Source organism: Girardinichthys multiradiatus, chromosome 8, assembly GCF_021462225.1.
Source record: "Girardinichthys multiradiatus isolate DD_20200921_A chromosome 8, DD_fGirMul_XY1, whole genome shotgun sequence".
Classification (NCBI taxonomy): domain Eukaryota; kingdom Metazoa; phylum Chordata; class Actinopteri; order Cyprinodontiformes; family Goodeidae; genus Girardinichthys; species Girardinichthys multiradiatus.
The window spans coordinates 20699273-20812250 of NC_061801.1; the positions used below are offsets into that span (position 1 = coordinate 20699273).

Genomic DNA, 112978 nt, shown 5'->3' on the forward strand with positions numbered 1-112978 from the left:
CCACACTTGGCGCAGGTGAAACCCACAGAGGTTCTATGTCCAAGGTGATGAGTTTCCCTCCTTGTTGATTCAGTGGACTAAATGGTTTGTCATCTTTTCCCCTCCTCAACGGATGAGAAGTTACTATTTTTTTTCTTCTCCTTAATTCGATCACGGACGCGTGATCCCCTTCCCCTCCTTTTCTTCAGACCTGATCCCATCCTCAACCGGTGGAGAGAAGAAATCAACTTCAAAGTAATTTTGTTCTTTTCATAGTAAACCGGATAGGTGCATTTAGAGGTCTGGGCAGGATGAGGCAGTTAAGGTGATGTAGGATCACCAGTAGTTAATCTAAGGTATTAACTTGTTGCATGCAATACTGATTGAAGTGTTTTATGCTGAGCTGTGTTTTGATTTGGTGCGCAAGCGCTGCTGAATTGTGCGTGGTTAATGTTTGTCCGGCTGATCCCAACTCAGCCAGGAGTTAGAAGTTGGACTTTTAAAAGTTTTTCAGTCAAGGCAATTGCGGTCTGGGCCTCGCCCGAACACTCTTTGTTCCAATTTTATTGCTGGAGATTTTCCACTGAGTTCCCACCTCAGAGTTTATGACCCTTTGTCAAGATTTGGGGTGGTCAGCTGGTTGTGACTAAAGGGGCGTGGCCCCACCGTTTTACCAGCTGATCGCTGCGATCGAGACATCAACACGACAGGAGGATTTCTTTCCATTTAACCCAAATTACACATTTTGTCCATAAAACTGCTGGTTTGATCTTCATAGACACTAAATGCGCATATATATTTTTCTTCTATTATTATTGTTAGAATCAGAAAAGATTTATTGCCAAGTACGTTTTTGGACATACAAGGAATTTGTTTTGGCGTAGTCGGTGCAATATTCCCCCTTTAGGGGGAAGACCTACCTAATCATAATCATAAGATGTTTATTCAAATTCATTTCATCCTCAGCGTTCACGTCTTCCTCAGGGGTCTGAGCAATGATCAGACAGGAAGGAACGCTGGATATCTACTCACACGATGGCTTTCAAAAATCTAGCACCGTCTGCTTGTCAGAGTCCGTATATATCAGGGAAGACAGAGGTGCTTGGCATGCCACAGATTGCACTGCACTGCAGCAGTCACCAGGTGCATCGCATCTGCTGATTGCACCCAGGGAGACAGGGTAGAGCAGACGTGCCAGAATCATAACAGTACCCCCCCTCTAAGGTCCGGCTCCTGACGGACCACGAGGCTGATCAGGATGGAAATGATGAAACTCACAAATTAGGTCCTTATCAATGATCAACCTCGTATGAATCCAAGTCCACTCCTCGGGCCCATAGCCCTCCCAGTCAACCAGGTATTGCAATCCACGTCCTCTTCACCTGGACCTGAGAATGCGCCGGACCGAGAACAATGGGCCACCATCAATGACCCGGGTGGGTGGAGGGGTCCCGGAAGTGGGCCCAACTCGGGGCTCCATGAAGGGCTTGACCTGAGAAACATGGAATGTGGGGTGAATCCTCATGGAATTGGGTAATCTCAGCCATACAGCGACAGGGTTGATGATCTTGGAAATTGGGAAAGGTCCAACAAATCGGGGTGCCAATTTCCGGGATTCCACCCTTAATAGGAGGTCCTTGGCGGAGAGCCAAACTTTCTGCCCCACCTGGTACTTAGGGGCAGGAATCCGTCTCCGGTTGGCCATTCTTGACTGAACCAATGACATTCTGGTCATCGATCTCATGGCCTTTCTTTATATTCTTTGCACCTTAGGGCAGCCGCTTGGGTGGACGGAACATTAGCTTCTCTCTCCTGAACTGAAAACATGGGTGGCTGGAAACCAAACACAACATGAAAAGGGGACAAACCAGTGGCACTTGATTGCATAGAGTTCATGGCGTATTCAACCCAGGGCAAATTTTGTGACCACTTGGTCGGGTCAGACTCACATAATATACGAAGTTTGGTTTCAGCTTCTTGGTTGGCTCTCTCGGTTTGGCCATCAGACTGAGGATGAAACCCTGAGGAAAGACTAACAGAAATTCCCAACAAAGAACAAAACTCCTTCCAGAAACATGTCACAAATTGGGGTCCTCTATCAGAAACAATGTCATTTGGGATTCCATGGAGCCTGAAAACTTCTCGGGTCAATATCTCACCCATCTCCTTAGCAGATGGAAGCTTCTCCAACGGCAACAGATGAACCAGCTTTGAAAATCTGTCAATTATGGTTAGTAGTACAGAGTGACCATTAGAAACCGGTAGACCTGTCACAAAATCCATCGTAATGTGTGACCATGGGCGAGGGGGAATTGGCAAAGGGTGCAACAACCCCGCAAGGGGGTCGACGAGAAGGCTTAGCTCGACAACATTGAGTGCATTCAGCAACAAAGTCTTTGACATCCTTGACCAGCGATGGCCACCAAAACTGAGTTCGAACTGTCTGAATGGTTCTGCTGATTCCTGGATGACAAGCTAAACGAGAGCAATGGCAAGACTCCAGTACCTTAGGCACAAGGCGTACAGGGACAAAATAGTGGTCAGGTGGACATGATGGTGGGATAGGCAGATTCCAAATGGCTCCCTGGACCTCCCTTTCCACCTCCAATCAGGACACAGACAACCTGACGGTTTCAGGAAGGATAAACTCCTCTTCACCCGCAGACTGAGATTCTTCAGGCTCTTGAATCCGGGATAGGGCATCAGGTTTGCCATTTTTACTCCCTGGCCTGTAAGACAGGGAGAAATGAAAACAACCGAAAAACAGAGCCCACCTAGCCTGTCTGGGGTTTAGCCATTTTGCTGATTTCAGGTACTCCAAGTTCTTATGGTCAGTCCACACCATAAACGGCTCCTTAGTCCCCTCCAGCCAATGTCTCCACTCTGTAAATGCCAACTTGACAGCCAATAACTCTCTGTCTCCCACGTCGTAATTCCGCTCAGCCCGTGACAGTCCTTGAAAAGAAGGCACATGGGTGAACACGATCATCCTCACCTGTTTGGCTTAATACAGCTCCGACCCCAGTGCTTGAGGCATCCACCTCCACAATAAACTGTCTCTCTGGGTCAGGAGACCGTAACACTGGAGCTGACGTGAAGAGTTCCTTTAACCTATTGAAGGCCTTCTCTGCATCCTTATTCCACACAAATTTCACCTTGGAAGAGGTAAGAGCGTTTAGGGGAGTAGCAACCAGGCTGTAATTTCTAATAAACCTCCTATAGAAGTTTGCAAAGCCCAGAAATCTTTGATGTTGCTTGCGATCAGTTGGAACAGGCCATTCCAATACAGCCTTAACTTTGGAGGGGTCAACAAGCACTTGATCTGGGGAAATGATGAAGCCCAAAAAGGAAGTGGTAGTTATGTGGAACTCACACTTCTCTGCCTTGACGAACATCTGGTTTTGGAGAAGATGCAGGAGAACAGCTCTGACATGTTTTCTGTGGGTTTCCAGATCTTGAGAATAAATCAGTATGTCATCAAGATAAACAAATACGAATTGACCCACCATGTCTCTTAGAACGTCATTGACCAAAGACTGAAAAACTGCAGGAGCATTAGTAAGTCCAAATGGCATGACCTTGTATTCATATTGGCCCGTAGGCGTGTTGAAAGCCGTTTTACACTCATCTCCTTCTCAGATTCGGACCAGATGATATGCATTCCTTAGATCCAGCTTAGAAAAAATCTTGGCTCCCTGGATCTGATCAAAAGCTGTGTTCATGAGTGGTAAGGGATATCTATTTTTAACTGTTATCTCATTAAGGCCTCTATAATCAATGCATGGTCTCAATGAACCATCCTTCTTCCCAACAAAAAAGAAACCAGCACCTGCAGGAGAGGAAGAGGGTTGAATGTGCCCTGCCTTTAATGCCTCATCAACATAACTCTTCATGGCCCTGTGCTCTGGACCAGACAATGAATAGGTTCTGCCTTTAGGGGGTGATGTGCCAGGAAGCAAATCAATAACACAATCATAAGGTCTATGGGGTGGCAGAGCTGTGGCCTTGATTTTATTAAAAACCTCCTTTAAATCATGGTATTCTTGCGGTACCATGGAGAAATCCGGATAGGTCTCCTCAATCACATTCTCCACACTGACCTCTGTAGCAGCATACAAAAGACAGTCAGCGGAACATGACTCCGACCCACCCAGAACTTCTTTTTTCTTCCAGTCGATGTCAGGGTTGTGTTTCTTCAACCAGGAGGCCCCTAGGACTACAGGAAGTTCAGGTGAATTAATGATCATGAAAGTTACTTTTTCTTGATGATTACCTCCAAGTGTTAAGGTAATCTCCTCCGTCCTGAAATGTGAATTGTTCATGCTGTGACCATCCAAAGCTAGCATGTTTCTTGTGTCAGCTGACAGAATAAGATTTATGCCGTTCTTATTTGCAAATGTTTCGTCCATGAATTCAGTATCTGCTCATGAATCAATAAACACGGCGCCCTGGAGAGACAAAGAAGTGGTTTGAAAATAAGCAGGAAACAAGAAGGAAGAGGCAGATAGTTGACTTCGGCTCAGAGACCTCCCTTCCTCTGCTGAGCCTGTCCTTTTAGTGGACACCTGAGTGCTAAATGTCCCTTCTCTCCACAATAAAAACAGAGCCTGAATCTTCTCCGACAATCTTTCTCCTCAGGGGTAATCTTGGTTCTGCCCAATTGCATGGGCTCACATTTATCATTTTCCTCAGTGAGAGGTGACCGACTCCTTCTCTCATACCGGTGTGCAGAAACCTGAGTTAATGATGAGCGACCCTTCTCATGGCGTTTCTCCTTCCTTCTCTCTGCCAGCCGAATATCAATGCGAGCAGCCAAATCCTCGAGTTGTTTCAGGGAAGAAGGATAGTCACGGGTCACTAGCTCATCCTTGATGTCTTTGTTTAATCCTTTCATGAATGCATCCATCTGTGCTGCCTCATTCCAACGGCTCTCTGCAGCCAACAATGAAAGTCAATTATATAGGTCGAGACAGGCTGATCACCTTCTTTTGAGGGACAATAATCCTCTTGCGGCCTCACGACTTGGAATGACCGGGTCAAAAACTCGAATGAGTTCCTTGGAAAAAGTTTCGTAAAGATTACAAGATGCAGACCTGTTATGCCATTCAGCAGTTCCCCACTGTTTTGCCTTTCCTGCCAGCAGAGATATAACAAACGCCACCTTGGAACGTTCAGTGGGAAAGGATGACGGCTGAAGCTCAAAATGAATTTCACACTGAGTTAGAAAAGCTCGACATTGGTCTGAGTCTCCCCTGAACATCTCAGGTGGAGAGAGGCGTGGCTCCCTTACCTCTGCTGTTGTCCATGTTACTTGGGTGTGGTTTCTTTGTGACGGTGGCGGCTCGAAGACAAGATTGCCAGAACGTAATGTGGAAATTATTTCCTCCATGCCGGAACCCAACCAGGAAAGGGTCTCATCAACGTGGGTATGCCACTCTTGTGCTGGCGATGGGTCCATTTTTGGCCAGATTTTTCTGCTATGAATCAGAAAAAGGCGGACCCAAGATTCAGCCAGACACAGTACTGAAAGTTTAAAAGGTTCATTCAGCCACAGGAAAACGTCACACAGGTAACACTCCTCACAGCTTCCTGGAATCACTGAGGCAGAAAGAGGGATTAGTGACTTGTAGTCTCTCCAGATTTTGCAGGGATCAGAAAAGCCACTAACCTGCTTTTGTCTTGAGTGGAACTTGAAACCCAGAGGGGAAATCTCAGTGGGTGGCAGGCGATGATCTCCACAGCACAAGTAAGAAGTGACTCCAGGCTGAATAATCCGAGGGCTAGGCTGGCTCAATAATCCAAGGACAGAAACAGGGTCAACAATTGAAACAAGAGGTGTCAGGCAAGGGGCAGGCAAAGGCATAAACCAGATGCAGGAAACAAGGTCGACAACCAAAATCCAAATACTCCGACAGGGAGCAGGCAGAGGCATAAATCCAAAAGGCAAGGCAAGGTCAAGAACACTGATCAGACAGGAAGGAATGCTTGATATCTACTCACACAATGGCTTTCAAAAATCTGGCACCATCTGCTTGTCAGAGTCAGTATATAGACACAGGTGCTTGGCATTCCACAAATTGCACTACGCTGCAGCAGCCACCAGGTGCATCTAATCTGCTGATTGCTGCCAGGGAGACAGGGTAGGGCAGACATGCCAGAATCATAACAATAATGTCATTTTTGGCATTGTTGATTTAAGTTTTTAAAAATGCTTTAAATAAATACATTTATTTTGTTTGGACAGTAGATTTTGTATGCCATTTCACTTCAACTGATAAGTCATTCAGGCATAAAAAGTCTCCCTAAATCATAAACCAACAAGTAGCCAGTTTTGAAATCTATTTTTCTGTTCGGGCTGCATAAGGCCTTGCAGAAGGTCATGGATTCGAATCCCAGATGGGGTCCTCCTGCATGGAGTTTGTATATGTTCTCCCTGTGCATGTGTAGGTCCTCTATGAGTACCCTGGGTTTCTTCTACAGTTCAAAAACATATGTACAGGTCCTTCTCAAAATATTAGCATATTGTGATAAAGTTCATTATTTTCCATAATGTCATGATGAAAATTTAACATTCATATATTTTAGATTCATTGCACACTAACTGAAATATTTCAGGTCTTCTATTGTCTTAATACGGATGATTTTGGCATACAGCTCATGAAAACCCAAAATTCCTATCTCACAAAATTAGCATATTTCATCCGACCAATAAAAGAAAAGTGTTTTTAATACAAAAAATGTCAACCTTCAAATAATCATGTACAGTTATGCACTCAATACTTGGTCGGGAATCCTTTGGCAGAAATGACTGCTTCAATGCGGCGTGGCATGGAGGCATTCAGCCTGTGGCACTGCTGAGGTCTTATGGAGGCCCAGGATGCTTCGATAGCGGCCTTTAGCTCATCCAGAGTGTTGGGTCTTGAGTCTCTCAACGTTCTCTTCACAATATCCCACAGATTCTCTATGGGGTTCAGGTCAGGAGAGTTGGCAGGCCAATTGAGCACAGTGATACCATGGTCAGTAAACCATTTACCAGTGGCTTTGGCACTGTGAGCAGGTGCCAGGTCGTGCTGAAAAATGAAATCTTCATCTCCATAAAGCTTTTCAGCAGATGGAAGCATGAAGTGCTCCAAAATCTCCTGATAGCTAGCTGCATTGACCCTGCCCTTGATAAAACACAGTGGACCAACACCAGCAGCTGACATGGCAACCAGACCATCACTGACTGTGGGTACTTGACACTGGACTTCTGGCATTTTGGCATTTCCTTCTCCCCAGTCTTCCTCCAGACTCTGGCACCTTGATTTCCGAATGACATGCAGAATTTGCTTTCATCCGAAAAAAGTACTTTGGACCACTGAGCAACAGTCCAGTGCTGCTTCTCTGTAGCCCAGGTCTGGGGAATGCGGCACCTGTAGCCCATTTCCTGCACACGCCTGTGCACGGTGGCTCTGGATGTTTCTACTCCACACTCAGTCCACTGCTTCCGCAGGTCCCCCAAGGTCTGGAATCGGCCCTTCTCCACAATCTTCCTCAGGGTCCGGTCACCTCTTCTCGTTGTGCACCGTTTTCTGCCACACTTTTTCCTTCCCACTGAGGTGCCTTGATACAGCACTCAGGGAACAGCCTATTCGTTCAGAAATTTCTTTCTGTGTCTTACCCTCTTGCTTGAGGGTGTCAATAGTGGCCTTCTGGACAGCAGTCAGGTCGGCAGTCTTACCCATGATTGGGGTTTTGAGTGATGAACCAGGCTGGGAGTTTTAAAGGCCTCAGGAATCTTTTGCAGGTGTTTAGAGTTAACTCGTTGATTCAGATGATTAGGTTCATAGCTCGTTTAGAGACCCTTTTAATGATATGCTAATTTTGTGAGATAGGAATTTTGGGTTTTCATGAGCTGTATGCCAAAATCATCCATATTAAGACAATAAAAGACCTGAAATATTTCAGTTAGTGTGCAATGAATCTAAAATATATGAATGTTAAATTTTCATCATGACATTATGGAAAATAATGAACTTTATCACAATATGCTAATATTTTGAGAAGGACCAGTATTAGGTTAATTGACTATTATAAATTATTCTAAGGTGTGTGTGTTTGTGTAAATGGATATTTCTTCTTTAGTAGAATCTATGGAAAATCCCAAAGATAATAGTTTGTGATTCCCAAAGCTGAAAAACCAGCCTAGAGCACTAGTTCTGGTGGTAATTAGGCTTTCCTTAGTGGTATAATATACTTTCAAGGTAATTATAGAATTAACCTGTTGATCAACAAATAAGTACCAAAACCAATCAGATAAGGTGTTCACACCTTTACACCTAACTTCTCAAAAAAGAAAAGCAGAAAACAAAATTATGTAAGGCTCGAGTAAGAATGGCAGTGGAGAACAGTAAGTTGGAAATTAAGGGTGATGATTGCTTCCATTTACCTCTGAGGTTGGACCTTCAATCTGAGAATAACATCAAACTCTTCTTAACAGTATTCCAGTTCTATGATTAAACGTCAGTGGGATTTGATGAATAATGATGCTCAATGGCCAGACTAAATACTATTAGCATAAAAAGCTAATACGAATGTGTTTCTTTGTATTTTGTTTTTTTAACACTATGGTAGTGTGTTCCTATAAGCAGGGTGTACAGTACTGTATGTGTGATAGATTTAATGAGATACAGTTACACAGAAAGCCAAATAAACCGTTTCTTGCTATTACTAACTTTTTTGCAAGGAATCCCTATTGGATTTTGAGATCAGAGTTGGTGAGAAACCTCCCATTTTCCCACTCATCAATTTGACTTCTAGGGATGTTTCTGGTCATTTTTCAAAACTTTTAACTTCTCAATAAAAATTGAGTGTATATGTAAGTCATAGCCTTCAATCAATCAGGCAGTGCTAATGATGGATTAGTTTTTTAAGTACGTTAGTTGTTTCTATCTTCTTTCTGTCGCTCTGACATAACAATGTAAAAAAAGCCTGTGATATGGTTTCAAAACGCCTGCCAAGATGGTGGTACTTTGAATTTCTTGAGGTGGTACTTAGTATAAAAAGTTTTAGAACTACTGGCCTGGAGTAAGCAATCAACTGATTGATGATCTCATTGGTCCATTGTCAGATATTTACTCGAATATTTACTATTTCAAAAATGTTGCTTTTTGAAACAGATTACCTCATGTAGACATTATTACTAGGTGAGACAATGGGACAGAAAATGGGTAAAAAGGCAGCAAAGGTAAAACAAAAAATATTTAACATTCTAAAAAAAACATTACAAGAAAAACTGGATCATCAGAAGCAAAGTACAACGAAATGGGAATGGGGGAATTGTGTCTGTAAAACATAACATCTTTTGTGTTTAATTGAAAAAAAAAAAGCTTTGAAACAATAAAAAAAAGAATACAACACTGAATGGAAAGAAATATATCACATGATACCACATAATTGACTTGAGAGTCAGTCATATTTTAAGGTGATGACGTATAATTTTCCTGGGTCAGGGTATTCTTTTTGTTGTCTTTGTTTTTACATTAAAAGCTCACACAGTGTACCCAATTGAAAATGAGAAACCCATTAAAAAGCTGAAGGTAATATATTTGATTCAAATTCATTTATCCCTGGCACCCCAAAGTCACATTTTACTGTCATAAAATGTTTGTTGGGAACTCAGATGGGGTGGTTTGTCTCATTGGTTATGGAGATTGTCATGACACACAAGAATGTGGAATTTGTTCTTAGTTGTTTATGTAGCTTTAAAAATGTAACATTATCAGATTCATGTAAATCATGCTTTTATTTTTAGTAAAATTCTGGCTTTTTTATGTACTTTAAAAGAAAATTTATGAGACAGTTGTAACAACAATGGCTATTACTAATTTAGAGGAAGGATGTCCAGCTGCTGCCAAATAAAACATTTGTGACTCATGATGTGCTTTATTCCCTGTTATAAAAAAAAGAAGATATTTAGCTTTTGGAAACCAAATAACCCATTCTTTAAAACTTGAGTGTATTCAGAGGGACTGATAGAATCTTTTAGCTTACTTTCTTTTTTGTTGATCTTTATGTGAACAGAAGGGAATTTGTTTTTTCTCTCTCTTCTTTAAACATTCCCTACTGTTCACAAGCCTTCAGCATGTGTTTCTGTTCTCAAAAGCTAGTTAGACAAAAAAAAAAAAAAAAAAGGATCCTGTGGGAGGGGTACAGAAGTCAATCTGCACCGCCCCGGCAGAAACAAAAACTTTGGAAAGTCCACACATCGTCACATTGCTGAATGCAGCCACATTCCTGCCTGTGGATTACAAAGCCTAACTATTATTCAAGACAGCCACCTATTTCAGAAAAGTAAGTTTTGATTTGTTTGCTTTCAATCTTTCTCTTTGCTGTTATTTTCCCTGAAAGCTTTGAGGGCAGATGCCAACAATTTTTCCTTGACTCTGCGCTAGTCCATTTTATTATGTATCGAAACAATTTATTGAGGTTGCATATCTGCAGATTATGCCTTGAGGTTGTCAAATATTTTACGTGTGAAAACAGAAACCTTTAGATAAAAAGCTGGGCAGCAATATTTGCTATGAAATTCGCTGTCAGTCCCAACTGCAACTCCAGAGGTTTACCATCAGGACTTGATTTAACCAACAAAAGAACCCTTAAATTGATCCCATATTAGCTGTTCAGTTCATCTCCCACAGACTTTTTTTTTTTTTTCAGTCCAGCAGTGTGATGTTTGGGGAAATAACAAGACTTTCTGTTTTCCTTGGAGCTGCATAAACAGTTTATGTAGACTCTTCCTTTCCTCTCTATATGAATTATATCTTATCTGATTTCGGCAGTGTGGTATTATTTAAAGACAACGATGCTGCAGACCTTCCTGAAACAGTCAGCCAGACGTTCAGTGACCAGCAGATAACCTCTGGGTTCAGACCCTGATTGTGCCTCAGGAAGACGGGCAGAAATGTTGCCTCACTGTCTTATGAGTAAATTCCTGTTGACCATGGTGTTTAAGTGACCAGTGACCTGTCTATTTTCATAGTTACATTGTTCAAATTTTGTTTTTGATTTTGATGAACAGATACTTTTTGCTTTTTTAGCAGCAGATATTTTTGTATTGTAACTTTAGCTAGACACAGTCCCGATACAATGGGACTGTGACAGTAGGAGACATCTGGCCATGATTCTTATCAGTTACCACATTTGACCATTGTTTTCCTCATTTTCTTTCTGCCGACCTCTCAACCTTCTAAGATTGCAATTATCTGCTCTTTTACTGCCACAGTCATTGTTGCTCATCCACCGGACAAGGACAATTGAACCACTGACCGAACATCTTCACACCGCTGAGACTGAGATCCCGCTTTTACAGAAAACTTTAAGCGATGGAGGGATATCTGATGAGGCTCACCTTGCTTCTGTGCATTGCTCTTGCAGCCTCATGTAAGTCTTACCAGCTCTTATTTCTTTCTTTCACCTTTTACATTTAAGGTCTTTCTTTCTAAGTCTTGCATTTATAAAGCTTGAAACATTAGACAAAAGGCCAGCAGATTTAGTCAATTCTGAACCTCAGAGTGATAGTTCTGTCAAACTAAAGTTCAAAGGCAGATATTAATCTTGTCTTGTTCCTTTCTTTGACGTCATTTTATTCTAAGTACATAAAAGGGTCTTCTGTAGTTCATGATTTTGCAGAGACAGACAATGCACAAAATAGTTCCTTCCACATGAAAGCCATCCAAATTTAATTCTTTACTGTCAGGCCACTTGGGGAAACTTGGTTAGTGTAGTTTTTCAGGTTTTGGTGCTCAGTAAACGTTTTTCTTAAAAACGTGTCCCAAGACACAAGAAAACATGTGGATACTGATTTTATTTAATCCCTCTCAGTTGCCCCTCATCCATCAGCCTACATGCTGTAGCTGACTGACCGTAACAGATCCCAACCAGTAATCCCTACAAGGTATTGAAGATAACAAATCCCTCCCTTACCCAGTGAGCTGAAATTAAGCTTCTAACTCTTTACTGGTGCTCGGAATAATGCTACAAAGTGTTTCCCCTTTTTTAGCAGCGAGACTGATATCCAACACTCACAACCATATGTATAATAAAATTGGGACTAATATATTGCAGTGTTTCAGATCTGCACACCAGATTTGAGAAATAACAGAATTAAAGGTGCGTTAGAGTTTTTAGTTGGACTTCAAATTCGTTGAGAGATACTAATATTGGCAGATGAAGTTAATGTAGAACATTGTACCAGGCATCAGGTTCTGAAAACCCAGAAGCTTTCTTTCCCAGATCACTCCTTACTCTTGAAACCACCATTTTCAAAAGGTCTATTGAATGAAGATTGAGGTTTACTTGACTTAACTGATCTAAATCCTAAAATGGATGATAAAATGGGAACATGTTCAGTCTTAATATGTCAAATGCTGGTACATACATACATGAAAGATTGAAGTTGTGACCTGACAAAATGTAAAACGTTCAAGAGAACTGAATACTTTTGCAAGGTGCTGCAGCTTTTCATGTAACGTCACTGTTATATTTAAATGTTTGTTAAATTTTAATTAAAAACATAAAGAAGCCCACTCTTTCTGTTTCTCAGTCTGAAAAACAGAAGGTTGCTCGTCTGTGAATCTGTGAATGTCATAAAAAAACACCCTGCCTTTGTTAAATGTAGTTTAACATTCACCACTTCTAAATTACTTAAGCGCAGACTTTTTTGTTTCCATATTCAAAGGTCTTTAAACATAACCAAAAGGAAAAGAAGAAATTTTCTTATTTCTTTTGAAGAAAGACAAAGTGGAAGATTTATTGCTAGAAAAGCTTGCATGCCGAATCTGGCTCCAGTACTGACCTGCTGCATTACAAATCACATTCTTTCCTCAGGTACTAAGCAGCCTCTCAGCATGGGTGCTGGTGGCAGGGATACAGTGTTGTATTTTGGCCAACTGGCAAACCTGTGGAGAGTTTGACCTTATGTAGTTTCACTGCAGGGGATCAGTCTCGCTTTCTGCCACTGCAGTTTGTAGGGGGCTGCTTTGTTCAGTCCTAATTGCCTGCATGACACATAGTTCTGAACTCAATATCAGCTTTTTTCTCCTCTTTTAAAAGAGACCCTGGGGGATCTTCTTTTTTTCTTATTTGTGAATCTGCCAGAGCAACTTTAGGTGAAGCCCCAATGGGAGCTGAAACATTGTTACAGCAGTATATTCTGATATTGTGCTCTGGATTTCTGAGGCATTAATCAAAACATTGGTGAGACATAGATGAGTTGCTGTATCTTGTTACTTGTGTGTTCATCATTTTTTGCATCAAATGAATCTGGCATTTTCTCAGACAGTCTCCTGGGCTTAAGACTACTTTTTCAGTTTCACAAACATGAGTGTGTCACAACATAGTCTTCATAATCTCTCACATTTATACTTTTCCAGACTAATCATGAATTTGAAAATTCATTCTAAGCACGCAATAACATGTTAAGGCTTTTTAAAATGAAGACCTGTTCAGCTATAAGTGACTAGAAACATATGTTGTGAAAAGCTGCTCAAAAGAAGAAGTAGACAGAAAAAAAAATATTAAAGTAAATCAAACGTAGCCTGCAGCCCACCACAAATCCCATAACACATGGGCAAAGCAGTGCTGTATTGTGTTTTCCTTCAACTCAGTCCTGCTTTAGCTTTATTTAATCTTTTTATATGTTTGACCATGCTGTCAACTGTGAAGCATGACTTTAACTGCAATTCTTAAATTCCCTCTTAACTTTACTCACTTCATCACTGCATTTAAAGATATAAACATGGATCCTGTATTGTGTAATCAATGTACAGTCATATTCAATAAATGATTTAAAAGTTCATTTATTTCAGTAACTCAATTCCCTCAGTGCAACACATAAAGATTAATTACACACAGGCAGACACTTCAACCCTTTATTTAAGTTAGATTTGATGATTTTCCACTTAAAGCTAATGAAAATACAACATTTAAAATTTGGATATCACATCAGATCAATATATATATATATATATATATATATATATATATATATATATATATATATATATATATATGGTATAATCTTGATGGATTTTTGTTTTAATACTAGATCTTAAACTGTAAGCTGACAATCAAAAGTTACAATTGGCTTTAAAATCCTGTTTTTATCACCCCTGAATAAGTATAAGTATAAGTAAACCCCAGCTCATGTTTTTTTTTACATCTAGAAAAGATAATTATTTTTTCATCCTAAACCTGGATAGTTCAAAGTGCCTTATGCTTGAATCAGTCAGGTTTCTCTCTTCTTGTTAGCATCTTATCCATAATATCTGAGCAGATTTTTGTAAGGCTTCTATAAAAAAGACAATATTAGGCAGGTTTTAGTTTATTTATGCTGCCTCCCTGTGGGGCAGATTTTTTTAAGTGTTGCTTTTTTACAAATCTTACAGTCTTTAGCACACAAGTTTGTTACTACACACCGTAAGTGTCCAATGTTGTGTTTGGCAGCTGTTTTGGTTTAAGTCTAAATGGTTTGGATGAAAATACTTATTAGTCACATTAAGTCTTTTTATATGTGATAGTTTTAGTCAATGAATAAATGTTTTATGTATTGTACATTATCATGTGTTTCAACACATCATTTTGACAAAATACTACAATGTTAGGAGAATAGAATGGCCTTAAACTGTCAAACAAGCAAAACAAAAATACATTTTGATAGCTAATTAACCACTTGAATTGCACCCCCCTGTACTTAAGCCCTCTGATCTTTCATTAATGAGCTGCATCACTTGAAAACTGACTGTAGCTCTTTGTTTTTTAGCCTCCATTTCTTAAATGATGCCCACAGTTAGGTTTATAATCGTTATGTGCGTCAGTTGAATGAACAGAAGTCAAGAGCAGCTGTACATTCTGTGTTTAAGTGATGTCAATTTACCCTTGAATAATGATTGAACAGCATTAAGTCTGTAGTTTTGGCTTGCATATATTTCCTACACAGGCTTGTGCCATCCATCCATCCATCCATCCATCCATCCATCCGTCCCTCCCTCCCTCCATCCCTCCCTCCCTCCCTCCCTCCCTCCGTCCGTCCGTCCGTCCCACCTGGTTTTTGGAAGTTACATATCTAAACTATGCCCCCTGTGAGAATGTGTACTAATAATTCTAAGTAAAGTTATGCAGAAAACCATAATTTTGAAAAGTATAATGTGTAGGAACCTTATTAACAGGTAAGTAATATGGAAAGCCTTCCTATAAATAGTGCTCCACCAAATGAGTAAGGAAAAAAAAAACACAAAAATGATAAAAGCCTATCCAGAAAAGCATGGCATCCTTTTTGTTGCATTCATGGGGTTAAAAATAATATAGTAAAGATAAGATAACCCTGGTAATATCCTAAAGGGCTGTTTCTTAAATCTGAGTAGGCTTCTCCAGATACAGAGGAACATGTAAATCGTTGTAATGTCACTGTAAGAACATAAAATCTAAATATTCTAGTAAATTTGTTTTTATTCCAGCAATACAAGGTATTGAGTATAATTCTGCATTATAGGCTTGTTGTTGCATGTATGCCAGCCGCGTGCCACCTCCTTAGCAGACAAATTTCTGATATGTTTTTCAGACCAAGCACATTAATCACTATCATAAAAGCTAGCTGTGGCAGTTGGACAGATTTACAATTATCTTTGCGTCTGACTGAAGTCTTTGTGATTATGCACTGTGTGTGCAGCATTTCCTGGCTGGGTAATAGTGTTGAACATACCCCCTGCTGCAGCAGCTTTCCCAGAGGAACTCAGGCTTCATGATGTTAACTGCCAGACCTCCTGCTGCACTTTTGCCAACCCCTGAGTCTCCCGCCATGGGCTGAGGGAAAAGTACAAAAGTAATTAGCCCATTGCTGGAGGAGGGTGGGTGGGTGGTTGGGGCGGGTGTGGGGTTTAGAGTCTGAAAAGGGATCTTAAAGAGAGACGCAGACTTAGACAGATGCACAAACAGAGATAAGAGAGTTCATAAAGGCTGATTCATGGAGACAGTGAGGGAGTGCGGGGTCAAATCTTTGTGACTGTCAAAGACCAGATAAGTGTTTCAGAAGAAAGATTTAGGAGAAGAAAAGGAAATAAAAAAAGAAAACTTGGAAACAGGACAAGACATGATAAAATAGTGTTTTATACAGCAGCCAAGTGAAATTGTAAGTCATAAAAAGTGAAAATCATAGAGTAATCAGACAGGAGAGAAAGAAATAGGAACTTTATGGGCGTCTAATGCTGGGCATGAAGAAGTTGAAAAGGAAGAAAAACAAAAAGAGATGACATAGGTTTCTCAAAAGTTGAACTGAAGTAGAAAAAAAAAATAAGTTGGAAATGCAAAGAACTTGATAAAAAAAAAAGAAAATGTTAAAAATGGCTTTGAGAGTCAAAACAGTCCACTTCCCCTGAGCCAGCTCAGCCTGCAGTCAGACTGGGTGGCAGGGAGACGCGACCACTTGTCGCTGCCTTAGACCGATTTCAATCTCCCACAATGTTATGCCCCTCCCAAATAACAATCCATTTCTGACTGCCTTTCTTTTCCACTGTTTGAATACAAAAAAGCTGTGTCGGGAAGCCTCACTTACACTCTGGCCTTTTTTTTCACATATGTTTTGTGTAGTAAACATTTTTAAAGATAGTTTCAACATGCACACTGGGATGGTATTGATTATATTTGTGTGGGCCAAAGTAGAAACAACAGTAAAAATTTTAGTGACACAAAATTTGTTTAACATCAACACTCCTTAATACTGAAGCACTAAAAGGTAATTATGTAGTTTACGAAAAGCTAACATATTGACCCTTAGTTGACTGAACTGTTTGATTTCACCTTGATGTAATTAATGTGTTGCTGTGCATGTCTTGCACCCTCGGGTGCAAAGGTTTTCATTATGCTGCTGCATGTGCATTGAATGGCTCATTAGGAGCAGTTGAGAATACCTCGTCTGCATGGCGACCACTTGTGCCCATGTCAACACGTCTGCTGTCTGTGAAGATAAGGCATGGCGTTATGTATTCTTATCTGAATGTCCATCTGACCTGTTCAAACCCAGTGGTAGACACAAACACTGGCAATGTGTAGCACATGTTTATTAGAACAGGCATTTAGATGAGTGTTATTGGTAGGTGAACTACTTCAAAACACAAAGTTTCAAATTGAGATGTTCTAAAATGCCAGGTCCAGATATTGCATCGACAAAGAGTCAACTTTCTATTTTCCTGCTTGATCAAAATTGAATTAGGTTTAGCACTTGGTAAAATGTTTGGATCAGTTTCTCAAAAAACCCATACACTTTACAAATTTGCTAATTTCCCATTAGAGACATTACAGACATTAGATGTGACTTTTTAAGCTTTGGAAAGAAAAAGCAAATGGATTACTTCCCTGCTCACAAATTCATTAGTGCTGTTGGGTTTCTGAAAGCCCAGATGATAATGGTGAAATTACAACAAAATCAAAATTCAGTTTAACATGTCAAGCGTTGCCTGGGACTCAGATTTTTAGTGTATGGCCTGCACATAAACCTAAATATTCTTTAGCACACAGTTATGCTGTTATATTTCTAATTTCTCAGGAGCAGTTTCTATATGTGCCTGATATAGCCTACATTTTTTACCTTTACACGGTGTCATACATCTATGATAGTTACCTCCTGTATGAGTACTCCTGGAAATAGCTCTTGGACTATAAATCAACTTAAATCCCAGAAGCATTTCATCTATCAGTTCTTAAAATGCAGACACAAAACTAAAAGACTTTCTAATATATCATGAAAATTTCTGTTGCCTCCCTGTCTGTTTTTTTCTATTCTAAACTTTAGTTTTTGTATCCCATTTAATTTTAGACCCAGTGTGCACGGTTTGGTTTCATTGGGGAGAGTTTATGTCTCTGCTAGGAATTCCTTTTTAATCACAGCAATCTACTGTAGAAACAGACTGGGAGAAAAATTGTGTGGTATGAAAACCCTGAGTAAACATACCACTCTTCTGAAATATTTACAGAAGATTTAAACATATAAATGTATAACATCATTTAGTTACTTTTATTTAAAAAAAACAATATAGAGGCTACTGCAGCTAAAACTAATAACGGTAAAATCAATTAGTAGTTCTAATTCTTAGGGTGACACAGTATATTACAAATTTATTGTTATCACAGGATCACTCTACACGATATAATTACTGTAAAGAACAGCTTGGACTGCAAAATATTATTTGTAATTGTATAAGTACAGTGTATTCAGGCTCTCTATGCAGTAATATATTTGGTCATTAGTTATTTCATTGCCAAAATAGCAGATTTAGCCAGATGCAACTTTTTTGAAAAACCCATGTTGAGAAGGGAATAGCATGGTTTTTCCAGTATCTGGATAGACTACTCACTATCTGTGGACTGGCCCAGAAGGACAGACAAACTTGCATTGCTGGTAACTGAATGAATTTACCAGGAGAGAAGGAAACTGACGTTTAACAGCTGGAGAGGAAATTAGTGAGATGAAAACCAGGTAGGTCTCACAATGCAACTAGATGAGGACCGAAAAATGAGATGATGATGGAAAAGGATATATGAACAGAAAAAGAAAACACTTGGATCTACACTGGACACAAAAGGATATACTAACCAAAAGCTAAAGACTATCACTAAAGTAAGCTAAACCAGTAGTAGTTAAATAATCATGCACAGAATAGAATGCCTTTTGCAGTTCTACTCTTTATAGAGTATAGCTGATGTTAGCAATTAGTTGGGCCATCTGCTTGGATAGCAAGCCTGCAGTCCACTGCTGAAAAGACACATCTCTTGTAGTGTGTTTTTCACAACAAGACATATTTTTTAACTGCCAACTGTCTATCTCGCAAGTGAGAGAAAAGTATAACAGCCATCTTACAGCCAGCTGATCAGGTAGGAATGGGAACACTACATTACTCCATTCTTCAAACAGCTGCAAACTCTGATCACTCTGATAATTTGTTTGGCGTTTAAAGGACTTCAAACCATAATAACTATATAATGGAAAATTTTAGTGGGTTTGAAACAGTCAGTTTATAAAACTTTGGTATAACTTGAAACTGATAACTGACCCATGCCTAGTCTAATGTTTATATTCCACTAAGTTGTGCATTTTTTACTTATGCATTTCTAAGATTTCTAGGATTAAATAGGCAAGACTTGGTACATTCTGTAAGGAGTTTATCACTTTGTACAGTTGTGAGTCCAAATCTGACAACCTCTGCAGTAAAAAACCCTGTGATATTTGGTGCCTTAGCAGCCTGGTACCGTATGTTGGAAAACACTATTTACAAGGTCTTATGTGGTTGGTAGAGGCCTATTAGTTCAGTGTAGTACACTGAGGAAACTGATCCCAATAGATAGTTGGCTCTAACCCAAGAGATTTAGGGTTGAGTTCTATATGAAACTAAAATTTAATACATTTTGTTTGAAGATAAAATTGTTTCTTTGATTTATGGTTTAAGTTAAGAGCCAAGCCATACAGGTCCTTCTCAAAATATTAGCATATTGTGATAAAGTTCATTATTTTCCATAATGTCATGATGAAAATTTAACATTCATATATTTTAGATTCATTGCACACTAACTGAAATATTTCAGGTCTTTCATTGTCTTAATACGGATGATTTTGGCATACAGATCATGAAAACCCAAAATTCCACGAAAACCCCACGAAATCTCACAAAATTAGCATATTTCATCCGACCAATAAAAGAAAAGTGTTTTTAATACAAAAAACGTCAACCTTCAAATAATCATGTACAGTTATGCACTCAATACTTGGTCGGGAATCCTTTTGCAGAAATGACTGCTTCAATGCGGCGTGGCATGGAGGCAATCAGCCTGTGGCACTACTGAGGTCTTATGGAGGCCCAGGATGCTTCGATAGCGGCCTTTAGCTCATCCAGAGTGTTGGGTCTTGAGTCTCTCAACGTTCTCTTCACAATATCCCACAGATTCTCTATGGGGTTCAGGTCAGGAGAGTTGGCAGGCCAATTGAGCACAGTGATACCATGGTCAGTAAACCATTTACCAGTAGTTTTGGCACTGTGAGCAGGTGCCAGGTCATGCTGAAAAATGAAATCTTCATCTCCATAAAGCTTTTCAGCAGATGGAAGCATGAAGTGCTCCAAAATCTCCTGATAGCTAGCTGCATTGACCCTGCCCTTGATAAAACACAGTGGACCAACACCAGCAGCTGACACGGCACCCCAGACCATCACTGACTGTGGGTACTTGACACTGGACTTCTGGCATTTTGGCATTTCCTTCTCCCCAGTCTTCCTCCAGACTCTGGCACCTTGATTTCCGAATGACATGCAGAATTTGCTTTCATCCAAAAAAAGTACTTTGGACCACTGAGCAACAGTCCAGTGCTGCTTCTCTGTAGCCCAGGTCAGGCGCTTCTGCCGCTGTTTCTGGTTCAAAAGTGGCTTGACCTGGGGAATGCGGCACCTGTAGCCCATTTCCTGCACACGCCTGTGCACGGTGGTTCTGGATGTTTCTACTCCAGACTCAGTCCACTGCTTCCGCAGGTCCCCCAAGGTCTGGAATCGGCCCTTCTCCACAATCTTCCTCAGGGTCCGGTCACCTCTTCTCGTTGTGCAGCGTTTTCTGCCACACTTTTTCCTTCCCACAGACTTCCCACTGAGGTGCCTTGATACAGCACTCTGGGAACAGCCTATTCGTTCAGAAATTTCTTTCTGTGTCTTACCCTCTTGCTTGAGGGTGTCAATAGCGGCCTTCTGGAACGCAGTCAGGTCGGCAGTCTTACCCATGATTGGGGTTTTGAGTGATGAACCAGGCTGGGAGTTTTAAAGGCCTCAGGAATCTTTTGCAGGTGTTTAGAGTTAACTCGTTGATTCAGATGATTAGGTTCATAGCTCGTTTAGAGACCCTTTTAATGATATGCTAATTTTGTGAGATAGGAATTTTGGGTTTTCATGAGCTGTATGCCAAAATCATCCGTATTAAGACAATAAAAGACCTAAAATATTTTAGTTAGTGTGCAATGAATCTAAAATATATGAATGTTAAATTTTCATCATTACATTATGGAAAATAATTAACTTTATCACAATATGCTAATATTTTGAGAAGGACCTGTATATCAAATCAACATAGCAATATCAATGTATGCAATTTGCAATTGCAAAGGACTTGGGTGAAATATTTGGGTGGTACAGTAAAGCCCAAACCTATTAATACCCCTGGAAGATTTAGATTTAGATTAAACTATTTTTACTCAACCAAGAAGTTTGTGTCTGATTGGAATTAAGGCCGGCATCTTTTAAAAGACAATAAAGCAATGCAAAGCAAGAATCAGTTCTGAAAAAGAAAGTATCTATGTTTTTATTTACATTTTATGTCGTGGTAAAATGTATTTATACACCTCTAAATATTCAAAAGCCTTTATTGGCACTATAGCAAACAGACAGCTTTTTGCATGTTTCCACTGGTATTTTGACAGTTTATCTTAGGTAATGAGCTTCACACCTTTGAGGCTGGAAGGACTCCGAGCCGGCACCCTAATCTTTATCTCACTTCACAGATTCTCCATCAGAGTCAAGTCAGGATTCTAGCTGTGACTCTCAAGAAAAAATATGCTGGTAAATTCAAACGATTAGTCATAAATCTAAATCTGTCAGCAGTATGAATATTGTTGTGCCTAACTATAACTATGTAGCAATCGCAGTGCTTTTACTTTCTACATGGCAATCAAACATATTTCCTGTTGGATGGACTTTCTATGAGCTTGAAGCCCACACTAAATATGGATTTTAGTGATGAAGGTATTAAAGTTTACATAGAGTCTGAGTGGTCATCCTAACAATGTAAAAAAAGAGAAGACTGAGAAATTAATTATTAAACTATAATAAGATGGACTTAAATTGTTTGTTCTCTCATTAGAAAAAAACACATTTGTTTGACAGATTCCCTTAAAAGTAAACTTGAACCACACTCAACATTAAATGCCCTTTTCCGCCCAATATTCAACTGAGGAACATGCTTTCAACCCTCCCTAAACATTAACGTTTCACAATTACACATTTTATATTCCATTTATAAACCCCCTGGGAAGTCAATGTAATAGGAGTGCCACTTCATGCAAGGACTGGGAGGGTAGTTCCTGTTAATTCATGTGCCACACTAGTCTATCTGTTTTTAAAGATCTGAAAAGTCTCTCTGTGAAGTCGATGAGTCTGCTTACAGTGTGTGTGTTTAGGAGTGATGTGATGAAAAAGTCCTCCCTGTATCTCCTTTATTGGCTTACATTTCTGTGATATGTCAGGAAGCAGAATTTAGTAACCAGCGAGAAAAGGCTTGACAGATTATTCTAATATCAGCTCATGCACTATTACTACATCATATCAAACAGTCAAACTCTGGATACTTAATAATCCTTTTACAGATGCTTGAGGGAATAAAGCAACAGTTTTGCTGGAACTCTCCCTCTTGTCCAGACACTTTCATTAGTTAAACAGTAAAAATGAAATCATGAACGTGAAGCTGTCTCATAAATCTTACTGTAAGATAATTCAGAAAGCTTTATGCTCATGAAGGCAAAGGAAGTTCTGTGTGCTACGCACTGGCGTGTGCTGTCACGTTCTTGAAGCCTTGATTATAAAATCTCCATCATATGGAAAAGCATTAATAATTGCTTTCAGAAATCAGTCATGGAAAACAAGGTAATATCTGTTGGCTCAACATGAAGCACATGTTGAGCGAAAGCTACATCAATCTTGAATGATTGGGAGCAGCCACTGTGCACTGAATCTCCTAATGCCTCAGTCTGCTTTGGCTGCACACAGTTAGCATGAAACTTTCTAAATTAGTCTTTTTCCAGCACTTAAATCTTAAGATGATTAATTGTGTTTTGATGGTGCTCTTTCACTATACAGTGGAAAAATTAGACTAAATAAGTTAATACAGAAGACACACTTTCCCCAGTAACTGATAGTGCCTAGAATATAATAGATCCCCTGAGATACTTTATGTGCATTACCATAGGAAGATATCTCTTTTCTGTATAATGCTGTTTCTTCCTATAAAATATCCAACCTGATAATATAATTCAGTAAAACTGAAATGGCTAAATACTATCAGCAGAAAAGATGTAAAGTGAGGCCAACAATGCCAGTTGCTGGAGTTCAACGATGAGTCGATGGACAAATGGCTCCCAGAGGTGTAAACAGTGGTAGTGTGAAGACAGCCTGTCTCCAGAACAGCTCTCACATCCTCAGTTCCTCTCCAGTAAACACTGGAAGCAGGATTTGGCCCAAAGATCCATCATAAGCCATTAAACTGACAAGACTAATAAGCATTTCTTCTTTTTTTCTGACAGAGCTTCAGGAATCAGAATATGATGGTGACATGGTCAGGAAGCATGTGTGTTGTATGAAGTTTGTAATGTGTAGCATGCAGGGGTTAGAGGCCAGGGGACAGTTTATGCCCCTGCAGAGCACTGATAAGAGCTTGTTTACCTTCCTGTGGATGGTCAGACCTCAATCTACAGCTGCGGAAACACTGGGACAATAGGTGTGTGTATATATGTGTGTGTGTCTGTGTGTGTGGAGTCAGGAGTAAAACTTGAGCCAGCCTTGAAGCTCCCTTTTTCCTCTTTGACTAACTCTGATAGGACTGTTGACCCTCCCTCCTCTTTCGCCGTCATGAGTCTGTCGCGCGACCCTGGACACAAACAGTTTACTGTATCCCCAGAGACCATGGGAGACAGTTGGTCTTGAAGTTATTTGCTTTCAGGGTTTCCCCCTCATTTCTTCTTCCTTCTCATTCTTCATAAAAAAAGCTGCCATGCTTTACTTGCTAAACTGTTGACAATTATTTTTCTTACTGTGATTCACAATGAATAATGAGCATGAAGAACAGTGCACAAAAATAAAATCTAGCACCCAAAACTGCAAGGAGAGATGCACTGATCAGACATTATTAGCCAAACTGTAATCTCGTATTTTTCTAAAGCTTAGAGCTGCAGACATTTTTCTTGAGAAGATAAATAACTGGATCCATAATATTTGTTCTTGCTTTCCTGCCATGAGGAGGTAATTGTCATGTTTGGTTTGTAATTGAACCTAAACGCAAACAGAACTAGAATAGATAAAAAGTATTTCATGACAACAAAAGGCAAACTTACAAAACAGCACGGGAGGAGCAGAACATAGACTACAGGGAACAACAGGCATGACAAGGAATGGAACATCAGATAGTACAACAGAAGAATCCAGCGGTGAGGAAAGAAAACCAGAGAGCTAATATAGAGAGAGAAGTATGGAGAAAGGCATTGAGTGCAAGTGATAATGTGGAACAGCTGAGACAGAGAGAGGGCAGATGTGGTGAAGAACAATAATTAACAAGAGTAGAGCAGAAAACAAGAAAACAACATTGAAACCTAAACACAGAGGAATTAACTAATAAGGCAACATCTAACAAATAATGAATGCTGAATATGTCAAGACGTAAATGAACAACAAGGAAATGGTGAAAACACAACACAAATGAAAACCATAACCTAACACCCAAGGATTATAAAAGTAATTAAATATTCATATGAGAAGCAGGTGATGTCACATGTGTGTGACAAACAAAATAATTAGAAGGAAAATGTTTTAAACGTCTATAGGCATCATTTAGTAGCAATTAGCAAAATAAGCCTGGTTACTAGTCCTAAATGTGAACAACAGTTTAAATTCCCAAGAGAGGGTAGGCCCTTACCGTTAGGCCTAATTCAAACCTTTCTGTCCACTCTGTCTGTTCCAAATCTGATGTAAGGAAAATTGTGTCATCATTACCTGCCTGCTTTGGTCCACTACGACTCTGCAGACTTTTGCATGCGGTCGTATTTTGGTGACTGCACTCACTGAATGCGCCGACAGACACAATAATCTTCCCACTCAGAGTGTGGTGCACAGCAGACATTAAAAATGATAGGTCATTTTATGAGCAGGAGATAAACACCAATGGCTTGTTTTAAAAAAATGTATATTGAGGAATGATTTTTCCAGTGTAGATAATATACAGTATTGTTCACAAGGACACAGAAACTGCATTGATAGTCTGCTGAGGAATCACATTTTTCTTTTTCAGATATTTTCTTGCATTTTAATCTATAGACCACTACATTATCACATCCCACGGGGCTGTTGTGAACACTGTGTATCATTATCTGCAATGTGGTTCTTCAGCTGTACTAAAAATAATACAAATAGGGGCGACTGCCTGCCAGGTCCAATGGGTTCATGTTCACAGCGACAGAAAGGTGTGTATAGGGCTTAACTCTGAGTTTTACAAAAGGCTGTCAACTATTTCAAATACACTATGTTATATAACAGAGGCTGATAGTTCAATTGAATAAAGCAGAACAACTTTGTTGTGTTCAGCTAAACCTCCAAGCTGGTTGCTGAAGTCAGCTTCAGATCAATTGGGTATTTTACCAATTCAATAAAAAGCCCCCAAAGTATGGAAGTAAAATAGTCTCATTAGAATCAGACATTTTTTAGACATTGAATTTATAACACTGAATTTTTATCCTGTGCAATTATGTATGTGAATTTTTTTTTGTACTTAAAATTTCCCAGCAAAAATTCACCTGCAAGAATTTGCCTGAAAAAATTCACCTGCAGAAATTCACCTGCAAAAATTCGCCTGCAAAAAAAAAAAGCAAGACTTGAAAGAAAATATATGCTATACCTACCGAAGAACTTCCCGGGTTTGCCGCCGCCATGTTGCCGCTTCTTCCGGTCACTTCAAAACAAGAGCATCTGCGGACAGGGTTGGGGAACTAGCTGTCATCAGGTCAGTCAAACATTTCATTTAGTTCCATTAGATGAAAAAAAATACCAAATCTCAAATGGGTGTTAATTACCTGGCGTTTTGTAATAATATATTTTTGGCAGAAAAATCTCATCACTGATCTTCATCAAGCCACTATCCAGCAAACTGTTAAGAGACTCGCCTTTGCCCAAGGCAATGGTGTGTCACATGATCAAATAAGCGTAATCTGATTGGCTAAAAGACGCTCGACTCGATCGAGTGCTGATTGCTTTGGCTTGAGTCACCAGAAGATCAACACATTTGCAGGCGAATTTTTGCAAGTGAATTTCGGCAGGTGATTTTTTTCAGGCGAATTCTTGCAGGAGAATTTTTGCTGGCAAATGTTAATTACAAAAAGAAAATTCACATATATAATTGCACAGGATAAAAATTCAGTGTTATAAATTCAATGTATAAAAAATGTCTGATTCTAATGAGACTATTTTACTTCCATAACAAAGTGGGTACAAATTGACTTTCTGTTGCAGACAGTTCCTTTACAAATCCGAAAAACAGGTATGGAATGACCAAAACTGTGAAAAGGCAAAGCTGCACAATGACAGGTAGCTGCCAAAGTCTAGTTCTCCAGTGTAGTAGCCTGAATAACTGACCAATATGTATTCACAGAAAATACTGATCGCTTTTAAATAACTTCCTAAACCCATCCTGCTTTTTTGACGTCATTCTTTAACAGCTCACTGACACTGAAAACAGCTAATTTCTTGCTGTGCTAACAACTTCCACACTGAAGAGTCATGATGGTAGCATGACCTGGTCACATCCAGGTATAGTGATAATCAATAATTAAATCATAAAGTTATCAACTCACTAAGTTTTTAACCAGTCAGTCACTAGTCATCACTTCACCTTTCCTGTGAAGTGATGAGTGTTAGGCAGCAGGATTATGCTTTGGTAGACCTCTAAGAAATGGGAGTTGTCCCGTGTTTTATTTGTTGATGACAAAGTTTTTTTTTTTTATAGCTATGACCTCTAAAAATGCTGCCATCATGCACAATTTTCAGAACAAAGCAAAAATATCAATAGTACAATACACAGTACCATAAAGAAATGGTGACTGACTAATAATGGTTTAAAGGGGGGCAGAAAAAGCAGAAGTGGAAGTAAATCTCTGCACATTTTAGAAGATTTGGAAATATATAGAAACTTGGAGTCTTGTATTTTTCTTTCTCTGTAACATTAAGTATTCAATTAAGTTTATCAACAATAACAAATTAAATGCAGTATTGCTTCAATATTCTGTTTTCAAACATATTTCTTGAAGTATTCATATTTAAAACATAAAATATTATTTTACACTCCTCTTGTTCTATCTGCGCTTTTACAAACATTACATGTGACAAAGGGGGCTTTTAAGGGGGGTGCTTTACCCTTGTGGTGAGGGATACAACCAACTCAATAGTATCTCCACACAAGTAGCAACACAGAACATTGCATTTATTTTGACAAGGTGCTAACAAAATAGATTTAAACCATACTGCTGCTATCAAATGGGAGATACATAAAAAATAAGACAACTAAGATTGAATATCCTTTCATTGTTGTTGTTTGCTGACAAATAGCAATCAGCGCAACGGCCCAGCTTGGTATTACAGGACATTAGAAAATCTGCTGTTCATAAGTTCCAAGAGCCTTTGTTTAAAAATCTTGGGGTAGCTTATGATCTTTAAGGGTTTTATTTTGGAACATTAATATTGTATTGAGTAAATTGATATGGCAGCAGTGTCAGGACTTTGAGCTCATCTGAGCATTTAACTGTACAATCTCTAGGCAAGAAAAAAATGGGGGATCACTCGTTTGCTCTTTTTGCTTCTAAGCTCCTCTTTATTGTTTTGTTGTGTCACTTAACCGGATGTGTCCAACCACACAACATCTTTTTGTTTTATATATTTGACTATATTTTAATATTTAAGTTTTATATATTGAAATGTTTATATATATCTTTTAAATTGTATTGATTTGTATTTTATTATCTACCACTGTAAACATGTAAAGCACTCTGAGCACCAGTTAGATTGTTGTAAAGTGCTATATAAATTAAACTTTGATTGATTGATTGATTGTGTCGCTGAAGCTATTGCTGTAAAACTGGACATTATTATCAATCATAATTAAAATTCCACAGGCAATGTGTCATTTGCTGCTAGCATTTGTGGCATAGACGGCCTGTGACAAGTATTTTGCATGGTCATGAAAGTATGTAGAGTAGCTTTTCTCAGATAGAGTTCTTGAGAGGCTTGTTTTTTATGTGTTTCTTCTATGCTGGTCAGAAATGTAAAACTTTTAATTTTGTGGGGTTTTCCATGATGTATATTAGCCAAACAACTTTCTTTTGTTTAATGATAAATCATTCTAATGGGAAGCATCAGCATAGCCACTGGCCTTGGTTCAGCTTTGATGCACTCTTTATAATTATTTAGAAACCTCCTCGACTGTACAACACAATTTCAAAGGTTGGCCTCCTGAATTTACTATTATTGCAGATAACAGTGGAAATACTACTTATACACAGTATTGGAGTATTAACTAATGGGATTTCTTAGGTCATTATAATCTATTAAATAAGTGATTTTTCATAAATAACACAGTGATAAAATATCATGCATATTACATGTGGCTGAGACATGACTGCACTTTTGAAAATCTTTTGAGCTCTACTTTGTGAGACTTGTATCCACAAATTTCCATCTCATTAATCAGAAAAAGTATGAAAAAATAAAACACAGCATTTTTAACCAAACATTACAAAGACTTACAGACGGAATGGAGCAGAACGTAGTTAATGACAAGTCGGAGTCCGGAGATGTCCTATGATGGCCAACGTTGCACTAATGGTACTGTGCACAATTGAGCAAAAACAAAAAACAGATGTTTGTCATTTTGTAAAGCAGTCTTCTGTGTCCTTTAGGAATGGATTGAAAGTTAGAAAAACATAAGCTGACACACTTGAACAGGTAAAATGACCAGATGGGATTTTTCGCCGTTTTATTAATGGTTCCTGGTGCTCCAAAAAATCATGCACTTTTTTTGATTCTTGAGTTTCTTCTTTTTAAACATGCTTTATATTTTTATAGAGTTTTATGAACTTACAGTTACTTTACTGTAAGTACTTTATTTTGTATCCAGTTGTTATTGTTCATATCTAATGAAAAGAGTCTCTTAGTCAAAACTACACTTTGAATCCAGTCTTATTTTATGAATTGAGTTCATTTTCAGTCCTTAATGTTTTCAATTCACATTTACCCATGATGCTTAACATCTAAATGGAAATCGCTGACATCCATAAACACATCTTCTCATGGAATGGGAAATGGTGGGGATTGATATAAGTAGATAAAGGGGACAGAGAATGGAATGGCTCTTATATACCTCATTTACCAGCAAACCGCTTAGCAAAGCCATTGGCATTTCCGGGGTCAAGGGAGCTAAATGAATGTTCTTCTTATCCTATGGTGACTCGTAAAAAGGGAAAAGTGACACACACATTCACACATACACACACACATACCCAGTCGATGTGATTTATACCGAGACCTCGAGTGATAGTCATGGGCCGTTGACTCTGTCACAGCAGAACAAGAGAGAAATAACTTAATGGATGTGGATATTGAGTAACAGACATTAACGCAGAAGGCCAGAATAACAGGAAGTGAGCCTTGACCTCTGTGGCAAGAACAGGGAAGACAGAAGGCAAATGGGCACAGATGATCCTCCGTCTTGATTTACAAGAATAACTGCTGTTCATATTACTATGGTTTACACAGTCCCACAAATTTAAAGCTCTTCTTTTAAGTCAAATGATAAATTAATTAATTTGTTTAAAAAATGTCCATGGCAAATTTTCTTATATAACTTATTCTGGTCCCCTCCTTCTGTTTATTGCTTTCCCTCTCAATTTGTCTCAATCTATCTCCTGCTGATAGTGATGATATTTCCTTAACCAAGTGTTCTCATTGGTGTTTTCTAAATAAGGGGCATCCGGTTTGTGTTCCAATCGTTACGAGTTACCATTAACCCATTCCTCTGCTTTTCTCTACATCCTTTCTTCCTGATTGATGGTGCCTCTTTGGGAGAACAGTCCAAATACATCATAAAGCCAGTGAAGCAGTCTCTCATGCAACATTTCTTACTAAACTGTTTCTGTTATGGTGTGGCATTTCAACAACAGAAGTGGTTTTTTGTTTGGTTTTTTTTTGGTGACTGAGGCCTGCTAGCTACAGTCATATTTTGTGGATGTTCCTCTTATTTTGTCATACAATGCCCTGAAAAAGTAATAATACCCCTTAAACCTTTTCACAGTTTTCAGGTTATAATCACAAACCTCAGTGTATTTTATTGGGCTATTATATGATAAACCAACACAGAAAAGTTCTAAATTGACAACTTTACAAATAACCACAAACATTTCCGATTTTTATGACTGTGGCTATGTCAGACCATTCTTACAATCTCTGGTAAGCAATAGAAGCAGGGCGACACAGCACTGTGGAGTTCATTAAGTTGGATAAAACAATACCCTGGTCTTTTACACCAAACTCTTGCTGGAGAATATTTTGTCCCTGACAACCTTAGACAGGTTAGAGCACACTCAAATACTCACTCACAAATTTAACACAATAGAATACACACACACACACATCGACCAGGTCAAACAGCAGGCATTTATAACCAACCTCACCCATGACCGCACAGCCTCGGCCTGATTTATTCAGCCTCCAGAGACAAGGATCCCCAGGTTAAACAGCAGCCTCATAGCAGAGAGCAAAGAGAGCAGTCTTGATGGATAACTGCGGCTCAGAGTCCTGACGTGTCTGATAAACGTGGAGCGTCTGATATGTTTTTAAACAATGTAGTCCTACCCGCACATTTAACATCCATGCGCTGAAAGCAGGGAAAAGCTTTCAGGATGATTAATACAATTTTGGCCCTTCCCAGGCAGGGAATCTGTAACACAGTGAAGTGGATCTATATGTTGAATGATAGCTCTCTGGCTTTCATACACACAGGTTTCCTTTCAGTTGGTATATGACAGCACTATTGTAGATAGACTAAAAAAATCTTGACAAAAGAATACAATGAGTTCTATGTTGCTGACATTGGATGATCATGTACATTTGATTTCTTTCAGCATCAAGTCAGACATGCCAACCACAAGACCAAAAGGCGACCTATGTGAGAGAGATGCTGAGGGGCTGTTGGACCGATTTTGTCAGAGAAGACAAAGCAGAGGTCCACATCCTTAACCTGATATGGGTTGGGGTAAGAATTTCTGAGTTGTACAAAAATAATGTTATACATGAGCAAATCCAAACAAGTTAATCATTATCTCAGCATGAAGAAAACACCATGCCAGTATTTTGGTAGAAAGCAGATAATTGCCTCTATATTGAAACCTTGTGTCAGAATTCTGAAATAAATATTTAATATTTACTGGAATTTTTGTTCTGACATTTGGACATTCTCATCAAAAAACAATAATGTAAAAAATAAAATAATATAAATAAAAACAAGGGACTGAATTTAGTTTTAAAATTCAAAATATCGCACTGAAATACAAACAGTTTTTCTTTTTTGTGGTCAAAAGCAGGTGAAAATAAAACAAAATACCTTATTTTGATTGAAATTCAGAACAAAATTACTGACAAAGAAAACAAGAAATATAGGCGGTTTTTCTATGGCAATACAGCCACCTAATTCTGCAACCATCATAGACACAAAGGAAGACACTTTGGCGTGTATGTACATTTTTCACCACAAAACAAATATAGATGAACAAGATCTTATAAAATAAACAGATATCTAAAATTTTGTATAAGAGTGGACAAGAAAACCCTTTTTTGGGTCAAATTGTTATGTCTGTGCGCCCAGTCTAATGGGTAAGCAAATACTTTGCTTTTACAAGTTGAGCTGTGAAGGGTGTGGTGAGTATTTTAAAGGGTAAACTTTTTTTTTTTGCCAGTGGTTTAATATTTTCATTAATTAAACTTTGAAAAGAAAATTAAAGCAAGTTTAAATGTCTGGGATTGCTTTTGTCACCACAAAAAATCTGGATAAAAAAAAATAAAAAATTCATTACTCCTTTCAAATGAGATAAGGTGATTTCAAAAAACATTTTTTATGAATCAGCATGTATTATTTAAAGAGCCGCTGTGTGACATAGGCATGTAATTTCAGTCTCATTGATCATACTTTTTTAAGTTTCCTGTCTGGTCAAGTCAAGTGCATTGATGTTAATTAGATAGAAGCCAATCACAATATTTTCCATTACTATAAAAGGACAGGTAATTGTTACAAATACAAGAAAACTGTTTCAAGTTCACTTGCTAAATTTCATTTTACTCAGAGCGACATGATGTAGTCCGAAACCACTGAAGGTGGCATAGCATTACATTTGAACAAGGCCAAATAATTGTGAAAGCTGACAAAAATGTCAGGATAGATAGCTCAAAGTAGGAGTGTGGTCAACAGTGATTCAGACAGATTATAAGTTAAAAAAGGTCTGAAGGGACCAATATATAGTATTAATCTCAATTAATGGAAAATTAAGTTATACTAATACAGATATTAGTACTACATGTAAATTCATACTATACAACTAAAGACCACTTATTGGGGGGGGACTTGTGGCTAGTGCCAATTTACAGCAGTCAGTGGGCGAGAGGCAGGTACACCCTGGACAGGTTGCAGGGTTACAAAAAGACACACAGGACAAACAACCATGCAGACATAAAATAAATCTAGGGACAACAATAGACCCAATAGTCATGCTTTTGAGAGGAAACAGGAGTACCTGGAGAGAATCCATGCATGCATAGGGAGAACATGCAAACCCCATGCACAAAAAGCCCTAGCTGGGATACAAACCCAGGATCTTCTTGCTACAAGGTTCAGTGCCATCCACTTTGTCACTAAATGTAGACCCAAAAGAAATAGTTTGTGCATTAAATACAACATAAAAAGGACCCACTTACTTATTGTTCCAGCACGCAGACACGTATGCTGTAATACCCACTCCCTTTTCCCTTCATTCTCTAAGTAGACCTTTATGTAAGTGGTTTCTTAAAGCTCTTTCCTTTGCATTATTAAAATAATGGAAATCTACACAGTTTGAAAGTAACAGGAAGTTTGTATATATACTTGACAGCCTTAAATAAATAGACAAATTGTGCAAAAGCAACACATTTCACTTTTTATTTTGTACCCTCGGTTGTCACTCTTGGCTTGCGACTTTGATCTGATAAGTTCTGTATTGGAGAAATATTCATAATGTTGGAGTTGCAGGAATGTTAATTTGTTTGAATAATACAGAAATATCTTGATAACTAAGCACTAAATTTAACAGTACATTTTGTTGTGTTCAACAGGGGTATCCAAGACTTGTATTGTAGGTACATCTCAATAAATTAGAAAATCATTAAAATATAATTTCAGTGATTTATTTCAGTAATTTGATTAAAAAACTGAAACTCATATACTAACTAGACACATTACCCAAAGAGTGATATATTTCAAGCTTATATTAAGTGTGTTCTTCCTAACTTTGATGACTTTTTTTTTTATACAGACACAGTGTCTCTGTGTACAGCACTCAGTTTGTCCTCCTTTTGATTGAACTATTGCATCAATGCTGTGTGGCCTGGAGATGATAAGTCTGTGGCTCAGGGGTTAAGGAAATCTAGATTGCTTTGAAATAACGATCCACACATCAAATCTTTAAATACGTTATTGAGGGTAGAAACTGAATTTGAATTGTTCAGACTGAATCTGTATTTGTTATTTAAAATTAAATGCATTGGTTTGAAAATGAATTTCACTAAACTGCAACTGAATTTAATGCTTTGAAATTGAATTTATTTGCTTTGAAACTGAATTTGTATTGAAAATTCAGTTTGATTACCTTCACTTTCAGTTCAACAATTAAATTTCAATTTCAAAATTCCGTTTTTTGTGTCACACATCTGGGTCCTTGAAGCCACAGATTAATCAAACACAGATTTACTGATTCACAGAGGTCATTCACTATTGCTGTGTTCAAATTCAGGTCTGCATTCTTTGAAGGTCGCATTTGTGGGCTGATTACGTCATGGTGAGGCGACAAAGGCTATCCAACTTCGAACTTGTGCATCAGGCCCTGTCCCAGTACCCACACTACACCCTACGTCCCTCTATGAAGGGTTTACTTTGTGCACATATGGGTTGAAGTGCGATGTTTACAAGCGTGCAAAATTGGAGAATTGGGACAGTAGGCTTTACGTTATCGACTTGCACCTCTGCGCCGTAACTGCGACATCAAAAATGGGGGGACCTGTTGCAGTTTTGCTGCTAAGAAAATATTTTGAAGCTGCAACAAGCAATGGTTTGGAGGAGAAGAAAGTGCAGAAACCAAAGGAGGTTTATACACCAGACTCTCGATGCAGCGCCAGTGTTTCCTCGAAAGGTAATTTCAATGTTATGGGCTACTGACTCCCCAGAATCACCCTAAAGCCGGTGGCGTCTTACAATGTTAAGCCTGAAGAACCAGTAAAAAAATCTACATTGTCGGCTTAATGTCTAAAGTTTACGCAGTTCTTATTATTCTGATTTTGGCCCTGTCCCAATACTCGCACTTCCACCCTTGTGTCCCTGAATTGCACTTTCCCGTTGATGGGTTCGAGTGCGTAGTGTGTCCCAATTCTCCAGAGTGGTCCTTAGCCCCGCCCCCTTTGTGCCCTCAATCCACACTTTGGCAAAGCCGCATCTAAGCGGACTTTGCCGAAGTATATAACACACAATTCACTGCTGCAGATGACGTTCTGAGCAAAAACCAATCACAACCATCAACGTAACCAGCCATCAAATCAGAATAATAAGAACCGCGCAAACTTTAGACAGCAAGCCGACAAATTTGTTTTTTAATGGTTTTCCAGGCTCAACATTGTAAGATACCACTGGGCTCAGAGTGAGTCTGGGCAGTCAGTAGGCCATAACACTGAAGTTACCTTTCAAACAAACACTGGCGTGGCGAGAGTCTGGTGTATAAGCCTCCTTCGCTTCCTGCACTTTCTTCTCCTCAAAACAATTGCTTGTTGCAGTTTTAAATATATTTGTTTAGCAGCACGACTGTGAAAACAGTGCTTGTTCCCGCCCTTTTTGATGTTGCAGTTACGGTGCAGAGGTGCAAGTCGATGGCGTAACCCCTACTGTCCTAATTCTCAAATTTTGCAAGCGAAGCTAACTAATCAACTTTGTTCCTAAAGTTAATACGTTAGTGTTTAAGTTGTTAAAAGCTTTACAAATAAATTAAACAAATGGTATGTGTCATCCCCTCCTTGAACCACCACCTCAACGTGGTGGAGGGTTTGAGTGCTCAAATGATCCTAGAGGCTATGTTGTCTGGGGCCTAAATGCCCCTGGTAGGGTCTCCCATGGCAAACAGGCTCTAGGTGATGGGTCAGACAAAGAGTGGTTCAAGAATCCCTCATGAAGAACAAAATATGGAGGCACGTGACCTCGCCTGGTACGGCGGAGCCGGGGTCCCACCCTGGAGCCAGGCCTGGGGTCGGGACTCGTCGGAGAGCGCCTGGTGGCTGGGTTGCTCCTCGCGGGACCCGGCCGGGCCAAGCCCGAATGAGAGACGCGAGGCCATCCCCCAGTGCACCCACCACCTTCAGGGGGAACCGTGAGGGACCGGTGCAAAGAGGATTGGGTGGCGGACGAAGGTGGAGACCTCAGCGGCCCGATCCCCGGATGCTTAGGCTGGCTCTAGGGACGTGGAATGTCACCTCGCTGGGGGGGAAGGAGCCTGAGCTTGTGCGGGAGGTCGAGAGATATCGACTAGAAATAGTCGAGCTTGCCTCCACGCACAGCGTGGGCTCTGGTACCCATCTCCTTGAGAGGGGTTGGACTCTCTTCTACTCTGGAGTGGCCCACGGGGAGAGGCGGCGGGCTGGTGTGGGTTTGCTTGTTGCCCCCCAGCTCAGCCGTCTCGTGTTGGGGTTTACCCCAGTGGATGAGAGGGTCGTATCCCTGCGCCTTCGGGTTGGGGAGATGTCTCTGACTATCAATTCAGCCTACGGGCCGAGTGGCAGTGCAGAGTACCCAGCCTTCTTGGCGTCCCTGTCGGGGGTGCTGGATAGTGCCCCTCCCGGGGACTCCATTATTCTGCTGGGGGACTTCAACGCCTACGTGGGGAACGACAGTGACACCTGGAGAGGCGTGATCGGGAGGAATGGCCTCCCCGATCTGAATCCGCATGGTGTTTTGTTATTGGACTCCTGTGCTTTTCACGGATTGTCCATAACGAACACCATGTTCAAACATAAGGGTGTCCATCAGTGCACTTGGCACCAGGACACCCTAGGCAGGAGGTCGATGATCGACTTTGTTGTCGTATCATCAGACCTTTGGCCGCATGTTTTGGACACTCGGGTGAAGAGAGGGGCTGAGCTGTCCACTGATCACCACCTGGTGGTGAGTTGGATCCGCTGGAGGAGGAGAAAGCCGGACAGACTTGGCAGGCCCAAGCGCATAGTGAGGGTCTGCTGGGAACACCTGGCGGAGCCCTCGGCCAGGGATGTATTCAACTCCCACCTCCGGGAGAGCTTCGACCAGATCCCGGGGGATGTTGGAGACATAGAGTCCGAGTGGACCATGTTCTCCGCATCTATTGTCGATGCTGCTGCCCATAGCTGCGGCCGTAAGGTCTGCGGTGCCTGTCGCGGCGGCAATCCCAGAACCCGGTGGTGGACACCGGCAGTAAGGGATGCTGAAGAAGGAGACCTATCGGCTGTGGTTGGCTTGTGGGACTCCTGAGGCGGCTGACGGGTACCGTGAGGCCAAGCGTGCTGCGGCCCGGGCTGTGGCAGAGGCAAAAACACGGGCCTGGGAGGAGTTCGGTGAGGCCGAGTTTAAGTATCTCGGGGTCTTGTTCACGAGTGAGGGAAGAATGGAGCGGGAGATCGACAGACGGATCGGTGCGGTTGCCACAGTAATGAGGGCGCTGTGCCAGTCCGTTGTGGGGAAGAGAGAGCTGAGCCGAAAAGCAAAGCTCTCACTTTACCGGTCGGTCTACGTTCCTACCCTCACCTATGGCCATGAACTTTGGGTCATGACCGAAAGAACGAGATCCCGGATACAAGCGGCTGAAATGAGCTTCCTCCGTAGGGTGGCCGGGCACTCCCTTAGAGATAGGGTGAGGAGCTCGGCCATCCGGGAGGGGCTCGGAGTAGGGCCGCTGCTCCTCCACATTGAGAGGAGCCAGTTGAGGTGGCTTGGGCATCTATACCGGATGCCTCCTGGACGCCTTCCTCGGGAGGTGTTCCAGGCACATCCCACCGGGAGGAGGCCCAGGGGACGGCCCAGGACACGCTGGAGGGACTATGTCTCTCGGCTGGCCTGGGAACGCCTTCGGCTCCCCCTGGAGGAACTGGAGGAGGTGTCTGGAGAGAGGGACGTCTGGGCGTCTCTGCTGAGTCTGCTGCACCCGCGACCCGGTCCCGGATAAGCGGAAGACGACAAGTATTTGTCATCATTTTATTTTGATGACAGTGAACACAAAAATATTTTGAACATTTTAAATGGCTGAATAATGAAAGATCATAAAACAAGAACATTTTAAATAAAATAGGATTATACGCCATCAGCAATATGTAAAACCATAAATAAAAACTATATAGTTATTTACAGTGCAGACAGCGGTATTAACCTTCAGGCTCCATTTGTTCGGCTTCACAGCTCTGTGCTGGTTGCTAGGCAACAGAAGTTACACTGAGGTTAGGGCAGGGGAAACTGAATTTTGTAACTGAAATTGAATTTCAGACCTGAAAGTGAAAGTAGTTAAGCTGAATTTTTAATACAACAAAATAAATCTTAAAAGCAAATTAATTCAGTTTCAGACCATTATATTCAGTCTCAGTTTAGTGAAATTCATTTTCAAACCAATGCATTTAATTTCAAATTACGCAAATTCAGATTCAGTCTGAGCAATTGAAATTCAGTATCTGATGGCACAAGTTTCTACCCACACGTTGTACATCACATTCAACAAGCTGCTTGCTTGTTTGTCCTCAGGGAACACCCCACACGGTAGGACGGGCCAAGACAACGCAACATGCTGAATATCCCCTACTTGAGGTTGGAGCAATCCAGATGACTAGATCACTCTTAACACACCACACACAGGAGGAATATCTTATTAGATTATCTTAGGAACCATCACGATTATCAGGGCATGTCAGAAGGGAAAGATCGGGGCAAGAAAATGGCATAAAAATCCTGCGGTGTGAACCAGGCATTAGTCTGTTATTGGTCAGACCTGGTGTTTTATGTACAGGAGTATTATTTTAGTTCAGAATGACCAGCTGAGCCAAGGGATGTGCTAAGATCATAAACTCAACACTGACAGTTTAATGTTGCTCAGGAGGAAAAAATGAATGCTAATAATGCTCACATAGAGGATTAGAGGAAAGCTGCTGCAGCTAAACTTTAAATCAAGGTTGTAAGATAAAACAAAACATTTGACTGTAATTTGACTCCAACATGCTACAAACTAATCCTCATACTGAGTTGAACCCACAAACTCTCTGCTCCAATATCAGAAAAAATAACACATAATAAAACACACAAAATGACACATCATATCCAGCTTTATCAGACAGATAGCAGAGACAATGATCAGACACAAGAAATGACTAAGGATTTTCCAAACACGCCAGCCTTTTTAAGGCCTCTTTCACTGATAGCTGAGTTATTTTGGCACTGTTTAAAATTATTTCCCTGCTAAAGTAGCACACACACATACAATACAAGTGTTGACAGCATATTGGGCCAATTTGATTTTTAAACAATTCTTTAGGGAATGACATTGAAAACTTACTTGAGAAAACTTTTAATCTGTGTGCAGTTATTGCTCAGCTAGAGCACATTTTTCACTGCCCAGTGCCGCCGGTCAGCTCACATTATTCATTCCTTTATCAGCAAGTTGTTTGTTCTGTATGTGGGACTTCCATATAACCTTTGTTAAACTCCTGTTTGGTATTTTTAGTTTATTTTTTTCAGGATTCCTTTTCAGTTTTCTCATGTGGATTTAAGCAGACGTGTTCTTTCTGCCTGTGATGGTGCAATACTGTGTAATCCCATCAATCCATTATGTTTAAAAAATCATTTCAAGGATATTTCCCACAGACGCTTCTTGGAAAGCTTGAAAGATTCATTTTTAGCTGAAACTACAGCTGTTTGCAGTCAGCTGGATTAACTAAACATTGCATTTTGCAATATCTGCTTTGGCTGTAAGCATTAATGATAGATGGGTATCTACAAGGTTTATCTCCCAACTTAGTTTCAACATGTTGCAAGCGGGTCTTTGCATTTGTCTTAAATGCTGCTATACATGACTGTAAATCAATAAAATATGTCTCCTGATGATGGGACTGATTTAAAACATGTATCCTTTCAGGCCTTTTAAGTGGCGTAAAAATGAAACGAGAATAAATATTCATTCTTTGGAAAATTCTTACTTTCACAATAGTTAATCACAGTATGGGGTTGGACAAGTATCAGAAATTAATGAATCATAGTGGTGCAAAAGACATAAAAGGGCACTGTCTTATTTTGTTCTCAAATCGGACTAAGGCTGAATTATTTTCAATTGGTCCCCATTATTATTAGGTTTTATCCGTTGTCCCAGTCGTTTCTTAACAGTAATTGGACACAGCCTTTTGTAATATTATTTTCTCCGGGGCACACAGGGGATTATGCCTCTACCATTGTTAAATCTCATATTAACTGTCATTAGGCACATTTTTGTGGTTAAATCTCCCTAGCCTGTAATAGGGCAGATTGTTTTTCAACAGCACTTTATGAGTATATTGACATTTCATCTGTCCAGGTACAATGCATTTGACAACAGCAAACAACATTTCATCTTCTTAAAGGAGTCTTCTATTTGATAAGGAAATATTTTAAGTGCTACTCTCTGTGGCTTTGAGTTTATAGAGGCCATATGGCCTACCTGAATGGATGGATGGATTTGGCTTAGGAGTGGATGTTTTTTGAGGGAAAAATATAATTAAATATTTATAGAACGTTTCTATTGAAAAGCCTTATCTAAGCTTTTGAAAACAAAATATTGTAGATGCTAAGGAAAGGGTAAAACTGTCCATTCGGCAGGGAGGTTTACTCTCACTACACCTTTCTTTGTCCTTTAAAGTTTCTTATCACCTCCCTCTCATCCTTTTATTTTCTCACTGATTTACAACCCACCGGGGGAATTTGACTATCACAATTTGACCACACTCTGAATTATAGGAGGAGCATCAAGGGGCTGCGCAAGCCAGCAGAATTTGCTGGGAGGGGCTGCTTGTGTTCTGGACCCATTGATCTGACACACTGGCTTAGGGTCTTGGCACAAGGCCGAGACTAGACCAATGGAGCCGACACAACTTAGGGGGAGAGAGCCAAAAGAATAACTGGAAACTGCATCAGCAAAGCCCTTGAAAAAAAGACGGAGAAAGGATTTAGAGAAAAACAATTGTATCACGAAAGCTTAGGAACAAAAGCAACAAAAGGTGAGTGATCCGGGTCAAAGTTCAAGAACAAAGTCACAAAACCAGATAGTAAAACAATGAAGCTCATTAGAAAGGAGTATTTAAAGAAAACACAACTGAGGTGTCTCTGTATGAGGTGCAGTGGCTCTGCAGGAAATGCCATTCATTCATTTAGTGCATGTAGATGTAACACAACTGAAGTAAATCCTTAGAGGTATTTCTTGGCAGATCCTGTGCTGCTGCACCTCACGACTCGTTAGTTCAGACTCATGTTTGAATAACAACTGATTTTTTTTTTTCAGTAACTCTTCGCAGCAATCTATTTGTCATGTTTCGCTATAATAAATATTCTACACAGAAGATGGAGGGTTATCAAAACAAGATTACAAGTGACTCAGCCACATTCACACTGTATCGCATACATTATACATGTATAGGTGTAGGCACAAGAAAATATATATACAGCATGTGATATTTTATGGTCATATGCTCCAGTGCCCCAGATAGCATGCAGATCCATCAAACCATTGATTTGAACACTGTACAATGTTTTATTCATTAATATTTTGCTTTTTTTACTATTTGTTTTTTATTTTATTCCTTCCTTATTAGCAATTGTAGCATTGGTTCATTTTTCAATAAAAAAGGACACATACTATGCACTATGCATGTATCAGACTAAATGGATTCTGTTTGGGTCAGTTTAGATTCTTGGAATTATTATTTATTTGCTAAATGGTAAAGAGAGAGATAATTTTTTATCAATGTTTTATTCTATCTTTCTTCAAGGTTAAGAAGTTTATATATATGCATCTGATGTCTTCAGATGTTGCTTCCATATTTCCACGTCTCTCCCTCATGATGCCATCTATTTTGTTAAATTCAAAAATCCCTCCGGCAGCAAAACACCTAGGCATGATGTTGCCACCACAATCGGGATTGGGTTCAAGCCTTCTCTTTCTTCCTATAAATTTAACAATGGTCACTATGACCAAACACTTCAATTTAAATTACCCCAGGAAATGTCTCCAGTAAATAAAGTCTTTGTCCCTGTGTTCATTTGCTAACTAATCTGGCTTTTGTGTTAGGGCTTCTTCATCTCTGGGTGGCGTTTCAGTCTATGACACTCTTATCAGCTTCAGCAAGCATCTTCACAGGGTCTTTTGATTTTGTTCTGGAGTTGCAATGCAAAATGCAATTTTGCACCAACAATGTGCATTGCATGCATGTGAAACACAATCTCTTTCCTTCCTGAATGATGGTGTTTATACTTGCGTATAATTGTTTGAACGGACAAATGTGGAAGACATATGGAAATTGTACCCAAGAGTTAAGCATGTGTAAGTCTACAATTCTCTTCCTAATATTTTGCTTAATTTCTTTAGATTTTCACATGATATCACAAAAGAAAGCTGCATGTTTGAAAGGCTACCCTAAAAATACTTCCATGGGTATGTCTTAGTTTAACATGTTGCAATTTAACTTATCAGAAGCTCAGTTAGCCATGACATCTTAATCCGGGCTGTTTAAGGGTGATTAAGAAAGTGACAAATACATTTTAATAAACAAATCTCTCTCTAATTATTGTCACTACTACCATACTAAGGAAAATTATCTTGGTGCACGTTCTTTTTACAGTCTAAGAGGAAAATGGAAACAGTAAACACAATCTGCTTTTATAAGTTACCCAGACCCTTCATAAATTCAGGTGCAGACTCTGACATATACGCAGCGATTTTTATCTGAAAATAAACTGAACCTATTTATTAGGTGCAGTCATTACTCCAGTCCCACTATGCACAAGACACTGTTAGTGCAGGCTTGTATGCATGCAGGATAACACCTCCTTCTGTCTATTAATACTCAGCATGCAAACAGTTCCTTCAAAATGCATCTGTGTCTGGCTCATTGGCAATTTGACTTCAGTCTCCTTAGGCCTAATTTGCTCTGCAGGCGCCCGAAAATCTGTGTACCTCCAGCTTGGGCTCGTAACAGTTCTCTTGGATTCTGTTCTGGCAATGTCAGGTAGCGGGTAAATAAATTCAATATAAAGGATTCACACTGCGTCTTCAGTGTCCTCATTGTCTACGCAACAGTCCCGGTCTTACAATAAACATCTTTGCAAAATGTGAAACTTTCGACATTAAAATTCATCCAAGGTGCATGAAAGCTGACATCTGAATTTATGAAAGTAACATCCTCAAGAAAAAAACATGAGCATGGAGAGATACTTTCAAGATTTCTTTCCTGCTTTCTGTTTTTCGTCAAGCTGTTGTTGCAAAGATTTAATATTGAACTGATTGCAAAACAATAGAGAAGAAATAAAAACCTAATTCCTTCACTTTCCCTAAATCCTATTATCTTTGGTCGTTAAAGAAGTAAAAGTAATTAGAACTCGGATTTATTGGTGTTAAGTTGGATTGGAAAAATATATCTCTAAACTTCAATTTATTATTCTGCCACCACTCAGCGCCATTTGCATCCATAAAACTCAGCAGTTCCAGCTTTACCCCACACACATGCGGAGCATAGTAATTAAGGCTGATTCATAGAGTTACAGTAGTGATGATTAGCAAATCACATCACCATTATGTTACAATGGATAAAATATAGCTGATGAGACATTACATTATGTGGTAAATTATGTCAAGGGGTTTTATATTCTGAACAATTCTGATGAGATTGGACATATATGGGAAGAGTGGTTTAAACATATGACATGTCAAAACATAGAAGGTTTCTGCAAATGCTCTTATTGTACCAATGCCTAAGCTCCACATTACACGAATTATAAAAATGACAGCTCATTGCAGAATGGGGGAAATAATAACCTTTTTCCCCTCTGCACAGTAGAGAGGTGTAATAAGCTGCATTACCTCATTGACGTCTACATCAATACAATGGGAGAAAGGAAAAAAAGCTTTCATCCCCTCACCAAAAATATGCCCTTCTCAAATGACTGGCACTGCTTTTTTCTGTGGAGAAGCATGTGGTGACATTTCATAGCTCAGCTGCAAAAACCAGGAGGGATTGTCAAATCCCTCACTGATTTTTAGTCGCGAAGAAATGGAATCAAACTTTTACCGAATTAAGCTGCAGTTGGGGGATATTTTTAAACTTGGTGCAGCAAGCATGATATCTCCCCTTGACACTGTCAACTTGATGTCTGGTAATTTAAGGACAGAAGGGGAGGTTTACAACTGAGAGAAAATGTCAGACAAAAAAGGCAGATTCTGATGTAGCAAGGAAAGATTTGTCCCTCTTAACGTTATCAGAAACAACAGCTGTGACAGTTAATGAAATAACTACACCCATTATTCATGATGTTATACACCTTTATTCATTGTTTTGTATCATTCCATATTATGACACCACTTATTACTTTGGCTTTTTGTTAAAATCTGTGAAAGTTAGAAAAATATATGCACAACTAGCCAAAGATAGTGTTGAAACATTTCAGAATTTTTTAATGCTTTGTTTGTTTGACTCTGTGCCATCATACAGTCTATTAAAGGTTTTAACTCAACTTTCCTATAGGTTATCAGTATGACTATTTGCAATGTAACACTTAATAGTTTTGTTGTCCTACCCTGTTCTAATGTTCCACCTGTACATTTGCACCACTTCTAGATTTTATTTTCCTGCAGCATTTAAAAATTAAGCTGAACTAATAGGTGTCACTGTATTTTTGTCTTCTTAGGGTAATAACATGTTCGACCTTGAAATGAACATTTCAAAGCCAGTGATCTTTATCATTGCATCTTCTGAAAATGCCTATGGTTCGTACCATCTCAGCAAAGAAGTGACAGTTTACGTGAGTAATGCCTTTAAGTTTCTCTATATGTACTTCCTGGTTGTGGTTCCCGGTTGTTAAAATTTCAGCATGTAATTTCACTTTATATAACTTATTATTATTTAACTTATTATTATTTATTATTAAATGATAACATTATTTATTTATTATTATTATTTATTTTATTTAACTGTCTTTAGATATGGACTTTGATAAAGCCATTCTAAAACATGAATATGCTTGGATCTAAACCAATCTATTGGTTTAGTCATTGCTGTAAGTTTAACCTCTGCCCCAGTTTCAAGTCTTTTGCAGCCTCCAACAAGTTTCTTTTCAGAACTGCCCTGTGTTTAGCTGCATCCATCAAGTCTAAATAGCTTCCCTGTCCCTGCTGATGAAAACGATCCCTGCAACATTTTGCTATTCAGGAATGTTATTTTTTCACACTTAGTTTTTGCATGTAACCCAAAACGTCTGCCAAATAGTCTGTCACAGAAAACATTTTGCTAGGCAGTTTAAATCATTTGAATCTTTTTATACAAAAATGACACTGTTGTTGACACACTAGAGAATGGATATAGCTTTTTTCCCTTGAGTTACAGTCTAATTCCAGCTGTTTTACATATAATAAAAATGACACAGCTGTGCAGTCTTTTTAAGGACAGAGACCCAATTTGATTTTCTCTGGAAATGCCACAATGGTTTCCTCTGAAAGAAGCAGTTTTTGTTTTAGGGCTTTTATTATCCAAGCTATAAAACTAACAAGTAGCCAGTAATGAGAGAGGATGATTGTATTGACTGTAAAATTAATGTACCAGTAAATGGGAGTTTCGGACTTTTATTCACTAATCACAAATTTAAAAAGTATATGAACTGAGCCTCTAAAGTTATAATCAGATAGAAGCCTAAACAATTAAATAATACCACAAGGCATGCAAAGTATTTTACCTGTAAATTTTAGTTTGAAAATGTCTTGTAATGCTTACAAACATAAGTTGAAGCAGAGGTTTACCCTGCAACCATACAACTCAAAACATACCAATAAATCCACCAAGGACTTGCTTAGAATTAGGACACAGAAACTATCATACAAAGGCCAGATCTTCATACTTTTGAGGTTGTGTAGGGCAACTCGAAACGAGCTGTACAAGCAAGAAACCCCTCAAACATTTCACTGCATAAAGTGGGGAAAGCGGCAAATGCTCCTCAGACTGATGCCAGAGACTAGTAGATAGCAACAACAAGCGCCTCACTGAAGTTCTTTCAAGTAAATGGGCTAACACTAGCAAGTAGATGGTAGGATGTCCTAACAATTTTCTCAGGCAGAATACACATTTTATTGATTATTTTTGTTTTATGAGTAAAACATGGGTCATTTTTGGTGTTTACCTGTAATTTGACCTTCTTTTCCAGTGGTTAGCAAAAAAAAATAAAAGATTAGACATTTATATGTGAACATTCCCTAATAAAGAACAGAATTTTTTATGTGGTCTAATTTTTCCTTCAATATTTTAATTTATTTTGAGTTGAATTTTAGGGAACCTCTGATTTCTGATCATCTGATAAAACATGTCTTATTCAAATTTCAATAGTTAGTTGAACACGAAACACTAATTATTTGTAGGTAAAAACAATATATTTTATGGAAAGTTCAAGCGAATCCCGTTAAACTATAATCAAAGCATCTCCTGTTCTCCTGAAAACTCAGTAAATCCCTCTTATGATTTCTTCCTCCTTTTAAAAACTAATATTATCCCGCATTTGCATGCAAAACACTATACTTATTTTAGTATACTTCATTTGCCTTTTGTGTTTTTTCTGTGTTACAAAAGCTCTGATAGACTAGAAGATGTTTGTCAGTATTGTAAACATTGTGCAGACATACTTATAAAGCCTAAAAGTGAAAAATATGAAAAGATTAAGTAAGATAACCACTGTCCAGTCAGTGCAATGACACGCTTGCAGGACTGTCAACAATTACTGATATGCTGACAGCAGCGTGGTACCACATCCTGTATTATGTCCTGTCAAGAACCTGGACAACATTCTCTGTGACAGCAGGATGTTTTTGTGGGATGAGCTCTATCACTGAGGGATAATAGGGCTTTGCTGCAGATTGCAGCATAAGAGAATAAACATCTGTTCAGCATCTGAGAAAGTGCGTCAACAGTTTGACAGCATGCCTCGATGTCACGGCTCCTCTTGGCTTCCCGAGGCTGACACAAACACACGAGGTTGTTTTCCTGAAGTTCTGTGAATGTTCATATTTTCCTATATGTAACAGTTCAGGGGTTGTCAAACTAAGTTATTCTCATTTTATTCTTTATGGGAAATATGATTGGACACCTATGCTTCTCTGTTGTAAGTAGATCGGCTTTTATGTTGCCAATCATATGGAGCTGGACCTGTACAAAATGTTACTGATGACTAATGGAAAATAATTGAAAAATCAGTTATTCCTGTCATCCCCATTAGACACCAGTGCTTTTTTCAGCTATTGCCTTCAAAATTTCTGGTAGTATGTAGAATATAATTGACACTAATGTGATTAAATTTTCATGACATTAAGCTTTTTACCTTTTTCTTCATCTCCTCATTTTGAAAATATATCCATCTACCTGTTCCTGTTGTGAATGACGCTCCTGCTTTTTAATGTGTTCAGTTCCTCTCCACACTATTTTTGATTCTATGTCAATCAAATATTAATGTAGAAAGAGATAGGATTCCCTCTGGCTTACTCGGCTTACACCGTTTGTTCTGCTTTGTGACGCGAAGGCATGCGCGCAAACCCACATGCACAGGCCGGGATAATGATTTTTAATCATTTAGAAAATAGACACTTCATTATCACTTTCAGGATAATTTAAAGACACCACAGCTGTTTTTTTTAAACATCATTTTAGTTTTTTTCCCCATTTTCATCTAAGAAATGGAAACATTTTTAGCCTGTTGAATCCCTTCTCCAAACATCAGTGGAAAAAGAGAATGAGGAGGCTGATAGTTGTTGAGACAGGATCTAATATGCATTATGCATTTCAAAGCTTTGAACAAAAGAGAACCTACTCGGAATTTTTATTATTTAGTTGAAATAGATTTTTATATGCACTTAGACACTTGTAACACTAGTAAAGCATTGTTGCTCTCAGCATTCTTCAGACATAAGCCTATTTTAGACACTATTAACACTATTTCTGCTGCTCTTCTATCCATAGACCACAACATGTAAACTTCATTATTTCCTACTGGTCCAGACAAAGAAACAGTGGTGTCTGGTCAATGAGATGGATGTATATATTTATACCTTGTATGGAGCCACATTCCAGCCGACTATGGTGACGCACAAAGCTAAAAAAGGTCCCATTTCCTGGCCCCACTCAGGAAGCAAAGGAAAGACCTTGGCTCCAACGGGGTTGTGCAGCTGGGCTCGTGGACACTTAACCATAATAAACATTTCTTTTTTGGAGCCTCGCTCAGAGAATAGAGGGAGAGCTGGGTGGAGGATAAGAAACAAGATTGGAGGAGAATGACAGGGGAACATGATGAGGAGAAAACACTGATCCACCTATACAGTGTTGCATTTTCATTCAAATACATGAATTACGGTGTTGCAGTTTCATTCAAATACATGAATTGTTGTGCTTGTTCTGTGCTTTACAGGTAAATTCCAAAATTCTACTGTTTGGTAAACACAATATCTACACAGAAGATATTCCCTATCAAAACATGGAGTTGATCAAGTGGGCAGAGCAGAAATTTGGGGGTGTGACTTCATTCACTACTGTTCAAAATCTCCACAAAATTACACGAACAGAAGCACAAGGTGAGAAATATTTTGTTTAACTTTGCTTGCATTAAAAAGACTTATTTCTTGTCAGTGCAGTCTTGTTAAGAAAGCAGTCATCATACATTTAAATTGTATGAATATAGAGCATTACCAAACCACACAGCAGAGCTTTGAAGACAAATCTTGCCCTCGGGTGACCAGGAGCAGGACTGGCCCCACCACACCAGTCTGCCACTCTACAGGTGTTGTGCCAGTTCTCTCTGCGTGTTAAGCACACCATTCCAACAAGGGAGTCTTCAGCATCCCATGGGCAAATCGCCAGGTAGCTTTTTAACCACCTCAACAACATTTGCCAAAGTAATAGCCCCAGCTTCCCCTGAATCCTCAGATTTTGCCTCCTTCGTGGAGGAAATGAATAGCCGATTAGGAGATCCTCAAAATTCTTCTACCACCAAATAATATTGTCAGTACTGTTTCAGTTCAGCATTGTTGCCTTGCAGAAAGGAGGTTGCTGGCTCAAACCCCAGCTGGAGCCTTTCTGCATAGAATCAGAATCTAAATTAGCTTTATTGGCTGTGTGCACAAACAAGGAATGTGAGTTTGGTTTCAAGCACTCACCGAAACCAAAGTTAGGCTCGTAAGGTGTTCATTGTGTTCATCAGAACTACTGCGTGTGGAAAGAAACTGTCTCTGTGGTGGCTGGTTGTTGCAAATAGCGCTCTATAACACTTACCTGAAGGTTAAAGTCTAAACAGTTTGTGTCCTCAGGGTATGTTGAGATGTTAGCTGTCTTTTTTCTGACCCTAGACCTGTACAGGTCCTGGATGAAGGGAAGGTCAGCCTTGATGATCCTCTGTGCAGACCTAATTTTTCATTGCAGTCCGGACCTGTTCTGTATTGTGGATGAGCCAAACCACAAAGTGAAGGATGTGCACAGGACAGACTGATTAATGGCAGTGTAGATGACCAGCATCTTCTGTGGAAGGTTGTCCTTCTTGAGTTGCCACAGGAAGGACACTCTGCTAGGTCTTCTTCCAAACAGTGTCTATGCGTGAAGACCATTTTAGGACACGAGAAAGGGTGGTTCCTAGGAACCAGAAGTGATCAACATCACACAGTATTTTTGAAGATGGTGAGGGGAGGGAGTGTCATCTCTACAGTCTTGAGCAGGTTAGGCTCCAGGTAGTTCTGACCGCAACAGTGGAACTACCACCAGTGGATCTACCTCCAGTCTGTAAGCAGACTCGTCATTGTCCTGGACCAGGCCAATGGTGCCATCAGGAGTTTCACAGACTGATCCACTGAGGCATAGTCACAAGTGTACAAAGAGAAGAGAACCGGGGAGAGAACACATCCCTCTGGGGCGCCGGTGCTGATGGTTTTTGTGCGAGGGAAGGTGCTCGCCAGCCACACCTGCTACTGCCAGTCAGTCAGGAAGCTGGTGATCCACTGACAGATAGAGGTTGGCACTGTGAGCTGGGTGAGCTTCTGGTGGAGGATGTCTGGGTTGATGGTGTTGAAGCCCAAGCTGAAGTCCACAAACAGGATCCAGGCTGGTCGAGGTAGTGCAGGATGAAATGTAGTCCAAAGTTGACTGCATCATCTGCCAACCTTCTTGCCCTGTATGTAAATTGCAGGGGGTCCAGCAGGGGGCCTGTGATGTCCTTCAGATGCTTCAATATCGGTCGCTCAAAGGATTTCATGACCACAGACATCAGGGCGACATGTTGGTAGTCATTTAATCCTGTTATGATGCATTTCTTAGAGGTGCACTTTCCTCATGTGCATGTGTGGGTGCTCTCCAGGTATTTGGTTTTCTCCTGTGGTAAAAAAAAAAAAAATGCATGTTTGGTAAATTGGTTTCCCTAAATTCTCCTTGAAAATATGTTTTCATTTTAAACAACATAAAGCAAATTATATTTAGTCTCAAAATTGTTATCAAAAAGCAGACATTTCAAGAGACACAATGTCAGGCAACCATTACACTTTATCAGCAACAACATTTTAAAAGGTGAGGGCATAGAGAACTGGCCACTGATGGATGTGCAAAAGCATAATGATTCAAAGTGAACTGCTATAGATAAGTAAAAGGTAGAAATCAAACATACCTTGACATGTTATTGCCATCAGGGGCAGCAGTAGGTTGCTCTTGTAAACATAATTATTTAAGAACAAATCCATCCTAAGACAGTCTGATACATAGACAAGCTTTATGCTTGGTGAGTGCTGCTCTTTTCCTTCTTTTATGGTAGTATTTAAAGGGAAATAAGCTTAATTCCTTTTTTTATCCTTCTCTAGGTCAGAAAGTGTCTGATCAAACCGAACAACCTTGTCTGAAACATTTTCCCTGGGCATTACTTTCATTAAGACCTAAATGCAAAATAAATCCGACATACTGTAACCTCTGTGACACTTGTAAATGTAAATATATTTGCTGGTAGTTCTTTTATTGTAACCACTGACTTGTTAATTACTTTACACATTGCATGTGCTATAAGCTTTAGTGTCCAAAAGAATATAATTTTCTTCAATGATCTCTGATGAGCTTTGATTTTTTGTTGTTTGTTGTATAGGAACCAAACCAGGTTCTTCGAATTGTGTACTTGAAAATGAAGATATCTCACAGAAGCCCTTTCTGAAGACTGAAACAGATCCCAAAGGGATCAAATCTTGCATCCCAGAGCCACAAAACACCAGTTATGACGAGATTCATGTCATAAACATCCCAGAGGATTCTACTGTTCGGTAACCATGATATTTTTAAGGAACATAATTTTATGTTCTTTGTTTTGTGGCAAAGACATGTTTTATAATACTCTTTTTTTGTCATATGGCAGCAATGTATACCTACAAGTTAAAAAACAGGGTACATCTCTGTTCCTGAGAGGCCCTCAGGGCACCACATGGACCTTTCTCAGGACAGACTTCTGGAAGCTCGGTGTAAGTTTCCAAGTTACTTGTATTCCTTTAAGAAAATGTCAATATACATGTGTCATGGAATTTAATACTAGAACAAATGTCTGTCTCTTTGTGACAAGACTGCACTCTAGGACCCAAAACAATAAAATATTTTGCATTGGTTGGACTTTTTCCAAGTTTGCTAAAATTGTTCTTGCTATTTAGCACTTATAAGACAATACTCTATTAACAATGATTTATTTTGAATCTGTCTTCTTTACCTATAGTCTAACAATGACATCCAGGTACCCCAAATCCAAAGTAAAATTGAACGAACATATACTGGTACACTGAGCGGTGACAAAGCAGAGGATGTGCAGAAAATGGCTTTGGAATATTTTAAAGTCAGTTATTTCACGAGCTACAGTGAAATTACTCTAAATGCAACAACCATTTTTCTGGGGATTGGAAAACAACACAATTTACCAGGTATAACTTTTTGTTTTCTTACATTTCAGAGCAAAATAATCTGTAAAAGAATGCAAACAGTACAAAGCTAGAAAACAAATGTACTATTAAAAGACATTGTAAACATTGTTTCTTGTTTTGTTTTTAGAGAGATCTCCTACAGTCAAAACAGCAATGGACAAAAACATGATTCCTATAACAACTAATGCTCCGAATCAGATGCCTCTGACAATGGAGCTGTACACCTCCCCAGATTATCACTTACCCTTAGACCCTGAAACCAGATTGCAGACTAACAAGAGAATCTATGCAGAGGTAAGAATCCATTTACAAGTTTTTTTGAGTACTCAAAGCACATTACTTTACAAGCCATATTTGCCCGTTATTATCATGTGTTAATTTTCTGTTTGCCTTTATCTTTTATAAATATACTCACCTACTAAATTAAACCAACCTAGATGTTTAGCAGCGGTCTGGTCATTGTTAAATTACTTTTGAACAGTTAATGAAAAGCATGAATCGAGCTTGAAACATGACCATAACAATTTCCCTGTGGGGATTAATAAAGTGATCTTTAATCTTAAATTTTGAATCTTAAATCTTGAACCCCTGCTGGATATCATTCCTGCAATGTCACAACAGATTTGTACTTTGTAATGGCTGAGCAATTCACCATATAGAATCTGTACAATTGTGTTTGTAAGAGTGATAAAGTATTTGTACTCCTACATATTTCAATTGTTTTCGTTCTTTTAAATGTTAACTGTTTTCATATTATCATACAAATAAGCTCATATTTTAGATGCAGCTTCACTAGTCATCTAGGTCGGATTACTGCTAGACTTGTATAACCACGAAATGACAGAGAAACAAAGTCATCAACCTGCAAAGTGTTTTAAAGTCCTTTCTCTGGCTTTGGGACTCTGCTGAACCACAGTGAGAACTGTTATACACAAATGGAGAAAGTATTGAACAGAGATAAATCTTACCTGGTGTGGGTATCATAGCAAAATTACTCTAAGAGTGCATTGATAACCCATCCAATAGATCACAAAAGAACATGTCTAAAGCACTTACCTTTTGTAATGGTCAGTGTTCCTGATCCAACAATAAGAAAGATACTGGTGACAAAAATTGCATCCATTGAAGAGTCCCAAACCAAAAACCCCTGTTGACCAAAAAGAACATAAAACAAAACTGGACCCTGTTATAGAATAATGATGCAAAACATACCAGTAAATCCACCAAGGTCAAGCTTCGAATTAGAAAATTAAAAGTTCTGGGCCAAGTTAAGACAGAAATAAAAACTGTATTAGACACCAATATGCATTTTTTAATGAATAAAATAATATTTAATTAATGTCCTACTTTTTCACATGACTGCAGTTTTTAAGGATCACCTATATACACTACTATTGTATTTGTGTAAATCTTTTGTCTTTTTCCAATTTGAAATTGGTTCTCTGCTAGGTTGTCTGTTGTGTCAGTGCAATTGTGCTCCATCCATTGGGTTTAGAAGCCTTTTGATGCTTTAATGATTGAACAGTTGACCACTAAAATATTGCTGCAATGATGGCTTCTTAAATGTCAGTCAGTCAGTCATTTTCTACCGCTTATTCCATAGTGGGTCACGGGGGAGCTGGTGCCTATCTCCAGCAGTCTATGGGCAGGAGGCAGGGTACACCCTGGACAGATCGCCAGTCCATTGCAGGGCAACACACAAACAACCATGCACACACTCATTCATACACCTAAGGTCAATTTAGAGTGACCAATTAACCTAACAGGCATGTCTTTGGACTGTGGGAGGAAGCCGGAGTACCTGGTGAGAACCCACGCATGCACGGGGAGAACATGCAAACTCCATGCAGAAAGACCCCAGGCCGGGAATCAAACCCAGGACCTTCTTGCTGCAAGGCAACAGTGCTACCAACTGCGCCACCGTGCAGCCCGCTTCTTAAATGTATCATATGAATATCATCTGTTTTGACAGCAAAATAGTGGTGGGACCATTAGTTATTTGAAATCATGTGCCAGAATGGATGTATTATTGATTGATTCTGCGTTAAATGTCAATAAAGTGTTTTTTATTGAAGTGTTTACTGAGGAGGTCTCTAAGAGTCATGTATAAGCAGCACCACTGCTGTGGATTTTAACCTCTGTGTACAACTGAAGTAATCACAACTAATACCATTACTGTTTCACCCTAACCCTAACCCCCCCAAAAAGACTACAACCAATAGCCATACAATAGGAGTGTAACAAATGTGAAATCTTTTGTCACCACTGATATGTTCTTAATGGCAGCAGATAAGCTTTTAGATATTTATATGAAGAACAGAAGTTGTTTGCTGATTTTCTGTTGGGAAGCTCACCTACGGTGACATGATACTGATTCAGTCTGACAAAGACAAAGATAAGACCTATTGATCATCCTTTCGGTAAAACATAGACATCACTGTTATTGGAAGTATGAAATATACCTCAATCCTCTATTGTTTATTTGACTGAATGTTGTGTTGTTTCCTTGCAGTTTATTCCATACATTCTCTGTTCCTTTCAGATATCTGGAAACACTTTAGGGGGCATGGTATTGACCCTCAAGGTGATTAACTGCATCGTGTGCTCCAAGGCTTCATGCTCTATAAGGAAAGAGCTCCCGTTCATGTTAGAGGCCTGCTCTGTAGACTCCTGTCAAAACAGCGCTCGACTCAGTTTCTCCTTAGATCAGCTGCAAGAGACGACATCCACCATGTGGGATCTAGAGTGCTCTGTTAACCTCTGCCATAGTGAGGTGGGTATTTTACAGCTGTTTTTCAACTGAAATAAAGTATTTTTTTATGATTTAATCAATTTCTTTCTCAAAACAGTGGAGTCTGAGATTCTTCATTTGCAGGTTTTTCAAATTAAATATGTATAGAAAATATGACCATAAAATGCAGACTCTCAGTTTTGATTTAATGGTATTTACATCTAAAGTGTTTAGAATAATCTATGTTTATTTATAGAAGACTCTTTTTTTCTATCTATGGAAATCACTGGTGGATTCTCTTTGCTGTTTTCTTTATTGTTTCAGTATTCTGCTGCATCTTTGTGGGTGTTGTTGCTTTAACTTTGCAAATAAATGCAGCATTATAAGACTTAGATCATGTTATTGATGTGGTCACTGCAAAATGTCCTACTTGTATCCTTTCATATCATACATAGTGTGCTTTTACAGTTTGTCTGTGGTCATTGTCCAAGTAGTATGAAGCGCTGTCGAATCACGTTTGCTGCAGTTGACTGAATCCAGGCTGACAAGAAATCATTATGTACCCAATAGGATGCCACTGATACTATCTAAGCTGCTATTATTGGCATCTATGTCATCACAATGATATTACTTCCTTCAGATCAAGAGCCATTCTAAGTAGTATCTACATTTTGTTCTTGTAGCCATCCTCAAATCAGAATGGTCTTAAGTGACTTTTATTCCATCCAAAGATTTTTCCAAAAATCCATTTGATCATTGTTAGACTTCCATGTTGAGACTGTCTACCACTGGAGAGAATTGATGCACCGATTGGAATTATTTTGGCCAATTTTTCATCCATGTTGTTTCCAAAGCTTATTCTTACCCAAATGGATTTTGGTCAGCTAAGGTTGAAAATCCATTTGGTCAATCGGAATTGTATAGCAAAAACAGGAAACTCTGTGTTCATATTCTAAAGAATGCAGATCAAGAAACCTTAAGATTTCCAAAATGACAGCCAACATTTTACAAATTCAGCATTTTGCATAACAGATGAAAGCCAAAATGGAAAAAAATAGAGGAACTTTGTTGTTTTCCATTTAGCCTTCCTTTTATCTGCTCTTTCTCATTCTCTCGCAGCCTGAATGAAATGCAGACATGTCCCAATGTGTCTTCTCAAATCTTTAGCTGCCTTGCTGACTGGTATTGATGGGATGGTCTTCAGCATGGAAATAACCATATAGTCTCCCTTGTTCCCTTCCATCCAGGATGTTGAATTGTTTTGTTTTTTCATTTTGCATAGTACTACTTATTTTACCCCTTAATTGTTCCTAAAATCTCCCTGATAGAGTTATATGTTTCTTTTGCTTAAGACAGCCCTGTTTCAGTTGCATTAATATCTCCACTAAGTATGTTTTAAATACCATTGCTGAATTTGGAATTAATTTGACATTATTCATCCACTGAATTTGTAAAGAGTTTCAGAATGAGTTTTCCAAACCTATCCATAAAAAAGTATTTTAGTTTGTTTCAAAATTCCATTTGAGATCAATGAAGAGCACTTGCTTTATTGAAAGCATGACATCCTAACATAATAAATCATCAATTTCAGTATGGATACACACACACACACACACACATACACACATATATATATATATAAATTGTAACATCGTAAATTTAACAACAAATAGAAGAGTATTTTTTTATTTTTGTCTACTTAGCTTATTTGTTCTTTTTCATATAACCCACAGAACTGTGTGGAAGGAGGAAGGGTGAGGAGGAATCTGGAGGTTACGCAGTCATGCCAACCACGGGGTGAGTGTTTTTTTTTTTTTCAAAACTACCTTGAGTTTAATTTTTATAAATTCTTATTTGTGAAGAAAAATATTTTCATAATTAAATCTTAAACAATGGTGCTGTGCGCAGGGTTAAAATGCACAACCCATGGACAGCAATCACGGGTTTGAGTCCCAGACCATTGACCTTTGGTGCACGTCTTGCCCTTTCTCTCTCTCCCACATTTCCAATCGGTCAACTTACAAAATAAAGAACACAAGTGCCTCAAATTAAAAAAAATAATAATAAAAAAGAATCAATAAACAATAAACGTGTCAAACTCCCACACCGTGAACCTTTATAACCTTTATATTACCTTTGCATACATTGCATGCACCTAACTGCTAGTCAGCCAGTCATTGTAACTGTTTACTGCACTCATTGAATGCTGCCTGGGTTGTTGTTATAGCAGTGAACAGAGGACATTCAGTGAAGCCAGTGAGCAGTTGTGGGGCAGGGCCTCGTCCTTTAGGAAGGTCTGCAGGCTGACCTTGTGGCCACAGTTACATGTAACAGCCCTCAGGGGAAAGAGTGGCAGGCAGGGGGTAAAATCCTTTGTGTTTCCAAAAAGTCTGACTATACTGTTGTCCAAACAGACTGATGAGCTTTGAGCTATTGAAAGACTAATCAACATGTCTGTGGGTTGTTTTTTCTCAAAATGTGAGTAAAAAAAACGTTCAACTACACAAATTTCTAGAACACTAACAAATGATTAAAAAAACAAGACACTAAACAACATGAAATATAGCTGTTATGGATGTCCCAACCAGGATTATTCTGGTCCCTAACATAGACATGCAACTGCCTATACAGAATCTGAGTCTAAAACTTCAATAAAGTTAATAAAATCAGTGCCATGTTTTTTTTGCTTAAAATTTTGTAGCAGTTCAGTAAAATACCACTCTACACTTTATCAGTAATACAACTTTCTCACAAATAACTGTAGTCAATCCTGTTTTTCTTCTAATTCTTCCTTATCTTGACATTTTTTTGGCACAAGTAGAGTCTCTGTCAGCCTCGATCTGCTTCACCAACACGTTTAAGAAAGCTATTATAATGTTGTGACAACACGTGTCTGAAAATTATCTGGCTTTACACACACAGTTACAGTGTGCAGTATACTCCCATCTTGCTCCTGTTGTTTCTATGGAACACAGTTTGCTGTAGTGTCGGCCTAGCACTAGCCTCTCTCACACTATGAGTGTGAAAAAGGCTTTGTTTTTAAGCAGAAAACCCATATTTGATTATCAGTATAGTATTGAACTACACTCACCAGCCACTTTATTAGGTACACCTGTCCAACTGCTCGTTAATGCAAATTTCTAATCAGCCAATCACATGGCAGCAACTCAATGCATTTAGGCGTGTATTTAGGCATGGTCAAGACGATCTGCTGCAGTTCAAACCGAGCATCAAAATGGGGAAGAAATGTGATTTAAGTGACTTTGAACGTGTCATGGTTGTTGGTGCCAGACGGGCTGGTCTGAGTATTTCAGAAACTGCTGATCTACTGGGATTTTCACGCACTACCATCTCTAGGGTTTACAGAGAATGGTCCGAAAATAGAAAATATCCAGTGAGCGGCAGTTCTGTGGGCGCTAATGCCTTGTTGGTGCCAGAGGTCAGAGGAGAATGGCCAGACTGGTTCGAGCTGATAGAAAGGCAACAGTAACTCAAATAACCACTCGTTACAACCAAGGCATGCAGAAGAGCATCTCTGAAAGCACAACACGTCTAACCTAGAGGCAGATGGGCTACAGAAGCAGAAGACCACACCAGGTGTCACTCCTGTCAGCTAAGAACAGGAAACTGAGGCTACAATTTGCACAGGCTCACCAAAATTGGACAATGCAAGATTGGAAAAACGTTGCCTGGTCTGATGAGTCTCGATTTCTGCTGCGACATTCGGATGGTAGGGTCAGAATTTGTCGTTGACAACATGAACGCATGGATCCATCCTGCCTTGTATCAACGGTTCAGGTTGGTGGTGGTGGTGTAATGGTGTGGGGGATATTTTCTTGGCACAGTTTGGGCCCCTTAGTACCAATTGAGCATCGTGTCACAGCCTACCTGAGTAATGTTGCTGACCATGTCCATCCCTTTATGACTGCAGTGTACCCATCTACTGATGGTTACTTCCGGCAGGATAACGCGCCATGGCATAAAGCATAAAGACTGGTTTCTTGAACATGACAATGAGTTCACTGTACTCAAATGGCTTCCACAGTTACCAGATCTCAATCCAATAAGGCACCTTCCACTAAGGATGTAGTGGAACGGGAGATTCGCATCATGGATGTGCCACCGACAAATCTGCAGCATCTGTGTGATGCTATCAGGTCAATATGGACCAAACTCTCTGGGGAATGTTTCCAGTACCTTGTTGAATCTATGCTATGAAGGATTAAGGCAGTTCTGAAGGCAAAAGGGAGTCCAACCCGGTACCAGCAAGGTGTACCTAATAAAGTGGCCGGTGAGTGTATATAACAGTTTTTTGCAAGCCATGCACAAGCAGATAGGTTGTGATTGTTAAAATTTATCCATGCATATATCTGCATGTCTCAAGGAAGTTTCACCAACAACAGGTATTGCAAGTCTAGTTTCTATAGAGATTCCCAAGAGCAATTAATGGCACCAATATCTGGAATGACATTTTGACACCCCTAACACATCATAATTCATGAAGTTTCCTTGTAAAAACAGTTTTTCACCCTTACATATGCTGCTTTTTTTAAGAGAAAAAAGGAGATTAAAATGTTTGGGCTGTTGCATATCTTAGCCTAACCACCCAAACATGCTAATTTGTTTACTGTTCATTTCTCTCAATCTGTTTTCTTACCTAATTTGTTGGTTCAATTGTTCCTGCAATCATTAGCCTTCACACATTTTCTGCAACTTGTTAAATCTAAGAAGATGTTCTAACAGAAGTGACTCAGTGCTGCATGGTTTTGTACTTTCACACAAGTCTATATTCTAGAATGGAATAACAGCAGCACCTTTCAATTTAAAACGAGCCACTTCACACACATATGCCAGTTTGGCTCTAAAAGTCCTTCTTTGTTGACTCAGGAGTCACAATCAATTGGTCAACTAGATGTGTCAGAAGTGTGAAAATGTTTTTTAATTTTTTTTCCCAAGGCTAGCAAGCCTTTTTATTTGGTTCAGTTTTTTTATGACAGAGATATAAAAATTACTTTAAATAAGCATGACTAGCAGGCAGCATTGTTTTGCAAGCCTTTATCAAGCAGGACTGAGTTGACCACTCAGCAATCCTTCCTGCTTGCTTGTTTTCAGACCAGGGACAGGGAATAATGGTGCAGTCTCGATGTCTCTCCGTACCTCCCCACCTGCAATGCAGCTTCTATTTCCTGCTCCTGTTTATTCAGCTTTGCTGTTAGAGAGTCACTTATACAAACTAGCACAGCCAATGATTGGAGAAAACAAGTTTCTGAGGAAGGCCTTCTCAAGATGCTGTGATGTTTCTTCCCCATTCAGGGTCAAGGAATGTTCCTTTGTTGATAGATCAACACGCAAGGTTGGACTGCAGTCAGTATAAAAGGCCACCAGATGTCACTGTTTCAGTGTTAAGGTGGACTTTCAGCTTTTGTATTTGCATATAAGCACTTTGTGATTGATATACAAATGTTAAAAATGGTAATATAGTGGAACATATTTTTTAAGAGGCTTTAGAGCACAATTATCATTGATATAACATTTTCTACTATTAAAAACAAATGATTACATCTGCATATATTCCACACTACTTAAGTGTCAATGCACCTAGTGTTTTAGGTAGTGTTATGTTTCTACAAAAACAGCTTTTTCTGTCCCCTGTGTACCCCCTTAAGTCTATATCAGGGCAGGAGAGCTATGTTATATAAATCCTATTACAAAACTTAACTTAGCTTGTTCCAGCAGGAAACAGGAGGCAAGCAGAGGCAGGTGAGAGAAACTCATGCACAGGCGATGATTAGTTTCTTAGAAATGTTCTGGTTGCTTTGGAGAAGATCTCTACAGGCAGCATGGCAAGTAGAGAGAAAAAAAACCCAAAAAACATCTGTTTGCACAGTGTCTCAATTGTTATACAATACAGAACAACATAGTGTCCCTGCTTTGGTGGAGATTTCTGACAGCTTACATGGTTCTGTTGCAAATTTGAATTTTACAATCAATTCCTCTGAGTCAGAAACATTAGCATATGAAACACTAAACCTCTCTCAATGTTAAAACTGTCAAAAGGAATACATAGATCCGAGACCTATTTTTACATGAAAATTAAAGCCATTAATCAATTATTAAGTTATAGAGGTGATACCATTAAAGATGATATCTGATTGAAAATGCTAATTTTGTTTGTCTCAAGAAAACACAGCCAGGGTTCTATCATGTTGAAATTAACAAAGCCGTGTTGTAGTAACAGTTGTAGTACAGTATGGTTTCCTAGTTTTTCTCAATGTACAGCTTGTAGATAAATGTTTCTCTTTTTCTTAGCAACTTTTATTTTAGTATTTGATGCTCTGTGCTAAGTTAATCAGCTGCAGAGTATTTGCACTCCATTATAAATTCTTTTGAACTTATAAGGTCACCTAATTTTTAGAAGGCCTATACTTAAACATGAAGCTTTGTTCAAAGTTCATTAAAGGTGACTATCACCAGCCTTTAAAGATGAACAAAACAGAAAAGCTGATAGACATTCAAAATCATGATTTATCCACCCTTACCTTTATCAGTTAAGAAAATGTTCTTAACATTTAATTATTTCAGTTAATTCTCTCCTTGCATGCCTTTGGTCTCTGTGGTTATAAAGTACTTTCGAAATATACATATTGAGCAGTTTAAAAATTGTGAGGAGTTTACAGTTCTTCGCATAAGTATTCACACACCCTTGAACTTTAAAATTTTTAAAAAATCATAACAGTAGACTTAAATGTATTTTAGAATGATTGTATGTGACAGAGCAACATAAAGTTATACATTACTGCGAGAGCAAGAGAAGGGGTAAATGGTTTTTGATAGTTTTTACAAAAACTACGGCGCCCGTGAACTGACATGGGGAAAGAAAATCTATATATAGCGTGCACACAAAATACTAATTAATTCCCACGAAATAATAATTTCTTAATTTGTTCAGTACTTTGGATCAGTACTTCTTTCCCACGAAGTAGGCAACTTATTTTTGGCTTTATACTTTACTTTATATTATATTTCAGTATTTTATATATTCCTTGTGATGCCAGGCTTTTCAGAATCTCTCTGTAGCTCATCTGTAGCACAAAATAAAACTCGATCAGACTCTCCCTGTCCATCCTGTAGTTTTGCTCCGTATGTTTAGAAAGTGCGCTGTATAGGAAGATGATGTTTTAGTGTTTCATATGGATGTTATACCTATGTTGTGGTCACAAATAAGTCCTTCGTGGGAACAAATTAGTATTTCATGCGCACATTATATAAATTACGCGGCCACAAATTAATAATTCGTGCACATGAATTAGTATTTTTTTTGGGGTATACTGTGTCTCTGCCGGCTTTGCAAACCAAAAGACCTTTGCAAAATTGGACAGGCTCAGTTAGGTTTAATGTAGAACATCTGTTAACATCAAGTCTCAAGTGTTAACGCAGCTCTCAATTGGATTTAGGTCTTTGATTGGACCATTCTAACAGATGGAGAAGCAAACATTTATCCCTTTCTATTAGAATTCTAGGGTGTTTGCCTAAATTTTAAGTCTTTTGCAGCCTATAGCCTGTTTCTTTGACCAGCTACCCTGTCCCTGGTAAATAAAGGTATCCCAACAGCAATATGTTGCCACCTCGTTTCAACGTGAGGATGATGTTTTCAGGGTGATGTGCAGTATTAGTTTTCTGCCGTACACACTGTTTCGCATGTAGGCCGAAACCATCAGTTTTGCACTCAGCCAAACATGGCTCTTTTTCCTTTCATTATTGGTATTTATCTTGGCCCTCCACCAAAGTGAGATTTGAGAAGTACATGAATTATAGCTAAGCAGATGCTCCTACCTAACCTGTGGATCTCTGCAGCTCCTTCACAGGTCCTTTTGGCTGACTCTCGTAAGAAAGTTCTTCTTGCTCAGCTTGTCAGTTTAGGTTGACAGCCATGTCCTGGTAGGTTTTTAGTTGTGTGATATTCTGTCGATGTTTAAAGTCGGATTTGTTTTTATAACCAAATCTGTTTTAAACTTCTCCACAACTTTATTCCTGACTTGTTGGGGATAAACAGAGACCTGTTCATTGGTCTTTGTTATTTTGTCTATTCACTAATGTTCTCCAAAAGACCTCTGAGGCCTTAATGAAAAATGTTAATTCTAGTTTTGGTATTAGCTAAACAAAAACATCAGCTCTTAGTAACTGAACAGGATTTTTATTGCTATCATAGTTCTTGCTGCTACTGCTGCTGTTTCAGACAGTAAACATAAGAGACTGGGGATCTTGTTACAGATACTTGTGTTTTTAACCACAAACATTCAGTCAATGATTCCTACAGAATTTTCAGTTGTGGCTAATCGTCTTCTGTTAAACTGAACACTGTCCTCAACTCTTACATGCATAGTGGTGGGACATTTGTTGCAAGTAACGAGAAGTGGTAAGAGTGAAACAATTATTTTAAATAAAACAAGAGGTTTCAGATTAAAGGGGGCTAAATACAAATAAACACAATGCTTCTCAGATTTTATTATCCAAAAGGCATGTGTGCTTTTTCCCCCCGCTTAACAGTTCTGCAGTACTTTGTGTTGATGTATCACATAAAATCCAAATGAAATACATTCATGTTTGTGGCTGTAAATAAAAAAAAATGTGGAAAGGTTCAAGGAATATAGGGACTTTTTAAAGGCAATGTACAACTTCCCCACTGTATGCAGTTGTTTAGGAGGAGGGGTAGTCTTAATCAGAAATAAAATAATTAATAATTATTAGTTATTTTATGAAATAAGAGGAGACAAACTGTTGCCTACAATCTAAAAAGAAAGGTGAAAAATGAAAGCAAGAAATGTAACCATTCTTAATATTAATTAAGGTGCAGATCCTCTTTTCTTTCTTTGAAACAGTAGTAAGAGAGCATTGTCTTTGATCTAGTGCAAGGCTGTATGAGTTACACTCTGGGTATATGGTGTACAGAGATACTTCTGATAAATTCTGATTAATATATATATATATATATATATATATATATATATATATATATATATATATATATATAAAATACCTACTCTACTAAGATAACACATTTTGGAAGTAGTGGGGTATGGCACACAGTCAAATTATGCTTATACTCCCTAATATGCTCCTACTAAAATATAATTATAAACATATTAAAATTTTATTTATTCCTAATTCCATTTTAAAATTTGAACTGCAATGGCCACCAATACTCCATATGTACAAAGTAGTTTGGGTGAAGAATGATATTAAACTGCCAGTGGAGTTATATTTAACAATGTTATTGGCCAGCAGAATTGGTAACAACTTATTACCAGGTGGATTTGGATAGTTATGTATATATACAGAAAGGATAAACAAAAGAGAAAGAAAAAGTATTTTAAACTTTCCCAGAGAAGACGATTCAGGGATCCACTTTGCATGATTCATTTCATGCTTTAATCCAATAGCTGTAATGATTATCATGAATCACTTAGGTAGTCAAAGTAGATCAAACCAGAGGATGAAAACAGACTCAACACACAGGATATAGACGGTAAGTGAGGTTTATTTCTAGGGTAGGCTTGCCTAGGAAACAAAGTTGGAGTAGTCCAGGAACCAGGGGAGGAGGCCGGAATCCAGGAATCCAAGGAGAGAGTGCTGATGGTGAGTATATTTACAGTGCAGTCCTTAGGAGGGAATATTACCAGGTGCAGGCAGGCAGGTAAGCAGATAGGCAGATAGGCAGGTCGACAGGTAGACAGGCAGGTAGGTAGGTAGCCGGGCAGGTAGGCAGACAGGCAGTCCACATAACAGTGGTTATGTTCCAGCAAAGGCCTGTACCAGCAGCTGCCTTAAGAAGCCCCATGAGCTCATCAGGAGATGAGTTGCAGCTGCTGATGACAAGCTGCCAGAACCAACCAGGAGGAGAGGAGCTGAGATCCTACAGTACCCTCCTCTCAACGATTGCCTCCAGGCAATCCAGTACGTTTTTCAGGATGGTGTTTGTAGAAGGTCGTGATGAGAGCAGGATCAAGGATGTGAGAACGGGGAACCCAGGTTCTCTCTTCGGGTCCATATCCTGCCCAATCCACAAGATATTGAAATCCACGCCCCCTACGCCGAACATCCAGGATACGATTGACCGTATATGCAGGGTGGTCATCAATGAGTCGAGCAGGGGGAGGGGGCTTGGTAGGTGGACTCAGGGGGCTTTCAGAGACTGGCTTGATCTGAGAAACATGGAAAGTAGGATGAATGTGCATGGAAGATGGTAGTTTGAGTCTCACCGCAGATGGATTGATGATTCTCTCAATGAGAAAAGGGCCAATGTAACGGGGGGCCAACTTTCTGGGAGTATCCTTTAATTTAATATTCCTGGTAGATAGCCAGACCCTCTGATTGATTCGGTAGATAGGAGCAGCAGAACGGCGACGGTTGGCGAACCTCTTATTTTGTTCCAAAGTGCGTAGGAGGGTCCTCCTGGTCTGTCGCCAAATCCTACGACACCTGGAAACGTAATGCTGAACAGAGGGGACCAGGATGTCAGATTCAATACTGGGAAACAGCGGTGGTAGATAGCCAAGGGAAGCCTCAAAGGGGGACCAACCAGTATCAGAGGAAGTATGTGTGTTAAGAGCATATTCAATCCATTTGAGATGTGTGCACCAAGAAGAGGGGTTGTCATTTATTACGCACCTTAAGGCTACTTCGAGTTCCTGGTTGCATCTTTCTGTCTGTCCATTAGATTGGGGGTGGTATCCAGATGAAAGACTTACGGAGGCCCCTAGAGTCTTGCAGAACTCCTTCCAGACTTGCGAGATGAACTGCGGGCCTCGGTCAGAAACAATATCCATAGGAATGCCATGGATGCGGAAAACGTGGAGAACCAGGAGTTGGGCAGTCTCAAATGCAGACGGGAGCTTGGATAATGGAACAAAATGGGCTGCTTTAGAAAATCTGTCAACAACAGTAAGGATGACTGTGTTACCGTCAGATGGCGGGAGACCAGTAATGAAATCAATGGACATGTGGGACCAGGGACGGCTAGCGGTGGGCAGAGGTTGAAGAAGACCAGCAGGGGGTTGATTGGGGTTTTTGTTCCGAGGACATGTGGGACAAGCTGCAACAAAGTCTTTAATGTTGAGATTCATAGTCGGCCACCAGAAATACCTCTTGGTAAATGTGGTCATGCGAGTCACCCCAGGATGACAAGTCAGCTTATTGTTGTGCACCCAATCCAGAACTTTATTGACAACAGAGTTGGGAACAAACAACTTGCCCACTGGGCCAGTACCTGGGTCAGGTTCGGACCTCTGTGCCTCCCTGATGTCCTTCTCAATGGCCCAGGTGAGGGCGCCCACAATACAAGAGTCCGGGAGGATGGAGGCTTCAGTCTTAGGTTGGTCAGAATGAGAGAACTGGCAAGAGAGAGCGTCAGGCTTAGTGTTCTTGGAACCGGGTCTGTAGGAGATAGAGAAATGAAAACGAGCAAAAAACAGAGACCAACGGGCTTGTCTGGGGTTAAGTCTCTTGGCATTTTGAATGTAGGAGAGGTTCTTGTGATCAGTCCAAATGAGAAAAGGGATTTCAGTACCCTCTAACCAATGCCGCCATTCCTCAAGCGCCAACTTCATGGCTAAAAGTTCACGGTTGCCCACATCATAATTTTGCTCTGCTGGAGACAAGCGACGAGAAAAATAGACACATGGATGTACTTTATCATCCACAGAGGACCGTTGAGATAAAATGGCCCCTACTCCAATGTCAGAAGCATCAACCTCTACGAAAAATTCTTTATTTGGATCAGGATGGGTCAATATGGGTGCCGAAGAAAATAGAGTCTTTAACTCACCAAATGCCCTTTCCGCCTCAGGGGTCCAATGGAATGTTCTCAGAGAGGAGGTGAGTTGAGTGAGGGGTGCAGTGACCTGACTGTAGTTCCTTATTAACCTCCTATAGAAATTTGCAAATCCCAGAAACCTTTGAAGTTGCCTGCGATCAGTTGGAGTAGGCCACTCTGCCACTGCCTTGGTCTTCTCGGGATCAGTTCTGTATTTGCCTGCTTCAAAAATGAAACCCAAAAAAGACACGGATGTGACGCTGAACTCGCATTTTTCGGCTTTAACAAAGAGTTGATTTTCAAAAAGCCTTTGGAGAACTGTTCTGACGTGTTGGTGATGTTGTTCTATGTCCTGGGAAAAAATCAAAATGTCATCCAGATAAACAAAAACAAAGAGGTTGAGGAAATCGTGAAGAACATCATTAATGAGAGCCTGAAAAACAGCGGGTGCATTAGTCAAACCAAAAGGCATGACCAGATACTCAAAATGTCCTAGAGGGGTTTTGAAAGCTGTTTTCCACTCATCACCCTCACGGATCCGGACCAAATGGTAAGCATTGCGCAGGTCGAGTTTAGTGAAGATCTTGGCAGATTGTAATTGTTCATGTACTGAGTCAATAAGTGGTAGTGGGTATTTATTTTTAATAGTAATTTGGTTCAACCCTCTATAATCAATGCGAGGTCTTAACGTGCCGTCCTTCTTACCCACGAAGAAAAATCCGGCGCCAACAGGGGAGGTGGACGGACGAATGATCCCAGAAGTTAAAGAATCCTCAATGTATTCTTTCATGACCTCTTTCTCGGGTCCGGAGAAATTATAGAGTCTGCTGGATGGTAGTGGAGCACCTGGGAGGAGATCAATAGAGCAGTCATAGGGGCGATGCGGAGGTAGAGAAAGAGCCCCTTGTTTACTAAACACAGGTGCGAGATTATGGTATTCAGGTGGAACTTTGGATAAATCAACAGGCTCAGGAGGTTTGAGTTGTTTAGTAGAGTGAGAGATGGCAGTTCTTAAACAATTCTGGAGACAGAAATTACTCCATCTCTCTACTCTGCCCTCCACCCAATTAATAGTGGGACTATGTTTCTGCAACCAAGGAAACCCCAAAACTAATTGTGGAGAGATGGAAGAGATAATAAAGAACTCACCCTTTTCATGATGATTACCAGAGGTGATGATGTGAAGCAGAGGAACTTTAAATCTCACTTGAGACATGGTTTGACCAGTGATGCCAGTGACAGAAATGGAGTGGTTGAGAGGCTGAGAGGGTATTTGAAGTTTATTGACCAGTCAGTCAGTCAGTCAGTCAGTCATTTTCTACCACTTATTCCATAGTGGGTCACGGGGGAGCTGGTGCCTATCTCCAGCAGTCTATGGGCGAGAGGCAGGGTACACCCTGGACAGGTCGCCAGTCCATTGCAGGTCCGAGGAAATAAGATTCTGTTCAGCACCAGAATCAATAAAAGCGTCAACAGGAAAATTCTCTTGGCCGACAATAATAGTGGCCGGAAAACACAGACGGGAGACAGGGGAAGAATGGGATATGCTCATCAACGTCCCCTGTTTTATTGACGAGCTCTCTCTTTTCCCTTCTTAGGGCTTCTTGCGATGAAATGTCCTCTTTGTCCACAATATAAACAAAGACCAGCCTCAAAGCGCCGTTGTCGTTCCTCTGGGGAGAGTCGAGTGTGGCCAATCTGCATCGGCTCCGGTTCCATAGACCCTTCTGTAGCTTGAATGGAAGTGGGTGCGTCGAGGAAAGTGGTACGAGGTGCCAGAGAGTGATGCCACTGGGAATTGTAGTCCTTTTCTGTTCGTTTCTCCCTCAGACAGTTGTCAATGCGGATCGATAGGTTGATTAATTCATCCAGTCTTTCGGGTTCATCTCTCAAAACCAACTGGTCCTTTATTTGATCTGCAAGGGAATTAACAAAAATACCCTTGAGTGCCGCTTCATCCAAACCCACCTCCTGCGCTGCCACCCGGAAGTCGATGGCGAACTCCGCCAATGCTCTCCTTCCCTGTTTGAGGGTGAGTATTCTCTTAGCCGCTGTCTCCTGCTGGAGTGGTTGGTCGAAGACCTTCTTAAAGTGACTGAAAAAAGTAGCATAACTAAGAGACTCAACAGGGTTAGATGCCAAATAAGCATGCGCCCAGCGCAGAGCAGGTCCCCTTAGCGAGGTTACAATATAGGTAATCTTGGAGGCAGCAGTAGGGAAAAGAGAGGGGGAATGACTGAATGCTAACTCACAGTGGAGAGAAAAGCCACCAAAGTTATTAGGATTACCATCAAAAAGTTCAGACGGACGGAAGTCAGGCTCACGGATCCCAGAAGAGAGGGTTGTGGACGATTGAGGATTCTCTATTTGAGGAGTTGGAGAAGCAGGTGAGAGTTTGGTTAGTATTTCACTTAGAGCATGAACCATACCACCAAGTTCTGTGAGATGGGAGTCTGTAGTCCTTTGTTGTTGCAGTAGCTGTTGGAGCATGGTTTCATTAGATTGTAAGCGTTCTTTAATGGAAGTCTGTTCATCATCTGAATTGTTCTTTGACATGTTAGATGGCTGGAACATACTATCATGAATCACTTAGGTAGTCAAAGTAGAACAAACCAGAGGATGAAAATAGACTCAACACACAGGATATAGACGGTAAGTGAGGTTTATTTCTAGAGTAGGCTTTCCTAGGAAACTAAGTTGGAGTAGTCCAGGAACCAGGGGAGGAGGCCGGAATCCAGGAATCCAAGGAGAGAGTGCTGATGGTGAGTATATTTACAGTGCAGTCCTTAGGAGGGAATATTACCAGGTGCAGGCAGGCAGGTAGGCAGATAAGCAGATAGGCAGGTCGACAGGAAGACAGGCAGGTAGGTAGGTAGGTAGCCGGGCAGGTAGGCAGACATGCAGTCCACATAACAGAGGTTATGTTCCAGCAAAGGCCTGTATCAAGCTGCCAGAACCAACCAGGAGGAGAGGAGCTGAGATCCTACAATGATAAAACCTCTTAGGTGTTGTACCTTGTTGTAGGGGCATAAAATTAAATATTGTAACCCTTGTTTTGTAATATTTTGCTCCTAAATCCTCTTAATGAAATAAACAAATTTTAATTTTGGCACAAGCTAAACAAAAACACAGGTTCTTAGGGTTCACACCAGGGAAGTCCTTTGTTCCACTTGTTTGGTCCAAACCAAAGCCAACTTATCTTTGTCATTTGGTCCGGTTTGCTTTCACATTGTACTTTTTGCAAGTTAATTATAACTTTTAAACAAAGCCATGCTTGTGAGGATCATTGGTCCCATTGGACAGAAATGACTAGGGCGGGATAGAGCACAGACCCAGAAATGGAGGAAAACTTGTTGAATGCGTTTCATGCCTTTAGATAACTTTGACGTTTTTTTTTTTACTTTAAAGCAACATTGTTCGGGAAACTTCTCACACCCCATCTCATTCATTTTCTTGCTAAACTTGCTGAACATGACCGCATTCTTTCTGTATTTTTTAGCAGTTGGGTTATGTGGTCATCTGCCCAAAGATCGAGGAGGTACAGCCTCTCCTTGTTGCTCCAGGTCTGTCCACGGCTCATTGTTTGTAGCGTCCACGCAATAGTGGCGTTAGCAACACTGAAGGGCTCAATTATATCCTGCTTGTTAAGTCCAAAAAGGCATATGTTTCCCTCGGTTGGGTTGGATAAAGGCTGGTTTGTATTCACACCAGAAGGGAATCGCACCAGAATCCATTTGGAAGCGGACTGAGACCACCTCAAAAAGAGGGCCAAGGTTCGCAGGAGTGTATTCACACCTGCACAAATGGTCCGGACCAAGGGGAGAAACAAACTCTGGTCCATTTAAACCAAACGTGGCCGTTGTGAATGCACACTTAATAACGAAATATACATCTTTTATTACTATCATGGTTCTGCTGCCACTGCTGTTTCATCAGACATTAAACATAAGAGCCTGACTAGTGAGCATGGTAAAGTCACTTTGATTTACACCACAGACATTTACTGTCAGTGATTCCTACTGAATTTTCAGTTGTGGCTGCCCATTGTTTGCTGAACTGAACACTGATTTTAGCTCTTAGTACATGTATAATGGTAGAATGTTTGTTAGAAGTGATGAGAAATGGTGAAGATAAATGTACAATGGGAACAATACCAACAATGACCTACTAATTAATACAGAGCCTGGAATGCAGCAGATTTATTGACTTTACCCATTGCCATAAGAGTACCTTTCTTGAAGACAACATTGTTGCTTTGTTTCAAAATAACCCTGTTGTGCAGGAGCTCCTTAGCATTAAAAGATTGCTGCTGCAAAGACACCACAGACTTTACTCTGCTCTTTTACATAATTATTTTGGACATTTTTGGACTACAAGTGAAAGGATTCTTTTAAATATCCTCTATATCAACATCTATCATATTAATTGCTCTTCAATTTAGACGTTATAAGACTTACTATTGCCTAAATGTATTAATTAACAATGATATATCTTTCATGTCTCATCAAAATCAAGATCCATTGATGGTTAATTTTAAAATATTATAAAATATTAAAAAAATTGTACACCAGAGAAAATTACATTCTGTGTAACTGCTTGACATTTTACTGCTATTGGAAGACATGATTTCATAGTAAGATAACACTCCCACATCGCCGCTCTAAATATTTAACACAACATAATTTGATCACTTCTTAACTAGGTTGCCATGAAGTTCTTGGAGATGTCAAAAATATTCCATAGCATAGAGCACTCTAACTGAATTGAAGTCAATGTGACTCAGATATCACACCAATAACCCAATATTAACATACATAATATAACAACTTAATTTCTTGCACCATAAAGTAATCATTTCACTCACCAGGGCATTGTGGATTCCTAAACTGACACAACTAGATCTATTTTTTCATTTATTTTGGCAAATAATTATCTTGCCACTTCGAGGTACTCATAGAACATTGATGCAACACTGGCCTTTTGATCCTTTAACGTGAAAGAAAAAAAGGAAAAAAATCAAGATGGGAAGGTCATGGGAAAGTAACGTACCTGGTTATAATGCAGCAGAATACTGTGAATTCCACCCCATCCATCTCAGTATATACGCACAATAGGAAAGTAAGGATATCAAAGGGAAACACATGCTTCAGACAGGACTTGATGTTCCACACAATCCCCTACATTTCTTTACGTTTAGACCCAAGTAACAATTACTTGCCAGTATACATGGCAATATAGGAAACAGTGTGACCACAGCTTTAGAATCCTGGGAAAAGTGAAATGTGATAAACTTTTCCCTTTTTGCTGTAGGAATTACATCAGAGACAATTTTGCTGGAGCATTTTATGCACATTGTATTTGTAAAAAACTGGATTGCACTGAAAACATTGATTTAAACTGAATATAGACAAATTCTAAGTTTTATAATGGAAATATTTAGTAGACTGTTTTTGTTTTGTAAAGTCTCTTTAGATAACATTTGTTGTAAATTGGTACTATGTAAATAAAATAAACTGAATAAACATTTGAAATACTATGGTAGTGCAGCTGACTTCTGTTACAAACCTATATATGTGCAGCTGCATATTAAATGTTAATATTAGTAATCTAATTTGGCAGTCAATTGCTGTTGTTTAATTAAAAGTTTCTTTCAATGCTTTTTGCTTTGTTTTGTTTATGTTTCAGACCACTTATGCGTTGATTTTGGCCTGTCAGGTGTTCTTTGCATTGCTTTTGGAGGGTTCCTGATTGGAGTGTTACTTATTGGAGCACTGTGGTTTATCAAGATTAAAACAGGTAAATGCATGTTCTTTTTTGTGTTATTTGCTAATTATAAACAGAGAATAATACGATCACATGTAGACTCCTCTAAGCTTCATTCTCAGGTAACTTTTGTTGAACATAATAAAACTCTCCCTAACTCAGATAGCAATGTTTTTCAACATTTCCAACCATATGTATGTTGATGACACAGCCATATTGTTGCATCACCACATCATCACAATCCCTTAAAGTCACTGAGTTTGTATGTCCATAATATCAAGTGGATGGATGAGAATTTTCTCCAACTTAGTGCAGATTGTGTTTGGCGCTAAGGATGTATGGTTAGACATCAGCAAATAGAAAGACTGAATGAGATTCTGCTTTACTGTAGACTCACACCTAAATTTTAACATCCACAAAACATCTATTACTATATCAGTCTGCTACCATCATAAAAAGCATTGCCATAATAAATAGTTTCCTTTCTAAACAGGACACAGAAAAACTGGTTCCTACTTTTATTTACAGTAGGTACAATTGTTGTGATAATGTCTTTATCAACGTCTGTAAAAAAATGTATCATGCAGCTCCTGCTCATACAAAATACTGCTGCTAGAGTCCTGCCTAATACCAGGAAAATGGATCACATCACACTAGTCCTTACATTATTGCCCTAGTAGTGTTTATAAAAGATATGTTTTAAAATCTGAGGGGCTATTGCCTTGGGCCTCAATACATTTCAGGGTTGATTGTCAGGTTTCAACCTTGTAGACCACTCAGTCATCAGATATCTGTTTTACTCAGTGTCCCCAGGACCATAACTAAAAAAGTTAAACATAATTTAGTTTCTGCGCTTTGTCTCTGGAACAAACTCCCTGGAAACCTAAGATGTTCAGAAACCATTGGCTCCTTTAAATCTGGACTGAACACATTGTTACTGCACCCTCCCATAAAGATAAATTTATTAGTTACTGTTATTATGCTATAACTCTTTGTTTGATTTATTGTGTTGTAGTTTCTATCTTTTTACATGATGCTTCAGTGTCACTGTTCTCTTTATTTATTTTCTTAAAATGATATTGTGTTTCTACATGTCAAATGAACTAACCGGATTAATGTCTCACTCTGTTTTACTCGGGGTACCCAGCTCGACTGGACATAAGGTCAACTGCAGCCAGTTTTCCTGGTAAGAAATGTAACTGTTCTTCATGATTATCTTTTGTTTGCTTGTAGTCGGGTTCTTATCAGCCTGTACTTGTCTTTTTTAAGGATGTCCCTGTTCAAGAGCAAAGCGACAGCCTGTTTCTTCCAACCCATCACCCTCTGAGAACAGCAGCGCAAATGCTAGCATTGGAAGCACCCAAAGCACACCGACCAGTAGCATGGCGTGAGCTCATTGTGGGTTATACTAGCAGGGCCACCATCCCTTCTATGTCACCTTATATGGATGTTGGGCATTTTGTTGTCAGTCCGAAAAAGCATTTCTTTATACCCTACTCTTTTTAAATTGTTGTTTAAAAAGCACAGATGATGGTATTTGACATACCATGTCTTAAATGGATCTGGGAGTTTGTAGTTAGGTGTGGAAAAGAATGAATGATGAGTAACCAACGTTTTAATACTTGTTTTTAGTGCTTTCCTTTGCTGCCTCTGTAAATTTGAATCCTCACACAGGATCTTACAGAGGCCAAAAAGAAAAAAAAAAAGAATTGTCTCCTCCAGTAACAGGAAAAACAAACCATATCCCCTCAAGAGCTAACAGGAAATTCACTGCATTCTTTCCAATGAATTGTGCTTGTGTGATGGGAGCACCATAATAGTTATCCAGGAGACAAACCGGTCTAAAGACAGGCTTTAAAGACAGATGAAAAGATGTTTTGCAAACATTTAAGAAACAAAAAAAACTTTGGGTTATGTGCTAGGTCAGTCAAGAGAATTCATCAACAACATGATGGTTCTGTGTTCTGGCTTTTTTCCATATAGACAATGGAATACTTCCTTTTATAATGTTTGATTAATTTGGAGTCCAAAGATCATGGTTTTATAGCTACCTCTTATTTAGTAGAAATCTGGGGATAAGGTAAAACTTAAAACTAGATTTCTCCAGTGAAGTTATTATTTTTGTTTAATCCTTTTTAATTTACTGTAATTTCTTGCTACCTACTTTTAACCCTAAGGTGACCCTGTGGGTCATTTGTAGCTCACAAAATAAATGTATGATGCCATTGCCTTGTTATCCAGTGGATAAATAAGTGTCATCATATTTTTTTTTTCCCTAGCGCTCATTTCAGATTAGATTTGATGTATTACATTTACTAATAATTTCACAAAACTATCTAAATGATTATGAAGAAGAAATTTAATATGGACTAACGTGGATTTCTTTTTTTACACAAGCTGAGAATGCATCAATATTTTAATGCAGAGTACCACTTCAAGATGTATTCTTGTATTCAGAGCTGAGTAATATGTTCATTATGATTCACTAAATTACTGCACATCAATTTCCAGGCATCACACTGTTATGTTAGTAATTGGCTCTCATTCAGCTTTATTGGCCGGGTGGAGTTTCCCCTCAAACAGTGTCGATGTTAAATTCCAGTACTTTTCCATTGGACCATATCCATTCTCACCAGTGACACCAGTTCTTCCTAATTACCTAGAATTTGGCTATACACATTATATGTCTGTGGAACAGACCTTTATATGTTGAATTTAAGTCTTGTAACAGGATTTTCATTACTCTGTTAACCTTGTAGATTTATTTTTGTTGTATATATTTAAAGACCAGGATGTGATATCTATAATACCCCTTTCCCTCATAACATTTCATCCAATGATCTAAAACATTTAAGTGAGACAAAAAATCCAAAAACAGAAGAAATCTGAAAGGATAACACTTTTTTACAGCACTGTATAACCAAGACAAGTATTCAGAATATATTCAGAATATAGCCAGTCCACAATTGTCCTTTCTGTTTGGTATGCATAAATTAGTTAAATAGGTTTTTTTTAAAACTTTATGAGACTTTTATGATTCACCACTTCATTCAAAGTTTGATTTGAAAACTGACACAACCTTGATATCAGTTGTATGTTAACCTGCCATTCCTTTAGACCTATTTCTCTACCATATTAAAAGGATGTTAAAGCTTCTGCAAGGCTCAACAGTCACATTTAATACAGGCATTTAGTTTCACAGGTTCTCCTTGTTGTAACAATGGAGATTATTGTAGGGGGATACAGCAGAGCAGGGTAGTGATATTCTATAGTAAGAATGCTGAATATTAATTTGTAACCACAATCAATTTGCTTTTCTAAAACTGAAGGACAAATGACTATATACATATGTTTTTCAGGTAAATTATTGATTGTATTTTAGTCATCTATTTAAGTCAGCTCTGAATACAGACCATGCAGACTCTATAGCATAATTAATATTAACAATTTCATTTCTGGATTGTATGTGTATTGTCACATTTTATTAGTTATTTCAATTGCTCTTTACCCCTTTCAAAACGTTAAAAATTGTACATTTATTTTCACTTGTTTTTTAACTGAATAGTTTTATTTTCAACATTAGTATGGTTAAAATGAACAGTTCATGTCTAAAGTTCATAATATTGGCTGTATGAAAATACCCTATTTTATTTATTCTTGTTGAGCTATTTTCTCAGACATGTTCCAAACCAACTACAAATTTTGGGATATGTGTAGCATATTTTCCTCCTTTATACATGTGTATTCCTTTTTATTGCTTGATTTCTTTTAACATTGTTGCTGAGACAGAACAAAGAAGGCCAGTACAAATTGCCACTTGAGAATTTGTGCAATATGGTTAGAAGTTAATGTGTGCCTAATGTCTATGTTTTTTTTTTTTTGTATTTGTAAGTCTTGTTTGATAGTCTTTCTTTGAATCATTCCAAAGCCTGATTTGTTTTTTGGGATAATTCCTAAAAGAGCACTAGATGTTTTTTGTTTTTTTTCCAAAAGATATACATTTGACTTTTTATTCTAGTCATCTGAGACAATGCATGTCACATCACATTTTAACCACAATGCAGTTTGTTTCCCCCTCCTCCACCTTTGTCCTCTAAATTCCTCTGTGAACCAAAAACATACATGACATCTTGACATTGTATTGTGCTCAATGTATTATCTCCAGGCAGTGTGGTGGGGATGTGCATTCTGAATTTTGAAGACAGGATGTCTCACCATCCACTACATCCTGAATGAATAATCAGCACATAGTTATCAGTATACTGTCCCGCCTCAATTTGCAGTACTGACATAAATGTTTTGATTTAATAGGGAGCATGCAAGCTGCCTGGGTTAAAGCACCCTTTGTATCTGTCACAACAGTGAAATTAGGCTGTCAGTTCATCCACTTGTCGTTAACCCTGCAGTGTTATTTTTGTGCTCAAGTGGGCAGTCTTTTACCATTTCAAGTGGTTTAATTTTCGAGAATGAACTTTTTGTGATTAAATATTTGTTTTTGTTCCCAGAGATTCCTTGTTTCTAAAACTATTATAATAAAGTAAATTTTAGAAACATTTGTGGGGTTTTTTCTTTTTTTGTTTCTTATTTACTTATGGAATTATAGTGTGTAACCTTGAGCATTATGCACATATGTTTTAATAATCAAACTTGGGAAGCCCACATTAGTCATTGATAGAGCGGCAGAGCCAAATACAAAATAACAAGCTCTAAAACATGTCTAACATCAAAGAAAACACATAAACAGAAAATGATACAATATATCTGAGCTGTGATTTCTTGAGAGTTCCAAAAAATGTTATTCAACAATCACTTACTAGTACAACAGCAGTTTTTCAGCTTTATTTCTTCCCTTTCTTCTGATAAAAAACCAGTGGGATTTTGAAAGGCCTTAAAGTGGGGTTCCTTCACAGTTTTGGGCCTTTATGCACCCCCTCTTTCCATTTGTATCAATATAGGACTTTTTTCAACTAAAATGATAAAGCAGTTCACTTTTTTTAAGATAAAAGTATTGTCATTGTTTGAGTAATTCCTAAAGAGGAATGCTTCTCACATGAGTCCAGACACTGGACACAATAAATCCTGTTGTGCAAATATACTGTCAGTTTGTATAATTATTATATGTGGTCAAAGTAGTTTGTTTACGGCTAAGCAAGATTTTCAATTTGAATGAGGGGCCTGTTTATGTTATAAAAAAATGCAGTCCAATAAATGTGAGTTTTGATTTATACTGACAAATTTAATACACTGAGTTTTGTGGACTGCACGTATTAAGCTGTTTAAGACTCAAATACATTTACTAATGTAGCATAAAATCCATATGATCATTCTAAGCTTTAAATACATAGTTAGCTATATGGATGGACAGAAGCAAAGTATATATATATATATATACATATATATAAAACATTGTTGTGTTAAGTAATGGATGTCAGAATGTTTTCCTCCAGATGTAGAGACATTTTCTCTATTTCCTTGTGTTTTAGTTCTTTTTTTAAGCTAATTTCATCAGTGTTTGTCAAGAATAAGAGCCATGACACACAACCAAAAAATGTTTATTGAAGGTCTCTATCTCCAAAATAGGACCATGGAACCACTCAGGCGAGAAAAGCAGAAAATGTATGTGTTTGTGCCTCCATGTATGCAACGGTTTGCATCTCAGTGTACAAATCTGTTCTTGTCTGCCAAAGTATGCCTTGTGAAGAGAGTGTTATTTAGGCTATGCATAAAGGATCCAGCAATAGCCTGGGGCCAAAACCAGCCATCACAACTCTTTTTTTGTAAACTCAAGGTGCGAGGGGTAACAGCCTCATGTCTCAAGCCTTTGTGTTTGTATGTAAATAAGGAAACACATGTCAGTGTTTTACTCGGCTCCGAGTTAATGTTGTGACTATGAATCTGAATATATTATTTAATATTAATACTTTAATATTTTATCAAATAATATTTCGGTCTGTTAAGGGTTGTCCTGTGAATACCAGCCCAGTAAGGCGGTGGTATCAGGACAAGATCGAAAAGAGTGAGCCAAGATCTGACATTACTGAACAGCAAAACTCTGCACACACATGGAAAGAATTCACACAATTTCTTAAAATACAAGAATTTATTAACAAAAATAAGTCAATTCAAAGTCAAACATATTTCAATCAAAAAACTCTTTACTATGCTAAAACAATCCAACTAAACTACCAAGCAGAATTAAAGAATCAATAAGATTAATGTGCTATGTCCAATATAAACAAGGTGATTAAAGATGGTTGAAACCATGACTGAAAAAGTGATGCAACATTACCATGCAATGTTATTTATGTTTGAGAACCCAGGATTATCTTGAAGAATCTTGAAGTGAAGTTAAGTTAGTCTTGGAACTAACTTAGGCAACAATCAGCAAACGTTTAGACAACCATTCACAATGCAAGATCAGATAAAATATAATTTTATTAAGATAATGTTTTAAAGAATGATTTGCTGAATAAAACCAACCTTCTGGATGACTAATTCTCAATGGTGTCTCATTAGCTGCCTTTGTTTATTAAAATAATATTTAAAGAAATATTATTAAGAAAACGGTAAAATATTTAAGGAAATATTTTGGAAAAGCGCCAAATCTTTCTGGAGAAATGGGGCTTAATTGTGTTTACTTAGTTATCAAGTTTAGTAAAATAATGTTTAGGGAACTATTATTTACTGGATTGAAAATTAACAACCTTTCTGGGTAAATATTCTTTAGCAGCAAGCACATGTCCTTACCTGTTAGCAGTTAAAGCTAACAAAAGAAGCTGATGGCTTAGCACCAGAATCAACACACACCTTTAAAAATACCGTGAACAAAAGGGTGAAAATGCATAAGCGCGGACAGCGCGTTATGATCAATCTTTAAAAACACTTTAAAAACTTTAAAAACACACAAACACAGAACACAAAACTGAGCATGTGTGCTGCAGATAGCCTGCTAGCACTAAGATAGCTAAGTTTCACACAAACAAAACCAAAATTATAAAATGAAAAATATTTAGATTATTTCATTCTAAATCTTTCTCTGCCCACACCTCTAACCTCTGAACCATGCTGAGGAAAAGCTGTCCAGGGCGGCGAAGTTTGAAGAAACGTCCACAGTTAACAAACGGTTAGCTACAGCTAACTTCCTTAGCTGTGGGGAGTGGCTCGTTCTGTCACCAAACTGCTCGTTACCGTAACCATGGTGATGCGGCTCCTGTTGTGCTCCTTTCAGACTGGGAAACCGCTCCACTCGGCTTCGTAGAGACAGCGTCTCTGCAGGGAACTCTCTGGAACACAGTTTGCCTCTGCAGGCCTCAGAGAGAAAGTCAAGCAATGCTTATACCTTAATTACCCCTTTTTATGAATGAATACCGGGTACACAAACAGTGATTCATTTGTACTTAACTTGTGCATATGATCGCGTGATCTTATGACACTCTCAGATCCAGTTGAAGAGTTATGTCTGTTTTGCCAGCAAAGAGGCGCGCTCTGCCTCTCTGTCCAGATCCCTGTGTGACCCGCATAGAAGAGGCAGGATGTAGCAAGAGCGGTGCTTTTATTTGGACAGTGATGTCACAGGAAGTCCGCAGTTACCCCGTTTCCTGGCTGTGCCGGAAGTAGGTTAATGCAATTTATTTGGAAAGTTCCAGGAAAGTTTGTACTGGCCTTTCATGTTGTAACCATGGCTGTGGTCCCAACATCTATGAATATATTTCCAAATGAAAAAAGAAATATATTGTTACCAAGCGTTTTTCTTCCAATCATTGTAGATGGCAGTTTGTCCACTTCCTACTAGATAATATGGTATAAGGTGTTAATTAGAGGCAACTCTACAGGAGATGTAAAGTAAGATTACCAAAGATATAAATACTTCCAGCATAGCCTTCCATATAAAAAACAGGCTGGCTAATTTTTAACAAACTGTTGCTACAGTATGAATACAATTGAAAACAGAAGTTTATATACACTGACAATTATGTTCTTAATGTCTGACAATAAATCAGACATTTTATTTCTTGCTTTAGGTCAGTTAGGATAAACAAAGTTATTAATTTGCTAGATGCCAAAAGATTGAGTAAGAAATCTTAGAGATATTTTTATTACTTTCTTCAAAGCCAGAAGCCCCATCCCCCAGTTCTGAGGGAGGAATTTAAAATTTTTTCTACATTCATTGCTCTACATTCCCTTAGTTAAATATAGACAAGTGTGGTGTCTTTAAAAATATCAGACTCTTGGCTAAAAGCTGATATAAACCATTTCTACGAACACCAAACACAGTTAAAAATACCAGCAGTTGAATCAGAAAGTAAACAAACTCCACAAAACCATCACCAAAAATCTCGGTATTAGCCGCTCCCCCTGCAGGTGCTACACACACAAACAGCATGTCCGCAGACAGCAGAGAGCTCAAAGATTCCAAAAATTTATGTTTTGTCACAATCTGCCCAGGATTTACTAAACCAACAGCAAAAGAAGACCAGAAATATCACTCACTATTGAAAAACATGAGCTAAAAGTGTTCTTGCCTTTGTAATTTCCTCCCCCAAGTCTATAATCCTTTGTTTCGTTTTTGTCTTTATTGGGTAATTACATCTCCTCATGACTTTCTGCTTCCGGGTCCTGATACAAGGAGCAGATTCGACAAAGGTAAAAGTCAGCCTGCGTCACAGGTATTTGTCTTTTTACAGCTGGTGATTGCTGGGACTGACGTAAACGGGTTTAGTATAATCTGACTCTACTGGCTCTAGGATGAAAAGGAGGGGTCATTTGTACAATTTGGACCAACCAATCTCAAGTTATTGCTGCGTGTACATCTGATGGTCAGTAAATATGCTACAGTTGGAACAAAAGAGAGCAATTTATCAGTGTTTTACTAAAAATAGAAAATGAATGTGGGTAATTTAAAAAAAAGAATATGTTAACAAACATTTCCTCAGTATTTGGTAGCTTTGCCTTGTGTAACTGTTAAAAATTTTTGACATTGACATTTTGCTGCAGTCTCTATACTTCACATGGTGTGCCCAGGATAGCCAGTTTGGCAGCGGCCAAACATTTAGATTCCAGTTTCAATGGTTTACAGGACATATCTGCAAACATTTGCAAAGTCTTAGTGAGCATTTGCAAACTGTAATCCATTTTTCCATGTTGCTTTTGCATTAACAGCTTTTTCCACTCTGAGTGGCCTTCAAGCCCACGTCTGTACAGGACTCATTTCACTGTGGATAATCACACTTACTTGAGCCAACATCTTCCCCATGTCTTTTGCTTTTCCACTGCAGTTGATGCACACATTTCACCCAAATACATTCATCTCTGGAACACAATCTCCTTCCTGAAAAGCCTGATTGCTGCCCATCCCCATGTTTGTTTTTTCATATATTTGTTTGAACAGGTAAGTTTAGCACACTCATGCATCTGGAAATTGTATCCAAGGATGACTTCTGGTGGTCCATAATTCTCTTACTTATATCATGACTGCTTTCTTCACATTTTCCCATGATGTCACAAAAAGAAGCAGTGTCTTTGAGGTGTGCCTTTATTCACAGGTCTACCTCCATTTAACTTTGATAATGTAATGTAATGTAAATTAACCAGAAGCTTACATCTTTAGCTAGGCTTTCCCAGCTTTGGGTGATAAGAATTTTACTGTACCTATGATTTCTATTGTGCCTTGGTAAGTTAATTTGGGATTTAGGTTATTTTAGTAAAGCTCATTCAAAACAAGTGTTATACTTTACTTCTTGGGGACAAAAATACATTTTTTGGTTATGAAATATATGGCTAATATTATTGTTACAATTTATTTTTACATAAACCCCAGTTTTCTGTTGTGAAGTTTTTCTATGGGTGTTCAAAGGCATTGAAATTTCAAAGCTTTACATTGTTTTGCTGGCAGCATTGTCTAATGAACAGCAACATGGAATGCTCCTTTGCTCCCATTGCTTTGACAAAGGAGTTCTGGAGGCTACCACCAGAGGGTGCGTTTTTTAGTCTAGCTTTCTGTAACATGAGAAATTATGTTGTTTATAAAGGGAACAAGACAATGAGCCTTTTCTGATATATTATTGAAAGAGTGATACTGCAATATGGTGCTGAAAAAATGAAAGCTTTGTGGGTAAAAACTTGGCAATCCGACATGGACAGCAAATATTTGACTGTGACTATCATCTTAAAACTGTGCACTTATATTTATATTATATTGTAGATATGTTTGTACTGTTTAATTTGTACTGTATTGCACCGACTACGCCAAAACAAATTCCTTGTATGTCCAAAAACGTACTTGGCAATAAAGCTTTTCTGATTCTGATTCTGATTCTGATTCTGATGTACATGTGTTTAATTCAGTAAAAAAAAAAAAATCAGATTAAGAAATCTGTAACCCCATTCTGACATAAAGCTGATAAAGCTTTAGGGGCATGTTGAATTCAGGAAAGTACATGTGGAGCTACTTGCTGTAAGCACTCTCTCACTCTGACTTTCACGCCCTGAGGTGCTGTGCTGCACACAAGGTTGTTTACACTCTTCAAGGCTGTGTACAGGCTCTGCCCCTGTCCTAATCCTTCACCCCCCACACAGACATTCCCTTTCTCGCAAGTATCAACATACTTACCCACACCTCACTGACTATCCACAGCCTGGTCCTTGGTAATCCTCTAACCTATAGGCAATGCACTGTGCCTCAAGCAAATCCTATTCCTTCAAAATGCAGTCACCGCTGAAGATGATGCTTTGCTAAAACACATCAGAAAAACACCACAATGTTTTATTTTCCTTCTTTTGCGCCGTCCTCCATGCTCCACATCCTATTTTTCTACAAGCATCATAGTATATAGTGTGCCAGTTAAAGAAAACATATTTAAACAGACAAGTCAAAAAATATTTATACCCATGGCAGATTTAGGTTTAAAGTAATCTTTTAATGTGACCAACACATTTCTTCTGACTGGCAAGGATAGCTTTCAGCCATCAAAAACACCCAAGGTAAATTGTCAAAATACTGCATTTGATTCAGGTGTGATGAAACAAGGAAACATGTACAGCATGCAGACACCAGCACTACAGGATCTAACTTGGATGCCACTTTACATTACCTGAATTACATTATCTGAATTGTATTCAAGTCTTTATCGAATATGAACATGTGTTTGATGATCTGAAAGATTTAAGTGTGACAAAAAGAGAATAAATCTGTAAGGGGGCAAAAGCTTTTTTACAGCACTATATAGTCTACCTTATGCCTGATGACCTCCATGATAGGCTCCAATTCACTCACTACCCCTAAACTGGAAAAAGTGTCAAAGGAAGTTAAATAAAATGTATATTTTAATCCATTGGGAAAATAAAAAGCTTTGAATAGTAATTTTTAAGATCTTTTTTAACACATTTGACACAAAAAATTGAACCAGAATTCAAAAACGATATTCATATACAATATGACTTAAAATTAGACATCTTTGTGCCATGCACTTTTAAACTGTTGTAGACGTAGGTTTAACAGAGATTCTCATGTGAGAGAGCAGAGACCCGACTGTTAAGTATATTGATTGGGTAAATACAGGGGCTAGACTGGAAACAGTTCTGTCTTCTACAGCTTGATGGGGTTTTTATTTCCCAAGGTGTTCATCAAGGTGTCCTTATACTTGACATGAAAGCAACCAGCAATCTTTGCTAACTTTTAGGCAAAACCTTGACCTCTGAAAAAGTTAACAACATTGCCAAATAAAGTCTTGCATATTGAATGCATGGTTGTCCACATGATTTACTTATTTTTTTTTTATGAGAAAAAGTTTCTTTTTTTCTTTCTATTATTGCGTAAGGTAATTACTTAATATACACAAACTATAACTCCAGCTTTAATTTCAGTGTCTTTTAAACTAACTGATAATAACCCAGAAAGTGCTGTTGTGTATTTTCTCTCCTGGTATGGTGTACCAACTGATGTGTAATTGCTTACTGCTAACAACTTTACAGGTATTGGGTTTTGTTTCCCTTCTGATTTGGTTCTCTGCCTGGTGCCACAACGCATTACAGTTTTCTCATCTTGTTGCTCGCTGATTTACCTTCTAATACTGATCTAAAAGAGAACACCTTTTTTGATGAACACTTTTACTTGAAATTGGCTGAGCTGCTTAGAGGTATTCAAAGAGCACAGGTGAGAGCTTTCTGCTTGTTCTAATTGCAACTTCATGGAATTGGACAGCACCGACATTTATTGGTTTGTATTGTTTTCCGAGTTTACTTCTCAGAAGAACTTCCTCAGAGTTCAGTTCACACAGACATAAACAATAAACAATTTTATAGTCATTTGTAAATTTTTTATGAGATAAAAAAGGACTCTGGTTTCTTCCAGTCTTTTACTCTCCAATATCAGTCAGTCAGTCATTTCAGTCAGTCAGTCATTTTCTACCGCTTATTCCATAGTGGGTCGCGGGGGAGCTGGTGCCTATCTCCAGCAGTCTATGGGCGACTCTCCAATATCATTTTAACTTGTATATATACTATATTTGTCCAAATTCACAAATAATGCAGGTCTTTCAAACAGATTCATGTTATTCCTGTCAAAGGACTAAAAAAGTGAGGTTGAATTTCTGCTCCCATAAAATTTGGATTTTATGTAAAAACAAAGTCAGAGGGTTAAACCTCAACAACCCCTGTCTTTTTATCTTAGTAATGATCAGAGAGAAAAATTGGAGAAAATCTAAGTTTCTGTTTCATTTAACAGAATTTAATTTGAATCAATTGTGGCGCAGTTGGTAGCACTGTTGCCTTGCAGCAAGAAGGTCCTGGTTTCAATTCCCAGCCGGGGGTCTTTCTGCATGGAGTTTGCATGTTCTCCCTGTGCATGCGTGGGTTCTCACCGGGTACTCCGGCTTCCTCCCACAGTCCAAAGACATGCCCATTAGGTTAATTGGTCACTCTAAATTGCCCTTAGGTGTATGAGTGTGTGCATGGTTGTTTGTGTGTTGCCCAGTGATGGACTGGCAACCTGTCCAGGATGTACCCTGACTCTTGCCCATAGATTGCTGGAGATACGCACCAGCTTTCCTGCGACCCACTATGGAATAAGTGGTAGAAAATGACAGACTGACAATTAAATTTGTTAGTAACGGCTCAGTTTAAAAAAAAAAGGAATATAATAGAATATAATTAAATTAAAGCAGTTCATACAAGTATAATCCATTCATATACAAAGATTTTTCTTCTTATTATTTATTATTATTCATTCAGCTTTTTATCTCTGCTGTGCCTCTTACAAAGATCTCCTATCACTCATATTCTTGAGGACATAACCCCAGGATGCACGCAGAGCCCCAAAGATACAAGGACACCAGAGGTAAATAATCAGGACCTTCAAGATTTTCAGAAAAGGCCTTGAGTGGCCCCAGTAATAGAAAAAGTAAAAACGTTTTATTTAAAGTATTTTTATAAAATCGATGACAAACTTATTGGGTCCCATTTGGCTTGAGACACAATTATGGGTTGCAAATCAATATACCTGGAGTTTTGAGATAGTCTTCAGATATAAAAGTAAATAACACAAATAATAATGGTAAAAGCACATGTTTGATATAAATGCAGCAGAAGACAGTAAACACAGCTGGCCAAATAAAACGGTTGTTAGGTTGTTAATCCTATATTTTGTTTTACAATTATATAAAGTGTTTTTTATTTCTGGTAATGCCTGTATACTCGGGCTCACAAGAAAATTCGACTGTTATTTTGTAGGTTGGCAGCTAAGAAGTTTGGGAAACACTGTTCTAGGTGATCTGATAAGAATTTATGTGGGAGATGTTGCCACCACTGATCAGCTGCCGTCAGCAACTCTAATACATGGCAACTACTGTGTATGCTTTTGTGTTGTTATATACTACTTAAAAAAAGTTAGGGATATTCAGCTTTTGGGTGAAATTTCAGGGTAAACCAAAAATGCACTAAATACCTTTACAGGTGGTCTTAATGTGACCTTCTCTAAATCTTTGAATGAACATGTCTAACAGTTCAGTGTTTCAGTACTTTTTGTACACCTTGTTGTTCTTTAACACGGAGCTTAACAGCAAAATTCATAAAAGGTGTTCGACCAATAAATTTCCTGGTTAAATTAGAATTGATATCTAAACAGTCCTTCTCATTATGCTGTTCTCATTTTTACATCATGAGAACAAGATGACACCTAACAATTGATCAGCAGTACCTGCTTTAAAAGTTATTAAAAGTTAAGAGCTTTAAAAACAAATCATAAAGTTTAAAATCTATTCTTAAATGGACGAGAAGCAAATGATAGAGAGGATAAAAAAGGTGTAATGTGTTCCTTCACTCTGTGAGAGAGTTAAAAGGTGAGCTGCTGCATTCCGAACATGTTTGAGGCGAATAAGTGATGACTGAGGGACACCTATATCCACCATTGCAATGGTTGATTCTGGAACTGATAAAACAGCCTTCTCTAGGTCACAACACTTTAAAAAAAGGCTTGACCGAACTTCAGAGGCAATTTGTTAGACAAATTTTAAATCCTTAACGAACTTGATTGCAGAGATGCAGTCAAAAAAAGAATGTAGTGGATTACGGCATCCTTGCCTTAATGGTAGATACATCTGCAAATCATCAGCATAACAATGGAATTAAAAATTGTGCTGGGTTATGACTGATCCAAGTCACAATATATCAGCATAGGGGAACTTGAAGAGGAATTACATTCATTCAAATGCACAGAAGGATGTGATTTGTAGTGAATACTATTTTCAAGCTTAACAGTTTAGTTTTTGGCCTTTTTTATGGTAGCCTCTTACATTGAACAATATTGTTCACATTTTTGTAACACACACACACACATAACATTATTTTTAGAGGGTTCTCCTAGTAGTTTATGCTTAGAATGCTTTGCACTGGTTTATGATAAATTTTGAGTTTGTGTAACATTTGTTTAAATCAAATGTTATTAGGCTGTCCTTATATGTTCAATATATTTCAATTTATTTGTATAGAAACACCAAATAAATAAATAATTAAAATACAAACATGCTTATTGGGTTAACTGGTCTACCAAAATTGCCCTTAGATATGAGTGTGTGTGTGCCCTTGGGGTCTATGTGTGGCCTGTGATGGACTGGTGACCTGTCCAGGGAGAAACCCACCTCTTGCAAGGTGTACCCATGATCCTGCAAGGACAAATGGGTACAGATAATGGATGGACGGATGATCTTATGACGAGAACATTGACTAATGTTGCTCAACCAAATTCACGGTTTACTGTTTAAAAATTGTCTTGTAGAGATAAAAGTCTACAAAAAATATTGATGTGTTCCATGTGAAATGTAACTGCATTTTACCACAATTCTGCAAGTTTACAGCAATAAATCCATTTCACTGTGCTGGTTGGGGGACTTATAAAGGTGGTTACCTGGCCAAATTTAAAAAAGTAACTACAACATACAAAACTGCCTTTGCAATTGCCAAATATTGTAGTAGCATATGACGAAAATAAAAAGATTATGCAGATTTTTCTAGAAATCAGTCACCTACTGAGTGTTATGGTCATGAATGCTAGGTTGTGGTTGGTTCCTTATCCCTGCCTTATTCTATTCTGTTCTCTGTGTTCTTTAGCTAGTTCTTGCCTCATTAATTATTCCTGGTGTATCAGGTTCTTAGTTCATTCTTGTTTTATTTTTGAACATTTAGAAACATTTATTTTTATTTTTTCCTTTCCTTGGTAATTTATTTGTGTCCCAGCTGAACTTTATTAATGTTGATTAGTCTTTCTGCCTTAGTCTCCCTGGACTTCTTCTGCCACAGCTGGTCCACATATATCTTCCTGATCATTCACACCTGCATTCAATGTTGCTCTCTGCTTGTCCCACAGTATAAATTCCTACCGGTTTTCATTGTCCCCACTGGATCCTTCCATTATGCTCCCAATCATCCTGCAGGTTTTTCCTCCTGTGTGCCATGTTCTGGTTTCTTTGTGCCTCGCTGTAAGTTATTTGTCTTTATTTAATAAATTACTGTTATGTTCATCCAACGCTCCCGTCTGCACCGTGGTCCAACTCCACAATCACATCATGACAGTTATGATATTTAGGAATATGTAAAGTTTCAACATATAAAATGAAAAATAAAACGACACACAGGGGTATTGAGCATGTCTAACGTGACTGTGTTGCAATAGAGAAGCAGAATCATGATTCAAAATAAAAAGACCCATTTTGCAGAATTTATTATAGTTTTTTGCCATTTCTGTCTGTAGTTAAAATAGTAATTTCAGTAATTATAAAAAATATTTTAAATGTCAAATATCAAAGAATAAATTGTTTTACAGATCTGCATTGGTGCTGTATTCCAGTTTCTTTTCTCTCAACACCTCAAATAACGTAGACATGAAACCAGCACCTCCTTGACATGCGACAACCTGAACATTTTAAACACCACCAAAGCTGTTTTTGTTGTACATTTACTTCTCGGTATTGTACACTGTTATATAATGTCCTCCCTTTATTTCAACAATTTCATGCATGTGCATCACTGTCCTGTGGGAGTCCACACTGCGCCTTTCCTCCAATTAGGATTAAATCTGATTTCACTAAAAGGCTCAATCATATAGAAGGTCTTTTAGGGAGCAGCAACTGAGATGCATTACAACAGGAAAGTTGTTTACATTAATTTTCACAGGAGTTTGCACATTCGGCTTTGACTCCTAAGCAAATGCATTATTGTCAAACATTTGGTAGAGACAAATAGTAGATACTGACAGATAGGTCTAAAGACAGAATATGTTCCTAACGGAGCAAAGGAGTTCTTAGAAAGTTTTTAAAAAGGTAAAACTGCAATTTTGTATTTTTAGTTAAATCAGTACTTCTGGTGTGGTTTAAGATGTTGGCATTGATTTGAATAAATTGTGCTGTCATTCAAAACATACAGGTCCTTCTCAAAATATTAGCATATTGTCATTGTGATAAAGTTAATTATTTTCCATAATGTAATGATGAAAATTTAACATTCATATATTTTAGATTCATTGCACACTAACTGAAATATTTCAGGTCTTTTATTGTCTTAATACGGATGATTTTGGCATACAGCTCATGAAAACCCAAAATTCCTATCTCACAAAATTAGCATATTTCATCCGACCAATAAAAGAAAAGTGTTTTTAATACAAAAAACATCAACCTTCAAATAATCATGTACAGTTATGCACTCAATACTTGGTCGGTAATCCTTTGGCAGAAATGACTGCTTCAATGCGGCATGGCATGGAGGCAATCAGCCTGTGGCACTGCTGAGGTCTTATGGAGGCCCAGGATGCTTCGATAGCGGCCTTTAGCTCATCCAGAGTGTTGGGTCTTGAGTCTCTCAACGTTCTCTTCACAATATCCCACAGATTCTCTATGGGGTTTAGGTCAGGAGAGTTGGCAGGCCAATTGAGCACAGTGATACCATGGTCAGTAAACCATTTACCAGTGGTTTTGGCACTGTGAGCAGGTGCTGAAAAATGAAATCTTCATCTCCATAAAGCTTTTCAGCAGATGGAAGCATGAAGTGCTCCAAAATCTCCTGATAGCTAGCTGCATTGACCCTGCCCTTGATAAAACACAGTGGACCAACACCAGCAGCTGACACGGCACCCCAGACCATCACTGACTGTGGGTACTTGACACTGGACTTCTGGCATTTTGGCATTTCCTTCTCCCCAGTCTTCCTCCAGACACTGGCACCTTGATTTCCGAATGACATGCAGAATTTGCTTTCATCCGAAAAAAGTACTTTGGACCACTGAGCAACAGTCCAGTGCTGCCTCTCTGTAGCCCAGGTCAGGCGCTTCTGCCGCTGTTTCTGGTTCAAAAGTGGCTTGACCTGGGCAATGCGGCACCTGTAGCCCATTTCCTGCACACCCCTGTGCACGGTGGCTCTGGATGTTTCTACTCCAGACTCAGTCCACTGCTTCCGCAGATCCCCCAAGGTCTGGAATCGGCCCTTCTCCACAATCTTCCTCAGGGTCCGGTCACCTCTTCTCGTTGTGCACCGTTTTCTGCCACACTTTTTCATTCCCACAGACTTCCCACTGAGATGCCTTGATACAGCACTCTGGGAGCAGCCTATTCGTTCAGAAATTTATTTCTGTGTCTTACCCTCTTGCTTGAGGGTGTCAATAGTGGCCTTCTGGACAGCAGTCAGGTCGGCAGTCTTACCCATGATTGGGGTTTTGAGTGATGAACCAGGCTGGAAGTTTTAAAGGCCTCAGGAATCTTTTGCAGGTGTTTAGAGTTAACTTGTTGATTCAGATGATTAGGTTCATAGCTAGTTTAGAGACCCTTTTAATGATATGCTAATTTTGTGAGATAGGAATTTTGGGTTTTCATGAGCTGTATGCCAAAACCATCCGTATTAAGTCAATAAAAGACCTGAAATATTTCAGTTAGTGTGCAATAAATCTAAAATATATGAATGTTAAATTTTCATCATTACATTATGGAAAATAATGAACTTTATCACAATATGCTAATATTTTGAGAAGGACCTGTACTATTTCAGAATCTTTGGCTCCAGAGCCTTTTGTGGTAACTCTAATCTTACAGCCTTACCGAATGGAAGTAAATTGTATGGCATGGCAGGTCAATTAACCAGGGTTCTTGTTACTTTTCCTAGTAGAGATGGGTACTCGTGTCCTAAGAACATGGTTTGGATGTGTGGAAATAGATCATATCTGTATCTGCCTGCTAATTGGTCTGGAGTATGTTATCTAGCTTACTTACTACCTACAGTCACAACTTATAATTCAATCAGCCCATTATTAGAGAGGAAGACAATGCTCAAATGGCAAAAGAGAGCTAGGATTCTACATTGGAAAGAGATTTTGGGTACACTTATTCCTAGTTATGGTGCTGCTAACGTCACCCATAAAATGAATGAGTTGTCAGTTGAGTTGGAAAATCTTACTGCTTTATCTGTGGAAGGTTTCACTGTTCTGACCAAGGAGCAGCAGGCTATTAGAACGATGAGTTTGCAAAATAGAATGGCTTTGGGTTACCTGTTAGCTGAGAGGGGTGGTGTTTGTCATTTAATTGGAGAACAATGTTGCACTTTTATTCCTGATGTGTCTAATAACATGACAAGTATCCATGATAAGTTTGAGGAATTGCTGATGACCCAACAGAAAGACAATATGAGTTCCTCTTGGAATCCTTGGTCTTGGTTCATTACTGGTGGATGGACATCTTGGTTAATAAAGTTTGGAGTGATTCTTTTATTTTTATTTTTGATTTTGATGTTTCTTTCATGTTGCATTATTCCAATGGTTAAGGGGATGGTAATGAGACTGACACATTTTTCCATGTTAAAAGTTGATAAGGATGTAGACTTAATTTCTGTTTGTAATGACTATGATGATTCTGCATTTGAGATAACGGATGGTATGGATAACGATGGATTTTATGTTACTTAAGATGCTATAATGATGTGATGACTCTAAATTGTTTGTGGAGTTAATACTGATGTTCAGCATTTTAGTGGTATACATAGAGTTTTGGTGGTTTATTCTTTTGCAGTGTTGTTATCCTTGTTATTTCAGTTTTGTTTTACTAGTGATTTGCGAACCTTAGATCTTAGTGAGGGCCATGAACAACGTGTGTTTGTTATATATTCTTTCCTTTTTCTTTTTTTTTCTTTTATTCTGATCATTTTCCTGGGTGATGGTTTTCTAGAATTTTTTATATATGATTGTCTTGTAATCACAAGGGGGGAGTGTGATGGAAATTCTTGCATTAAGTGTTCCAAAGTGTATGACCTTTAGGTTACCTCTCGCCTCAGAACATCTGTGTTGTAAGGTGTAAAAGCCATTATCAGAGGTTTAATGGTTAAAACCCATCATTTAGGGTGATCCCTCAGGAAGAGCCGATGGTCTGTTCGTAGATAACTTTGTTACCTCTGACCCGAGGAGGGTCTAGGGCCATAAAACACAGACTCTTTGAAGTTGAGATAACACTGTCATGTTTGGTATAAATACTGTGTGTAAATAGTGTTCGTGGTTCTGCTTAACTGACTTGCTCAGTGACAGATCTTGTAAATATGAATCTGAGAATATTATTTAATATTAAATATTTTAATATTAATATTTTAATATTTAATCAAATAATATTTCTGTCTGTTAAGGATTGTCCTGTGAATACCAGCCCAATAAGGCGATGGTATTAGGACAGAATAGAAAGGTGTGAGATGAGCTCTGGCATTATTGAACAGAATAAACTCTGCACATATATGGAATGAATTCACACAATTTCTTAAAATACAAGAATTTATTAACAAAACTAAGTCAACTCAAAGTCAAACATATTTCAATCAACAAACTCTTTACTATGCTAAAACAATTCAACTAAACTACCAAGCAGAATTAAAGAATAACGAAAACTAATAGGCTATGTACAATATAAACAAGTTGATTAAAGATGATTAGAAATCATGACCAAAAAGAGTGATGCAACATTACCATGCAATGTTTATGTTTGAGAACCAAGGATTATCTTGAAGAATCTGGAAGTGAAGTTAAGTTAGTCTTGGAACTAATTTAGACAATAATCAGCAACGTTTAGACAACCCTTCACAGTGCAAGATCAGATAAAATATTATTTTAATAAAATAATGTTTTAAATAATGATCTGCTGAATAAAACCAACCTCCTGGATGGCTAATTCTCAACGGTGTCTAATTAACTGCCTTTATTTTTTAAAATAATATTTGAAGAAATATTATTGAGTATTTTGGAAAAGAGCCAAATCTTTCTGGAGAAATGGGGCTTAATGGTGTTTACTTAGGTATCAAATCTAGTAAATGATGTTCAGGGATGATTATTCACTAGCTTGAAAACCAACAACCTTTCTTTTGAATAGTCTTTAGTGGCACATGTTCTCTACCGGTTAGCCGTTAAGGTAACAAAGAAGCTAGCTAAAGTGCTAAGCTAGAAGATAGCTTAGCACCAGAATCAACACATACCTTTAAAATACCAGGGTTAAAATGCATAAGCGCGGACGGCGCGTTATGAGCAATGTTCTGGTTAAAACCACCCTTTAAATAAAGTTTATCTTAGCTTTAAAACATACAAAGAACACGGAACCGGCGCCTGCCGTAGCTAGCCTACTAGCGCTAAAATAGCCAGGTTCCACACAACAAACTTCATAACATGAAAACGTTTAGATCATTTCATCCTAAACCTATCTGTTAATCTGCCCAAACCTAACCTCTGACCATGTTGAGGGAATGTTGTCCAAGGGCGAAGTTTGAAGAAGATATCCACCGTGAACAAAAGGGTTAGCTTCCCGCTAACCTCCAGCTGTGGATGAAGAACGAATGTTGTCCGCTGCGGTCTCTGCCGTCTTCCTTCAGGCTTCTCTCGATCAGAAGGTGCATTTGCGGGGCCTCGGAGAGACAGTCAGCAATGCGTGTGCCTTAATTATCTGCGTTCATGAATGAAAATACCGGATACACAAACAGTATTTCATTCTACTTAACTTTGCATATGATCGATGATCGTATGGCTTTGCCAGCAAAAGACATTCGCGCGCTGGGCCTCTCCTGAACCGTCCTCCTAGAAGGCCGTGTGGAAAGAGGAAGACTTGTGGAAAGGTGGGGGCTTTTATTTGGGTAATGGCGCCACAGGAAGTCCGCGGTTGCCCCCTTTCCTGGCTGTGCTGGAAGAAGGTTAATGCACTTTATTTTGAAAAGTTCCAGGAAAGTATGTACCGGAATTTTAGTGTTGAAACCCATGGCTGTGGTCCCAACACAGAGTCATTCAAACACTGAATGCCTTTGAATAAAACTTATAAAGACAAAGCCCGGTTTTGCTCTTTTAATGAGTACATTTCTCTCCCACTTTGAAAATTCCACTACACCGGCCTAGCTTGTCTAAAGGTGTTGGAATAATTGAATATAGATTTATCTTATATATTTTCCTTTCCTTTCTTTAACTTGACTATTTGATCTTTATAACCTTTCATGATGTATGTGTGAGTATGAGTTTGTCTGCAGACAAGGATCAAAGGTGGAGCTGGGAAGGAAGCAGTCACAGATGAGGGTGTCATAAAGAAGGTGGCTGATTGCGCTGAACAGATGACACAACTGATTTTAAGGATGGGGGAGACTGTGGAAGTGTGTTGTTACAAGATAATGGTGTATATGACCTGTTTACGATGCAGCTGTTTTTCCCATCCTTAGAGAGCAACGTTTTTTGTAACTAGGGACCCCCAAAAGATAATAAAAAGAGAGGAACGGACAGATGGTTTTCAGAGTGGTAGGAGATTTGTAACTGAAAGCACATCCCTGTCCGTTCTCCTCGCGGCGAGTAAAGTGACTAACTCTTTGTCTTTCTCTTCTTTTTGTGATGTTATAAGTATTTTAGGTTGTTTAAACCTGACATTAATTTGGTCCTTCGAGAGCCGGATTCCAATTACGCCTGAGGATTCCAGCGGGTTGGTGGACTCCAGTAAAGACCGTGTGCACGGCAGTCTCATCAGGGAGACTCACAGACCCTTTCCGGGACTGGATCTCGGCCCGCCCGCTGGGGTCTGACGGCTGACGGAACTCTGAGAGAGAGGAGAAGACAAATTGGTGAGTTGAGTTTGGATTAAAAAGGTGTGACGAATGACTGGGGGTCATTGCGTGAAATAAAACCCTATGAATCCTAGGCCCTAACAGGTATGAGTAGGACGGCGGAGTCCTGAAAAAGTAGGACAGCACGACGGAGGCGCATATCTGGAGAGACAAAAGCTCGCAGGCGAACTTTTGCTCCACAAGGCCATTCCCGGAAGAGCTTGAAAGCTGGAAATCTGTCTGATACAAGAAGATCAGGAGATTTATTTACCGATCGAAGACCACGCCGACACCCGGCGCAGGTGGAAACCCACAGAGGTTCTATTTCCAAGGAGATGAGTTTTCCTCCTTGTGTAATGCAGTCGACTAACGGTTCATCTTTTCCCCTCCTGGATGGATGAGAAATTCCCTTTTTTTTTTCTTTAATTTGATCACGGACGCGTGGTCCCGCTCCCCTCCTTTTTTTTCAGACCTGATCCCTCCTCAAACGGTGGAGAGCAGAAATCAACGTCAAAGTAATTTCGTTCTTTTCATATTAAACCGGATAGGTGCATTTAGAGGTCTGGGCAGGATGAGGCATAGTTAAAGTGATGTAGGATCACCAGTAGTTAATCTCAGGTACTAACTTATTGCATACAATACTGATTGAATTATGTTATGCTGAGCTGTGTTTTAATTTGGTGCGCAAGCGCTGCTGAATTGTGCGTGGTTAATATTTTGTCCGGCTGATCTCAAATCAGCCAGGAGTTAGAAGTTGGACTTTTAAAAGTTTTTCATTCAAAGCAACTGTGGTCTGGGCCTCGCCCAACCACTCTTTGTTCCAGTTTTATTGCTGGAGATTTTCCACTGAGTTCCCGCCTCAGAGTTTATGACCCTTTGTCAAGATTTGGGGCATTCAGCTGATTGTGGCTAAAGGGGCGTGGCCCTTCCATTTTATCAGTTGATCGCTGCAATCGAGACATCAGCACAACAGGAGGACTTCTTTCCACTTAACCTAAATTACACATTTTGTCCATAAAACTACTGGTTTGATCTTCATAGACACTAAATGCGCATATATGTTTTTCTTTTATTATTCTTGATAGGTAGTTATTGTTATTCCCTTTGTGTAGAATAGTGCTTGTTAGTTAGGTGATGGTTTTGGACCAGAATAATGGTATATCAGGATTATTTGGCTTCAATAAATCTTCATAAATATAATTAAGAGAAGGGTTTGTGCTTATTTCATGCAAGAGTGATTTATCTGTCAAAACAAGGTCGAAGTTCCCCCACCTTCGGTGAAGCGGTTGCATAAACAGTGACAGTTTGTGGTTTGGTTAATAATTTGTAATTATTAAAGAGCTTTGAGCACATAATCACAACACCAGAGGATATCTCTGATTTCTATTTGTCAGTAATGATTTTGGTTAAGAAATTATTATTTTTTTAAATTATGATTTTAAATTATAATTCTTGATAAATAATAATTAATTAATAATCATAATCCTTACACTGGCCAACTGATAACACTTAGATTGTGCTAACACCAAACTAACTGGTAGACTTAAGAACAAAAGAGAGTTTATTTGTAAACAATTACATGTTCAGTTATGTAGCCTGATCCCATCTAAATGGGTTTCTGTATTAGTTTTTGCATTTGAAATATTTTTATGGTCTTTCAATCTTTTGGCGTGTGGAATAATATTTCCTCTAACAATGACTGTTGCCTTGGTTTCTTAACTTCAACTTTAGTTCAATGTTTAATTTCTGCCTATAGGTTTTTAGGTTCATGATTGCAATGTTTGTTTTCTCTATTCCTTTTCATTGTCACTGGATAATTTCATTTGTTCTACTCTTGGTTGTGCAATGTCTCCACCTGTGTTTTTTTTTTTATCCTCTCACTTGTTGCTAGCCAACTAAACACCCCTTACAGCACAATCCAGGGTTCCCTGGTCCAATGCAACAGCATCCTTGTCGGTGTGCTCAGCTACTATTTAAGTTGAGGATTATCCTTTGAGCATCTATGTCTTGTGTATCTAAGGCCATACCCGGTAAAAGTTAAAAAATATATATATATTTATGGCATTTTAAAGATATTGGGCTTATGTTTCTATGCATTGCTGCTGTCTTCTTTCATTAGTTGGTCAATTCCAGCAAAAGCAGTTAAAGATTAACATATAACAAAACAGTAAAATGTATACCTGTTTGCTGAAAAGTAATTTCTAGCTTGTACTTAGTACTTTAAAGTAAAACAAAAGATAAGTTTTTTTTTTTTTAAGCCGCAGATAGCTACCAGTAAAGCAAGTTGGTTAATTTTATGTGCAGGTTAACGGTTGAAAATGTTATGGTAAGATTAGAAAAAACCCAAGAGCAGAGACTGAGTGTGGCAAACAATGTTCTTTGATGGTGAATGGAAATGAAAACTTACAAGGGGGAATCGCAGAAAGAGCTGGTCATGGAACACAGGCAGAGAAACTGACCGGAAAGTCTATCTAGCTATGTGGATCAGCTGTAGCAGAAGGAGCGCAGGGAGACTGAGGCAGAAAGACTAATCAACATAGAGTTCAGCTGGGACACTAATAAATTATCAATGAAAGGAAAAAATAAAACCATCCAGCAATGAACAATAAAACAATGAACAATAAAAGACAAGGAGCATTTTTCCTGCTCTCGGTGGAGGTGGACGCTTTTTCTCTGTCTCCCGCACCCCTCCCATATCTGCCCTGCTTCAGCTCTGTGTCTTGTCTTTTTTTGGAGCCTCTTTTTGCACATCTTCCAAATTCTTCCAAAATATGGATTTGGTCAGCTGGTCTCTCAATGCAATTGATCAAATTGTCTCGATGAGAAGACAGGGTGAAGGAGAGCCCAACTTGTCCGGACTGGACGTTTTTCTCTGGATACACAATGGACTCCTGGCAGAAGTGGAGGATTGTGTGTTTGTCGATAATGTCAGTCGAGGATGTGGAAGATGTGTATATAATTGGATGTTTGATATCAGGATTTCTGCTTTTTGGAGTCAGCGGTTACCTGGCATATCGAGAAATTTGGAGAATGTCAGCAGCTGTTCTGGCCATTGTAAGGCTGCCTGGCATGTGTGATGGGATCTTCAGAGCGATCAACACTCAGACTGAGATGTTACGTGAGCTGAATCGCAGACTGGATGTGATCCTTACACAGGATCGCAGGCAGGTTGCGGTTCCTGGACTCAGGGGTGAAATGGGATAAATCTTGGAGAAAGTTGTTCGCTCGGATCTGGCAGAAAGACCAGGAATTTGGCTGTTTGGATTTGCCTTTGAGAAGCACCACTGAGACTCTCAAGGCTGACGGAAAATTAAGAGTCAGCCTAACCCAAATAATTATTGTTTTTCTGAATCTGGCTCCCCTGCGCGGCCTTGATGGCTGGCTATCTTCAACCTCTCCTGGAAGTTATGTAAACATGACGCTTTGCTCCCTCCCTTCCCTGAGGACACCTGTGGACCTGCTCAGAACTTGGCCGGTTGATGTACATTCCAACGAACCATCAAGGACAATGGCCTCTGTGACAGTGCTTCATGGACTTACTTGCACACACTCACTTGCACACACACACATGCTGAAGATAAACATTTGCACTCCTCACACCACCTTCACCGTTCCCGGCATGATGTTGTTTTGTAAATTTGTTGCTTCTTTGTGCTGAGGTTTTTTGCAATCTCAAACTGTATCCTGCTAAGGATAAAGTGTGAAATATGATTTTCTTTCCCTCTACTTACCTAATGTGGCCTCTTTTCTCATCTAGCAAGGGCAGTGCCTGTGAGTGGGCAGCAAAGCCTCGGTGACCCGTCCCCCCATTGTCTTGTGTCATGATGTATGTTTGGATGTGTTGTACTGAAATTCTAATTTCCCCTTGGGGATCAATAAAGTATCTTTGAATTGAATTGAATTGAATTGAAATACTGAGGCGGGTTGGAAAATGACAACGGAACCAGATGAGCTAATCAGAGGAGATGTGGGGCAGCTGTGGCAGAATGAAAACAGGGAAGCTTAGGTAGGGAAACTAATCAAAACACAGGGAGCTAAACAAAGACACAGGGAGCTAAACAAAGACACAAAGAAACTACTAACCAAGTACACGAGACTACCACTGTTCAAGAAGAAATAAATCTAAATGCACAACAAATAGAACAAAAGAATAAACTAAGACACTAAATGAAAAGGAATGAACTAATATAAAAATACCTTGTTAAAAAGAATTACGCAGAACACAGAAAAACAAAACCGAACATTGGAAGTCCTTTAAAACATAAATTAACAACAAGGAAATTATGAAAACACACACACAAATGAAAACCAAAACCCAAACACATTTGAGCATCATTATTAATCCTATTTTTCATCTTTTCTTTTTGTTAGATATATATTTTGTGGCAAACTGTATGTGGTTCATGAGGTGTCAATGTACATAACCTACACAATAAGTATTTTAGTTGTTCAGGCACTGTCGTAAGATTTGATTCTTGTCCCTTCAAGACTTCAACATTTATTGAAGAAATGATGTATTTTCACTGTACAATTCAGACCACACATATGCTAATTGGAATTCAGGTCTTTTTCTGTTGAATTATAGATGTTGATGAAAATCTAATGAAGTTTGCACCAGTTTAATTAAAACACAGAAAGACAGGGGTCTTCAAAAATGAACAACTTAAATGAGGTGCCTGAAATATTTATAACATTTTTAAACATCTTGCCACATAATGTGGTGAGAATTAGGTAACTCCTCATGCCTTCAACAAACTAATAATACCCTATGTAATTTGTGGTATTATTGACTTTGGGTTGCATTCTCATGAATAAAGATATGGACAGAGAAAAATTTGTCTCATCCATGGTCAAATGATTTTGAAACTATTAAAAAATTAACTTAGGTCTAGAAGGTGTTGAAGTTTTACAGCAAACACTGTCAGTAGCATCATAAGTGATCCTGTACTATGCAGTGTTTTAGTTAGTTTTGCACTGTATTTCATGTAAAACATGTAAAAAAACAAAGACATGTAAAAGAACAAAAATAGGCACTTTATATCTAATATTGTTTATTTTGTACATTAATGATTTAGATAAGGCCTCAGAATCATTGAAGTGTGTGTTATTTGCTGAGAATACAAAATTTTTTTGCTCAGACGAAAACCTTTGCAATTGTTGGTACACATGATTAATACAGAGCCAAGAAAAAAATATGGTTTGATAGAAATAAATTATAATTACATTTGAGCAAAACAGAATTCATTCATTTAGGTTTGGTAGAACTATACCACAACTACAAGTTCATTTAGATGATTTCCAAATTAATAGGGTGAATGAAATTATTTTCTGGGATTAATGATTGACGAACAAATAGACTGGCTTGTACATGTCTAATGTGAGATTTCCAAAGTGTCAAGGTGGACTGCAATACTGAATAAAGCAAAACATGTTCTGGATTACAAATCACTTCACATTCTATACTGTTTAATAGTTATTTTATATTTAAATAACTGCAGTGGTTTGGGGCAATAATTATAAAAGTGTAGTGCAACCATTATTCATTCTGTAAAAGAAAGCAATAAGGATTATTCATGGGGTTGGATGTAGGGACCACACTAACTCCTTATTTTTGCAGTCAAAATTGCTCCACTGTATAGACCTTGTGGAGGTACAAACAGCACTAATACTCTTTAAAGCAAAAAACAAACTGCTACCTGGTAATATTCAAACATGATTTGCTGAAAGGAGGGGGTTATCATTTCAGAATACAGTTTAACTTGAAATCATAGAATGTTCATTCAGATAATAAAGGTTTTTGTATTTCCATCTGTGGAGTAAAACTATGGAACAGTCTGAATGTGGAACTCAAGGAAAGAAAAAGGATTAAGAAGTACAATCTTATTTCATCCCACCACTTTAATATGTTGTTGTGTCTAAATACTAAGTTCAATAAGACTGAAACAACATTCAGTTTACTCACTTTGGTATTCTGTGTAAATTATATAACAATTACAAATTACAAACAGTCAGTCAGTCAGTCATAGTGGGTCACCTCCCACCCATAGACTGCTGCAAACGTGCCAGATAATTCATTAAAACTCACATGTTTAGATTGTATGTTGCAGGCATCCCACATAAACTAATGTGGTTAACTAACTAGTTAACTGATAATTATTTAGAATGTAGAAAGAAGGAGAATGGCTTGAACTTGTATAGTGCCTTCTCAAGTCCCCAGAGACCTCAATGAGAGCTACAATGTAGCCACAGCTGCCCTGGGGCACACTGACAGAAGTGAGGCTGCCATGCACAGGTGCCACCAAGCCCTCTGACCCCCATCAGCAGGCAAGTCGGATGAAGTGTCTTGCACAAGGACACAACGACTAAGAGCGGGGATTTGAACCGGCAACACATTGGTTATAGGACAAACTCTTACCACCTGAGCCACCACAGCCACTCCCAATATTTATTCATTGGTGCCACTGGATGAGCAAAGCAGCATAACTTCAATTATTACTCAAAAAAATCAACAGAATGATTTAGTAAATATAAAATAAAATAAAAATAAAAACTAGTAAATGGACTGAAGGAAAATTTGTCATACTGTGCAATTAACGCAATTTTAAACTTCGAATCACATCCAAACTCACACCGATGATCAGTTTGGTAGGCAACTTAAGAGTTCAGTGTCTTGCCCAAAGATACTTTAAAGCTGAAATTGAACTCACAACCTTCCAGCTCAGGAACACTACTCTTCCTATTGAGTCAAAGCAGAACCATAAGACATTTTTAAAAGCTGGTGGTTTTGGAGCCACAGAGATGGATCCTATAAGTAAAATTTTTTAAACAGTTGAAATTTGTTGTTGGATCATATATGCGGTTGTGTTCCTCGGAGCCACACTCTTTGTCCTGTGGAATGATTGACATGCATCTAATATTAAGGTATACTTACTCAAATGCAAGGTGACATACTTGTTCTTTTATTATTTTAATTAAAAATAAATGTTTTTACTTAAAATGAGCCTTAGACAATATAAAATTCAGAAATTTAATTTTGGCAAGTAGATCTTAAATCTTTCAAGCATATGGAACAGAGTTTGTGTTTTTGGTGTAAAACATTCATCTTTCAGATTAATAAAAAGAAGCATAAAATATCAGACCTCTACAGGGTTTGGACAATGAAACTGTAACAACTGTCATTTTAGTGTGGGAGGTTTCATGGCTAAATTGGACCAGCCTGGTAGCCAGTCTTCATTGATTGCACATTACACCAGTAAGAGCAGAGTGTGAAGGTTCAATTAGCAGGGTAAGAGCACAGTTTTGCTCAAAATATTGAAATACACACAACATTATGGGTGACATACCAGAGTTCAAAAGAGGACAAATTGTTGGTGCACGTCTTGCTGGCGCATCTGTGACCAAGACAGCAAGTCTTTGTGATGTATCAAGAGCCACGGTATCCAGGGTAATGTCAGCATACCACCAAGAAGGACGAACCACATCCAACAGGATTAACTGTGGACGCAAGAGGAAGCTGTCTGAAAGGGATGTTCGGGTGCTAACCCGGATTGTATCCGAAAAACATAAAACCACGGCTGCCCAAATCAAGGCAGAATTAAATGTGCACCTCAACTCTCCTGTTTCCACCAGAACTGTCCGTTGGGAGCTCCACAGGGTCAATATACACGGCTATAGCCAAACCTTTGGTCACTCATGCCAATGCCAAACGTCGGCTTCAATGGTGCAAGGAGCAGAAATCTTGGGCTGTGGACAATGTGAAACATGTATTGTTCTCTGATGAGTCCACCTTTACTGTTTTCCCCACATCCAGGAAAGTTACGGTGTGGAGAAGCCCCAAAGAAGTGTACCACCCAGACTGTTGCATGCCCAGAGTGAAGCATGGGGGTGGATCAGTGATGGTTTAGGCTGCCATATCATGGCTTTCCCTTGGCCCAATACTTGTGCTAGATGGGCGCATCACTGCCAAGGACTACCAAACCATTCTTGAGGACCATGTACACACAGCAAGACTGGTGAAAGATTGGTTTGATGAACATGAAAGTGAAGTTGAAGATCTCCCATGGCCGGCACAGTCACCAGATCTAGGCGAGTCAGGAAACGTTTTCCTCCACCAGTATCACGTAATGACCTGGCCACTATCCTGCAAGAAGAATGGCTTAAAATCCCTCTGACCACTGTGCAGGACTTGTATATGTCATTCCCAAGACGAATTGACGCTGTATTGGCCGCAAAAGGAGGCCTTACACCATACTAATAAATTATTGTGGTCTAAAACTATGGAAGCAAATCGTTACCAAATTTCTAATGAAAAAGCCTTTCCAGAAATGCTTTTTCATTTTCATTGACTGACTGACTGACTGACTGACTGGCTTTTTCATTTTAAGAATGTGGCTGCATTGTTTGACTCATAAATGAAATTAGTAATCAATAATCCTATTTGCATTTTAATTTTCTTCTTCACGACTGCTCATTCTTTCACTTAATTAAAATGAAAAAGACATTTGAGATTTATTTTTCGAAATATGCCCCAGCAAATAGATACCAAAATTCAATTTGAAATATAAATTTGAAAATGAAAAAGTATTTCCAGAAATGCTTTTTCATTTTAAGAATGTGGCTGCATTATTTGACCCATAAATAAAATTAGTAATCAATCATCCTATTTGCATTTGCATTTGCATTTTCTTCTTCACGACTGCACATTTTATGCCATAATCAAAAAGACAACAAAGCAGACATTGCTTTTTTGTTTTTGTGGTCTGCCCGCAAAGTACTGCCCAGAACTCGAAAACGAAAAAGCATTCCGAGCGGCAGGTGCAGCAGAGTGACGTCAGCAGCCGCTCCTCCTCAGCTCCCTGCTGACCGAGCTACCCATCTTGTTCGGTAGGGGGCACTGTGCATGTCTGCATTGCATTACATTGCAAACGTGAGGAGAAATTGATTGAATTGCAGCAGGGCCGAGCTCAATTTGTGGCAGTGGCAGGCAGAACTGGCAGTTTCAAATTTTACATTTCAAATTGAATTTTGGTATCTATTTGCTGGGACATATTTTGAAAAATAAATCTCAAATGTCTTTTTCATTTTAATTAAGTGAAAGAATGAGCAGTCTTGAAGAAGAAAATTAAAATGCAAATAGGATTATTGATAACTAATTTAATTTATGAGTCAAACAATGCAGCCACATTCTTAAAATGAAAAAGCATTTCTGAAAATGCTTTTTCATTTGAAATATGGTAATGATTTGCTTCCATATAAAACTAGGTGTTTCAGTTTCATTGTCCAACCCCTGTAGATTGGCCACGAGAAACGTCTACCTGAAAACGTGAATACCTGTCAGAGACATGGAATGTAGTCTGACTTATGCCTTCATATTTTATTACTCTTGATGAGTGAGCCTGTGGTGCAATTAATCAAGCACAACATGGCAGACATATTCTCTAAAGCCTGGGCTCAGGCTCACCTCCATTCCCTGCCTCACAGAGAAATGACCTATCTCTCTACATTTACATTTTAAAATTCTACTAAACAAAAATGCAAAATAGCTTCTGCATTCAATTATTTATCAAGATAGAGGCCAGTAATCGACATCTTGGCTATAATTTAAAGCAAAGCAACTACAGGATTTAAAAGCACATTTCGTTTTAGAATAAAATTCCTTTTAAATGCTAATTACAGTACTGGTTATGCTGTCTTGGTTAAGAATGTGACCAATTTTGAAAAGTATAAACTGATTTGTGTTGTTTTTATCTAAATTGGATACCCAACAAAAAGTTGATTTAAGAGGTTTGCTAAAGCTAAGAAACATCATGATTAAACTGGTTCTTGTGTTACTCAGTTTATAGGTCATGGAGGATTTATAGAGTGGGTTTATAGAATGGTTAACTAGCCAGCTGATGATTAATTGATCTGAGGGAGTACCATATCTCTGGGAGTGGGGTGAGCAACATGGAGAATCTGTTAGATGATTTCTAGTGAACATGGCTAAATTGCTGATGGCTTCACTTAGGAGGAAAGACAGGCAGGTAAGCAGTGGCTGAGTTGGTTAGGTCAGAGGAATAGCAGTGGACTTAGTTGATCAACACAAATGAAGAAAAATGCTGCCGATGAAGCCATGCCAGAGTGCCAATGTGAATCTGATAAAGAATCTTCATCTGCCATTAACCTAATGAGTAAGGGTAATGGCAAGGAGGCCTTGAAATCACAAAGACTGTGAGTTAATCAGCAAAGACAAACTACCAAAATACGTGTAACTGAAAACAGATACATTATTATACTCATTTTACATTGTTTAATTATTTTCTGAGAGATGTGTGTCTCATGTCCAATCAGAAACAAACTTTTTAGTGAAATTAAAATAATTTTAAAATCTAGGCCATTTTTTTTTGGCAATTGAATAAATTGTCTTGTCATCATGTTGAGTAGCTATTCACTAAATGAAGCAACATAAAAGTTAAATATCGTCATCATCCAGTCTGACATCAAAAGGGCAATTGCATTTACATTCCATCTAAGCAGAAATGATAGTTATACAGTAATGTGACAAGATTACTAATACAGTATCTTCATGTTAATACCTTTGAGAACACAACTTTGATTAATGATAATGTTGGACATTATAATCATAAATGTGGTATGTACACATCTAGAAAAGCCTTAATAGCACACATAAAATAAAAGTTCAACTGTTGAGTGCTTTTAAAAAGGAAATACATTTGTTTTTTATTTAACTGTCACTTTGTGTTAAATCATAATGTATGTGTGCAGTTACACAGTTGTTGGATATAGCACACCTGCCATCTTAAATTTTCAAAAACAGCACTATCCACACTTGCCTAATTTAAGATGCAAGACCTCAGGCAAGCTGCATAAAGAGATAATTACAAAAGAAATAATGAGACTCTGACAAGTGTGGCTTCTGACAGTGGAGCTATAGCAACAAGTGCTGGCCTTCCATGTGATTTCATGAAACCAGGGTGATTGTGGCACAAAAGGCTTCTTGCCAGAAGCCTTTTGCTACTTTGTTGAAGCAGACTAACCTTTTAAATGTTTTGCTGTTCTTCTGACACATGAAGTCAAGCTGGGGTTTTATTTTCTCAGGCATATACTAATAATATGTATCATTACAACTTAACATACAGTTTTTCAAAAGTTTTTAATCAATTAAAAAATGACAAGGTGGAATCTGTTATGTTTTGTAGACTGGAGGTTAATTTAATAACTTTAGGCTCCTGTCACGCTGTTTGTTTTCATGCCACATATATTGGTGTACCTACAAACATGTTTTACATTGGTTCACACCAGAAGAACTGAAAGACATTTTTTGAAACCAGAAGTCATCACTATGAAGTAAATATTTTGCTTCTGATGCACCTCTGTTTTGCATTGTGGGTGTGTATTGAAATGAAATAGAAAAACAATTTTACATTAGCTAAAGCTTCAGAGCAGAGTAAGTTGTGTTTACTCTGATGTCATTGTCTATCTTTTTTGCATAATTAATGATGACCTAACTTTTTGTGGATTCAAGTTGTTTGATCAATACACTCTATGAATCTATGAGTGCCCCCAAGCATTACTGTGGTTTGAGAGACTTAATGCTCTTTTTTAACAAATAGAATATATATTTTGCAATCTCAAAGTGTATTACTGAATCTCCGCTCAGTGCAGCATCAGCTGAGGTCTGGCTTGTCTCAATATGTAAAATTCTTAACTAGCTAATTCAAATCTGCAAACTGGATGCTAACTGCAAAGTCATCAGCCACCCGCAATGGGACAGCAACATTTTATTTCTTTAGGTACAACAGGTACACCCCTGGGCACCACAGGGGCCCATCCACTCCAATTTACCAGAAATGCAAACAGCAATAAAAAATCTGAAAAAGGTCTGAAAAAGGAACTGTTGCTCTGCATAAAGATGGAAAACTATGAGAAAATTGCCAACACCCTGAAGCTGAAATGCAGCATGCTGGCCAAGACCATGCAGCGGTTTAATTTAGTTTCAATTCAGTTTATTTATATACCGCCAATTCAAAACACATGTTGTCTCAAGGCACTTCACAAAGTCAGGTAGATCCAATTAATCCTAACCATTGAACAGTGCAGTCAGATTCAGTTATTTATTCAAATTGGATAAAAAGTTTTTCTATTTACGGAAACCCAGCAGATTGCATCGGGTCAGTGACTTAATACTGGTTCCACTCAGAACAGGCTCCGCCATAGTTGAATAAAGAAGTTAAGTGCACGTGCTCAGCACCTTATCCAGAGGTTGTATTTTGAAACTAGACGTATCAGTTCTGCCAGCGTTGCTGTAGAGGTTGAAGGGGTGTGGGTCAGCCTGCCAGTGATCAGACCATACGCCACACACTGCATAAAACTGCATGGCTGTTGTCCCAGAAGGAAGCCTCTTCTAAAGATGATGCACAAGAACGCCTGCAAACAGTTTGAAGACAAGCAGCAGGCAACAACCAGGTGAGAAGAACAAATACAAGAGTGCCTTTCCTACAGTCAAGCATTATGATGGAAATGTCATTATTTGGGGAAGCTGACTGTGGGGAGCTACAGTTGATTGAGGGAACCATGAATGCCAACTTGTACTTTGACATTCTGAAGCAAAGCATAATTCCTTCCCTGCAGAAACTGGGCCGTAGGGCAGTATTGCAACATGATAACGACCGCAAACACACCTATAAGATGACCACTGCCTTGCTAAAGAAACTGAGGGTAGAGGTGCTGGACTGGCCAAGCATATCTCCAGAACTAAACCCTATTGAGCATCTGTGGAGCATCCTCAAACAGAAGATAGAGGAGTACAAGGTCTCTAACATTCACCAGTTCCGTAATGTCGTCATGGAGGAGAGGAAGAGAACTCCAGTGGCAACCGGTGAAGCTGTACACCGACCACTTTAGATTGTATTAAAGTGTTATATCTTCAGTGTTTTCCCGTGCAAAGATATAATAAAATATGTACAAAAAATGGCGTTGTACTCACTTTTGTGAAATAATGTATGTAGGAGACAATAACACCTTGATACAATAGCAGTGTATGATACAGTGGGGATGACATCAGATAAAGATGGATGAAAGTTTTTTTTTTTTTTTTTTTTTAGAAAGACAGATTTGATTCCAAGTACAGCCAGTAATTAAATACTTTTACATTAAAGTAACCCGAGTTTTAAACTATAGATGTGCAGCTCAAACTTGCAAAGACTTGCAGAGCACCAATGATAAAGAAACTGATTGTCTTTTTACACTGTGAGACTACAAGCATTGCTGAACCTGATAAACTGCAAATGCAAGTTACAAGTTAAAGGTATCAGCAACCTTTAGTCAGGTAGGAAAAGCTCCTCTTAAATAAATTTACAAAACATTAAACATTGTCTTCCTCTTGTCACTTTAAAAACAAATTAATACTTTCCATTTCCACACATTTACTTTTGAAATCCCTGCATTTCTTACAGACATAAAAGTGTCAGTATGTGCCACAAAAGAGGCTACATTAGAGGATTAATAGCCATCTGTATTTAATGTACCTAATTTTAAAAAAAATACAAGGACACAAAAATGGCAATAGGTTGGGTATTCTTCCCATTTCCCACTTTATCAGCCACGGCACTTTAGACAGGAAGGCTTTCCACAGCCCAACACAGTAGCAATCACACTTCTTGGTGCAGCAACCCGATCTGTAATCAGCTAATATAATCTAAAGCAAATATCCTGCAGGTAAAAAGGACAATCATAGCCAGTCTTTATTAAAAACAGCCAGAAGGAGAGCTGTGTATTTCTCTGTGTTTGATGTAAGCAGTGGTGAACCTCTTCAAAAACACACAAAACCTCATGTGTCAAGTCTGCATTCATCATCTGCATCAATTCCTAAGTCAGACATGATGGACTGGCCTCAAACTACTCTCAAAATCAAATATTGCATTAAAGTGCTATCATGGTTTGTCTTGTTGTGCTACATACTATAAATAGTTAGTATCCAAAGACATGCTTTAGTAAGAGTTGTATTTCAGCAAAGAAGAATTAAAATTGAGGGTTATACCCTGTAAGGCAAAAGAACCATGCCTCACAGAGCAAACTAGATTTTAAAGAAAGCAGGGACCCTTTCTTGCTTCTGTTTTTATAGGAAATGTATAAACTTGCAAGTCATTTCACAGGCACTTTGCAGTCTATAATTTGAGATAACCCATCACCACTAGTTTTTTTTTACTACTTAAAACTTGACATATTAAAATAATGGATCTCAACCATTTTCTTAAGAGCTTTCTTTTTGCACGGAGGCATCATTTTTTTCATTTTCAGTTACATATACTAGATGTAATCAACTCCACAATTCTAACAAAATACAGGTCCTTCTCAAAAAATTAGCATATTGTGATAAAGTTCTTTATTTTCCATAATGTCATGATGAAAATTTAACATTCATATATTTTAGATTCATTGCACACTAACTGAAATATTTCAGGTCTTTTATTGTCTTAATACAGATGATTTTGGCATACAGCTCATGAAAACCCAAAATTCCTATCTCACAAAATTAGCATATCATTAAAAGGGTCTCTAAATGAGCTATGAACCTAATCACCTGAATCAACGAGTTAACTCTAAACACCTGCAAAAGATTCCTGAGGCCTTTAAAACTCCCAGCCTGGTTCATCACTCAAAACCCCAATCATGGGTAAGACTGCCGACCTGACTGCTGTCCAGAAGGCCACTATTGACACCCTCAAGCAAGAGGGTAAGACACAGAAAGAAATTTCTGAATGAATAGGCTGTTCCCAGAGTGCTGTATCAAGGCACCTCAGTGGGAAGTCTGTGGGAAGGAAAAAGTGTGGCAGAAAACGCTGCACAACGAGAAGAGGTGACCGGACCCTGAGGAAGATTGTGGAGAAGGGCCGAGTCCAGACCTTGGGGGACCTGCGGAAGCAGTGGACAGAGTCTGGAGTAGAAACATCCAGAGCCACCGTGCACAGGCGTGTGCAGGAAATGGGCTACAGGTGCCGCATTCCCCAGACCTGGGCTACAGAGAAGCAGCACTGGACTGTTGCTCAGTGGTCCAAAGTACTTTTTTCGGATGAAAGCAAATTCTGCATGTCATTCGGAAATCAAGGTGCCAGAGTCTGGAGGAAGACTGGGGAGAAGGAAATGCCAAAATGCCAGAAGTCCAGTGTCAAGTACCCACAGTCAGTGATGGTCTGGGGTGCCGTGTCGGCTGCTGGTGTTGGTCCACTGTGTTTTATCAAGGGCAGGGTCAATGCAGCTAGCTATCAGGAGATTTTGGAGCACTTCATGCTTCCATCTGCTGAAAAGCTTTATGGAGATGAAGATTTCATTTTTCAGCACGACCTGGCACCTGCTCAAAGTGCCAAAACCACTGGTAAATGGTTTACTGACCATGGTATCACTGTGCTCAATTGGCCTGCCAACTCTCCTGACCTGAACCCCATAGAGAATCTCTGGGATATTGTGAAGAGAACGTTGAGAGACTCAAGACCCAACACTCTGGATGAGCTAAAGGCCGCTATCGAAGCATCCTGGGCCTCCATAAGACCTCAGCAGTGCCACAGGCTGATTGCCTCCATGCCACACCACATTGAAGCAGTCATTTCTGCAAAATGATTCCCGACCAAGTATTGAGTGCATAACTGTACATGATTATTTGAAGGTTGACGTTTTTTGTATTAAAAACACTTTTCTTTTATTGGTCGGATGAAATATGCTAATTTTGTGAGATAGGAATTTTGGGTTTTCATGAGCTGTATGCCAAAATCATCCGTATTAAGACAATAAAAGACCTGAAATATTTCAGTTAGTGTGCAATGAATCTAAAATATATGAATATTAAATTTTCATCATTACATTATAGAAAATAATGAACTTTATCACAATATGCTAATTTTTTGAGAAGGACCTGTAAGCCACTTTTTCCTGGCATACCTCTGCCCAGAGACGAAATATCAGGATTTTGTGGTAAATTGTTGATGGCTTGTTGACATGCAAAAATAAAATACTCGCGATTCCTTTGATGAATAAAACGATACTTAGTTTTCCCCCAAAGTATTTTCCAAATTGATAGCTCCCTTTGTATTTTCTGTTAATTACTCTCCCTCCCTCAGTGCCCCTGCTCTCACCTTTCCACAGCTGTTCTACATTACATGTGCCTTAAGCTCACTGGTTCCATGTCCGATTCTTTTCATGCCATAAATTGTTAGTATTTAATTTTAATCACTAAAACTTTTCACTTCACCTCTCTGCCTGTGTTCTGCCTGCATTTGAGTTCAACGAAACACCAGCCATAATAGAGCAGACTTTTTGTTTGCCTTTTGATCCCCATATTTCTTTTTTCTAACTCTTTATTCCAGGTTGCACCACATGACAAATTAAGAAAGCTGCAGCTGCTTGATTATCTGAAAATTAGGGATTATGCTTTAAGCCATTCTTCTTGCAGGATAGTGGCCAGGTCACTACGTGATACTGGTGGAGGAAAACGTTTCCTGACTCGCTCCTCCAAAACACCCCAAAGTGGCTCAATAATATTTAGATCTGGTGACTGTGCAGGCCATGGGAGATGTTCAACTTCACTTTCATGTTCATCAAACCAATCTTTCACCAGTCTTGCTGTGTGTATTGGGGCATTGTCATCCTGATACACGGCACCGCCTTCAGGATACAATGTTTGAACCATTGGATGCACATGGTCCTCAAGAATGGTTTAGTAGTCCTTGGCACTGATGCGCCCATCTAGCACAAGTATTGGGCCACGGGAATTCCATGATATGGCAGCCTAAACCATCATTGACCCACCCCCATGCTTCACTCTGGGCATGCAACAGTCTGGGTGGTACGCTTCTTTGGGGCTTCTCCACACCGTAACTCTCCCGGATGTGGGGAAAACAGTAAAGGTGGACTCATCAGAGAACAATACATGTTTCACATTGTCCACAGCCCAAGATTTGCGCTCTTTGCACCATTGAAACTGACGTTTGGCATTGGCATGAGTGACCAAAGGTTTGGGTATAACAGCCCGGCCGTGTATATTGACCCTGTGGAGCTCCCGACGGACAGTTCTGGTGGAAACAGGAAAGTTGAAGTGCACATTTATTTCTGCCGTGATTTGGGCAGCCGTGGTTTTATGTTTTTTGGATACAATCTGGATTAGCACCCGACCATCCCTTTCAGACAGCTTCCTCTTGCGTCCACACTTAATCCTGTTGGATGTGGTTCGTCCTTCTTGGTGGTATGCTGACATTACCCTGGATACCGTGGTTCTTGATACGTCACAAAGACTTGCTGTCTTGGTCACAGATGCGCCAGCAAGACGTGCACCAACAATATGTCCTCTTTTGAACTCTGGTATGTCACCCATAATGTTGTGTGCATTTCAATATTTTGAGCAAAACTGTGCTCTTACCCTGCTAATTGAACCTTCACACTCTGCTCTTACTGGTGCAATGCATCTTCTCCTCCGGTTGTAATGCCAGCACGGGTTCCATGTCTCTTCCTTCTCAGTTCGCGGAGAATATCACGTCTCTTGATGGAAAGCGGCACAGCAGAGCCATTGTGAACTAACATCTGATCTCTGGTGAAAACAATGTGGGCATGGCCACTCACGTGGTCTCCAAACACAAGTGCTGTAAAAATAAATAAATAAATGCAAAGCTCTCCACAAACATTGTGTGCACAAGCAAGAGGAAAACCATAACTGGAACAGAAACATACAACACATTTAAAACATAATAAATAAATAAAAATAAAAAAAAACTCAGGACGGAGTTGGAGCTGCAGAAACAGTTGGAGCTGCCTGGTCATGTCTTGCCAGAAGATTGTAAAATCCATCACTGTAGCATTTGACATTTGGCACATAAAAATACCACTCATAAATCTCATTATGCATTGTTTTCTTTTTCTGTGTAGGTCTAAACTTTATGTTTGGTTCACAGTGTGTCAGGAGCTGAATCTCTGTAGATGTGTCACATGATGGATGCTCTAGGGCAGTGTTGTAGAAAACGTCATTCCACCTCACACTTAATGGACTGGCAAGCCTTCCCCTAGACCTGCATTCTGTCTCCACTGGTACTGTAAGACAAGCACTCCTTTCAAGTTATTCAACAAGAGCATCGAATGATGAGATCAATACCTTGGTTTGAAAAATGTAGTTGCTTATTTAGGGGTTTGCATTAATTTCACAACATCTGCTGAAAACTTGTATCCAGCTTTGTAAGATTCAAGGATCAAGATTCTTGATTGTCATTCCATATTTACACAATATTACATTGGTTTTTTTCAATCCCCACAGCACTCTAAAACAATAATGGTTAAAACGGAAAAGTCAACACCACAATGAAATAAATAATGATTAATAAATGATTATATAACACCACAAAATTATGGCAATTATGGCAAATTGTTGCTATAAAAACAATTGGGTCTATATAGAGGATCATCAGGATCTTTCGTTCATCCAGGACTTGTACAGATCGAGGCGCAGGAAAAGGGCAGCTAATATCCCTGCAGACCCTACACACCCTGGACACAGACTGTTTAGGCATTTATTTTCAGGTCCATGCTACAGCTGCCACAGAGACAGTTTCTTTCCCCAAGCAGTCTCTCTGATGAACACCAATTTATTTAATTTCCATTTTAATAAATTTCTTATTGAGAGCAAAGTGGAACAGAAGTCAAATTTCTTGTTTGTGTGCACAAACTTGGCGAATAAAGTTGATTCTAAAAGTAAGATAGTAATTAAAACTTTCCTGATTGAAAAAAAATTGTTTAACACCAC

At 38.8% G+C, this 112978-nt stretch overlaps 1 protein-coding gene and 1 long non-coding RNA gene across 2 annotated transcripts; one reads left to right on the plus strand and one right to left on the minus strand.

Annotated features, from left to right (window-relative positions):
* Positions 1 to 10172: 10172 nt before the first annotated feature.
* eng (endoglin) lies at positions 10173 to 76181 on the plus strand. Its single transcript, XM_047372939.1, has 14 exons — positions 10173 to 10311; positions 11243 to 11400; positions 30965 to 31095; positions 44059 to 44172; positions 47809 to 47971; positions 50509 to 50680; positions 50773 to 50875; positions 51121 to 51322; positions 51450 to 51616; positions 53865 to 54095; positions 55787 to 55850; positions 71551 to 71661; positions 72776 to 72814; positions 72898 to 76181. Exons 2-14 carry the CDS (start codon positions 11343 to 11345, stop codon positions 73017 to 73019), a joined length of 1677 nt encoding a protein of 558 aa, XP_047228895.1. The 5' UTR covers positions 10173 to 10311; positions 11243 to 11342; the 3' UTR covers positions 73020 to 76181.
* LOC124872684 lies at positions 14515 to 25980 on the minus strand. Its single transcript, XR_007039347.1, has 3 exons — positions 25871 to 25980; positions 25700 to 25766; positions 14515 to 15819 (listed from the first exon to the last, which is right to left on the minus strand). It is a non-coding gene; the product is annotated as an uncharacterized LOC124872684 (long non-coding RNA).
* Positions 76182 to 112978: the final 36797 nt, after the last annotated feature.

What these genes read in the sequence shown, in the direction of transcription:
- eng (XM_047372939.1), top strand. Translation starts at nt 11,343, where the DNA reads ATGGAGGGATATCTGATGAGGCTCACCTTGCTTCTGTGCATTGCTCTT. An exon ending in GCAAAGAAGTGACAGTTTAC is followed by an intron (nt 44,173 to 47,808) that starts GTGAGTAATGCC and finishes TGTGCTTTACAG; the next exon opens with GTAAATTCCAAAATTCTACT. An exon ending in CAGACTTCTGGAAGCTCGGT is followed by an intron (nt 50,876 to 51,120) that starts GTAAGTTTCCAA and finishes CTTTACCTATAG; the next exon opens with TCTAACAATGACATCCAGGT.